Consider the following 134,853-nt stretch of genomic DNA (forward strand, 5'->3'; position numbering starts at 1 on the left):
GGGCTCCACTGAGGATGGTGGCTTTGGTACAGTGGGCTCTGGGGCAGGCCATGGTGACGTGGCAGCAGCTTTCTCCCGCTTGCAGGCTCCTCAGCGCCGTTTATTCAGATAGAGGACAACGAACACAGAATAAGGGAAAGGCTCTGGGTCTTATACACAAGAACAGTTTACAGGTGGACCTAGATGCTAATACACGTGGAAACTACATAAGGCATCACAGGAAGGAAGCACATATGTCACAGACTTCTTCGCTAACAGAGGTGTCATTTCACAGAATGAACACACTTCGTAGCCTTTCATATTCATATATATATTCATATATTTATCCATCATTAAAGAAACCTCTGGGCTAAGTCAAAGCCTCAACCAGACTGGACCTTTACACAGTTGAAGGCTAGGTAGCCCAACTTTAGCAAACTGATGCAAGATTATGAAAGAATGATTTGTGACTAAAAAAGACCAAACGCAAATTGGCTATTAGGTCTAAGCCTACACGTAAAACAAGTGAATCAGGAACCTTTGGCCCCTATAGTCTTAACCAAACAATTCATTCATTTTGTATTCAAGTTGGGTCTTAAAGGAGTAATTTCACTGTTTAACTATGCATACAACCATTCACAGCCTTAATATATTTATGGTGGTGGCTGTTTTTGATAGCTGCTGCTCCCTCCACTGAGAAACCCCCTTGTGCAGAGACAGCGGTGCCCACAATGTGTGCCAGAACAGGGCAAAGGAGAGTGAACTTCAGCAGTGGATATGGCACCTATGGAGTGGTTTGTGTCATTTTTGCAACTGTGGACAAAGAATTTGGTGCGGGGATCATTGTTAAGTGTTCTTTGCAGGAGTTGTTCTGTTTTTCCTTTGCAGTGCCAAGCAGTCCCATCCCTACATTGGATATTCATTGGCATTTTAATGGGTACCAGGGTAGCCTACTAGCAGAAATATATCAGCCTCCACTGAATGAATAAGAGTAGATTAATTGTTCATGTAGTAGTACATTCATTTTATTCATCTGACATATCGCCTGTGATCTCCCATGGCATAAAAGTACAATATATCAGCAGGTGGCGCTGGTGTAGCACCAGTGACCAAGGTCAAGATTAGGACTAGTTAGGAGCACTTTTCATGTCGGTGGAAAATCATGGGTAATTAAAACCTACACAGGAAACACAGCTCACAGTTCACCGCAGTTCACAGCTGATACAAGAGAATTCTCTAGGGTCCAGATCATCAATACTCAATTCAGTCATTGAGTTAGCTCTTTGTTTACTAAATGAACCACCACATTATTTTCACATTACATCATGTTAACAGCAAAACTTGAGAAACTAATATAGTCAAACCACTTATAGTGCTAAAATGTATGTATCACATCCAATAATCATTATAAAGTCATTTATTGTTCAATGTCCACTCCCTGCTTCAAGTGAGATGACGATTCCTCTCATTTTGGAGATACTCTAATGTACCCACTCCAGCATTTAACATTTTTTTAAATAACTGAAATGTCTGCATGTTATGTGATGCACAGGATTTAACTACTCTAAGTAAGTAACCTCAGTAGTGTTTTCATTAAGAATGCTTTTGAGAATGGCGGGATATCATTGCAATTCTGTGTACAGTATTGCCTTGTGTTAATGGTTATTTTCAAATAGTTTGGTATAAAAACTTTACTTTGCACCATGTTTTGGAGCTGTAAGTGACTGAAAATGTAATTTGGCCTGCCTAGAGCGATTGTTGCTCTTGCAATCATGTGGTCTTATACACTGGCTTCATCTAATGGAACAAGTACAGTATCTCTCATGAGCTCCAATCAAAGGATAGGGAACAAAAGGGCAATAGACAACTATACTTTTATTGTTCATTATGACATTCAATAGCTTTTTACATCGAATAGCTTAATTTCAAGTCCTCCCACATAACTGGGAAAACAGTGCTTTACACAATAAATACACAAAACAGCAATAGCATTTCTCTCCACATAAAACAAAAGAAAAACTTCACTTTGTCATTGTGGCCATACCGACATAAGTCACTGATTTTACACCTTGTCAAGACATCCACAGCTATTATGCCAAGCCAAAAACAAAACAAAAAAACAAATAGCCAAACAATTGCTGTCAAGTACTGAGTTATAACAATGTTGAGATGGGGTTAACAAAGCAACTTTTTTATATTTTTAATATCAAGACCGGAAGGCAAGACTTCCAGGAATACTCAAAGTAGTTTAAAGTAGTTGCATTTTAAAGCTTAAAAATATGTTACATCCTCAGACATTCCCAAACAACTATCTTTCTGCTCAGTTGTTACCATATTATCAGTTTTCTTTTGAAAGTCTTAGCGGCATCTGCTGTTCCTTATTCTTTGACTACCATACCGACACATCACACAATTCTCTTTTTTCACTGGCCAATTACAGCTGTCATAGCCATGGTTTTAAATACATTCACATTACAAACAGACTAACATGGTGGGTCTGTTAAGGGACAATGAGTCCTTTGAATAACACTTTTAACCTCCTCCTTGATACCTGAAAGGGAAAGAGAGGTTGATCCTTATCATATGGGCACTTTAGATCTTAATCTCAGTCCATCATGGTTTGTGATTCTGGACCCTCACTTCACCCTAGCCTAGCCCGGCACAATCCTCAGATTCGACTGACAGATTTTTTCTCTGAGCTCTGCAGAGAGCTTATCTCCCAGTGCCGGAAAGTGCTTCCTCGGAGGTTGACTCTCCCACAGGTGGTGAGACAGTAGATTTTGCGCAGGACTGCCCGGCGCAGCAGGATGTACACCCATGGGTCCAGGACCTGGTTACAGGACGCCAGTCGCACTCCTGTCAGAAGAAGCCCTTTGCAGTAGGTGAGCTGGTCCTCGTCCATTTCAACACCGTAAGACTGCATCACTGACATCAGGTCAAATGTCTAAATGGCACAGAGGCAGAATAGAGCATAAATACATTTAGCCCTTATATGAGTAAAGTCAAATAAAAGCATAGAACTCCACACTGTGGATATTTGCCTTCTGTGGCTTCTCCACAATGATAAAGGTTAAAAGGGAGAGGTGAAGTATTTAGCAGACACTTTTGTCCTTAGCAACTTACAAAGACATCCAGCTTTGGCCAGGAATAGAGCCTGTGTCAGCTGTTTGGAAGTCAGCAATGCTAATCAATGTACTGCTAAGGAGATACAATAGTTAGAGATTGCCAGGACCTTGTTATGGAAAATATCTGATTTTGCCAAAAAAAAGTTCTGTGGTGCATAATCATTCTCATGCCTCAAATATTCTCATGTTATAATTAGGCAAAATAACTTTTCATACACCACAGTATTTTTGCTGCATGGCTCTCTGGTACATAACCCTTGTAGCATCCACAGTTATTTTCCATTAGTCTCTCCTCTTATATTTATGTCACACTGGTTAAAGCTCTGTGGAGCAGCTCCAAACTGTTTTCAATTCATACTAAATATGTACAAGCAAATATAAAGCATGTGTCTCAAAATGCTATAGCATACTTGGTATATTATATATACTTACATACTTATATCCATCCTATAATCCAGGTGTATGATAATTGGCAACAGTGAATTACCAGCTTGTACGTCAGTAATGTTTTTGAGTTAGTGTCGTAAAACATGCTTCTTTCTTTCTATTTCTCTCTGTGTGTTTTTCAGTGGTTTCACTGTCTATGATTGGTGTGTCACAAATTTTTAACTGTACATAGATTACATAGATAAGGTACACATAATAAAAAAAAAAATGCAGTGAATGAACAGAAATGTTATTTGTCCTTCTCTCTTGTGCCTACTTCTACTCACCAGCAGGGGGATCCAACAGATGCAAGAGGTGACCATGATGCCCAGGAGCTGCACCACCATCTCGATGTCATGCGAATTGGTGGAGCGCCGCGAGCACGTCCTCCGGCGTAGCCTCGCGTGCACCAGCGTGATCCCGCTGATGGTGTTGCACACCAGCGCCACGACCAGAGAGGCCATGCCCAGTCCGGAGAAGATCAGGACGAAGGCTACGTCACTGGCCATTGTCCCCTCCAGTACACTGATGAAGCACCAGCTCTTGGGGTGCTGGTATGTGTAGCGGCCCAGATTAAAGGACGGCAGCAGGGCCACAAATAGTGCCATGAGCCAGATGAGCGCCAGCGCTAGCTTGGTACGAGCCGTGCTGACCCACGAGGCGTGGAGCAGGGGCTGCGTCACGCCCAGGCAGCGCTCGGCTGCCATGGCACAGCCCATGAAGAGCGGACATAGGCCAAAGAACACCATGCAGCCTCCAAGGAACTGGCAGGAAGGGTCTACGCTCCCAGAGTCTGGGCTAAATCCCACTGAGTAACGTCGAAGCACCAGGGCGCCTGTGATGATATGTCCAGCTAAGTCTGTGGCCACCAGGGAGCTGGCAAAGAGCAGGAAGGTGGCCTTGGAACGCCTGCGCATGCGATTGTAGGCTTTGGCGAGGATGAAGAGGGCTAAGATGTTGGAGAGAATCCCCAGGGTCATGGACATTACTGCCACGGTGGGGGTCGTTTGGGCAGTGACATTGTGCGCCACTGCCGCCACTTTGGCAATACCATGAGTCTGGTTGGAGAGGGGAGTTGGAGAGGCGTTGTAATGCTGCATGGCCAGCATCACTTGGCCGAGGAGCACATGGAGATCCTCACAGATACAAGGCACTAAAAGAGAAACACCAATTCAATAAATACATAGAACCCACAGCACATAAAATGATACTCAAATACCTTATGTTCAGCTGTATGAATTAAATTGTAGAATACTTTTTTCAGGTATATTAGTGAATCATGATCGATTTATGATGGAAGTTAAGTTGAAAAGAAAAAAATCCAAATATCTATACCCTTCTTCCACATCAGTGAAGTGCCAACATTATTGTTGAGCCTTTGACGTGATTTAAAGATGTTTGTTCCTTTACATTTTGATATAACAAGTATACTGAGATTGTTATGCAAAGAGAGCACACAGAAAGAGAGTAGAACTCAAACAATATAGAGGACGTTGTATGGCAGCAATGTCTTTGTTGAGGGAACCGATACAGAGTGGTTTGATGAAACCCAAAGCTCTGGGTGTATTGAAACCCCTCTGCCACACATGATTCAGAATGTGAGTCATGCTCGGCGTGCAAGGTTGCCATTATTTACAGGAACTAGATTATACCTTTAAGGTATAGTATTGTAGCGTGCATTGGTCGTGCTGGGCGTGAGTTGTTGTTGTTGTTCTGAAATAATGTGAGTATGCCTTCCCTGTTGTGTCTGGTATGAACATGTCTGACTGTTATTATTGTGTCTGTGTGATTAATGCTTTTTATTTGATGCTTGTGTAGTGCAATGTGTTAATACGTTTAAATGTCCACGGTAAGTGTCATAACCATGTCAGTGTATAAGACCTTCCTTCTGTCTCCTGTTCAGTGTGTGTTCCTTGGTACTCATGGGGTCTTGCGGTGTATGGGGTAAGGGAGTTGCACTAATTAAGTAGCATTTCCCGAGGTCACACGGAGTATAGGGCACAGGGCTTGCCTGTAACTCTGAGATATCTGTATCCGTCTCCATTCGTATGGGCAAGCTCGCCACAGTATGAAGTTTATTATTTGTATTGTGTATGCTGAACCTTCACCCAATATGATCTCAGAATGTTATTTAATTCTTCTGGGTTTTTCTTCTCAGAGGGGAATGTGAGGCGAGTCAGAACAAGTACAGCCTAACAGCTGAGTGTTGCTTAGCATTTTGAATCTAGGTAAATACCTTTTTTCAAAAGGCATTCATTCATATCAGCATGCTTTGATTGCTACCACAAGCCTCATTAAATGACAAAGAGGTATTTCTTAACTCCTGTGCATTCTTGGTCACCTGTTATCGCCTTGCTGTTTCTATGATATGGGGATGCACAGGGGTCACTTTTATTCCCCTTCTGTGCAGAACACAGTGTCTTCACACTGCAGCCCCTGATTGCTTCACCTTTTCAGTCCATCGACAGATGGAAAGATTGGTTTGCTGTATTCAGAGTTTCAGAGTTTCAACTGCAATTTCAACTGAAGTTTGCATTTGACACACTAGGCATGCTAAATCACTCCCAAATTCTTTAAATTCTTTAGCAATTCAAGATATTATTATCATTTACCTAAATTCTCTAACATTTTTATTCGTTCTCTCAGGGCTAACATGTGAATACAAAACCATTTCTTTCTCCAAAATTGTATCAATCTTGTTCTTGTTCTTGTTCTTCTTATTATTATTACAAGTAGCAGTAATAGTATAGTATGCTATGTAGCCTGTGTATATGTAGAACATGAGTATGCATAATATGGTTATGTCAAAACTATGGAGAGGTGCACATTACCTTAACGTTCTTCCAACTTCAAATATAAAAATTCACCCATGGTTCAACAAAAAATTAAGTTGAGTCTGTGTTTTCCAAATTTAGTCCAGAGCGCAGAATCGTATCCAATTTATGGTAGAGAAATCAAAGTATTTTCTTTGTGGACACGTCTCTCTGTTTTTCTCTGTATCGAATGTAATGGTCCTCATTATCCAAAATAGTCCTCATTATCCTCGATGCCAGTTGAAAGAGATCATGTTTAGATTTGTGACAAGACAGTCACTACTGTTACACGTGGAGACACGATCTTGCCGCCGGTCCTCAGTCTTGCCGTCTAGTGTCAAGTTCTCAGGCTATTTAGTAGGATGGAGTCCTTTCAAAGTGCAGCCCCTGGGCGTCTCCGAAAAGCGCCACAGCGTTCTGAAGGCGCGTTCACAACAGACATACCGAGATTCTTTGAGTGAAGAAAAACATTTCCTCAAGTATGCATGGCCATTAAATCGACGTGATTCAAAATCAATAACAACAAATAAATATGTCTAAAATCCACTCATTCGCTCAAGAAAAAAAAATTCTAAAGAACACACGTCCTGCACACATCGGCTGCTTCTTTAAACATTTTTTGCAGTATTTACAAAATATTTAATTCATGGCTGATTATAACTATTATGTTATGTGTATTTTTATTATGTACGATTTCCTTTTAATGGATTTTGTTTTTAGACACAGTATTCTATGGTTCATCTGGGTTCAAGGTGGGATCAGTGCATACCAGAGCTGCGCTCTCAAAACTGAGGTAAGTGCCTGTAGCTACAGCTGGTTCTCTGCACTAACTGGGGCCTCCTCTGTGACTGACCCAAACATCAAAGAAAGACAATTTGACGGGTTATGCTATGTTTCCCCAGACAATATTAAGCTCAGCATGACCCTTCTTTTAATATTATGGCACACATGAGGGAAAGGGCTAAATGTGTTTGGGGAGAAATCAAATAGTTAGGTAAGCAGTTCTTCTGGCGTGGTGAACTACACCATCTGTTTCTATAAACACCCCCTTCTCCAAGAACACAGGTGTTTGTAAGGACTGCACTTACACCCCCATGTCTTTTGAGCTTCTTGACGTGAAAACAAGCATATCTCTCCACGGCAAAGCATAACAAAGTCTTCTTTCAGCCACACAGTAGTTACCCGGTATTTCCTTCATCTGCTATCCTGTCATGCACACCAAGAAATATTTCAGAGGAAACTAGCCACAGCTTGACTGACAACTTAATAGGAAAATTCATGGAATTTACCTCCACATTGTGCATGGGGGAATGTATGTGTGCTCGATGGAAAGAGAGAGGGAGAGGGTCTACTCCACTAGTATTTCTCAGCGTCTTTAGTCTTGACAAAACCTGAACCTGACATTGCAGTCGTATATGGCCTAGACCCAAAGTAAGAACATCTAACATAAGAACATCTTTCAAAATATTTTAGTGGCCCTCTATAGCCTCATTTTAATCTAAGGTTTAGCTAGTTTCAAGCATCATGTGTGTACATCAGGCATGATGTAATATATTTCCACAGCTAAAGCAATAGCACTAGGCCTAACCTTCACAACTGGATATCCACAGAGGGATAGGAAAGGGAATTACCACATCCGGGATTCCAACAGCTTTTCAAATAAACCAACCTAGACAGTAGTGGCATGGCTGATGGGAAGGGACTGCAGTCACCGCAACAGGCTTTGTGGAGGCCTCCCACATAGACCACAGGGCTTTGCTCTATATCAACCTTTGTGTTTTATGAACACATAACACACTTAATGGAGCCAAAACAACTACAATTATTCAGAGAGTGAACAAAAGGCCAGTGTCCATTCATCTCCACCATTAACCCCTTAGAGTTCACGATCGCAATAGTGAGGAATTGACTTTAAACTGCACGTGTCTCCGAGGAGCCCCATGAGCTCTCAAAGGCACACACCAGGGCTCAGGGTGACTTATTTTTGAGTTGAATGATAGAACTGACAAAGAATGATCTGGTTTTTTTGTCTTGTATCTTCTGTGGTAATGGGCCACAAGCCCCACAGCCCTATGGAGCATTCCCTCCCACAACGACTGTGAGTGTTCGGTTTGGCTTAAAAACACATTTTCCACTCCTGCGTTTTGTGGTCTGGCCCCATAAATCCATATCTTGACACAAAGTTTTGCCGTTGAAAAGCTTGCCATTTGGCTCCCTCCACTCCTGGGTCCTCCAACACCACATCCCCACCTTCAAGTTGTGTTTTGGGAGACCAACATACGAAGGAACCGCCTCTCTTTTTCAGATGAGTCTCTGGCAGATGCACTCTTTCAACTTAAAATTTGCACACTGTCAACTTACAATGATTACTCTTTCAACTTAACATTAGCACACTTTCATCTTAAAAGTTGCACACTTTCATCAACTACAGTATAGTGCTTTGGTGTCTTTATCTCAACAGTGAGGAAGCACCTTCTGATCTGATGAATGCCTATACTGAAGTGTTGCTCACTGGCTTGAGATCATAGGCTAACCCAGACCAGTTTGAATTCTGGGTTAAAAATGTTGGACCATTATTTGGGTGGATTTTTATGTTATTAAAGATGGTGTTTATTATGACCCAGTCAACTTGTAGAGCAAAGTGCTACTGACACAGATGCTATGGGTTCAGTACCAATGCAGGGAACATACTGAAAAAACCTGTACAATTGTACAATACCTTGCCTTAGATAAAAGCATCTGTTAAATGTAAATGAAAAAAATGAAAAAATAGCTCTGATGACAGCCCTCTGTAGATCTGTCCAATTTGAACATGGAAAGACATTTGAACAGATACAAAACAGACAAGTCTCTGCATAAAATTAATGTAATTTCCATTTTAACTTGGGTCTTGCTTCTCGCTGTGTATACAATGCACTCTCTCAGGGATTGTAGGTCAGATAGTTTGCTGAAGTTCCTGTCTGTTGAAATCCCAAATGTCTTATGCAACAGAGGATTAGTTGGTGAAAGCATAGAGGGAGGCAATTCTGTAGCCTGACTAGCTTCTGATGCTTCCTCTGTGAAGTAAAACCCCTGGGGATAGATGAAAAGCTTGTCCAAATTAAGAAATACTGTGTTGTTGAATTGTTCCATCAGCACCTTTTCCTTTTATCCACCCATGGAAAAGAAAATAAGAATACCTAGATTTTCTAGACAAGGGGCAAATTGAAACAACTCACTGGCTTTAAGAAAGAAAGACTCTTTCCACCTCAAAACTGTACAAAGTTTAGGAGATGAAGAGATAGTCTGGACAAGGACTTGAAGCAAACTCACTTCAGACAAGGTCTTAGAATAAACTGTGATGTCCAGCCCCCTTCCATGACAGAAATGTAAAACAGGGTGTTGTATTCATCCCATGCTGCAGTAGCGAGGAGCCCAAGTTCCCCCTTTCCACAGAATTCCTGTGGCTTCCATGGATGCTGTCTAACTGAGACTTGGTTGACCACACGCAGGGAAAAATATCTGTGCTTCTCCATCCTGGGATCCCTGTGGTCCTGGGGTCTGCAAGGGGAGAAGGGGGAGGGGTTGAGGGCCAGAGCTAGGATGCTCCTGCATGTCATACCACTTTTTCTTATTTAGCAGACACTTGCATCCATAGAGACCTACATTATAGCACAGATATACCAAGCATTAATCAGTCCCTGGGTATCAAACTTGTGGTCTTGGTGTTGTTAGACCAAGACTGGACGAAGACTGAAAGTCACTTTTTAGGCTTTTAAAGGTGGAGTCAACGATTCTGGAGAAAGATTGTTTATATTTGAACCAAAGTCCTTGTAGGCAAGTCTTGCCACTTGGTAGCCTTCGGGCAGCTATTTCAGGCAAACAAAATCAGGCTCCTATCTGAATGAATGGGGAGAGATCCTTGACTCTACATAGGATGGTCAAACAGACATATAAATAAGGCTAAGAAGGACTTTTTTTCAGGTTTTGCGCCACGGCTATTGCTATGGTGATGGAAATAAGTAGAATGCTCAGGTGACAGTTATGCCGTTTCCAACTGTGTGATTGGGTCTTTATAATACAGGGCAGGACAGTTACAAATCCGGACATTTATTGCATTTCCTGATTCCCTATTCATTTTCCCGTCAGTGATTTGATACTCTTTTATAACGTCTCTGTTTGAACTCAGCAGCCAAACAAATACACCCCTCCCTTCAGTGCTCCCACACACACACACACACTTACATGGAACAGACACACAGTGCACACACATATAGCCCTGTGCTATATTTTCCTTTTATTTTCTTCATGTAAAAAATATTTACAAATGTTTAAAAATGTTTTCAATACACTATGCCAAAATGTATTTGATTTTTCAATGGCCTTTATTTTATTTTCATTTGAATACTTCGTTTCTGTAGCTTTATTCTGTTGCTTTGATATTGTGAACTTTGAACCAGAACCTGGGGTAACGGGAGCCGGAGGGTTGATGAGGGGAGAAGAAGAGAGAAGATGGACGAGAGCGGACGTCTAGTCTGAGCTCGATGTTCCTAACATTGTCATTACACGGTTATTATCTATGTCTGGGCTATAGGACAAGATTTAGACTGATTTAAGTTGTCGGACAGATAACTACGACATCAGTGACTGTGCTCTTGGACAGTTTATTGAGTTTTAAACAAACTGAGTAGCCTGCTTCGTGACGCCTCGCCTGGGCGCCATTTTTGCTTGTGGTGCTCGAGTCAGAACCATCGTTCTTGGTGCAGACGGACTTTGACGACTTTTCTGAGTTGCCGAGAAAGAGGAGGAATGGGTCGGGGAGGAACGGGGCTGCACGCTCGCTTTCACACAAGGGACTCTCCACTCTCTTCTCTTCCAATCTTCCTATGCCTCAAGGTAAACGTTTCACCTTTTTGTTCGCTTTCCAGCAAAGTGGCCGTTTAGTTTATGGTCACACCGCACCCAAGCAACGAACAGGCCTGCAAAATTGGGGGCAATTTTAGGTTTTGCCGGCATAGCATAGGACATTTATATTTGACTGTGTTATATTTCACTGTTTGACTGACATATTTGAACTGTGAACAGTGGGTGCAGTTAGGTTTAATCACTGTGTGTCTGACTGCATTTTAATGTTTTATTTTGCCTACATTTTCCACTTTGGTAATATTTTTGATTTGGCTCATGCACCAGGGTGCTAGGCTCACTTTAGAGGTGTAGTAGCCTGAGTTGCTAGCTCTAAAGGCTATCTAGCTTTTGTGCTAACTTTAAAGGTGACCTACCCTAGGTTTTTGACTCTAAAGGGGAGGTGTGCATTTGAGTTTCAAGGTGAAATAGGTGCCTAATTTCTTTGAAATTCATTGTTTTGAGTGAACAAAGGTAATTTAATTTACCCTTTAAATGGTAAGAGAGAAACATTTTATTTTAAAAACTTTGTTGCAATTTAATTTCATGTTTTACACAGTAAACATTTTCAACTTTTTTACAAAAAAGGTAGATTCTTGATTTCATTGCATTTACTATACTAGTATTTTAGTTTCATTAAGGGTTGCTAAGGCTAGTTTAAAAAGAGTATATTCACTTAACACTACAAAACCTAAAACCAAACCATATAAGTTAACACACAGTGTAGTCAATTGTTTAAGCGCCTCAAGTTAAAAGTTAGTTAATTTAAAGTGTCATACCCATCGTAGGAGCATGGGGGCGCTACACAAAGAACGGACAGCTAGCAGAATGTGAGAGATATTAACTGAATTTGACAAAGGCTGTATTGGATTCGTACCTTTAAGACCCATAACGAACCAGTGCATCACAGAAATACTGTGGTATATGTACTGTCTCATACATACATACACAAGGATGCATGTTCCATTTGATCTGACTGGGGATTTTGAGTGGTACTTCCATCTCTTCAAGCATTTTGTGTCAATCATTTGGAATGATGAAGAAGGACATGTCAAGCCTTTGCCTTTTCACATCCAGTTTGAGCTCTTTCACCAGTCACACAAGACTTTCTGCAGAAATTGCTCAACTCCGCTGAGATTCGGAGTTGAGCAATTAGTCTGAGTGTCTGAGGTTAGAAAACTATCTGTTTGCATCACAGAGAGAAGAAGGATCAGAGCAGAGAGAGAGTGAGAGCAGGATAACAACAACGGACAAGGACTGACAATGTTTAAAGAAAAGGAAAGCAGGACATCCAGATATCTGACCAACATAAGGGAGAAATCAATCCAAATAACACACACACACAAGTAACATAAATTAAATTGGCAATGGGTAAAAGTCACAAGACCTGTCATAATAAATCTAAACCCAGACAAGAGAGAACGCACCCAACATGTGTGTGAGTGTGCACCGAATTGAGAGTGCCACTCAAACAACAGTAAAACACTGTTCTCTCAGTGTGGTGTGGTATTTATACTTGTCAGTATTTTGTGAAGCCAATATTGCTCTGTATTTCAACCATGCCAACACTGAAGAATGTGGAGCACATATATTTAAATACAATTCACTATAATGAAATCAACTCATATCTTGGATAACGACCATACATGTTTAGTGGCATAAGTGTAGATCATTCTGCTGTCCACATGTACTAGCATGGATTCTTCAGGAAAGGACTACAATGTCTAAATAGAGATACAACAAAGCCCACTATATGGTTAGAGGTGGATTAAAGAGCTCTTTAGACTCTGGCTGTCACTTTAGGCCACATTTGGGACTTCAAGTCAACAAATAAGATGTGAGAGGGTTCTCTAAAAGTGACCACAGCTTCCTCTGTCATGCATAGACTCATGTGAAGATGAAGAAGCAGCTGCACAGATCCCAGAACTGCTGTATGCAATACAAATGACACATTTTCCACATACAAAATTAACCAAAGCATTAGTCTGTTAACTTCTTATGAGGGTCACATTTTCCCAAATTCCAAATTTCCGTTGTATGCAAATACAAGGACAATAAAGGCTTTTCTATTTCTATTTCATAGGCACAAGTCATCATGAAAATATTATACATGTTATGGGTCGTAAACATGTTTCTCAGATAACATTTCATTTCACCCATTTGTGTGTATATTTCAACTTGCCTTTTCAGCATTACACATAACTGACCTCCCTTTATATTTTTCTTCCTCGATCTTTTTTTATTGAGTATGATGGGAAGATAGGGAGGTCAGGAAAACAACTTTGTTCCATCACCCCAATCTCTGCTCGTTCAGTGTGTGATGGAGAACAGAGGCTGCTGTAGCCCACCAACCCCCTCAAATGGGGTAGCATTAAAACTTCATTCTGACAGAAGACCACATAGAAAACTGCTAGTCTCTGGAAAGCCAGCAACCTCTACCATACTGTGGGACCAGTGATGGATGGCTTTACACCACACTAAAGTTATGGAAATGGTTTTCTCAACTGGCTTTTGTTGGCAGTAATGAGAATCAATATTTGATTAATGGCAAAGGTGATTCATGGAATCAAGGCTGACATCAGAGGGACAGGAGCTATAATTCTGGGGCACCAGCCGAGTGATTAATGGGGCATTTAGGCCTCGTGTCTTTATCGAGTGTTCAGTTTGTTCAGTTCAGTTTGAAGCAATTTCCCTATTGCCATGTTGTAACTGTGGGTCAAAAGGGGATGATCATATGGATTTTATTATAAGTCTTGAAGTAAAGTGGCAAACCCATTTACTTACATGACTCCAGTTATTGGGGTTTAATTCCAGTTAGAAAAAACAAGGCATACTAGTATTGTTAATGTCTGTATGTTGTTCATGTTGACTGATCACAAGGGTACATCACTGATGATCTAAATCACCACTGCTTAGGGTCAATGAATTTTGGAAGGAGTTTTCAGTTTTAGTGCCTTAATTCACCTCTCCAAGAATATGACAACAATATGTAAGTTTCTTGGCACAGATAACCTCATGGTCCGTGACTGGACTGTTGTTTTTTTTATGTAAGCCTCAAGATGAGCGAAAGGTGAAGGAACTCTGGCCTGTTGCCTTAGCAAGACAAGAATGTTTACATCACGCCCTGCCAGGCTGTACTTCCTCTTGATCTGACCCTTGATATCACAGATGACAAGTAAGCTTAGTTACGAACCATATGTTGTCCTGCTTTATGAGGTTAATTCAGTTCAACAGTGGAAAATGTCATTGTGGCGAGTGCCTTCAAACGTATGTATATTAGGAAAAACACAGAGTATGTAGAATGTAGAACGTGGTCTTTACCCTCGACACCTGGCGGTACATTGTATTTGTGTGTGCGTGCATACACACTCACACACGACCAGATGGCACCCCACAAGGCCTGAGAACCACCAACACAATCATGAGACTTAGACAATCATCATGATGCAGAGCAATAACAGTGTGTCACTGAGCTGGCACAGTGCACAGCACATATGGTGTGCACCAGACTACAGCAGACCAGGAGAAAGTCAGATGAAGTTGAGGGTGAAATGGTGTCTACTGAGACGGCATATTAAAGTCTGTGGTTCCGTCAGGAGTTTTGTCTGAGTCTAGATGTACCTTGAGAGCTAACACCCCAGGGCACCAAGGATTTCTAAGCATTTCAGTGACTGTTAGTCAGTGCAGTCAAAGCTAGCGCTTTGTTATCGCTTATATGGTTTAGCATCTGCGTGGGGACGTTTTCCCAGAAGCATAGTTGCATACTTCGACTGAGTTTGCAACATTTGTTGTTACTGTAGTTGTGTAGGTCGAACTACAGCTCTCTTGGTTAGAAGCTTAGTACCAGATACTTTCTAAGACATCACTTTTTGATATTTAAATGAATCATCATAAATGTATTCCCGTTTCAGGTTGATATTTTATGTTGTTAACCACCACACAACCTTAATAATTGCCTTAAGCAAAAAAATGCATGATTAAAAGACCTACTTGCAGAAACGAGCATGTGAGTTGAATTCACCCATCTGCATGCGAGATGCTGCACCTCTGCTCAGTCGGTTGATAATATGGAACCTATTAATATTCTGGTGTTGTAGGGATGGAATATGGTTTAGAATTATATCAGGCAGGATGTGAACCCATTGCCTCCAAGGCACAGCCTTAGGGTGTGAGACAGTAGGCCTATGTGTTTCAGCTTACTGAGCCACAGAGCTGTCAACAGATGTTGGGTTTATTTTTATAAACAACTCTTCAAAGTAAATATGTAAAGGCCAATAAAATGTAATTGAATGCAGCCAGCAATTTTACGAGGTAAGCTTATTCGTCAGGTCGATGAATAACTGGAAGTAGCGTTGCGTAATTGCATTGCAAGGCAACTCAGTGAAAACAAACAGCTGTCCAAATCAATGTTTGAAATTACCCTGTCGTTCTAAGCTTAATAACTGAAAATGAATTAATACATCCATTTGAATAATGCATCTGACAGCTTTGCGATGGGTTGCCAGGTTGAGTAGCTGTTTGTTTTTACCGAATTTTGCCGGACATGACGTCGCACAAACCAGATGAATAAGATCAAATAATATGCTCTATGATATCCTAGGAATGTGGGAAAATGACTCATGGATAAAACTGAGGCATCCCAAGTCTCAGTGATTTGCCCCTTAGTGAAATAAGCAGGTGTGCCGGTCCACATGCTACACTAGGCCTACGTCGAAGTTTGAACTACTAACTAACATAGTTCATACGTACATAGTGTTATGTTGGTACGACAGTTTTGGGAAACAGTCATACTTCACGTTACTTAGTTTAACAATGGATCGTACCCTGTTAGTACAATGCTAACTTCCGTCGTTGTTTGGGAAACACACCCCTGGACAGGTGTCAGAGGCTTGAAAATAATGAAAGAAAAAAACCTCAAAGAGGCTCAAATAACACCTTATATGAGTCAGTTTATAAGAGCAGGACACTGTTTATGACCCTTAAAAGCCTTTCTTGCAAATACCGGAACTAAGCCAGAGTGTATTACACCAAGCCCAACATTACATTTTTTATTTCCATTTCTGACCCACTGGAAATAAGACAGACGGCAAGAAAACACAGAATACTGGAAAAAGTTTGCATGGGGGCGACTGCTGCTGCACTGTAACATCCCTGACAGAGTGTGTAATCACAAGTGAGGCTGGGGCATGATTTACAGCAGCCATGCCTCATGGAACTAAAAAGAAAAACAGAGAGACACGCTGTTCACAATCCTCCTGAACAGCAAAGCACACATAGCAACACAGCTACTGAGAGTTAATCGTTTAGAGGGAGGAGAGGAAAAATAACACGGCACTTGTTTAACCGGTGAGGTAATCAGCCCATTCCTGTGTCTATTTACTGAATAATTGCTGGCACCCATTTCCGGCACAAGCACTTTTCTCTTGTATCCTCCCAGCCCCTGTGCAGGTTTTCATAGAGGACCTGTTGACCTGTGGTTGGGCACGTACCAGATCTTGACAAAGCATGCCTATTCCCTACCATATTATCTCAAATGAACTATGTTGTTTCTGTAAACAAAAACAACACAAACAAACACACCAGTGATCAAGATAAGTGTTAGATGGGTGAAATGGTGTACTTCCCCCTCTGGCTCACCTCTTGCTCATGCTGTAATCACATTAACATGCTTCGGATATTTACGGCATCTTAAAATGATACGGCCACAGGCTATTTTTAACCGTCCTCCATTGACACATAGCATTCCGACACAGCCTCGGCTTACAGATGATTGATACAGATGAGCCTAAACTTGTTGAGGTACACAGGGGCCACAGGCCACCGTTCAGTACACCGTTGTCCTGCCATGGTGTTTTAAAAAAAAATTCAATGTTTAACTCATTGCATCCTGCTGAAACAATTTTTTTTAATTATTATGGCAGAAATATTTTCAAACTTTACATTACAATTTGCTTTGTCATTTGTAAAATGATCATATGGGCGATCTAAAAGATTCAAAATACAAGGTGACTTGCAACCCTAAAAATAACTCCTGAAAGATCATGTCAAATGATAATGGAATTTGCAGACACTAAAGAACAGCCACTAAATAGTATATGTAAAATACATTATTGGCCCAAATGCATATCACAGACATGAAGTATTCTCTATGGTGAAAGAAAAAAAAAAGGCTTCCTGAAACACAACAAGTGCATCGCCTGAAGCCATCCATTCAGAGTTACGAGGGCCTTCAGTCCCCACTAACGACTTGCCTGTGTTTCGTGACAGTGTGCTCTCTAAATCCTCCTGAGATTGTGGTGATCATAAAATCTGCTGACGGTGTTTCTCTGAGGCAGAGTACCTCTGCTGTGCAGCCGTGCCTCCCCTGAGTGCCTCCTGAATCCCCTCGCCACATCAAGCAGACCACTTTCCTGTCTATCTGCCTGCAGATAATTACAGTAAATGGCAATTATGCAAGTGAGAGTGTAAGGTCTTTAGTGGAATGGGTTTAAAAAAAAAAAAAAAATTGGCTTTCGAAAGCTATACCACAAGCAGTAATATTTCAAGCTGGCCATGAGAAATGAACTGACTGGAGAGGCTGAAGGACTCAGTTGAGTTTTAAAGGGGGAATGTGACCACAGTGACAAGTGGTCTACGGTCTAGTGCAGCAGTGACACGGTGACGGAGTGGACAGAGCATCTGGTTGGTGCCACATTCCTCATTTTTAAACTATAGTTCTCAGTCTTTGTTTGTCAACTCCTTTTAATCACTCATTTAAACAAAAATGTAAATCATTTCACTGAGACAGGATCCAGACAGCTCAATCAGTTAACCAACTATAGAATGGCAGTTACTCGCTATAGAAAGACATTTTCAACAGCATCAATGGACAGAGTAACTATCACGTTTCTGACTGATTGTCTGCAGCAGCTTGAGCCTCATCTTCCTCTCAGACTTCTGAGAGAAATCATCTTGGTTTCCTTGGTCAGTGGCCAGTTCAACCAAACTTTTACCAGAAATGCTGACATTCCTCCCCTTGAAGAAATTAACAGTCCATGGCTGACAGCATGCCCATCCAATTTCCACCCGCATGGAAGCCAGGGGTTATCTCCTCTCTCAGTATGTTGTGCTGCCCCTGTTAAATGGGTGAAATGTGGGGATATTTAGCTAAACACAATCTTCTGAAAAAGCTTTCCCGTGTAAGAGACTGATGAAAATCTACATTTTTGTTTTTGTGCTTAGCAATGCGTGACTGTCTCTCAGGGGACTGGAAGAAGCCGTTATGTTTGGAGAGGGCCCATAAACCCTGCATGGCACATCATCAATACATGGGAAAATTATGGTGGAATTTTCTGTGGGTCAGATGAAAGAAAATAATGTGTTTTGGGGCCATGGTGGGAAAGAGAGAACCTTACTGTAAAAGGCTCCATACTGGAGGCAAAATGGCATTTCTTTAGGAAAACAACAAATTGTTTCTTTTTTGCTTCATTTGAGATACCAGTGTTTGACACTCACAGTGCAGTCGAATGAAACAATTTCTAGTTATAGTTATAGTATTTAGTCCCTAATTTCTTTATTAGATTTCTTTCTTTATTAGATTAATTGTTTTATTTTTCACTCAGATGGCTTTCAAGAGTAGGTCATGGCTGATAGTTGACCTTTCTGGCCATGTGTTGCCCCTCGGTCAGTGCCATTTGATATGGGACGCTCTGGTACAGGATGATTTCTTGTGTCTATATAAATATCTTAGTGGTTCTCCTTGAGCCACCAGTAACCACAACTATTATTAACACCATCATAGTATCCTTAAATGCAGTTGGGCTGGTGGTTTCTCCTAATTCTCAACCACAACCTCTGCCATCCCACAAAATCCCTGCACAAACTATTTTTTGCCGACATTAACTGCAGCAGATCGAAAGACACAGAGGTAGTCCGCTGTGATGCATTAGCAATGAATAGTATGGCTTGGTAATCAAACCCTGGCATGCATTCACACCACGGGTGCATTTGGTAACACATGCACATAGAACATCTTCTTAATGATGTCTCCCATGAAATATGTTGGTTATTTGTGCATGGACTATTTTTGGATGAACTTCATTTTCCTTTTGATTTGGCCACTGATTACAGCTTGTCACAGTGATCTTATTGTGTCATATAGTAAAAGACCCCCCCCCCTTATACATGCATGGGGCACCTGACACTCAACTCAACTCAGTAATGATGTCTGAATCTGTGACACCAAGCCACTTACACATCTTCAAAATGCAATGTCCTAAGCATGTAGGAGGTCTTTGAGATAACTTAAGCTCCATTGATATTGTTGTCCTTACCAAATCTGAAATATGACTGTTTGTAGTTCTATGAGATCATGAGCTTGCCTCTTGAGCTTGCCTCTTGCCTACATGCCCCTGTCTATTTCTACATCACCGTACCTGCGTGTCAGCAAGTTGGGTGTTTTCTTTGTGCCATGTCCAGCTCTCCCATAATACCCCAATTCATGCAGTGCCAGCCTTGCTTCCAGGGCACAGGCTGAACTCGAAGCAGATGCCCTGGCTTCTGCCTCGCTCTGCCTCCTTAATGCATCCCTCGCCCTGGCCTTGTGGATTTCCTGTTGGAGAGTTTGTTGTCTGTTGTATTTTTCCACTATCACCACCTCTACTGATTTTATCAGCATCCTTTAAGTACTTTAGAGTGGGCAGAAATTGGGTTACATTTTTTTTTTGTTGAGGGGAGTTGGGCAGAACAAACATGAGTCTGAAAGAAATAGCTGTGCAAAGGGGTTCTCCTTGCGCAGGCTATACTGTCTGGGTGGTTGAGAAAATAGAAAGGCAAACAAGCCAGACATGATGGTTGGAAATGACGGAGAACGTATTTCTTAGAGTAATTAACAAAACGTTTTAATTGCCATTTCAAGGCACCAGTTAGGTTTATTCCCGATCACTAGACACTCCCATAGATTTTCACAAGATAATTCAGACACAAATAACTGTAACTGTAACTGTCACTCCTTATATTCCATGTCACTAAAAAGAAAACATAAATTAAGGAAAAAAACAGAAACAGCAAATAATCTCCCTTGAGACATGGCACTTCCTCCATCATATCATTTGTCCAATCACCTGGCAGCATTTCCTCTTGACCCATTCTGCAAAGGTCATCCCCATGGGGAGGGAATCTTTATCCGGCCAAACAAACGAGACGATTTGGGTGCACACCGGACATCCTTATTTAATGTAAGTGTATCAGCGGCTGATGGCCAAATCTCTGTTTGTTCCTTGTTAATGCCAAAGCATAACAAAAGCAAATAAAGAACAGGCCTGACCAGCTGGATGGCCTTAGGAGACAGACATCACCAAACAATGGACTTCGCCTCAGTCAAGAGGGCCAGGGAGTGTCCCATCCGCAAGGGACCGCTTGACCCTAGGGCAGAGGGTCCCAAACTTTTCATGGCAGGCCCCCCTTTGACAATGAGAAAAAAATTGCCTAGAGCTACAGAGCTCTTGTTCAAAACGGATCAAACCTGGCCAGATCAAATACGGGTCTATGCCTGGTTATGTAGCATTCTATTCTTTGGATCAGTTCATGTTAGGCGCTTGTTTATTGTATTTAGGGTGTGTCCCTTCTAACATGTAGGCTAAATGGCAAATAAGCCCTGGCCATATTTTATATGTACAAAGTAGGCTATAACTCAATAGGCTAACAAATAGGCTAGTTACAGGCTACTATGATGTAGAAGCCCTGCCATACTTAATTTGACCAGAAGTTGGTTGTTCAGGGCTTTTGTTCCACTTTTTAGCCCTCAAGCCATGTCCCCTTTACTGTCCATGTCCCCTTTACTGTGTCCATGTCCCCTTTACTGTCCATGTCCCCTTTACTGTCCATGTCCCCTTTACTGTGTCCATGTCCCCTTTACTGTCCATGTCCCCTTTACTGTGTCCATGTCCCCTTTACTGTCCATGTCCCCTTTACTGTGTCCATGTCCCCTTTACTGTGTCCATGTCCCCTTTACTGTGTCCATGTCCCCTTTACTGTCCATGTCCCCTTTACTGTGTCCATGTCCCCTTTACTGTCCATGTCCCCTTTACTGTCCATGTCCCCTTTACTGTGTCCATGTCCCCTTTACTGTCCATGTCCCCTTTACTGTCCATGTCCCCTTTACTGTGTCCATGTCCCCTTTACTGTCCATGTCCCCTTGTGTTTTCAAATGCATTCAAGATGCTAATAATTCCCACAAAACACAGTTGCACCCAATCCTCTCATTTCCCCCCAGAAATATATGGTCATTTTGGTTGTTTGACATTTTCACAGAGCCAGACATGACTTTGTTCATATCTCAAATACATTTTGGTTGCAGATTGTTAAAGAACTCTGAGTCTGAATTATGCCTTTCAGGTCCGAACAGGATGGAGAAACAGCTATTTATAAATCTTGGAACTCCTCCTTGGGGCAACAGGTGAACATCATTGGGATCATATTGATTTCTCACAGTATTATATTTTGCAACTTCTGTTGAAATATTTATTTCAACAGAAATAACATGCTGAAATAAATATACACACCAATGCATATCACATGTAACCTAGTGGCCACCAAATATATATTCCCCTTCCTGTTACTGAATTGCTGGGTTTCCATTTATCTTTTTAATGCAAATTTTGACTATTTAAATAGGAAATCCTGAGTGATGATGTTTGAAATTAACATAAAATCCTTAAGTCGAATAAGAAATTAATTCACTAGAGGGGGTGGATTAACTCCCAATTTGCATAGAGTATAGTGCGGCTAAGGTTGATGGAAATGGGTTCATTCACATCAAATCACATTTGTTGAGATTTTGATGTGTTTCCGTTGAAGTTGCCCAGACAACCTCAAGTTTTGAACCCACAGTTGTCGACAACTCCTCCCTTTAGGTTAGGAGAGTGTCCATTTTTTATTTGCATAACACAGCGGATGGAAACTCGTACAGACTATTTCTTTTAGCCGAATTTTCATAATTGTGCTTAAAACAAGCAAATGAGTTGGATGAAAACCCAGCTAATAAGGCCATTGTCTAAAAAAACTCCACCCTAAAAAAACAAATGCTTCTTTTCAGCATGCTTCATCCTTATTTCGTTCACCTGCAATTCATTGGGACACAGTTTGCTTACTGTGTGTCTTACACTGATAAGGACTTTTTATGTCAGTCACAAATGTTCAACTCAGGGTGCAAAGCAAGCATCGAACCCTTGATTTTCTGTAACTGTAGTCCTCCCTGCCCTCTATTGCCTGTAAAGTATATGGTCCTGTGCCTCCCATTAGATTTGAAACATCACACATTGACTGAGATGGTTTTCCACAACACAGAAGAGCTACCAGAGTGAGAATATTTTTCCAGTAGATGATGCACAGAAAGTCTTTATGTTGCTGCGGCAACAGGAGCTAGTGAATATGTCCAAGTAAGTGGATGAAAATGAGTATGATAAAAGACTAAATCTATCAAGACTGGCTGGAGACAGAAGAAGAAGATCTGGTGATGAAAGCATCTGATTAACAAGGGTGTAAATATTTGTTTAAAAAAACAATGTTGGAATAAATTGGTCATTGTGTTGGATGAGACAAAGAGTGCTTTTGGCATTTCTGTTCAGGCGTGGAGTGACATACAATGACTCATTACACAAATGCATCAAAACACATCGTGAAAAGGCACGAAAAAAGAGAACATTTTCCACAAATGCTCAAGTCAGACTCAAATTAGACTCAACGCAAAGGTTAAACCAGTCAAATCTGTTGAGTCACCTGTGCATGATCGCTTTTTATGGCCTGCACCTGTGCAGCCCGTTATCTAATGATTTAAAACATAGATTGGCTGTGCCTTTGTTACCTGGCACACGCAGGTCTAAATCCTCATGAATGAATGCAATTAATTGTTCGAATCAAACCAGTCATATCAAAGACAAGCTATCAGTTAGCTGGGAGGATCTGGTGATAAATCTTTATGACAGGCCTCTCTTTTGTTTTTCCTCAGCTGTAATCATGTGTAAAGAGTTACATAATCACAACGCTGGATGTTGGAGCCAGGCCTCCAGATCAACGCTACTGATAAACTGGGCAGGGTGGGAATGTGCACATCTCACTCAGCGCCAGCAGCACGGGCTCCAAGCATACGCCCGAGGTTCCAGCAGATCAGTAAAATCGTGGCTTTAAAGCGCGTTATTGTTCCTCTTCTCTTCAGGCTGTATTTAACAGGGAGTCCTTCATTGCTTCATTATGTCTTAATACCCCCACTTATTTCTTGCCAGCTAAAGGTTGTTACTGCCAACTTTCCTTAGCCAACTGTAAAGCATTCTGTGTATGACCTAGTTCAAGTTTTCCCTTTGAGCATTTTGAAAATTTGGGGATTTTGGTGTGTTATGCAATTTTCAACATTTATTGACTCCTATCACTTTCCTAGAGAGGTTGTGTTCTGTTGAAATTTTAGCAATAAAGCTGCCCGCCTCATGAATGGTGCACCTGTGCCTGTGGAGTCATACATGTAACAGCTTTTATGGAAAGAAAAATCTCTTTTGTAACTGTGCTCTAAAGTGATCATGCCTGGTCTCAATCTGAAAAACACAAAATATATCTGACATTTACAACTTTGTGCTCAAAAATCTGGAGGGCATTAAAGGATTTGTCTTGTTTCCCAATTCAATATAAGATCTGAAAGATATTTTGTATTGAAATCATTCAGTCTTTTTATGACTCTTTTCCACTTCCACTTTTTAATAAGCCTTGAAGAATCAATAAAGTCAATACAGTTTTATTCAGAATGCCTGAGACTGACGTCATGTCTTTTTGAAATTGTGTTTAATGGAGACATGCGCTTTTTATGATGTTAATAATTCAACATTTTGTCCCTGCGTGAACAGATAAGGCAAAGTCTCACAGCTGTGAGAAATGGCCTTGGATAACCCTTCTCTTCCACCTGCATTGTGTGCCTCTGTGGACAGAGATCATTCTTGGATCTGGATACAACTTTTGGAGTGCTTGACTTTGAAGCCTTTCTTTTTTTTTTCATTGTGAAGTGCTTCCAAGTAAGCTTGGAAAAAAAAGAAAGACGCAAAACCGAACCTTGAATTGTAATGCAAAGAGGACTTACTGGGAAGAAAAACAGAAATGTGAAAATACACAGACATACGTATCTGTGAGTAGCTGTATGATAATTTATGTCTGTGCATGGAGAGCAAACATTTTTTTGCTGTCAGAGATCCTTGTCACCACATAAATCGTAAATCACAAGCAAACAGCACAGGAAATGGGCTCAGGCAAAATAAGTGTTTGGACAAAATGCTGTGCGTTCCAGCTTCTTGAGTGCATCACTGCTGTGGAACGTATTGAACTGAGGCCCGTAAAGGGGCATTAGGGATCTGTAGCACTAGCACATCCATTGTTTTCAGCGTATAGCGAACAGGGTTTGTGCTAGATACTAATCTTTCTCTTTTATCAGGTCTGCTGCATTAGACCAGCTCTTGTCCTTTTGTGGTCCAACTGATTCTCAAAACCCCACATGATTGATTAACTGTCCTTGTCCTTGAAAAAAACATAGAACTAACTCGGGTCACCTAAAACAATTTACACAGGACTTTGGCATTTCCAACTCTGAAAGCTTAGTCCCCCTAACATGCATTTTATTATACCATTTACTTGTACCTGTATGCCAAGTGTTTGTCAAATCAACCTGAATCTAATGGAAACCTATGTATTAATGGAATCTATTTACAGCCAGCCACCAGCATTCAGAGCTCAAGACAAGAAGCCAATATTTCCAGAGGCGATAAATTCGGAGTGGGTGATGTAAGGCCCGGGGCCCCTTTAGACACCTAATCTCTATGGTCAACACACAGTGTTTCCCTATAAAATCAATGCAATCTCTATGGTCACCACACAGTGTTTCCCTATAAAATCAATGCATTACCCCCCCTTCTAAGCCAACGTCGTTAAGAGAGTTATATTTAGACTCTCAGCCATTGACACTGTGTCCAAAGAACACCGGGGACCTCGGGCATGGTACAGGGCAAGACAGAACAGCGTCTTCCATGTCCTGAGCCAGCTGTGCTCACCTGCCTTATTTGAAACATCTTCAAGTCCTGACTCGGCACTTCTCTCTTTTCTGGCAAACAGCTTGTTCTTTGTTTCGTTTTCCCCTCTTTCCTGGTTGTTTGCCTCTCTCACACGATCTCACTTAGGATCTAAAAGCTGCAAAATAGGTACAGCATTATAGAGTAGCTTTTGTTGTGAATGCACATAGTGCTCAGTACCCAAGCATGCAAAAAATAAATAAAGTACAAACATTTTGAGAGCTTAAGCTGTCAGTGCAAACAGCATGAGCTAGTGTGGATTTAGGGGATCAGACTGTGGCCTCCTACAGAGATGAAGCACACAGGGACCCGGCATCTATAAACAGCCAAGGGCAAAGAGGCTGAAGGGGGTGTTACAGACTGCCAGATCTTTATTTGGTTTTGTTTTCAGCTTGTTTGAAATCTTCTGCTCAAGCCTCAACTCTGACATCCACCCTGCGGACTAAAGGGTGACATCTGCGCACACTGACATATTAAGTCATCCTCTCAAATGATTATTAATGACTGTTGATTGTTGAATCATTCCCCATTTGACGGAGCATTTGCCGCATTTCTTTAAAGTGTGTTTATAAATAAGTGTCTGAAGCATCAACTCATCCCTGGACTCCACCAAGTTACGAGATGACATTTGACGTAACCTCAGCAAGTATGTATACAGGATGTGTTGGAAACTGTTTTAAACTTTCTTACATTTGAAGACCTGCTTGTGAGTGTGTGTGTGTGTGTGTGTGTGTGTGCGTGTCTGTTGGGTGTAAGGTCCTGCTATGTCATATGCTTACCCACAGATGGAGAAGAATGAGGAAGATGAACACTGCTGTAAATGAACAAACATAGCTGGCGAGGCCGTATGAACATGAGCCCTTGTAGCCATAGCAACTTGTTCGCATTGTATTGTATGCCCTTCATTTGAATCTTATGGCTTCACACTATAAGCTTGCCCTGTATATTCTAGTATTTTTCCCTAGAGATATTTTGATTACACACCACTAAAATCTGCCAAGGTTGAGCAAAGTGAGGGTAAACATTGTGAGTTGCTAAGCACATTGGGTAAAGTTTTGAATTGACTGCTGACAAGATGCCAAGTGTGTGACAAGAGTGTGTTACGTGTTTTAAGAGATTTGACAATCATTTTCTATTCATTCAATTTAAAAGTCAAGTAGGACAAATAACATGAACTGGAAGCATGGACGCATACTCAGTGATGGAGGAGACTCCCTGTGTTGAGAATTCCTTTGAGGCTGACGTCTGATGGAAGTAGTTTCTCTGTTGGCATCGTTAAACATGGAGAATAGTGCTGTTGAAACACATGTTTGGCACAATATCTCAGGCAACTGGCTCTATCTCTACCTAAAACCAGAGGAAAAACAGGATTAAGTCCTTTTATTGTGAATAAATAGTACTCCATATCCACAGGTAGCTAAAGCTGAACACAGGCTGAACAATGCTGTGGCACTGATCAGGGTTAGGAACAAGGAATTTGTCACTGAGCAATTTCAAATACAGTATATATGAAACAAAATCCTATTTTCATAATGAGTTTCCACAATAGCACGACAGGAAGCATACGCAGACAAGACCCATGGTTTGAGTGGTTTCTTTCATTGTGTTTCAAGAGGGCTAACTAATTCTCAGAACTTAATCAATAATTTATACCGGGTCTGATGACAACGGTGATGAGAGCGGTGGTCAGCTGGGAGCATTATTGATACATTATTAGTAAAGTCTACTGGGATTACATGAGTGAGGATCGGTGCTCCCGCATATTGACTCTCTGTCATGACCAGGAAGAAAGCCAGCCTATGAATAAAAAATGGCTTCCTGTGTGTGTGTGTGTGTGTGTACGTATGTGTGTGTGCATGTGTGTGTGTGCACGTATGTGTGTGTTTGTGTGTTTGTGTGTGTGTGTGTGTGTGTGTGTGTGTGTGTGTGTCTACGTCTGTCCCAGACAGCAATTAAAAAGCGAGATCCGGACTGGTGGAACACTGCACGGCGGGGAGGAGACATAGAGGGGACTAGCGGGCGAAAAACTCTGGGCCAGGGGTTTCCCAGAACAACCAGTGGGGTGGCTCTGCCAGGACTGCGGCTCCGGGAACATCTGGGCGTGACGGGGTCTGGCCTGTCAGACAGCTGCAGGGTCTGGCCTGTTCTGTGGAACCCTGCAGGCTACAAGAACACTGCTGGCTATATGTGTAGCTGCGCAGCCAAGATGTTGCTACTCACATTCACAGCGGATTCTCTGTTCAGACTTTAACCTACTTCATGCTGTTTCAGCTTAGTGTCGTCACTTGATGTTGATTCAACACAAACTCATTATATGCTAGGTTTGAAGCAGCTCCATCTGGGCCTGAGCTGGAGAGGGTGATTCTTTGGATGCGCTCCATCTGGTATCCACTATGCATTTACGGCACCACAGGGTACTGATGCAGCGATTAGAGTGTTTACGGCCAACAAAACCTGCAACCTTGATAGCCGCCGCCTCTCCCACATAAACCATGAAATGAAGCCAACTGCATAGTCAAAAAAACACCCAGCCCATCCACAAATCAGATGTGTTCCTCATTTTGTCAGGGTGCTGAGGTGCCCATGATGTACCACTGAAGGTCAGAAATGGGCAAATCCTGTCTAATCAATCAAGGTGATCGAAACTCTGGGCCATAATTTCAATGACGGGCCTCAGGCAAAGTAACGAACAGCGAGCAAAGTCTGTCGCGCACTCCTGAACTCAAGCTGTGGTGTGGCATGTAGGAGCAGTGCGCCGACCCACCCCTGTCATGTTATCAAATCAGCAAAATGATTTTGAGACGTTATTAAATACGCTTTTTTGTGCTCGTGGCCAGTAGTCTTTCAATGCAGTTAGGGCCCTCGGTCTTCTGCTTTTCTCACTTCCTCAATCTCGCCCAAACACTTTTGCTGGGTTTCAGGTTCCATGTTACTCCGAAGAGTTTGGAATGTTTCAGGTTCCATGTTACTCCGAAGAGTTTGGAATGTTTCAGGTTCCATGTTACTCCGAAGAGTTTGGAATGTTTCAGGTTCCATGTTACTCCGAAGAGTTTGGAATGTTTCAGGTTCCATGTTACTCTGAAGAGTTTGGAATGTTTCAGGTTCCATGTTACTCCGAAGACTTTGGAATGTTTCAGGTTCCATGTTACTCCGAAGACTTTGGAATGTTTCAGGTTCCATGTTACTCCGAAGACTTTGGAATGTTTGATTTTATTTAGTTTTGATTCTCATTAACTGTGCAACAAAATCTCGGGGATTTCAAATCAAATGTGGTGAGGTGTGAAGAAAAAATAATGCCTGTAGAGAGATTTATACGATACCAAAGCTGACATTCAATGCACATGTTCAGAGATAAAATGCCAAAGTGGAAAGCAAATGTAAGCTTATATACTTGACTATATGTCTTGAAACTGGTCAGCAGAAACTATTTCATTTGTATCAATTCAAGTCTACATGCACCACATGGCCCATAAAGGATTGTTTCCTCATTGTTTTCTCAGAGATAGGCGCAAAAGGTACACAACAATCAACCACAGTCTTATCTGTGTCCTGTGATGGATGTGAGAGCTAAAACACACATACCACGCGACAAGACTTTCCCTTCATGGCTTCGACATGAGTCTGCACTGCCTTGGCTCAGAGCATCTGTGAGGACATGAACGCCTTGCCTAACTTTTCCAGAAACCGGGCCCCATCTGCAGAAAACCATTATCAGAGGGAGAGGGAGAGGGAGAGGGAGAGTGGAGGAGAAAAAAGCCCTTTATTTGCCCACCAAGAAGCCAAACTATGAATCACGTTTACGAGAAAAAGCCATTTGAACTCTGCCGAACCTTTTGGAACAAGTGACAATTACAGTCCCATAAAGACATGTCTTTGACACAAATGCACCACGCTAATGTTCCACTAGATTTCATGCAGCAGCACACTTTTTTCAAAGTGACTGTTGCTACCACCAGCACCAGGTGGATGCAATTTCTCGTACAGAAAGTGTGCAAAATCAGGTGACATACATATTATCATTGGGCACCTTCTCACCATAAAAATCTATATTTTCACAAATTATCCAAATTTAACACAGATAGTTCTTCACGGTTGTTTAGTTTTGCCATTAGGATGTTAAAGTAAATAAACTAAAATAAAGAGAGAGAAAGCGAAAGAGAGAGAGAGAGACGCACTTGCGGGGTCGGATTTATTTGGATGTTGGCAACTCTTGTCTAAACAGAAGATTTCTTGAGAAAAAAAAACACAAAAAACATTTTTCCCCCTGCATCTTTATCTAAACAAATTGTGGTCTTTTCAGCGTAAGTCACAGCCACAGCATGTGGCCAACATAAACATGGATGTGCCAGACAAAGAGAGTGAGAACAGCAGAGTGGGACAGGCAAAGGGAGAGAAGGGGTGACTGAGAATATACTGAATAATTTGATCTGTTTCATCTCAGCTGAGTGCCCTTTGGGGGAGGGGGGGGGGGGGGGGGGGTTGATGCTGAGGGCTCATCTCTCAGCTGGCTCTCGAACAGATCTACCCCATACCTGGCTCAGACCTGGCCCAGTTCTGCCATATCAGGGCCAGACGTTCTCCAGTCCAGAATCAGGTATGGGGCAGAGAAGGTGCTGTCTGTGGGTCAGATTCACCAATAGGCCTGGGCTTTTCATTGCTCAGTTGGATTATATATTTTTAGGGCCTGTTATTATCAGACAGAATAGAATCAGTAGATTCTGACAGGGTCAGCATGTGGCAAACAATAAATAGCGAGCGCCACTGAAAAGATCAAATATTTAGGTGAAGACCAGAAGAGGTCATATATTTAAGAGCTCATACCATATTTATGATTTATTATTTAGGTGAAGACCAGACGAGGTAAATTAAAGATTAAATATTCAGGTGAAGACCAGACGAGGTGATTAAAAGATTTAATATTTAGGTGAAGACCAGAAGAGGTGATTGAAAGAAGAGGTGAATGGGAATAAAGTCACAGAAACCAAGTCTCTCTTTCACGTGAACAACGTGTCTGAAGCATCCGTTTATTTGATGTTGGTTCTACACTGTGGTTCTCTAGATTCAAGATTTATGAAGTTCTCATCAACAACATGGAAGAACTGAGGAATATTGGCTTATATGTAAGACACAGAACAAAGTGACCAGGGACCATTAGTGTGCTCAGCTGGGGGCCCAGTGTGGCTGAAGGACATTGATTGGATGACAGATAATCAACATTGTCCGTGTAAGGAGCTAATGATCTATATGTTCACTTTCACCAGTACAAGATCAGAATGAAACCCACGTCATGGCCCAGGAGCCCTGGATATCCAACTGTGATACTGGCCTCAGGCGTGACTCAGTAGGGTTTCTTATGTTCTTATGTTTCTTACATGTTTCTTAACATGTGAATGTGTATGGGATAGGATTGAGAAACTCAGTAGGGTTTCTTACATGTGAATGTGTATGGGATAGGATTGAGAAACTCAGTAAAGATTTCTTACATGTGAATGTGTATGGGATAGGACTGTGAAAGAGTGTCTCATTAGTACATTCCTATATTATGATGCTAAGGGGCTCTGTATTTATGAGTGGAAAGGGGGGATACATCTTAGGAGAGGGGATTACGAAAACGAGCGACTCCATGCGTTCAAGCAGTAAATCAAAACAGACCCTTCAACATTGTCCATATCTGGAAGAAACACCAGTCCTCAGACTGGACCATAAAAAAAAACAGTCAACTTCCTGGTGACTGAGAACACAAATAATTCATCCAGCAAAGGCAGAAATATGAATGAGAAATCATTGAACCATTGCTTGAAGTACAGCTCACTTCACTTCTTCAGAAGGATGGCGAGAATCCAGGTGCTGTTCTTTGGAGTTAGAAGGGAAATAGCTAATTGCATTCTAGGAAACTCAGGGCCTCATTTACTAACATTGCGACCGCAGCGCAATCAGCGCCTTTCCAAAACCGCATATCGCGCACGGTATTTTGCATCCTATTTATCAAACAAGAACGTTGTCGCGTCATCTGCGCCTAAAGCCTGATTTATGCTTAAGCGTTTTCAGAGAAACGCACAGACACGCAAGCGCAAAAGCCCCTTGCAAGCTTTTTCACCCCTTGCGTGCGTCGACCTATTTTTCTAGACTTACGTCAAAAGCTACACAAGACTCACGCAGCCTGCAAGACTGTGATTGGTCTGCTGGTCTGTTGACTACATCCTTTCTGGAGTCTCACATTTCCGGTTTTCATAGCATAATACCGCCATTTTTAAAAGCCAAGTTAAACCCCAGAAGATTTTGAATCATGAATAAGCAAGAATAGTGTGTGTCCGATCGAATGTGGATCAGGCCGAATTTTTCTGTCCGAGCCCGCCGGGTCTGACAGGATAGTGATCGAGCCGACAGCCATTCAAATATATTGTCCAAACCCACCGGAGCCCGACGGAGTCAATGTCTCAACTGTTCATACTAATGACACGTTTTTTATGAATATCCTGCAGACTGTCTCACAAGCTTATTCTTGTTGATTATGAACAAACATCTGAGAGATATGAGCACCTTCACAACCCCTCCTTAAACACGTATAAGGACGTTCAAATGACCACGAATTCATGGAGAGAATAGGCTACTATCCCATTTGCAGGAGACTTCACCTGCACAGCAATCGGGGCATATTTGTCAAACGTGATAAAAGATACTGTTCTGATCTATTCCCATTCCATACTGAATATTCTGTTTAGATCAAAGGTTTGTTTCGACATACCGTGATATTTCAGATGATAGAACAGTTGAAATGAATGCATGAATCGGAGGATTAAAGATGAGATGTGAAGGGTGTCACTTGTGCAAAGAAATCCACATATATTGCAACATATACTACCTTCTCAGAGGCTATTGTCCGACGATAGTTATGTGGTATGCCACTGTGTTGACTGTGATGTGTGTTTTTGTTTCATTTTGCAACTTATTTACTGTATAATCAATGATAGCAGGTGCCAGTTTGTAAACATTCCACATTTCATTTGCTTAAAACACACAGCAGTAGGCTACTGTCAAATCAGAAAGCAAATCAGCTGTCACTCGGCTATTACCTGACCAATACCTTTCAAACTCGGTGATAGTATTCACAACTAATTTGTCCTTCATTCTATCAAATATGATGAAATTTGGTATTGCACCCGTGAGGCAAGCGTGAGTAGAGTTTTGTTCGGTTATCTGGCGCTGCCCTCTAAAAACAGAGACGTGACAGGTGGGGCGCGAATGGAGGCGACGAACGGGAGATTTTCCCGTTGCAATGCCTTCCTTTATAGACAATAACGATCATACACTCCCATTGCACTAAAACAACCACACTCAAACGAGGAGATATTGTATCAATTAGCCTATTGTAGTAGAGTTCAACGTTACAGCAACATAACTTTGCGCAGTCGCTATCTGATATATCTGTGTGCAACACCGTTCTCACTCTCTCTCTCTCTCTCTCTCTCTCTCTCTCTCTCTCTCTGCCACACCCTGTAACCTACGTGTTGATCCATTATATATTATACATTATAGGAGCAAGACCATTATAGCCTACAACACTGTATTAACATTAGATGGGGGACCGGGATGAAAATGTGACCTGGAATCATAGTGCGAACATTTTGATTGACGTCGGCGAATTAATTGCAGCGGGGCAGGAAAGTGGGTGAAAGGCCAATATTGACGTTAGGATACATATGTCACATGAAATACAAAGGTTGGCGATTCAGTAGGCTACAAGTGGCAACAAAGACAGCTGATCCACCAAAAAATCAACCTAAAAGAAAATTGACATGCTTGGTTGGTCAGTAATCAGTGTAGAGAGGGCAGATAACCGAACAAAACTCTACTGACGCTTGCCTCACGGTGCAATAACATATGCCGTTTGATCACATTTGGTAGAATGAAGGACAAATTAGTTGTGAATACTATCACGAGTTTGAAAGGTAGCCTATTGGTCAGGTAATAGCCGAGTGACAGCTGATTTTCTTTCTGATTTGACAGTAGCCTATCTGTGTGTTTTAAGCAAATAAAATGTGGAATATTTACAAACGGGCACCTGCTGTCTTGGATTATACAGTAAATAAGTTACGAAATGAAACAAGTACACATCACAGTTAAAGTTGTATTAGTATTGATTGATTCACATCGATATGAATGGATGACACTAACAAGTGGCGAAAAATGAAATGAAAGTATTTGTTCGGTGAATTAGCGCGTTCTCTCCAAACAGACGCAGTAAACGTTTTTTTAATGTCATCCTCTGAGAATGTAGTATGTTGCAATTTATGTGATTTCTTTGCAGATACATAAGTGGTTCCCCAAGGGTTGTGCGTGTTGCAAAGCAATTCAACGCCAGAACTGTAGGTTTTATTTTGAGTAAAGTTAGCGTATTTATTGCAGTGGGACAAAGGAAAAAAACTTACCGGAGCATCAAAGTGTAGTGGGCGAAAGGCTTGATGTTATGAATACATGTGTTACACGAAATACAAAGGTTGGCAATTCAGTACCAGTGGCGAAAAAGACAGATGGATGGAGTGGAGTTAACTTGTGGCCCACACCATTGTATTACAAACACTGACAACACACATACACACCTGGCGATTCTCTCGCCTTTTATCTTTCACTTTTGTATGTAACTTATAAACACGTCGTTTTAAAGCGCTGTGGCTGTCCTTAAAATATGTGTCAATAAACGAACTTCTACATCATGTGAAGCAGACACGTTGACTTCACTTCTTATTAAGATATTTTAAATATGTAATGTTTAATGCCTTATCCTGCTGATGTGTCCGGCCGACCTGAGCCCTAGTATGATTTCTAAATATTTGTCGAAGACGGCCTGGCTGGTCGGGTCCCGTTGGAAGAGGTGAGGAGATATGAACATTTATACAACCCCAATGATCTCGGTTGCCATCATTCACTGTGTAAGTGGACAACAAGACCTGGTAAATAAACAAACCAACGACTTCCACACACAAAGACGTCATTCTCTAGGTCGTCTTCGACCAAAAACGTTACTCCACCTATTGTTCTGGCGGTGAATTGCTTTGCAACACGTGCAACCCTTTAGGAACCATCAATTGAAACAAGTTCATCTACACAACAGCGTGAAAAGCCGCAGCAGCTGTTGCAGAAGCATGCTGGGTGCCTGTGCAGCTTCATATTAACGAGTTTATGTTCACAAGTTCATATTCATCCTCATATTCATATTCATGAGTTAATCACACACAGGCAACTGCAAACTGTTAAGACGGTTCCTTAAGCTAGAGATAGCTAGGATAGTTAATAGCCAGGTTAACTGCTCCATATCATCCCGTTAAATAGTCTGGTAGGAATACATGACACTCCTTACTTTAAAATGGCGTATTCCTGAACACTGAAAACCGTGCTTTTCAAAAACGCTGCCCTAGGCAGATACTTTTGAAAACTGGAGTTGTAGCGTGGACAGGGGCAACTGAAGTTTTCAGACGTTCGGTTGGCATCTGTCGGCAGAGATAACGTATTTCCTAAAGGATCCATATTGAAACCGGAAGTCGTCACTTTACTCCGGTCTCTGGTTGGATAAAACTTGTCACATGTCCTGAACAGAAATGGACAAGGACCTTTGATTTATTCTTTAGGAACCATGTCGATGCCTGACTTTTAATGTTGTGTCACGTTGTTGAAGTTCAAGTCGGTGTAATCGCTAGCGGTAAATAATCGTAAATAACTTGAATGACTGATAAAGGATATGTGTTACACATCACAAACACACACAATCGATGGGTTTTGGGGGAAATTAGGTAATTGGTTAGCTTGAATTACAGTATCTTAGGCGAGCTAATTGACCTAGCTAGCTATACAGTGTTTGGGCAGCTCAAGGTGTGTTGGTTAGCTCAAGCTAGCACTCTCACAGACACACACACAATCGATGGTTTTTGGGGAAAATTAGGGTATTGGTTATCTTAAATTACAGTATTTTACATGAGCTAATAGACCTAGCTCTGTACTATACGGTGTTTGGTAAGCCCGCTGTCAAACGTAAGATGTCGACATTGTCTCTGACGTCCCGGAATTAACAGTGCTAGCTTGGTCATATAGCTTTGTAAAAGTTCGGTTAACAAGTCACTTGTGTGTTTAGTTGTATGACTTCGTAAAAGTTCGGTTAACAAGTCAATTGAGTATTGGGCCGTATAACTTCACAAAAATAATAATAATTGAAAGAAAACCGATCGTTTAAATGTCAGGCGATCAACATAATTTCTCAACGAAAAAGTAAAGGTCCTGTTATTAGCCAATCAAACGGAGTAAATCACCCACTTCCGGTTTCAATACGGATTCTCTGGTCAATACGTTATCTCTGCCGACAGCATCCCCTCGACGTCCTCTAATGGTCTTTCCGAACATTCCAAAAACGTAAATGTTTATGGTTCCCTTGACAAACCTAGGACGTTTTGCACAACGTTCCAAGAACGTCCCAAGGATGTTGCGGTGACAATTGGGAAACGTTTTCTATAGGTCCTGGGGACGTTCTGCAGGACGTCCCAAGAACGTCCCGAGGACATTGCGTGACAATTGAGAAACGTTTTCTATAGGTCCTGGGGACGTCCCCTGTTTGCGGGGATGGCACTAGGGGTAGCTTGCGCTCGAGAGGCTATAACGTCAAAATAAACATGGAGGGTGAAATGAATATGCTGCTCTGTCTCTACAATTTACTTAGTTTAGTTAGTGTACTTCGAGTACAAGTACTTTTCCTGAATAGATACGCGTTACTCCTGCGCAGAAGGCGAGCACTGTAGCCTACTCTGTGTGCTTGAACTATGGGTGAAAATACAGTTTAAAGTAAACCATACAATGAGTGGCGATTCTGGGTAAACCGCGGCCATACAGCTAGCTGGTGGGACAATTTTGTATATGCCTATATTAAATGATATATCAAATATAAACATTTAAAAAAAATAACATTTCTGATGTTTGTATCTTTCAAATTTATCGCAGGCACATAGTTTTCATTTAGCAGCTGATATGTCATGCTGAAACACCTCTTGTTTCGTGACGAATACATAATTAGGCGCATCTCCTCCCATCTCTTTGCGACGAACACCCACTTTCCCTTATGCCCTCCCAGCAGCGGTAATCTAAAGTGCGCCGCCTTTGTAAATACGGTTGTATGTTTTTACCCGCTATTTTACGCCTGAAATGGGCGCAATTAGTAAATGAGGCCCTCAGTATCACACAGCAGTAATCATCATTAACTTTAATCATGATGCATTTGAGAAACGGCATCAATATAAACAACTAATGAAGAAAAATGCAAGTGTCGGAAAGCACTGAAACTGACCTGTCAAGGTACCACTGTTAAATACAGGATCCCAGCCTGATAGGACAGGGTGGTATTTCTCTATCACATGCTTATAGGCCGCACCTAGATGTGCGGCACTATATCTTGTCAGTTAATGCAAATTGTAAATGGGTGTCTGAAATGCATTCAAGCCACCTAAGAAAACAGCCTAAAAGTTGGGAGACCACATTTGTTGTCTCCAAGGTAGCACATTTGTTTTTTTTCTGTTTACATCCAGAGCAGATCCCTGTAGGAGAGAATGGAACTTCTGATGTGGTAATGGGTTAGCCACACAAACAGTGAGTGTATATACACTTGATAGCACACAGTCCAACTAAATCTTTTGGCATTTTGCAGTGTACAAATCTATCCTCAACAACCTATCAAACTGTACAATATATGTCGCACACCACAATACATGTAGGTGTGTATTTCACCCAGCCTTGACCTACATGGACTATTATCCACAGTATCTTGGACTATTATTTACAGTATATTCAAAAGTAAATAAACAAGCATTTCCCACCATACATCAGCTGACGCTGGTCTGTGCTGGTCTGTTTATTCAGCCCGGTGGGAGGAGACATCCGAAATAGAGCATTGTCTAACTCTAACATACTGACACACAGGCTTTTGTTTGTTCTTTTTCCTTAGACTCCAGGTGAGAGCAGTGAGGGGAAAGAGGTCAGAGTCTCCTTTACCATGACATCGATGATGAAGCGCTGTGTGGAATCAGTCTCACAGCGTTAGTGAGTGTTCTCTCCAAAACTGCCTCCATCAAACCTTTGTGAGCATCCAGCTGAATTAAAATGTGAGAGGTGCCACAGATTCCTACATCAATGAGTGGCACAGGTTGAGGCTGTTATGTTTCAGGAATTTGAGAAATGTGGCTTTTTTTCACTTGCCATGGAACGTATGCTTCAGTCAAATCAACTTAAACCACTCCAGTTACGTTTAATCCTTGATTAGGAATTCTGCAACTTCATTAGACTTATATTTTCTTTAAAAACCAGACAGACAACTACATTATCAAATTGTATTTTTAGAATGTCAAAGTTTTTAGATGTGACAGGTGTAACAGGTTTAGCAACTTTTTACTTTTTAACCAGAGCTGGACGCCAGTTACCAAAACATATACTGTCATCTTGGTAGTTATTTGGTTGGCTTTCAATTACCTACAGATATCAGCGAAATACCAAATGTATTTTCTGCAACCTTGTTTATCAAAGTCAACAATTAAAACTAAAATAAAATTAACTAAAATGAAATTGTTATAACTTACAGGGGACTTGCTTCCGGACAAGATTAGGACTCTGAAGTGCTAATAAGAAAGAATTAAACATAATCAATTTTGGTAAATCAATCTATGAAAAATATAATCCATGATTCTATTTTCAAATGACTATTCATCAGGTGCTAAGACACCCTCAGACAACAGGTCTGTGGTTGGTTCGTCATCCAGCCTGTTCATAATGAGGCCAGTGTTATTGCAGATGCGTTGGGCCAGAAATACTCAGAGAGAGTCAATGTCACCCCTGGGGTATCCCAGCTCCAGCAGAGTCTGCAAACCTGTTCAATTTATCTTCCTCCTCTGGCCAGCACTAATGGCTATGGAAAATCCTCTCTAGATAAAAAACACATGTCCACACAGAGAAAGAGTGAAAAGGGTTGAAAGGTAATGAAGAGTCTGACCACAACACATTCTGCTAATGATTATCACATTTCAAAATTTGGACAACGATTAAACACGGCTATACAGAGACTTCGGTCAAGGCTTGCGTGCGAATGGCAGGATTAACAGGTCTGTGGTTTTGATCAGCAACGGTGCTTTTCTAAATGCTCAGATACTAATGTCCGTGTGAGTGGAAGTCAGATCACACAAACAGATTGTACAAAGCACAGACCCCACAAAATATTGTCATGTATAAAAATCATTGGATAAATACTCTATTTCAATACAAAACAGAGGACCACTGATGTAAATAACTTGTCTAAATGCCATTATGTGTACATGTCATCAGTCATGTGCACTTGTGGTCTATTGGGTGCCAAGTGTAGCAGACCTTATTTCATATACAGAACGCATTTTTGTGCTGTGACAGGCATTCATTTCTTAGGAAAAAATGTAACACAGTAATGCCTTTTGTCCACGATAAACCCAAAACCATTAGTATTGTGTCCACGACATATTGAAGAGAGCAAATTGTTTCTTGCACTGAATTGACTGTTGTGCTTTTCATTTTATAGTCTTTAAAGTCTTAATGCACTTCTCACTTTATGGACAAAATAAACTTTGTATTTATTAAGGTAATTCTGTCCACATAATAGATATCATAGGACAATGAATGTTCACTCTGTCAACATAACAGTTCTGCTATATAACCAATACTATGACATGCAGGAAAAGTGTTTGGTCTGATACATTCCATGAGTCTGCAAGTTACAGAAGGAATCCCGTCCACGAAAGAAAGGACAGAATTATGGACTTAATTATTTTTGTAGTTTAGCATAACACTGATGTCTAAGAAATTTCAAACAGCCTTTGCTTTCGTGGACGGAATACCCTCTGTAACTTTCGTGCACATCATAGGCCTACTTTCTGTGATATCAGAGCTGTAATGTGGACATAATGAACAATCAGTGGCCTAGGATATCAATTACATGGACAGAATTACATTTGTCTGTAAAAGAGGTTCTTTTGTCCACAAAGTGAGAGGTGCATTTTTCCTTTTGTCCACAAAATGAAAAGCACAACAGTCAATTCAGTGCACAACATGAATAATCTATTTTATTTTCTGTGCACAAAAGAATATGCTCTCTGCAATATTTCGTGGACACAATGCTAACATGCTCGTGTTTTTCATGGACAAAAGGCATTACGGGTTTCGTAATAAATGAATGCCTACCCACTCACTCTGTTCTTTTTCTTTTTCTCCTAATCCAGACTATCTTCGCTATGGGACGCTGCTGTAATCTCTCCACCCGGTCTACCCGTAGAAACACTCTGCCAATTGCACCCACCGCCACCGCACTGCCGTACACTTACTCTACCTCATACCCTATGCTAGCATTTATATACAATATATAATATTGCCACCATCAACATGTTTCTCTGTTCCTACTCCCCTTACCCCTGTAACAGTAAACCTTTGAGCACAGTGTATACCCACTAAACTGGTCTTGTTTGTATCATGTATTTACCACCGGATGTCTGTATATATATTATGTACACCTACCAAATGCAGGATATGTACAACACCTGTTGTTTCCCATCCCCTTCTGCCACACAACCCTCCCCCATCCCCCCTTCCTATCTCTACCCGGCCGACCTCAAGCAGATGGGTCCCCCCTTATGTGCTGTGGTTCTGCTTAAGGTTCCTTCCTGACTAACAGGAAGTTTTTTTGGAGCACAGAATGCATTCTGTAAACGAAATTAGGTGTGTTACACTTGGCGCTTTGTTGAAGAGCAGTGAGCTCAACATTGATGCCATGCCCCACTGCTTCCCAATCAAGCCAGCATCAACTGCGCCTCACATTTACAAATATGAATGACTCCATTTCAAGAACAGGGAGATCAATATGAGAAATGACTCTCATTTGTCAAAGTGAACTAGATCAATAAATGACTCTCCAGAGCAATGATGGCATAGACAGATATCAAAACAGGTTTCTTACTCAGGTTGTACTGTGATAAACAAACAGGACTAGTTTGCAATAAATTGCTAAATGTGTGGCCAGTGATTATTGCACTGCAGTGTTCCCCATAACCCACTACACCTGTGGGGACAGAGTGAGTCACCTCTGTCTGGCCATAGTTAAAACACTGATCACTTTACCCATGTTTACGCCCAAATGATTTCAGAATGTCCTTCCAGAACTGGGTTGAAGAGACTGTTGATCCACGGAAGCATTTTTTTTTTTATCTCGTTGCCATACAGGAAGATCCTTTCAGTGTGAGGGATGAATATGTGTCACATTTACAAATGAAGAAACTGACTTGCATTCAGTTTATCTGTTCGTGTGTACCTTGGCAACTGAGGGCAGGACCGTGGCTCTGCGAGTGGGAATCAGGAAGAGCAGAAAGAAACCTGAAAGGTGCTGCGTGAAACACTATAGCCTTGAATACATCTTTGATGGAACCATCAGTGGTTCTAAGACACGGATTTAGATGTAACATCAAAGAATGTGCTTCTAATTGAATTCATGGTTATGCATAAATGCACAACACTATACTCATTGCCTATATGCAAGCAATCAGCTAGAGGGCATCATAAGACATTGAAACACTCTTCTTTCACTGGCTGACTAAATCCAGTGTTTTGTAATGTATACCAGGGTTGAACAGCTGCCTTGTACATCTGTTTTTCATCATTTAGAAACATAAAAAACCCACTCTCGGTTCCCCTAGAAACTCAGTATTCCACAGTAGTCCGCGCAATGCATATTTTTCTATCTGAGTGTGCAAGTGTCTCAACAAATATCTGAGAGGAAGCCTATATGAGCCAGACGTTTACAATGGGACTGAGAGGGTTATACGGAGGGTAAGTGCGGGACAAAACAAACAAGTACCAGAGGGGAAGCAAGCTGAACACAGCGGTCACAATTTACCTTCCCAACAGCCTGCAGTCGGAGGTCGATTGAGGCCATCTCCTCCATTAAAGGGACATTTGAAGATACAAGATGTGCATTATTAGTTTTCATGGTCCTTGCGAGGGTTCTTGCCATTAGCAGTGTCAAAGTGAAATTTTTATATTTTTTCACATGAAGAATCATGTTACTTCTGAATTCATGATGATAATGTGCATGGTAGTCAAATATTTTTATAAATAAAACAGATTTTCTGATTTCATGATTTCATGATGTTCAGCATTTTCATAGCACATAGAGGATAGGTCTCAGAGGATAGTTTGAATTTATAACGTCACCTGTAATGATCTTACTGTACGTAAAAACAAAATAATTACAACAATATTGTCAAGTAATATGAACTAAAATATAAACAAATAACATTTTAGCTTGATTAATCGCCTACCATCTTCCACGTTAAGAGCCTTTTAAATATCTAAACTGTTATGTTTACAGGATTACAGCTGGTCATCGTTAAGCCAATCAAAACCAGCCCTCAAACATTGTTTTAAAGTCTAGACCGAAAATGTAGTTTTTCCTTGGCCTTGTCATCGGCAGAATACAGTCTGACAGTGAAAGCAGTACTGCACGAAGGACTCATCCATCAAAGTGGATATTGATTAAAAATTACAGGAACATGAGTCATTTTAAAACCTTTAGAGTCTGTGAGCGTCCAATTCACTAGTTACTAAAAAGAAACTTAACTCTGAGAGAACTGTAAAGAGATTTCTCAATATTCCTAGTCCATTCAAACATTTTCAGATGTTTTTAATGTACCCGTTTCCATTTCTCATTCATACATCAAAAGAACAGGAGATACTGCAGAAAAACAACTGAAATGGAAACTGGCAATGTTTCTACTGATCTACTCTAAATTCGCTTCCTGAAGGCCATACATCTGTTATGACTGTGCTCAATGATATCTTAACTTTTCTAACTAACACGCCTATTTTTAGGTTATTACAAAAGGGAGCCGTTCACGGTTTGTGTTACTGAGGAAAGCACCACACAGAGATCTTCCATTCTGTGCATTCGCCTTCTGTTTGATGTAGAAACCCCTGGCTGTCCTGGCTCCTGTTTTGTTTTAGTTCTCAGTGTTTGAGGACCATGACTGCGCTCACGCCCTTCTCTCCTCGGCCTGGGCCTTATTGTCACTTACCCTACGTGGGGGGGGGGGTCATCTTTTATTTGAACTATCTGTTATCATAATGGATGCTGGAAAATGTTTCCCCAGGAAACTCAGGGTTCAAGCTGACATAAGGGGAAACATATGGGACCAATCTTAAACAGGATTCAGTCTGAACAAGACACATGTGAAGAAACTTCATTCACAATTCTTTTGAACATAAAATAATTGAACCACCATCATAGCTGTGTTATAAGTAAAGTAAAGTATTTAACCACCAGCATAGCTGTGTTATAAGTAAAGTAAAGTATTTAGCCACCAGCATAGCTGTGTTATAAGTAGTGGTAGAATAACTCCAGTCCAAGCTACACATATGTCGATCCGGTTGTCACTATGATCTTATGACCTTGATCAGTAACTGTATCAACATAGAAGTGATTGGGTGCAATTCAACTTTATTCACCACTGGGGGAAAGGGTGGGGGTGTAAATCCAGTGAAATACTCAAATATTTCCTTAGAAACAAATAATTCCCAAATAGTGGAAAAATACATGGCGATACAATCAATAAATCAGAGGAGCCTTGACTTGTTAGTTTTAAATGGTGTAAAGCAATTGGAGGGAGGCTTAAAATGTGCCATTTTTTCATTAATAACAGATGGACCATTACAAGGTTCAATGGTTCTTAGATTGTATGAAACTTAAATAAAGCATCATGTCACTCATAAATTAGGTCGTCTCTAATGTTAGCTGCAGTACCTGCCAGGAAACTAAGGACATCTCCATATGAGGAAGTATGGTTGGGGTGATGAGACTGCTTGGAATTACTGGAGAACGGTGAAGCATTGCATTAGGGCAGAAGCACAGCTGCATGTAGGCTTTGACCTATTGACATTTGTCCCTATTTTTTTACTAGGTGTGTTTATTCTCTGTTCCAGTGCATTGAAGTTACTGAAGGTAATAAAGCTGTGAGCCCTGACAATTGATGAGGATTTGTAACTAATACTTTTTATTCATTATTGAAAATTAATATTTTCTTTGGTCAAAACATTATATTTTATGGGCTAAGTGGCTTGACTGACAAGATGTGCCATCGCAAAAGCATTTTAGAAGTATGTTAAATATCCACCAAAAAACAAGAGAGGTTTTCAGGCAATCAGGCTTTTAGTCAGACATCTGATATATTTGTGTGATAGCACAATTGTTGTGCCACCTTGTGGTTCATATTGGAGACATAGTTAATATTGTTGGTAGGTGATACATTAGCTATGCTGAATATGTCAATTCATTGATAAGGCCGTGATCAACTGAGCAATTGGAAGTCTCTGCCTCAGGTCAATGTTTACATTTACATTTACATTTAGTCATTTAGCAGACGCTTTTGTCCAAAGCGACATACAAGGGAGAGAACAGTCAAGCTAAGAGCAATAAAAACCTGGTGTAACAATAAATACTACTTTACATAAGAAAATAGAAAAATGACATAGAAAGAAAAATAAGTGCAGGAATGTAACTGCTGAAGTGCAAGTTAAGCACTAGTCAAGGTGCCAGTTTAGGAAGGGAGGTGCTCTCTGAATAGTTGGGTCTTCAAAAGCTTCTTGAAGGTAGAGAGGGACGCCCCTGCTCTGGTAGTACTAGGCAGTTCGTTCCACCAATGTGGAACTACAAATGAGAATAGTCTGGATTGCCGTGCTTGCACAGACGGCAGTGCCAAACGACGCTCACTAGACGAGCGCAGCGTCCTGGGTGTAACATTTGCCCTTACAAGAGCATTTAGATAGGTGGGAGCAGAACCAGTAAGCACTCTGTAGGCAAGCATAAGTGACTTGAACTTAATGCGAGCAGCTACCGGCAGCCAGTGGAGCTCAATGAGTAGTGGGGTGAAGTGTGCCCTCTTCGGTTGGTTTAACACCAGACACGCCACCGCGATGTAGGCCCTTCGTTGGAATCATCCGTAAAGTTATAGACATTTTAAAATACAAAGTTCCTTGGAATATGAAGTCACAAGACAGCTGTAAAATACCAGGTAAACAACTAAAAATAAACTTGCATTTACTTGCATTTTCATCTTGTATCATTCATCAGCCCAATCACAGGCACACAGCTGGAGTCATTACAGAGCCATTTCAACCCTGATAGGGTTTGTTTCATCAATAGCTCCTTTCTGAGTCTCAAATTAAGCGTCAGTCCAGTAAGTAATCACCAGAATCCACCAGAATTACATGCAAAAAATGCCAGAGAATTATGCCAAAGCTCTAAATAAAAAGATAATCAGCAGTGTGTCTATACCACTGAAATTTAGGCCAACAGGTTTTCCTCTTCAAAGTCATTCAATTATTGAAATGTTTTTCTTTTCATAATAGTATGCAGCCTCACACAGCACTGTGCATTGAGCCACCTTCAGAAGAACCGCCGCTGCGCCACGCAGGGCCGTCATATAGTGTTTGTCCAAGTATTTTTTTCCTCCTCCGGTTTCTTTTCCCACAAAATCTTGGTCGAACATTGTATCTTGGTCGTATGTCTGATACGGAATGTAATGTTTGTTTCCCTAGGTGTGCATTGCCCTTGGTGCTAGAGCCCCCCCTGCAGTGGGGTAGGGTCAAAGCACTGTCTGTGCAAAAGCTTGAAAACAGTTTTTCCAAAAATTCTCAAATTCAGAAGGCGCATTACCCTAGCTCATTTTGATTCATTTGTAGAGTGGCACCACCTAGTGAATTACGGTCAAAGCAAAAATCTACTAAAACTAAAAATTCACTTGCCAATATCTTGTGATGTAAAGGTTCACACGTCACAGAATTTGACCTTCTGCATCCCTACCACATTCTTTGGATGAACGCCAAATTTAGTCAGTGATGGGCGCTGCAACTGACACATTTCAATATCTCAAGAACCGCTTGGAAGGCAACTTTGGGATTTCTCAGCCTGGGCCCTATTCTTAAATATTTTTAGGTCCAAACCTTTAAGTACAATTAACAACCAAAATCGGTCTAGTATTGAGTTAGACTACTATAACCACCAACTGCCAAACGGCTATACAGTGTAATCCCATCTTCAAAATGTGTTGTCTTTAAATCCTGACGTAACATTTACATTTACATTTAGTTTTAGTCCTTGGTGCTATGAGGCCAGACAGGGAAGTGAGGAGTATAAGTGTCATGTGTACGTGATTAGTGATCAGGCGAGGTGATTGTGACCGAGGCAGGTGCAGGTGATTTATATGCATATTTGTCAAAACTGTAAATAAATGGCAAGTACAGGTATACAATGAAGCTCATATTGTTGCTTGTGATAACATATACATTTATATAAGAATATGTCTTTTATAAAGTCACACTCATCCTCATGTTCACTCGACAGGTCTCAAAACAGCAGAACGTAACAGGTTCTGCTTCACAGTGAACAGCCGCCACATCCACAAATTAAAGTTCCTTAGAATTTCACAGAATAAGATATACAACAAACATCTATTGTTGCCAGAAACTTAATCATTCAAGATAACACACTTCTATTGGAACAGAGAATTATTATCACTTATTTCTTGCTCAATCTCCATATTACAGCTTTTCTAGCGGTCAGTTAGATTTTGCAACATCAATAATTGCAGTTATAATGACTGGACCTGCACATCTAAGATGTTCTAAGATTTGGGTCTTTGAAAAGGTCCCTGCACAGTGCACCATCGCATTGGATTGAGACACCTCTGATAGTCTGCAACGTGCTTTCATCCAACCACAACAGCACATATTGTCCATTAAATGCTTTTTCCCAGGAGACAGACTGGCAGCTTTCATGAGGGGGTGAAAGCAAACAGGAACCATGAAATGACAGCTAGTGTTGTGTTCCTGTACTTTCAGCTCTGAACCACGATCTCCCAAGCTAGTTTTATACTCACAAACAGTCTTCTAAGCAACTGTTGACACTCTGAGGACAGTGAGGACAAATAGTAACATGTTATGGTAATGGTTAGATGACTGTTAACAGACAGGTAGCTCAGCGTTTGTCTTAGTTGCAAAGATGTGAATTATTCTAGTGAATAAATAACTACTGATAATGTGCTGACTATCCCATAAATGTAGTCATTACATTACATGCATTACAATGCAGTGTATAATACAATGCAATGAATAATACTATCTTCATGATGTCATGTATATTAGCAGGACAGATTCAGAACAACTGAAGTTGAGTTTTATCTGACATTTAATGTTTGTTCAGGAGCTGATTCTGATAGACCTCCCTGCTGTTCACATACAATACAGTATTTCCATCACTGCTTGGTTCTTTCACCCACTCTCTCTGTCTTACCCTCCAAACACACACACACACACACACACACACACACACACACACACACACACACACACACACACACACACACACACACACACACACACACACACACACACACACACACACACACACACACACACACACACACACATTAACCCCCTGTAACCAGTCATACTAGCTTACGGGGAATACGGTATCTTAAAGGGCAGTTCAAACATCCAGTCATGGCACACCAGTAACCTAGTGCAAAGGCTGGGTGTGTGCAGAACCTTCCCTTTAAGATACAATGTTTAGAGTCCCTCTTCAGTAGGACACAACAGTCAAAAGTTCCCCCCATCTTACACATGATTCTCTTCATTGCATTATCACGAGCACCAACTTGTCATAGTTTTCAGCTTAGAGATTTGAAATAATAATTCCTTGAAAAAGAGCACTAATCTATTTCGCTGTCTATGACGTCAAATACAGAAACACATGTAGCGACTGAAAACAAACAAACAGACGGCATATAAAGTCAAAAGTAACTTCACAATAAATGGAAATCAAAATCACATTGTCATGACTAGCTGTTAATAGAACTGTTAATGTCTAGTAATAGTCTTAACCATGTCATACATTTAGTTTACACTTACTGTATACTATATCTATTTTCCCCCATGGGAGTCTTAACAGTCAGAAATGTCAGACACATACGGTCAATAGTATGCATGATGTGGACCCTTTGCTTATTGCTTCAACTCGCAGACATGATCTGAAGCAATGAAAAAGATGGGAGCGCATGGGCGCTCAGGCTGTCATCCACCGCGGCAGCACTCAGCTGAGCGCTTCGGTCATGTCAGTGCCAAAAACAAAAAAACTAAACAAAACAACACTGTTGTTTTTTTATGTCTGTGTAACTGTGGTGGTACTTGGGTCAAAGTTCAAGTGAGGTCCAGGGCAGTTTTGTGCATCTCCGCCATGTGCCAGCAGGCCACACGCGAAAAGAAAAAAGTTCCCTTTTGCTTAAAGGCCATGACCCTTGTCCAGTCACACACACTGGTAGTGTGGTGTCTGCTCAGACTGAGCCGGTGAGAGTCTGGTGTAAACGGCTCACAGAGGTGGGGTGTGCGAGGAGAGGAGAGAGTCTTTGGCACACCCGTTGGGACTGGTGTATGCAGCACGGTGCCGCTCTTGGCATGGTTGGGTGAGAACTGGCAACAGACGATCCGAGTCACTTTCAAATCGTTTTCATTTATATTACTTTATCAGTGACTGTTTATACACAAATTCACTGTCACATACATACACGTACACATACACACACACACACACACACACACACACTCACACACACACACACACAAACATACATATACGCAGGCACACACACACACACACACACACACGTACACACACACACAACTGCAAATTAAAATACAAACATGAATAACTGCAAAATATGTGCAATGCACTCGTGTGCATTCCTCCATTCATACATCTATGACCATTTTTGCCATGGAAGTCTCAGATACACTGCATTCACACATGCAGCAAATGAGCTTGAGAAGTTGGTTTAAAAGGCTTGGGGTCAGGGGGATTGGAGGCATGGCAAAGCCCTTTAGGGGCTGACTACCACAATGTAGTCCCAGTACCGACGGTGCCAAACTTCTTTGAGAACCTGGACACAGAAAAAAAAACTGGAGTAACATGAATAGCTACCACAACAAAAGTGTGGTTGAGCACTGAAATGAGAACGGTAGAGATCCTTCACTTGTGACTACCTAAAACTGACAATCCTCTTACATATTTAGAGTTAAAATACAGTTGACACAACATCTTACATCGTCTTAGTTACTTTGTCTAACTAAATGACCAAAAAATCGGTCACAAAATGCAATATCAGATGGGACTGGGCCTGCCTTGATTTAGTGTACAATTCTTGCTTTTTTAAAAGTGCCAATGTTTTTTGTGTGCCATTTTAGTTCAGAAGGTGCATGAATGAACAATTTTGGTGGCACTGTGCCATGGTGAGTTCATTGTGGCACAGTTTTAAGGGGTGTGGCTTTGTATTTGCGTTTAAAAATAAGACACATTCAATTCAACAGGATTGTTATCCCTGCCACTTAGAGTAGGCATTTAGGCTTTGGCCTGGAGCAAAAGCTTTGCAATGATAAGGTTAACAAAGTGCTAAAAAAAAGACACTGGCCAAAATATAAATAATGGAAAATGGAACAGCACTTTGACAAGTGTTTTACCATCGTCTTGAATGAAGAGCAACTGAGTTCATGTGTTCTTCTGATTCATAAACAAGCTGCCACTAAGTGGCGCTACTCGTGTAGCCATTTAAAGCACCGGAGAGAGGCATGGCAACAGGAAGAGAGGGCTTCATCACTGGGTGAGCTTATCTGAGCATGTCAATCCACATGCACTCGTACATACACGATCATCACACATAAAAAAAAGAAGGAAGGCCTCTCTGCTGAAGAGCCGAGGTAGCATGAAACCCCAGCAGCTTATGGACGACTTGGACATCACTAGGTTTGCTTTAGCCTCCCTCTTCTCAATGGTTGAAGCAGCACAAATTCCCACATGTATGGGCTCATGTCATGACAGTTCACTCCTCCTCCGACAGAATGAGTGCTTGGTAACAGTAAGGAGACGGATGGCATGAACACAATCATGAAGGCAAGATGGAGGCAAATGGAAACGTCTATGTGGCGGGACTGGGAAGAGGCTTGGCCGCTGTGCATGGGGTCAGCGTGGATCCCATCGCTGTGGGGGTGGGCGTCCTTGGGGAGGATGGGGTGGGTGTTGCTGTGGGAGTCTGGACAGGGGTTGGAGGAGCAGTGGCCGTCGGCGTGGGGTTGGGGGTCAGGGTTAGGGTAGCAGTGGCGATGGATGCAGGCGCGGAGGTAGTCAAGGAGACTGGGGCCGAGGAGGTGGGCGTCTCGGGTGTGGATTTGGTGGCGGCGCTAGGGTCAGGGGTCGTGCTGGGGGTAGCTGGCTTGGCGTAGTTGAGGTTGAGGATGTGCTGCTGCAGGTGCCGGATCCAGTCCTCCTGCACTGAGAGAGGCCCATGGAACTCTACCTCACAAAACCTGACAGACAGACCGAGGGAGAGAACATGGAGGGGAGACAGAGGGTAGGGGAAAGGGATAAGAGAGGAAGGTAGGGAGACAGAGAATGTTTTGAAGATTATAAAATACTTTTTATGTTTTCCTGTATTGCATGACAACGGTTGCCTGCCTTTACCCTTTTTAACAAGCTTTAAAAAATACAGCCAAGATTAAACCTTTAAAGGGAAACTTCAGTATTTTTTAACCTGGGCCATCTCTGTAGTGATCCTTTCCGTCTAGTCAGACACTTATAATTACATTATGATCCTGTCAGTGGCGGGGGAAAAAACGGATTACTGCATGCCCCATGGGATTATTTTGTATAGCCGTTTTGCGGTTGCCAGTTGTAGCATTGTAACTCAGTACTGGACTGATCGTTAATTGTCCTCTGTAAAAATTTGGACCCAAAAAGATCTAAAAATCCTAAAGTTTCCCTTTAACTTCAGGAGCAAATAACGTTCAAAGACATAAAGTTCACAGACACATAAAGTCTTTAACTGGTACTGACCGGCACTTGAGGGAGTATATTTTGCCCACCACTTTGACCAGCGGGGTTGATGGGGGCTTGGGCACCAGAGCAGGAACAGTGCTGGTGCGGGGGGGTTTGGGAGGGCCGGTCTCTCGCTCTCCTGCGTCTGGGTGGGACGGGTGTTTGAGGGGCCGCCGCTCAAAGCCTACACATACACAATGACAACATCTAGGGAGGTAAACTAAAGCCTACACATACACAATGACAACATTTAGGGAAGACAGTTTTCAGCAGTTTTTCTGTTGGTTTCAGCACATACATAATACTTTTGCAATACATGCTAAATACATCCTCAATGTTACGCTACAAATGTTTACGAGGGAGGGAGATTATATTTAACCTCCCCATACAACTACTCCTCTGTAGTCAAGCTTACATATGTGTGTGTGTGTGTGTGTGTGTGTGTGTGTGTGTTTGTGTGTGTGTGTGTGTGCATGTGTGTGCATACCTCGTGGCAAACGGACGTTGAGTTCACTTCGGGCTACCTGCGCATGCGGTGGAGCGGAGCTGGAGACCTGATGGGTGTGGCCATGCTGGGAGGATCGGTTCTCTGCTCTGACCTCAGTTGACCTCGACGAACCCCACTGACCTCCAGCAACCTCATTGGCCCTATTTCGACTCTGAGACAGAGATGCCCACAGGGCTGAGGAGGGCTTCTGGGATATCGGAGAGGTGTGGCCCGAATCTGACGCAGGTGAGAGAGAGGAACTACCCCTCTGCAAACACACAGGTAACACACTTAAACTTCATAATGACAGAATTAGACCAACATGTATTGATGAAGTTGGATCAGATGGTATAGGACCATATAGCACAGTATTTAATCCCTATAACAGCATGGAGTTTATATTATATACTTAGTGTGTATATGAGTGTATAGTGTTCAAGTTTACCAAACATCCATTGCAATGATTCAATTCACCACAAACTAGAAATTCAAGAAATTCTTGCAGAACAGTCAGGCACGGAAAGCTAGTTAATGGTGGCTAACAAGATATTAGGTTAACATCAAGTGTTAAGTGTTGAGGCAGGTGGGTAAGGGTGGAGTACAATCAATGTGTAGAAACCAACAGCATCAGGCAGCTGTGTTTGTCTGCGTTTTGGTCCTCTCACCTTCTTTGTACCGGAACGTCCGCCCTGCATGTACCCACGATGCATCTCTGCCACCTTGTGTGGCCGACTGCGCATCCAGGCACTAAGTGTCTCGATGGGGGAGCCGTTCACTGACCACTCTGTCACGCCGAACTGCCGCAGGTGCGCTCGCGCGTGACTGGCTAGAGCCTTGCGGTTCTCAAAGTAAAAGCCACACAGTTCGCAGCTGGCATCTGCAGAGAAAAGTGAGTTAATGCTCTCTCATAATAATCTACTCTCTGACATGTTTGGAGAACAGGCGACCGCAGATCTCCGCAGTGTTTGAGTCAACCACCTGCATTCTCTGGGTTAACAGGATTACTGGGAACTAGGAAGAAGTTAATTGGTGTTCAGCTGGCTAAGACACACACACACACTGAGGTACCCTTTACTGAGGCTGAGGCCTGAGGCTAGTAGGAAAGGTGGAGGAGGAGGAGGAGAGAAAATGAGAGGATGAGCACAATATTAAAATCCATGCCTTACCCAAGTGGCCTACCCCATGCTTGTCTGGTGATGCCTTCCCCTTGAGGGAGAAGTCATGTGGCACTGGTGAGAAGGCTTTCGGCTGGGGCCCCTGGTTGCTCATCCTCTCTGCTGGCCGCCCTTCTTCCCCGGGGGGCCTCTTCCCCTGCGGGGAAACCACTGTGAAGAACTTCCCTGCTGGCGGGGTGGTGGACATGCCCGCCAGCCCCATGCCGTGCTTGTGCAGCCGGGACCCTGAGTGCAGCATGTTGAGCGGGTGTTTGCGGGAGAATTTGGAGGGCTGCTGGCTCAAGCCGTCCCACGTGGGGCTTCCGCCAGGGCGGGGCTCCTTCTTGACTCCGCCGGAGGGGGAGCTGGATGGGAGCGTGGCAAGGGACGAGTAGGAGCCCCCCTGCTGCTTGCGCATGATCTCCCGGAGCGTGTCGATGGGGGAGCCGTTCACCGACCACTCCGTGATGCCCATCTGCCGCAGGTGGGACCGGGCGTGGCTGGAGAGGCCCTTGCGGTTCTCAAAGTACTCGCCGCAGAACTCGCAGCGGATGTCCCGCGTGGGCTCGGAGTCATGAGTCAGGCCTGAGGAGGAGGGATAGATGAGGAGAAAGAAGAAAAGGAGAAGAGAAGAGGAAGATAAGTTAGGATGTAGAGTGAGGAGAAAAGAGACCAAGAAGATGGACAGGTGGAAGAATACAGTAACAGCCGATGTCAAACACATGAAGCATGACTGACTCCACATCCCTACATCACTCAAACAGCACTTAGAACTTTCACATATTTATGTTTTGATCCCGCTTCTTTGTTTTTTAAGTAAGGTGTTCCACATATGCTTCACATCCAGTGTCTGCTCAAACCTCCTAATGCAGGTCAGAGTAGGCAGGCTCTAGGCCAAGCATCCGAACTCACCCCTGCTGATAGGGTGCAAGCTGTCTGAGCTGGCCCAGCTGGGGCCCAGAAGCTCCATGGTGAAGCCCCCTGCTCCACCTTCTCCTCCATCCACCGTGGTGCCTGGCAGAGTGACCTCCAGCTGGATGGGCTCCGGCTTGGGCTTGAGCGGGGCAGCCGAGCTGTGGGTTGCAGGGCTGGCAGAGGCTCTGGAGGCCGAGGCTGACACCTCCATCCTGCGAGCGGTGGGCTGGTGCTGTCCTGGGGGGTGGGTGAAGGGGAATGGGAGACGCCTAAGGAGTGCCCCCGGAGGTGAGGCGGAGGAGGTAGAGGAGGGTGGGTGAGAGGAGAGGGCGACTCGCGGAGGCCCCGGGCCAGGGGTGGAGGGGGGGGACTTTAGGGGTCTGGGGGGCAGAGCGCAAGGCAGACCGCGGCGGGTGATGATCTCCCGGAGCGTGTCGATGGGGGAGCCGTTCACCGACCACTCCGTGATGCCCATCTGCCGCAGGTGGGAACGGGCATGGCTGGAGAGGCCCTTGCGGTTCTCAAAGTACTCGCCGCAGAACTCACAACCTACATCTTTCAGTGGTTCAGCTGGGGAAAGGGAGACAAATTGAAGCAAAACGTGCTCCATGAATTACATGTTAACTAAACCAGGTAAACCAGGTAAAAGTTTTAAGGATAATGTCTTTATACCAAGGCCATTAACTTGATACTGTAATGGGGCTATATGATCTCCTCTTAAACTTATCTTAAAACACTACATCTAATTACACCTCACTACTATAGCTCATGTCAACTCTTACTGACAATTTTTTTTTTTTTTTATGGTTGCCTACACCATGCAGATGAGGGCAGGCAATACTAAAACGCACTTCAGAAGGAAGAGGCTTACCTTGGGAGTAGGGTGTCAACTGCCCACCGCTCAGGCGGAAGACTTGCTGTGGGGAAGCTCGAGGCTTTTTGCGGGGCGGCCCAAACAGGGAGGAGGTAGTTTTGGAGCCTGCCGCACTGGCCTTGAACAGCAGCGGGGAAGCAGATGAGTTGGGCAGAAGAGGTCGCTTAGAAGAGGAGGGGGGAGAGGAGGAAGAGGATAAGGAGACCAGGCTGCGGAGGTCCTCGATGCCGGCTGAGGGGGAGAGGCCCGCCACCCGGCGCTTGAAGTCGTCGGTGAGGATGAGGCGGTTGAGCAGGTCGATGGGGGAGCCCTTGGACTCGGAGTACTCCACGCCAAAGTGGCGCAGGTGGGCACGCGCGTGACTGGACAGGCCTTTGCGAGTCTCAAACCACGCGCCGCATAACTGACACACTATGTCTTTGTTGGGGTCGGGCTCCATGGCTAGAGGGGGTAGGAGAGAGGAGAGACAGGACAAAGTGTGAAATCAGGACTGAGGGAAAATAAGTGATGGATATATCTACACACCATATCCTCTGCGTACTTGTATATATGTAAATAGCAACAACCTTATACAGTTCAGGACTATCATACTATTCATTATTATTAACAGTGGGAAGGCGGGGACAGTTTCTTTCAAGTGTCTGCAAGCCAAACAGTAAAGCTGTCTTTTTCTTACTGAGATTGAGGGGAGCGTCAGTCTCCTGTGGAGCCCAGTAGGGCTTTGAGGGAGGAAGGGGAGGAGCAGAGATGGTCTTGCCCAGGCCACCCCTGCCATCCAGGGAGCGCAGCGGGGAGGACACAGGCAGCAGTGAGGAGATGGGAGCCTTCCTCAACACCGGTGAGGGAGAGCGAGAGGGAGAGCGTGACCTGACGAACGGGGAAGGGGGCAGGGAGCCGGCCAGTGACGGGATCGAGGGCGAGGGGGGCGGTTGGACTGCTGACGTCAGGACAGGGGGTTTGACGTCCAGGTCCTCCTCCTCTTCGTCTTCCTCATCCTCACACCTCTCCTGCTCTCTCTGTCGAGGGGGGCTAGGGGAGGAGACGTTTCGAGAGGGCCTCTTGGGCTGGGGGGGTGGGGAGTGGGGCAGAGAGCGCTCCTTGGCAATCTGGTAGAGGAGGTCGATGGGGGCGCCACTGCTCTCGGACATGCCCACTCCGAGCTGGCGCAGGTGAGAACGTGCGTGGCTTGACAGGCCCCGCCTTGTCTCGAACGGGGCTCCGCAAACCTTGCACTTTAGCACACCTGTGCATGGAGGGAAGGGCGGGGAGTGAAGGAGAGGAAAGATAGATATTCCCTATCATAAAGCTTAAGACAGCAAACATCGGAAATATATATCATATTTCTCTTTTTTTTGCAAATGTTTGAATTTCTATTTTATTATAATGACAAGCCGAGACACACTTTGAAATACAACACACAATAAACGCTTGATGCACTGAAAAGCCAACAAATTAATTACCCTGAAGAAAAACAACATGGGTAAATACTTTCAATCATATCTAGCCTATATGATTATTTATAATGGAGGGCTGATATTTTTACACTGAAATGAAAACTAGGGCACTAGAGAGAGCTGTTACTGTTTGCAGAAAGGAATCTAGAACAGATTAAATTGAAACAGAGCTAGGATTAGTTTCAGTCTATATAGAACTCAATTATAACCCAGGCCACAGACAGAAGCAGTCTGTTTAGAGGGATTTATGCACTGAACACCGTACATCAATACCATCAGCTGAATAATGGAAGAAGACAGTAACAACTTCACACTGGCCATAGTGTCATGGGTCAGAGCCAGGTCATGGAAACTTCTAGTTCTCCATCCTCACATGCTGCTGAGGAAGAAACACCTGCAACCTGCTCTGCTGCTCACCCTTGCTGCCAGTGTCCTCTCTGGAGGAGTGGTTCTCTGACTCCAGGGGCGAGAGCCTCGTCTCAGCAGGACTCGGGGGCATGCCATCCAACACGGGCATCTCATCCTCATCATCTTCATCGTCATCCTCCTTCTGTTGCTGCTGTTCCTCCCCTGGCACACACACATACACCAACACACAATGAGTCACTTATGAATTAAAATCAGATTAATCTTAATCCTTGAATAAGAGGTCAGGACTAGTAAATTATAACATGTCATCAAAGATTACGAGGGAAGTCCAATTACAGTCACTGAATAATGAACAAGTCATTAACAGATAATGGAGATGTAATAACTGAACTGATGCGATGGCCTTTAAGCGAATGTTTCTTAAAAAGTTTATATGGTGGAAAATGTACACAGGCAACACACTCGTGTTCAAAAAACATATATGTCAAACAGTTTACAATAAATGTTCGACTTTTCAAAGCTTATTTAAACTTTACTTTTACTTAAATTCAAAGTAACAGCAACATATAACTGCAGAAATATAATCGTAACATGTCTATAATACATCGGCGCATTGTCAGGGATGAACAAAATGTGCGAGCGAGTGGGCGTTCCTGTTGCTGTCATTAGATCGCATTGCGCTCCCATAGATCTACTGTAAGTGGAGTCTCTTCGCTCTAAAGACAACAGATTTTCCTTTTGCAATCCAAATACCGAAATCTTTTGTTTTCCATTCGACACAACGTAGGCTACCTAACGTCTGACTTTGAGTAAAAATGAAATAACCACGTAGCCTACATGGCGTGAGTAAATTAATAAAAAATGGGAAGAAAAAATATCCTTCAAAACTTTTTATTCGGGCAGGCTACAGTCTGAGTGCTCCATTTTCCAACTATGTAAAATGATGTTCAAAGCGCTATTTCCAGACACTGAGGTAAAATGGCGTTACTACAGGTAATATGGAAATCACACCCTAGCCAACAGAAAACGCTGAAATCGACATTTTTGACATGAAACAACAAAATATATTTATGACACTAGCTTCGCAACAGTAGTTACAATTTCTATAACAATTTGCAGAACAACGTGCTTTCACTCCCCTCTAACATGACACGGGCTCCGTCGCATTGAGTTTAGCAGTCATGTCAATGATGCAAGCCAGACAGACAGTCATTTCAAATGGTCTCATATGGCTTGATTTCTGATGGCTGTTGTGTCTGGCACTCATCGCATTCATAACGGGACATGAAAGCTTACAGGAATGCCACGATGAAAGAACATTTCCCCTGTACGCACGCACAGCACATAAATTACGCGGCACTCACCACCCCGCAGATGCAGAGCATCAGACTCCCGGCTGCACGGATCCGACAATTTTTCCACTATTGTTTTTATCTGCGGAGAGGTGGAAGCAGCCATTTTGCCCCGTACAAATGCACCGCCGAACTAAGGCGTGACCAATCGAGCAAAGGCGGAGACCGAGTCAAAAACCACTTCATCACATTTGGGGCAATTCGGGCTACGCATTTCTTCAAATATGCATCAAACACAGACAAGTCAGCTACAGAACAAACGAGGTCATGTAGTTGTCTTTATGTCTACATGAGATGAATGATGCCATTTAGATTACATGACAGAGAATCAAGTTCTCCAACAAAGTAGGAGTTGGCAAATTTACCAAATAAAGTTTTGGGTGATATTCCTTTCTTTTCAAGTACACCAGCTTGTCATGGGCAGTAACGTAATAGGAATCTTCAGGTCTTAAACGACCAGCTCTCTAACAAAATGCCTCATTCACTCACCCTCTCGGTCGCAGGCGCTATGTATCTTCCAAGGTAGAGGTGATGACTGTTTTGGCACATCATTATCCTCTTCCCTCTTATGTCCAGCTGAGCCTGGTTGATCAGCCTCAGAATCCAGATCTGGGTCCATCTCCTCCCCAGATGTTGGGGTGCGTGGTGGAGCGGTAGGCAAAACCAGGTCTGGCCTGCTTGAGAAGAGCTCCCGGAGGATATGGATGGGTGAGACGGTCACCTCCCAGTTGGTGATGCCAAAGTCACGCAGGTGGGCACGCGCATGGCTGGACAGGCCAGCTCTGGTGTCGAAGCCGGCACTGCAGAATTCACATCGCATCACGCTGAAGGTATCTGGGTCGAAGTTGGCAACTAGTCATAGAGTAGCAGTAAAGAAAAGACAGAGGCTTCAAGGTCATCAAAGTTGAGATTTTGACAACACGCTATAACAGAAGTCCTCTTGGTAAAGTTACGAGAAGTGACATGGTTGGAAGGGATGGGTTAACTAAAAGTATATTATTTGATAAATTTGAGGACTGTCTGGCTGCAGCACCCCAACAGATATATTCTTTTTATTGTAATATTCTGTTAAATTCTACTGTGTTGAGTTGTATTTCGCTACACACAGCTGTTGTGGTTATCGCCCAGAATTCCTAACTCAAGCATTTCTATTCCCATAAAACCGACCACACACATGTCTAACTCACCAAACTTGCACCTCCTGCACAACTTATAAGTCCGCACATTAATAAGGCATACTAAAGGTGTGTGCTGTTTGCACATACATTTTCAATTCACTCTTTTTTATACAACAGCCACAACTTTTCACACCCATACTCTAGGACCTGCATTAATAAAGCATCTCTTTACTCCTGCTAACCAGAAATAGATTTTTCTTCAGCAAATATTCTTCACCTTTCTTCCTTTTTTTCTGGTAGGAAAACTTTGTCTCAATGGCATTGACTTCCTCAGGGGAAATGAAATGACGCACATTGTAGCTGACCCCCACTCTGTTGAGGTGTCCTCTAACATGATTTGCCAATCCAATGCCATTATGGAAGCACTCTGGGCAATATGGGCACTTCCTCTCCACGTTTTTCATCAGCCCTTCATCTTCATCATCATCTGACAGGGGCTCAGTCAGGAACCTCTCAACATCATCATCATCCTCAGCGTCATTGCCATCGTCCTCTTTCTCATTCTCTAGTTTAATGCCAGTGGTCTTCTCCATGCTGTGAGTAGTTTCCTTATCTGGTTCCTCCTTCAAAGTTCTCTGTTTGGGGGATGAGGGGGCAATAGGGTGCTGCTGTGTTGATGGGCCATCTGTCAGGTAAGAATAGGAGGCGATATATAAGTTGGCAGCCTCAAGCCTTGTGGGGTCTCAAGACACAGCAGCTCAACTTGGGTCTGGTCAGTGCCAGGTCAATGTGCTATGTTCGCCGAGCCAATAATCTTAGAAGGACATATCAGGAATTCTTAAGCTGAGTTCTGAAATAATAGTAATAGCCTAGCAGAAAATCACACAGCAGCCTCTAGGCTTCAGGACCCCAGTAATTCAGGCTCTTTACTACTTCAGAAACATTAGATGCACAGAACATGACATACAGTGGCATGAAGCAATGTGGATGAATCACACAAACAGAATCATAGAGCCCTCTAAGCACCGTCAGACAGACTATGCAGTTAGACTGTATTACAATCCAAAATGGTAGACATGCAGTACCTCACACGTGGGGAGATATGTCATTTTAACTACTCTATGACCTCACCAGCTCTACCTGTGGCTCACTCACCCAGTGTTTTGCTTCGCTCCCCAAAACCGGGGTACGAGAGGGGAGTTTGAGAGTCAGGGAAGAGGGACTCAATGAGGACCAGGGGCACCATGTGTCTGAGCTGAGCCTGTTGCCCATCTGTCGCCCCCTGTAGGCTGGCTGAGAAACTGCATTTCAGCTGCTTGGCTGCAGCGGGCACCTCCGCAGGGTCTGCAGGGGAAGGGGGCGACTGGGTTCAGTTACAACGGAGAGACGTGGGAATACTCCTTATCTACTGCCCAGTAGACAAAGACTAAGCCATATGGGTAGCCTGTGAATACTGTAAAAGAGGCCAATGCAGCTCAATAAGCCAGTGCTTACTACTGACCACCTACAACCAGATAGATATGATAAAAGAAGGCATCCATCTACCTTCATGCCACAGCGGGGGGTTTCAAATGCCATGCCTTAAATGCTTAGTTATGGCAAATGTGAACACAAATGTGACATGTTCAAATTTCAGGACATGTTTCCCATGAACACATGAGCTGAAATTTATGGTGGTCAATAATATCCTGGAATATTATTGCACATGACAATGTCTTGAAATGTGACAATGACTTCAGAGAAATGAGGTGATTTCCACTGTTATCAAACCAAAGCAGAGATACCAGCGACAGAGCAGTGCACTATTGCAGTCATGCCACATCAGAACCTATGATTCATCTGCTGAGACCATGAGTGGCTGGAGGGGATTTGCTGTATGAAATCATCTGTCTTACCTTTGCTATTGTCCCCGCTGGATACAGCTGATGCCTCTGGAACATTTTGAGTCTTCTTCAAAGGTTGGTCTTTTATTTCCACCTGGCTCTGTTCCTGATCTCCCTTCTCAGAAGCGTTATCCTCTCTGGCAAAGGAGCGTACTGGTCTGCTGCTCCCCTTACTCTCTCGAGCTGACCTCCGATTCCCAATGCTCTTGAAAGCTACCTCCCTCTTTGGTGGCGCAGGCTCTTTTGGATTTTCTGGCTGTGTCTCTACCGAATTCACCTGGTGGGAGCAATCTTCCACGGCCGCATCGCTCCCAACAGGAGCACTGGCCACTTCTTGGCTCAGTCCTGCTTGCGGAGGAGTCTGCCTGGGCACAGTGTGCTCCTCCAGAGAGTCAGAAAGAACTTGAGGAGTGACAGCGAGATCTAGGCCACCAGACTCTGCACATGGGCCTAGCTCCTTTTGTCTCTCCACCTCTGTGGTACTGGTCTGTGAGGAGTGAGCTGGACAAAGGTGCTCACATATCCCAGGACTGCTAGATTCCTGCATGGAGTGCTGATCACAGGACAGTGCGGTGGCAAGGCCTGAGGGCCTGGTGCCAGGGGACTGGATTTTTTCTGCTGAGGAAAGTTTTGGCTGGAGGCGAGGGGAACAGCGCAGCATGCCAGCTCTCTTTCTAGGAGCATGTGCCTTGGCATGGTCAGCGAGCTCTTGGGGAATATCTGTGCTGAAGTTGCACTTAAGACAAACAAACTGATGGCAGATGGGAGTGGGCTTTTTGCCTTTGGGCTCTGTCACCCTGCCACGTCCGCTTCGTTCCCCTGCCTTTTTCCCGCCTTCATTTAGCTTGCTTATCTCCTCCAGGATCTTGCACCTAGACTCTCTGTGCCGTCTCTGGTGGTTCGTGAGTGCCAATCTGTCTTCCAACACCTGTCCACATTCCTTGCACTCAAAGCGAGCGGCCTTGCCTCGCCTGCTACCAGTGCCCTTGCCCCCACGTCCTTCCTTCTGGCTATGCTCTCGCATGTGGTCCCGTAGGTGGCACTGCTTCTTGAAGTAAATGCTACATTCCACGCATGTGAAAATCTCTGGGCAAATATCTTGGTTTGGCTCCTGTGGTGTCTCACTTTCTGGCATCTTTTCTTTCCCATCCGGCGCATCCTCCTCTTCCTCATCCTCCTCTTCGTTACCTTCATCTTCTTCGTCCTCCTCTAGCTCCTCCTTAAAATCAAAGACCCCACTATTAGAGACTACAGTCCCACACTCCTTTGGTCTAAGGGTGGTGACCCTTGATTTCCGGCTAGACCCTGGCACTGTGCGCTGCCAGCTGCCTAGACCGGAGAAAGGCCTCAGCAGGGCCCTCTTCTTCCTCCGGCGTTCCACAAAGGTGCAGTGTGCCCATTGGGCCGGAGGAGGGCTTTCAGGATCTGAATCTCCGGGGAAGCTGTACACATCCATCTCTGGACCCACGTCTCGAGCTTTTTGCTTGTCATCTTTAGCCTCCTCCTTGTGGCATCCCCCCTTTGGTTTTGCTTTGGGCAAAAATGTCTCTTTTTCTCTGGATACATTCCCAGCTTCAGCATCTGACACTGTAGACCAAACAATAGAAGGCCAGTTGTAATGTAGCCACTTGCAGCCTAATTGATTTTCAAATAAATCAGTTGTCTATGGTCGCACAGATTTTAAGATGGCATGTAGTTAACTATCTCTCCAAATTATGAGTTACACTGGAAAAATCTCTTACATTTTGGTTCTGTGGAGAGAATTCTCATTGACCCCTCCTTCTGTGTGTTGACTGCTTGGTCCTGGAGAGGGATGAGTAAGTCTTTCTCAGGGAGTGCATGCTTAGGTTTCTCTGGTGTTTGGCAACCCTCTTGGACACTTCTGTAGATATAAATGTAATAGTATGTTTTCAACACTGGGAAATGTACACTGGGAGTGTAAAATGAAATATATCAACATACACCATAAATGAACAAGGACAGTAATTAATATTATCCCTCCTGGTTTGCATTTGATTTATGACCTGCTTGTGGTGTTTATTAAGTCATGCTCTAATCCCTGTTCCCACCTGCCCTTTGAGTTTAAGCCATAATCTGATACCCAGCACAGACCACATATCACCTCACATATCTTTTGGATCAGCCTCAACAGGCCACCACTTCCAATCCCTCTCTACAACTCTCCAGATCTAACCAGTGTCTCTCTCTCTGCCTGTCTACTACTCTCTTTACCCAGTGACCCTCTCTGACCTGTTTGACTCCTCACCTGTCTGGCTCACATCCAGAGGTGGGCGATCCAGGACTGTGAGCGACGAGGCCATAAGGGTTACAAAAGTGCTGTAGCTCCTCCTCTGGCACACACCACCACGACACAAACACAAGAGACAGGACAGAGAGCACGAATGTCACTTCATACAGGGTACATCAACAGCACTAAGGCACACTCACTGGAGAAACATCAGGGGGACAGAGGGACAGACGCAAGAAGATCGAAACAATTAAAGTGTTAAGTATTTAAGTATACCACTGCCAATGTGGGAAAACTCACTCTTCTGTAATAACATAGTAACAAAAGACTCATGATTGCGTCATGATTGTGTTAAAGAATTGACTGAACAGTATAATAATTAGTTTTCTTTTAAGGCTGCCCATTCTGTCTAGAGACAAATATTCCGTCCCATCCCCTTCTTTTGAATTAAAAACCGTCCATAGACCAATAAACATTTATAGTCTATGACTTCAGCAGCGCATCTCTTCTTTACTCTTTGTCGCTGAACTTCAGAATTGACAAAATTACAAAACGAAAATTCAGTTTAGTGAGAGGTCAAGTATGTTGTCATAAAACTTTATTACAGAAATTCCAAATGATTTAGGTTATGCAATACAGTGTATTCATAACAGTCTATCCTGTACTGGGCTGCCACATGCCGTATGCCATCCCAGCCTTGCCAGCAAGGAAAGTCATATAATTCCACATGTCTATATTACATTTACAACCTCAAAACACACTATATATTTCTATCCTGGATGTATTAGTGATACTTACTACACATACTAATGACACTATATATTCTGATAGAGATTTGTTTAGATATTTCCAAAAACAATACAGCATAGCCCATTGACATAATTCTGCTTACAATGCAGTACTTGCGCATTTGACAACAAATATTATAAGTTAGAGTGGACTGCTAGCCAGCTACAAACTAATCTACCTGTATTAGTCTCAGGAAGGCAGATTTAGATGGTCAGGTAAGAATATTCCAAAAACACACACTTGGCATTGTCACATTAACAACATTTTGCCACCTTACTGCAGTATTTGGGTCAGATCCTTTGGAGTTCCCAAATTATGCTTTCTATAATCTTTCACCATATTTGTGCACAGGGAAGCCATGAAAGTTAATCTATGTATTATGTGACCACTGCCTCTGCTGCTTAGATTAACATTAAGCCTGTCAAACAGAGCAATTCTGTTGGGTGCTGATATGAGGATTTTATTTTGCCACGAATGCACTTTTAAACTGTGTGTAAAATACGATGAATGTATTTTCTACTGGTGATACACCAGAAAAGCCACCCACTTTCAGGATTGAAAAATGTTCTTCAAACTGTCATTTGTATACAGTGCATGAATGAGCTTGAGTGTATTGGGAGCAGATATCTACACTACTGTATGAAGCAGCAGCCTACCGTCTTGTGTCTCTTTCTCGGAATCAGAGTCCCAGGTCAAGGAGGAGGGAAAGGCTGAGGACTTGGAGCTCCTCTGTGCATTCCTCCCAGATCCGACCGTAGAGAGCAGCAGGCCCTGTGTGCCCTGTGTGCCCTCCAAGTCCCTGTCTCCATTCTTGTTCAGCAGGTGCACACCACATGGGAACTCTTCCTTCTCATCTGAAGAGCTGGAACCCTGGGTTGTGCCGTGCACACAGAAATAAAGGTCTCACAAGATGCTACTTTATACATATGATGTTTATGGTATTAATGTAAACAACAGGGTTGTAACTATTTAAAGAGTTTAGCATAGTGTACAATGAGTATGTGCCGACTTGCTTACCTGTAAGGTGCGGTTAAGAGGTGGGGGTGATGTTGAGTCCTGTGCACTGACTGAGGGCAGAGACCCCTGATTGGTCCCTAAGGTGCACTGATCACCAGAGGGGTGTGCACCCCCTCCAGATTCCATGGTCCCCTTGTGCACTGAACGCTGTTACCAGACCGTCCTCTATGATTACATTGTGCAGAATGTATCCACTGCCGCAAGAACCTCAACTTCCCTGCCAATTAAATACAAATGTGACAGCTTGTATACAATAAAAGTGGGATTCAAATTGTCCAAAACCTTAACTCCATCATATGACCCTATTATTATAAGCCAAAAGACTAGAAATCCGAGTTCAGAAACTTATTTTGAATAACAGCGTTTGCAGTGTGCGTAAATTCATCTGCATCACGTTTGTCTCACTGCATCTGCGGTTTGCAATTTGGGACGGTCTGACCCAATTTGAGCTGTCTGCAGTTGAAAAAGCAGACTCTTCCCTCTTTAATGACAAAGATGTAAGAAAGATGTTTTTCCATATTTCAACATATGACACCGTTAGCACATTACATTGCTGCCAAGGCGGGGTGTTTACAGTGAAGATTAATCATTTCAGATTGTGACACATCCTTGGCAAAAATGACTGATTCCAAACGATGCAGTCGTAGCCGGTTTGAATGTCAAAGCTAAACCTTAGGCACTTCAGACTTAATTTCCCTGGTGACGGTATTCTGCAAATAACGTTACTCACGGTTTTCGGCCTGGTTGATAGGATTGGTGTAACCTTAACCAGCGGTCTTCATGCTTTATTTCTATCGAAGGTGTGTACTCTTACGGCTGGCACATGCGTCTCTGTGTGTCGCCGTGTAATCCTGATCACGTCGGGGATCACATTGGTATGCAGTTTTGACTGTAAGTCTTTCGTAGTGGCCAAATTCACGACTCCATGTTGTTTGCCTGGTAGGGACGCCACGGCTGCGCAAGTGACGTCGGTGAGGAGGGGTAGAGAGTTTTGTAGCAGAAGGACGGATTGTTTCAGCAGTAGGCTACGGTAACGAAACTTGAAAGTCTCTTGGGATCAGTTATCACTGTATGGACCCACCAGCCCACTCCTCAACCCTCCCATACGCTATTCCCCTCGTTTTCTTAGTTTAAAGAATCTATCACGTACTACCACGAGTCAGTAATGAGCCGCAACTGGAAACTGCCCTTGAAAGTACAGTTATGAATAGCTCCAGCAAGTGTGGTGGAGGTAGGTATTTATTACACGATGTGATAATTAATATAACAAACACTTTAAAATAACTTAAAGTGGACGTGTCCTGTGTGTGTGTACTACAACCCCTGAACATCCTGATTTGAACAAGAGGACATTAATGTTGGTTAAGGATGCACACTGAAATCACATGCTATTGTCCATCATGAAATCATACTGTTGGTTGTGAAATAAAAATAGATCCTTGGACTTAGAAACCTTAGAAATCAGTAACTGCTGAGTTATTGTATATACAGTATTGCATCCAACATATGGCAACAGTGCACAAATAGGCCCCCAACAAATGTGCTACTCACTATCAGGAGGGAGATGGCCCGTCACCCTTTGTCTTTTTCTCCTTGAAGAAAACTACCAACAAGGCTATGGAGTCCCTTACTTTACCATGTACTGTACCCCTGAGAAAGCCTAAATGAGGTGCATAGGTGGAACACAGGTGCCTCAGGTGACACTTCAACATTAGCTTGAAGCCCCCATAAAATCTGTATTTTTACTTTTTAAGGAGGCCTGATTGTCTTTGTTAAGAGACAAAATACTAAAGTCTTAGATGCACAATGTGCATTTTTTGATGTCAGAAAAGAGCATAATTATAGAACTACAACAAAGATATACAACAGTGTGTCACTTTACTCCTGTGGATTGAGTACATCTTCCTTCGCCTTCCCTCCTCTGTCTCAGGACTCAGGAATGTTATTTATTACATAGGAAACATTTCATTCACAGAGTGAAGAAGCATTGAATGCTCAAGAATTTTGTCAAATCATTATTTACAGTATTCCTTTAGAATTACACCATTATGTCTGGAAACATTTAAATTTCAAACTAAAACTAAACATCGGACCATTAAAGACATGGGTCATGTTTTGTTGTTCACAGACACACTGCCTCCTTGTCTAGCTGAACTTACACTGATATAAAAGATGTCTGAAGAACACATTCCAAAACAAGGACGCAGCTCTGGCCATCATCTCTGTATGCAACAGAGAGTCTGTTCTGGGGAATTGTGGCTGTGGCTTTTGATTAGAATGACATGATTGTACTCCATGTCATTCTTATTTTTACCTGAGGAGGGCAGCAGTGTCTTGAGATCACAAGCATCACTGCCCTGTGTTAATACATCTAAGGTTGATAGATTGCTCATATAGTCTGTGTCACAAGTTTGCATTGTAAGGCTTGGCCTGACTCTGATTTGTCATATTATCCAATGACCGGATAGTAGAGAACATAGTGCAAGCTCTGGTAGGTAGATAAAGCTTTTGTCCAGCCCTCTGTCAACACAAGCTTACAGTAGAAAAACAATAAAGAAACAATCTGAGTATAAGGTCATTATTTTAATGTCATCGTCTTGCTTGCTTCAAGATAAGTTCCCTCTGCCTTGTAATCTTCAGGTCTGGATTTCCTGTAGAAAACCCAACAGAGGTTTGCAAGTCAAATGAGAGCATGAGTCACATCAGATATGGAATGTGTAGATGATGTAATATTTGAATTTGTTGTAACTATTTAAAATCAATTTGGCAGACACACAGCCAACTCATAGTGAAACCATCATTTTGTGATGCCTGGTTCATTCAGTCTTTATAGGAATGGAGGAGGAAGTTGAGTAATTGCCATTAAAAACTACTCTACTATTAATACTACTACTACTGCTGAGAACCTCTTTCACGAAAAGCTATTTTTTCTTACCTTGTAGTGCTCCCAGGTTTGCACATTAGTATAGAGGGCTTCACCAGGACAGGCGGTGTTCACCAATTGTCTGTGTCCGTGCACAATGTAGTCTGCTACCAGCCGTTCACCACTCACTGCACACATTGCCAGCTGGTGCCTCACCAGGTCCCGGGCACTAGTGGATGGCAGGAGCTCCATGTAGTCCCCGATGAATGACACCCCATAGCCCTTGGAGTTCTGTCCCTTAGTGTGGGCCCCTTGCCAGTGCCAACCACGACCTTCGTATAGGTAGCCATCAGACCCCGCCACGAAACTGGAAGACAAAATCCGAATCAACACAAAGGGCTGTTCACACTAGACCGATGGTAGGAAGTAGACTTAATTAATGCTTCATTAAGCCTGTTGGATACAGTATAGTTATTTAGTTTGTACCTGTATCCAATATCATCCCAACCACGGTCTTCCTGGTGGAAACGCTGCATAGCTCTCATGTCCCGGGAGCACTGTTCAAAAGTCAGACAAGGCTTGCCAGGCGTGTGTGTGTGGTGAATGTACATGAAGGACAGAGGCAGAGAGAGAAGGGTCGGAGTGCCGCGATATGGTTCTGCTTCCCACTGGCAGCGTGGAATGATGGCTGGACATACTGCCAGTGCCAGCCAATCATTGGAGACAAATATGACAAAGAAAAGTGGAGATGTTGAGATGTAATTTAGAAGATGGTATTAATATGAAGTAGCTAAATAAATAGAAGCAAGTTGTGCTTTAAATTTTTTTTTTTAAACTGCTGTTTAGAAAATGTCTAGCGATGCATGCAGATACCATTAGTCTGCGTTTATATGACAAAATATACTGGAAAATAACTGTTCTGTGCTGTATTGTACCCAGTAATACTTTATATCTGTTTGCTAACAAGTTGTCATAACAGCTGATATTTTCACTTACCAGTGTACCTGTGTTCAAATGCATTGATTCCTTCCCGTACAATTCTTTCCAGTGTTTCTTTATTTGTCTTTCTCTGTTTCCCTTGACCTTTATTTAACTTCTGGTACACAGCCAAGGTGCCCATCACCTGCTTTTTCAGGAAACCTGGTCTGGACAACCGCTTAAAGTTCTGCCTGCGTCTGGGACTAATGAGCCTGGGAGCACTATCCAGCCCATTGACCCTTTGACGGTAGTATTGCATCAGCAGGGTGCTCAGCTTGGCGCGATGACGGGAAGGGTCGGCTACTTTCATCCCCAAAATCACCCCGTCCATGCCACCGTTTACCTGAGCGTCAGTGACCAGAGAGGCGACATCTGCAAGGGTGAACACCTTAGGGGAGCTCACATTATCCCAGCATCCATCTGAGCCCAAACGATGAGCGGTTGAAGAGCTTCTTGAGCGATGGAGAAAGGACGCAGCCAAGGTTTTGGCCAGTGCCAGTGGGTAGAGCCCACGGACACGGCCTTTGGAAACTGACTGCAGGCCAGCTTCAATGCCCAATAGGAGGGGAGCCAAAGCAACTGTTGTGCCATCACTGGTAAGAACGACACCCTTCTCCACACCTGACTCCGTCACCATATGATGTATTGCCGTTGACAGGTACTCAGTGACAGTGGAGTTTGTCACCAGCCTACTGCTCCTCTGGTCCAAACCTCCCAAATAGTGCTGAATGAAGGAGCTGTCTAACCCAGCTGTTTTACGCAGTTCCTTCAGCAAGGCAACTGGCTCCAGTCCAGTGTCTTGAGCTTCTATCCACTTCACAACATGGATGAAGTGATTCATATGACTAGGTGGGTCCACTGAAACCAAATGCGTTTGTTACTTATAGTCCACTGGCGCATTTAATTCAGAATTTAAGATGTTCAATCCTCAGTTTATTTCTACACATTGAAAAGGGCAAACATTGCCAGTACTGAAAGTGTAAAAGCCGATCTTTCTGAACTGCATATTTTCTGTTGTAGACTCATTTTTTAATTAATATAAGATTCAACTATTTCTTGATAGAACTTATAATTGTGTGAGCCAAGTCACAACACCACATTTTTTTCTCTCTATAAGAAAATATATTTGAACTACTTACCAGCTGCATGACTGATGGCATCCACCATAAAAATAGTCAGGAACAATTTCCAGGGAAAATCCATGATTGGAGTGAGCTTCTCTTCTGTGTTTTCTCCGCTGTTGTCCCAGAACGGCTCCTCTGACCTCTACTGCCAACCAGCATTTATATGTACTAATGGCCTATTGGATGTGTTATGCAAGAGGTGTGCTGAACTGGTATCAAAAACAAAGAGTCATCAGATAGAGGCTAATGGTGGGAGTGAACAGGTGGCATGTGTGTGAGTGCAGAGAACGTCTAGTTACTGTGTACACCTGCATGTCAGTTACCCTCATTAAACAATGTTTTGTGTGACCTGAATATTTTGATTGCAAACAGAGATTTAATGCTAGTTTGCGCTGTTTTGTGAGCGGTGCGGCCGCAGCTGCATGAATTCCCATGTCCTGGCACCCCTGTCCTTTCACCCATTCATCCACATTTAGCAGCGGAATCACACCTCTGGGTCAAACCCCCTGTGAAATGCACCCGCTGAGTCCCATATACAGATTAACCATTGACAGGGTTGTTTGTGTGTAAAAGGGGTAAAAGATACACCTGTTCTCCAGGGGCGGACTGGCCATCGGGGATACCGGGGGAATCCCCGGTGGGCCGACGAGGTTGGGATGGTCCAAAATACCAGCCCACTACCATCACCAACCGGCCCTCGGTATGACTCCACCGGCACGCTCAACTATTTTCCATACTACTCAGAACACGTATAATTTCCTCTCGTCACTATACGATTGAAGTTTACTGACTGATTTTTATACTCCTCCTCGCGATCTGTATTCACACTCATGGTGCTCATTTTTCGAAAATGTTCTGAAGTGTCTTCTGAAATGTGTTCTTACGGACTTCAGAAATTCAACATAAGAAACGATCTCCACCTTATTAATGAACACCTGAAAATGGGTTCTTACACAGCCGAAGTGTTCTCAGCTGTGCGGATTGAGGATGAGGATTCTTAAATTAAACGCACCTGGATTTGCATACACGCCCCGCCACGGCACGCAACCGTAGTGACGTGTGCCGTCAGCCCTTCTAAAACGGAGCGGCCCGTAGGGCATCTGGTAGTTTTGAGGAATTGCATTTAAGAAAACTCTTGGCCATTTACGACTGTTATTTCGCGTGACAGTGACAGTGATACAAGGTAAGTTGTGGCGTTGAATTGGCCAATGTTAGCTTGCTTTTCACAGATGAGGTGACGTTCACTACCAACTAGCCTAGCTAACGTTAGGTAGATAAATGTCCAAAATTGAGACCGTTATGATCTGGTAAAATAGGCAAGCTGGCGCTGTTGTCATCATCGAGATGATTTATTTTAACATGTTAGCCGTAGTCACTTGTTTACAATCGATGAGCAAGCTATCCATGGTGGTAGTTGTAAAGAGGGCAATCTTATAATTTCTAATAACTTATGTAAAATAAGTTAACCAGCTAGCTTGTTATGCTAAAATCACCGTGTTACACACAACACTAACATTATAAACAATGTTAATATGTTATCTAGATTAGATAGTGAGGTCATAATAACACATGAGTGTACTGATATTGGTTTTTATTATCATGTGACTATAATGCACCCGGGCCAGCAGAGTTAGTTTAGGTTCTGTTACTTAACTTATTGTTTTATGCACCTTCAACACCCCTACACACACACACACACAATCACACACCCAGCATGCAACACTACTGATACCACTGATGTTCACACCCCATCGTATGTTCTATTCTGTTAATTTCTACAATATAGTTCATACTAATTCTACCCTCTGATTCCAGTTTCTTTATTGTGTGGATATTCATTCCTTAAGGTTCTGTAGTTATACGTATAACCATCTGATACTAGCCCAGAGTTAAGCCCATTCATCTAGCAAACTATACCTACCTTGGAGTGTTACAATAGCCAGTATCATTTTATTCCATGTGTCCATCCAGGCAAATTGGTGGATCCAAATGTTATTTTAAAAAAACAACATATATGATGTAATTTCTTTGTAATCATCCAAAATAATGTTAAGTGTATGGGTATTTTTCCAAGTAGGCCACTGACTGGTCGATACGTACGATGCATTGAATGGGCAACGCGCCGTGTAGGCTATTGAGTGGGCAGCGCGCCGTGTACTGAGTGGGCCGCGCGCCGTGTATTGAGTGCGCCGGTCTGACACTAACTCCCGGGCCACTTTTTTCCCCCAGTCCGCCCCTGCTGTTCTCTATTCAAGCTGTGCAAATGCTATGACGTTACATGAAACTTCCCAAAGTGGAAATGGAAAAGCAGTTTTACAGACAAAAATGAGAAAAACTAGGCCTATTGAATCCCTTTAGGATCTATGTCCTTTTAGTTGCCCTGTAGATTTGAATTAATTGTGTAGGTAAATATAGAACCGCTATCCAAATGTTGAACATTATCTTTGCTTCATTGTGAAAATTTATGCTAGCGACTTTTACGTTACAGCACACTACTGCGACTTTTATTCCGACGGAACAGGAAGGGAAGTGGTAGCAAAGACTAGGAAACTGGTAAGTCAGAGCTGTCAATGTAGCTACTTAGCTAGTTACCAAATGTATAGAAATGTTTGGAGATAACGTTACCTTAACTTTAGAATTCACCGGCTATCTCATTTTATTGGAGAGAGTGTGGTTTTGAATGTCCGGTGAATATTTGCGTGCTCATTATTTGCTCATTTGATCCAGTTTGTTGGCTAGCACAATTAATCCAGCTAAAGTTAGCTAGCAAGGCTAACCGATATTTTGTTTACAGTGTTAGCATGGGCACATCCAGGCTTCGTGCATTTCGAGCAGGCAATCTGACAGTCATAGAAATTTATATTTCTTAAATTATGCTATATGTCATTTACTGAAGAGACACATAGACTTGATGTCTAAATTGAGAGCTAACTGAATGTACATCGACTGCCAGCCAAGTGTTTCAGCATGTGTATTTTGACAAGCGGACAATTAACGATGGTTTTCTACGTTTAAGATGATGGATACCCGTTTCACCAAGGGAAAATCGGCTATCCTTGAGCGCTCGCTGACCCGGCCAAAGACCGAGGTCAGTGTGAGTGCTTTCGCCCTGCTGTTCTCCGAAATGGTCCAGTACTGCCAGAGTCGCGTGTACTCGGTGTCCGAGTTGCAGGCGCGTCTGGCGGACATGGGTCAGAGTGTGGGTGCCAGCATGCTCGATGTCTTAGTACTGCGCGAGAAAAACGGCAAGAGAGAGACCAAAGTTCTCAACATCTTGCTCTTTATCAAGGTAAAACTATTAAATAAATAACCCTGCAATACTTTGGCAATGCATGCCCCCAAAGTGACCCCATATATGAAACTCATCCTGTCTTGTTTTATATTATTATACAGGTATCTGTGTGGAAAGCTCTATTTGGAAAGGAGGCTGACAAGCTGGAGCAGGCCAATGATGATGACAAGACCTACTATATCATTGAGAAAGAGCCACTCATCAACGCCTACATTTCTGTTCCGAAAGAGAACAGTACGCTGAACTGTGCCGCCTTCACAGCTGGCATTGTGGAGGCCATCTTGACCCACAGTGGCTTTCCGGCCAAGGTTACTGCTCACTGGCACAAGGGTACCACGCTGATGATCAAGTTTGACGAATCTGTTATTGCCCGTGACAAAGCTCTGGACAGTAGATAGAGTGTATGATGCAGGAGTTTGGTGGATTGATTCATTGGTACATCCTCACTGGTGAATAAATACCTGAGAGACTGACCTGTGACTGAAAGACGAGTAATGAATGTTACAAGAATTTAGTATATTTTGGGATGGATGTTCTTTCTGTTAAATGTCATGAAACCACTCATTCCTGCAAGACGCATTCATGAATATTTGGGTCACACCCTATTTGTATCAGTGAGCGCTTTTAACAAAGCGTCTTTGGGGGTTTTACCTGTTCATGTCTGGGGGATTGGGAGTGCATCTATATCTGAGCCTGAAGGTCCAAAGATGCAGTAGTTTCATTTATGCTGGTTTAATTCTCAAACCAGTTCAGAACATGAAGATGGTGTCTTACAATTATGTACTTATGTTTTTACCTCCTAGTAAATGTGTGAACATTCCAGTGAAGCAAATGTTGTGTTTGTCATCATATATCAGTCACACTGCGGCAAAACAGTTTTTGTTATATTCTAAAAGAGAATGGTATCAGGATACCATGAATGGCTCTGAAACTGGACTCATGAAGTCGTCAAAAGAATTTTGCTGTTTTAAATCTTTGACCCACGGGGAGCTGCATTAACTCACCTGTAACTATTAAAGTGTGTCCCTGGTGGTGTGAAGTAGGCTAAAAACGCCGGAAATTATAAACACTTTGCTTTGTTGTTTACTCATAATAAAAAGGGGTTTGTTTCATTGTTTGTGTCTTCTCTTTCTGTTCACTGGCGTGAACATTTACCGCTCTGCTTAGGAAAAACATGCATAGAAACCTAGATAACACCCCATGAATGTGTCATCCAATTGCAGACATCCTTTTTAGAACAGCTAGCCAACGTAAATGTTAATAACAATAGCAATACGCTAATGTAAGCATTTTCCCCAGGTTTTAGTTTTTAAAGACTTACTCATGGGGGCAACTTACAATATACCAGAACCTAAAATTACCAGTTTCCCCGCAGTGCAATTTGTAATCACATGGTATTTACCACGTGACCAACACGGAAGTTGAACACTGTTTACGTGGGAAGCAATGTTGCTGTCGTTCTGTTGTGCAATCAATGGGAGTTAAACTGCTAAGCATAATATGCCTTTTCAATGAAGTTCACATTAAATGCAGCCCTTTAAGTTGTTCGCGCTTTCTATAAGATGGCCATGGCATCTTCGGACTACAATCGTTGCATCCCCGATGGTAACGTTACAGGTTGGTGACAGGAAAATCATCAGAAGGAAATTTTGTCAATAGCTGAGGCTGTGATGGTGTAAACACGTATATTGATTCATACGATTAGTCTTACTTGTCTAATTGTTTGTTATGAATGTGCTGGGCATATTTAGTTTAGGCTAGTCATTGAGTCAATAGTTCTTAAACTAATGTCTGTCTTTAGCCGAGATGTGAGGGACACTGTCAGTGCAGAATGACGCCACGTCGCTGCCTTTGTGCAAATTGTATTTAGGCTATATTTTTACAGGTCTAGTAGTGTGCTGGATCCGGCAGTAAGACCAGCAGAATACAAATTCTTCAAATTCTTATAGGCTGACCGTTACATTTATAGACAAATAGTAATACATGAGCCACAGTTATATGTTGTTTCTTACATCCGAGGTCTCACTCTTTTGTTTGATTTTGTCTCAGAGAATGACAGACTGCTAACCTCTGTAACGTGCTATGGCTCAAATGACTGCAAGGGACGTCCTCAGACTGGCCAGCGACCTGCTGATCTTGAGGGATCACTGCTGCAGCAACAGCTCGAACATGAGGAAGAGGAGCTCCGAAGAAAGATGAAGTACTTTTTCATGAGTCCATGTGACAAATACCATGCCAAAGGTCGTAAACCATACAAACTACTCCTGCAGATTCTCAAGATTGTCATTGTCACTGTGCAGGTACACCATTTATTCCAGTCCATAATGCCATATTCATAAGTGACAAGAGCCTGGCAAATATTAGGTAAAAACCTTCACTGTTGTTATGTGTGTGCTCCCACCCCCCACCCCACCCCCTCTCTCTCCTTTGCCCTGTCAAAGCTGGTGCTGTTTGGTCTGAGTAATCAGATGGTGGTCACTTTTAAGGATGAGAACACAGAAGCTTTCAGACACCTCTTCCTGAAAGACTTTCAGGATGACCCCGACACCCCACTGGCTGTGCACACCCAGAGTGATGTCTACAGCCACATCATTCATGCCATAGACCAGGTAAGCTCCAGTGCCAGTGGGGAGATACCAAATAGACACAGCAACCCCTCAATGGGGGTCGGGCCAATAATATCTCCTGTAGTAATCATTTATTACATATTATTATAATAATAATGTTACCAGTTCTCATGCATTGCAGCATTTTTTAGTGACGCCAAGAACCAGTAAAATCCTGACACACTTTGCAGAGAAACTATAAATAGTCAAGGAGGTCAATGAGAACGGAGCACAAGAGACAGTCATCAGAAGGGGGAACAGCTGACATAAACTGTGGGGTGGGCAAATGGTGTTGAAGTGGAACGATTGAGAGATCATCATAGGGAAAGCTTCTGGTTGGTGATGTCAGCCTTAACATTCAGATACATTCAAAGCTCTTAGACAGGCCCTGATTTGCTGATGGTTACTGCATGTTCCACCCAGTGTTGAATCAAACCTTCCTCTTCTCTGACCCTCTAGTACCTGGCTTTGACAGACACCTCAGTTGGCCGCTATGCCTATGTGCTGGGCGTGGGTGTGAATGGCAGTGCCCTGACCCTTTGTCAGCACTATTACAAGAAGGGTCACATCGATCCTGTCAATGACACCTATGATATTGACCCACGTATCATGACTGGTAAAACTGCTTATTTTGGAAATTTTATGTAATCAAGAAAGTTTCATTATTTCTCTTTTAAGATGATAATAAAAGTTAATTATATTATAAATGGTACATTTGAGAAAGATTTGAGCTAGTCGACTACTTTAAAAATAAATCTGTGAGTCTGCTCAGCTGTTATGTGTCGGAATGGTGCCCCTACTCTACCAAGGTCAATTCCTTGGAAAAATGCTCAAATTAAATAAGTACCTTTTATTTGGGGAAACACAGTGTTTGCTGCACCTGTTGGATGTGGTACCTATGATGATAAAATGGTAGTGTCAAACATCAGTAAGTCATGTGAATGAACATAAATACATCATCATAATCATTCTTATACTGTAGGTGTTAGTAATGTTTATTAAACGTGTTAAACTAAAGTACATTTAAATATAACAGTACAACTATTTAAATTGAAAATATTGAATGTAATGATTTGTATTCTTGTGTATATTTGCATTGTGACTTGTATGAATATATTGGCTACACCAGTGTGCACAGACTCAATTGTTGGTTTGAATTTCTGAGTCTATGACCTTTTTTTGCCTTTACCCAGACTGCATAGGAGTGAACCCCCCTCCAGATCCCACTGCAACTCTCACTGAAGACTATAGGAACTTCACCCTTAAATTTCACAAGTAAATATCTCTCTTTTACACAAACACACTCTTTCATAGTATTTCCTTTCTCTGTCTTTCTCGGTCCCTCTCTATGATACATGCTCAATCAAATGACAGAATATTCTATTTATAACATTTGTGGAACCACAGACAATATTCACTGATGACATTGGTGAACAGTAGTGAGTTATGGAATAGAATCTTGTGAACACATGGAGATTTGTCATACTGTTCTCCCAATTACTTAAGACTTCTTGTTTTGTGCTTCTGCTTATGTGTTGAAATATTTCCCAAACAAACTGTTGTGTTCTCAAATGTGGAACCTACTTTTATCCTCTTCATTCTACAGGCTGATTAATGTAACCATCGACTTCCAGCTGAAGGCCATCAACCTTCAGACTATTATAAATAACGAGATCCCCGACTGCTACACCTTCTGCATCACGGTAAAGTCTACTTCATGGCGTTCCTATACGTCTCCTTCAGATGTTATGATGTCGGGGGACAATTGTAGGGGGATTCATCTTAAATGTAAGTGGGAATCATTAGAGGATTAAAACTGACGATTGATGAACACTTGAAATTCTTAAACCATTTCAAAGACCTGAAAGTAGCGGTGTTGATTCAGCACAAAAAGCCAATGATGAATGATGCTCTCTTTATGATGGAGGAAGGGTGTATGTGTATGTGTATGTGTCTGGCTGCGCTGAAATCAACTTGTAAAACTTCAGTTGTTCCCAGAGGAATACTACCATTTAAAGTACCCGTCACGCCTGGCCCCACTACGTGTTCATTCATATTATCCATCTTATGGACATGTTATCATCAACACATTACCTTGACCCATACCGTGAAATAACCCCCCTTACCCCCACTGTTTTTTCTTGAAATTTTATGGTAAATTCCATTTCAATTCCAGTCCATTTAATTTGTAATGATTGCCAAAAACCTTCATGATATGTAAAAGTGTAATTATTTTCGGGATTGCTTATACACATTTGTCATACTTTGTTGGTGTAGATACAGTGAGTGATGTCTGCTGTGTGATGTTGTTTGACAGATCCTGCTGGACAACCAGGCTCATAGCGGGAGGATCAAGATCAGCCTCCAGAACCGGGCCACCATAAAGGAATGTCGAGACCCGAACGTCTCTGGACACGGTGGACACGGTGAGGCCTTTTCTTTGGCAAGTGTTTGCTTTGACAGCAGCAATTAAATGCACGAACGGGCTCTTTGTGCCACCAACATGGTGACGGGATATGTGACTTTCCCAGCTCCTTGTCAAGGTTTCCCTACCATTAAGTATGCTTCCCTACCCCCTATGCTTCAGGTCCATTCTTCTCCTCCTGGTTCTTCTGAAACTCTCTCATCCCCAAATACCCTCTTTTGTCTCTCCTCTGTTTCACTCTGTGTTCTGCGCAGGGGACAACTATGCACGAGTGGCATTTGACATTATTGTGGCCGTGGTGTGTGTGCTCTCGCTCGTGCTCTGTGGACGGTCCATCCTCAGAGGAGTGCTTCTGCAACATGTGAGACTGAGGGCAACACAGATTGTGGGGCAGTTCAATAGGAGTGGGATGCATACACAGTTTGTCACCTTACAAACTTTTCACTGGTCACAGTCTGCAAGTCTTGGTAGTATGATGATGCAGTCGCAGATGCATGGTATCTGTATGGTATTTGGTCCAAATTGAATCATTAATGAATGTGAAGTGGGGCTCATTTTAGTCGGGCTGTCATTTTATCATACATTTTTTAAGTAAGATGAGTTGAAATTTATCTGAATTCTTTTGAAATTGCTTTTTCTTTTTGCAACAACAGTGACTCAACAGACAATTTGCCATTCTGTCCATCTCTACCCCTCCATCTCTACCCCTCCATCTCCACCCCTCCATCTCTACCCCTCTACCCCTCCATCTCTACCCCTCCATCTCTACCCCTCTACCCCTCCATCTCTACCCCTCTACCCTCCATCTCCACCCCTCCATCTCTACCCCTCTACCCCTCCATCTCTACCCCTCCATCTCCACCCCTCCATCTCTACCCCTCTACCCCTCCATCTCTACCCCTCCATCTCCACCCCTCCATCTCTACCCCTCTACCCCTCCATCTCTACCCCTCCATCTCTACCCCTCTACCCCTCCATCTCCACCCCTCCATCTCTACCCCTCTACCCCTCCATCTCTACCCCTCTACCCTCCATCTCCACCCCTCCATCTCTACCCCTCTACCCCTCCATCTCTACCCCTCCATCTCCACCCCTCCATCTCTACCCCTCTACCCCTCCATCTCTACCCCTCCATCTCCACCCCTCCATCTCTACCCCTCTACCCCTCCATCTCTACCCCTCCATCTCTACCCCTCTACCCCTCCATCTCTACCCCTCCATCTCTACCCTCCATCTCTACCCCTCCATCTCCACCCCTCCATCTCCACCCCTCCATCTCTACCCTCCGTCTCCACCCCTCCATCTCTACCCCTCCATCTCTACCCCTCTACCCTCCATCTCTACCCCTCCATCTCCACCCCTCCATCTCTACCCCTCTACCCCTCCATCTCTACCCTCCGTCTCCACCCCTCCATCTCTACCCCTCCATCTCTACCCCTCTACCCTCCATCTCTACCCCTCCATCTCCACCCCTCCATCTCTACCCTCCATCTCTACCCCTCCATCTCTACCCCTCTACCCCTCCATCTCTACCCCTCCATCTCTACCCCTCTACCCCTCCATCTCTACCCCTCCATCTCTACCCCTCCATCTCTACCCCTCTACCCCTCCATCTCTACCCCTCTACCCCTCCATCTCTACCCCTCCATCTCTACCCCTCCATCTCTACCCCTCTACCCCTCCATCTCTACCCCTCTACCCCTCTGTCTGCAGGAGTGTGTGCAGTTCTTCAGACAAAGGCTGGGGCGCAGTGTGTGCTGGGGAGACAGGATGGAGTTCATCAACGGCTGGTACCTCCTGCTCATCGTTAGCGATGTGTTCACCATTATTGGCAGCTTCATCAAGATTGGCATTGAGTCCAAGGTTTGGCAAATAATTTGCTCATGCACTTAACATAACTTTATTACAGAGCACAGTATTGCTGACAAGATAATGCTGAGGTAGGCTTTCGCTTAAGGAAGCTTTTCATGCTGCTAATCAGCTTTTCAAATCACCTGCTAATGAATGACTAAAGGACAACTGATGTCAAGTTCAAATTATTATGTTAATTTATCTTAGTTGATGTTGGTATCCGTGTCCGTATGTATAAACTGGTAATGGGTATTAAATCAAATGTAAAATTAAATTAAGATAAATCCAAAGTTTTTTTTATCATTTATGTATTAATAAAAGCCGTAATTTGTGTGAATAATTGTGCCAATGACAGGTTATTGCCTCCTACGACCTGTGTGGAATTTTACTTGGCACATCTACTCTGCTGGTGTGGGTCGGAGTTATCCGATACCTCAGCTTCTTCCAGAAATACAATGCAAGTATTGTTGGTTATGTGTTTTGTGTTGTTTTGTAGTGTTTGTTTTTGCACCGCATATATGCATCAGTCCCTCATTTTCAAATTCAGCTCTCAAATGACCCTCTTACATTTTTTTTAAACGGACCTCCAGTTTTTTCCTGTCTTGTGATCCTGAGCCAACTTTTCATCACAGAACTGAGTTTGAAGGAATAGAGATGTGGTTTTTGGTAGCACAAAAAAGAGTGAACAAAAGGAAAATATACAAAGACATGAATGCTGAATGCATGAATGCAATAAACATGAATGCTAATGAATTCTATCATGACATGTTATATAGTCTGTCATTGACTCAGACAATGACAGACTATATAACATGTCATATCATGATATGTTATATAGTCTGTTATTGACTATCATGATATGTTATATAGTCTGTCATTGACTCATGACATGTTATATAGTCTGTCATTAACTCATTCTTATCTGACTGCAGCCTAGTCTTTAGATGTTATGATAGAGAATGTCACCTCTGTACCTCAGATCCTTATTGTGACACTGCGGGCTGCATTCCCCAATGTGATTCGCTTCTCCTGCTGTGCTGCTGCCATCTACATGGGCTACTGCTTCTGTGGATGGATTGTGCTTGGACCGTACCATGTCAAGGTACAGTACCGGCTCACACATTATATTTTTTATACATGTATTAAGGGATTGATAGATCTTTGTGTGGTAATGGAATATTGGGGTTCTCCTATCACTACAAATAACAGATCATTGCGTCTCTATTGAAGAGGCAAATACACTGCTAAAGGTTTCTGTCCACTGTTGCTACTGGGTAAAAGTGATTGATATGAAACTGAATTATGTATAACAGAACCACAAAGGGGAAACTACTTATACAGTTTTGAGGATGTGAAAGCACTCTCACTTGAGCCCTGCTCATTTCTGCCCCTGTAGTTTCGGTCACTGTCCACGGTGTCAGAGTGCCTGTTCTCGCTGATCAACGGGGACGACATGTTCGCAACGTTCGCAGAGTTGGAGCACAGCAGCGCCCTGGTGTGGGTCTTCAGCCAAGTCTACCTGTACACCTTCATCTCCCTCTTCATCTACATGGTGCTGTCGCTCTTCATCGCTCTCATCACAGGAGCCTACGACACCATCATGGTGAGCGCAAGCGAACGAGACAGTTGGGCTTGCTCACAGATATGAATACACATTCCACATGGGCCGTGGCATTGAAGCCATCAGCCTCTTTCATTACGCTCCTATACTTTTAAAACACAAGCGGCACATGGCAAGAGGCGCTAGCAGCTCGATGCACATACATACCATAGCATGGTTTTACACTGCCAGTCCATGGCACAGGTTGATGTGGATGTGGATGTGGATTGTGGGTTGCCAAATTACACCTGCCTGCCCTCTGGGTTGCCTGTTTTGGGTTGTGTGATAAGAAAAGCATTGTGGTTTCTCTGGCTGTTCCCACTTCTTGTTTAGAGCAAAACAGAAAGGTTAAGTTGGAAGTGAAAGGTTTAACAAATTAAGCTTAGAAGAAAACAGTGTAATGTAGAATTGTTTTTATTAGTTTTATAAGTGATTTGTATAGAAAGTGAGTAAAAATGACTTAGATTTAGATTCACTTAGATGTGCGATGTGGACTACGATTTCTCAGAGATAGATTTGCTTGGCTTGATTGGCAGAAAGACAGAAATACAATACTTAAAATTAAACAGAAACACATCAAATTATAGCCATGATTTGACCCTTTCTGACCCTCATTTCTGTGCTTTCGTCTACAGCAGCAAGCCCAGGACCCAACACACGTTACAGAACTGCACGCCTTCATAGCACAGTGCACTGACACACCCTCCTCTGGGAAGTTCCGTGGACCTGAGGCCACATCCTGCTCTCTTTTCTGCTGTATTGACCAGTGAGGGACTGCTGCTGTGTGTGTGTGTGTGTGTGTGTGTGTGTGTGTGTGTGTCTGCCAGTCTGTCTGTAGGCCTGTCGGTTTGTCTGTATGAATGTGTTTGTTTGTTTGTTCATATTTATGTGGAGACTAAGTGGAATTTGAAGGTAACACAAAGGGAGGGAAAGGATGAGGTTTGTCATTAGACAAGAGCAGGTTTTGCATGCCCTTCCTCATGAGGAACTCGCATCATGGTGTATCTGCTCACCATTAGCACACGTATAGCTAGCATGTACATATACATTGTAGTATTTCTGTGAGTTTTTCTAACCAACAAGCAGTGTGATGTGCTTGTAGACATGAAGGCACACTGCCCCCTACTGGTCAAGTGTTGCTCCCTACCACCAATGACAAGTACTGACTATTTATTTCACGCTCAGTTGTGAAGGTTGTGGTTTGGATTTACCCACAATTCACAACAGTTTACGCCAATGTAGTAGAACAGTTCATTGTTTTGTACCAAAATGGACCATTGTGAGTTACTTGTTATCTTGCATTAAGACACAATAGCATTGTCTCAAATGAATAGTGTGCTCAGTTGGACTGCACCAATCTAGTCCAGTGTGAATGTACTATTTGTTATATTATTTTACTTGAATTTACTTTTTTACTTTGGAATGGATATTTTAAGGGGAATATGTGACGAGTAGGAGAGGAATAGTCCTATTCGGTCTTGCTGTCTCCTCTGCATTCTCTGAGCCAGTGGCAAACAGCTGTGTATACCTGACCTGAACCCCTGATCAATTTGCATCAACAGCAGATGATTAATGCTATATTTTTTTTAGACTCTTCACAGCCAGCAGACCATGGCTTTGGCGAGTACACACACTCATGGACCGTGTCAGGCAAAAAAGAAAGGCGGCGCTCACCAAATGCTGTTTAAAATTCAGCGCTGCATTCCTTTCCCCTTCATACCCCCCCCATACCCCCCCAGGTCGCTCAGAGCTTTCCACTCCGCTGCTCTGCTGTCTTGTCTTTTATCTTCCCCTCCTCTTGATGAGATGACAGCGGAGCGGAGGTAGACCCTGCAGCCACTCGTGCTCATCAATATTGATGGGCCTCTGAGCGAGGTGACCCCGCAGCAGCACTCACTCCCTCACTCACCAGCAGCTGGAAGCCTTGGTGCTCAATCCATAGCCAATAGAGACTTCCCTTTGGAGGAGTCTTAGGGGAGAGCTGATGGGGGACCTGGAAGCACACACACTCTTCATGCAGCTTTTTTTCACATCTCGTGTTTTTGGGTCTGTTTCTTTGTGTGCTTTTTCACCAACACCTTGCACCCGACACAAGACTTGCCGGTGGTTTTGTGTGTTCTGTTCATAGTGGAGCCATGATTGCACTTTGTGAACAAAGGAAAACACACACACACACACACACACACACACACATATCTTTGTCAGAAGGGAAGGGAAAAAGACAGGAATGCTAACGGAATAGTGTAGAATAGGAATAATAAATGACTTAAGTATAATTTAGTTTCTTTTACTTATTCTTTTTTTAAATGGAAAGGACTTTTGATATGCGTTTTGACAAGACAGGAAAACATTTTTTTTTCTGTTGTCTTCAGGGAAATTCATGTGGAAGCTGAAAAGAATGTGTGAAAATGCTTTGTGTGTGTGTGTGTGTGTGTGTCTCTCTGTCTGTTCTCTCAGAACCGTTTGTTGGAAACAACATTACTGAGAAGGTACTTTACTAGGTAAATTAATTAATTCATGTTGTATTTATATAGAATTAGTTCACAATTTGCACTTAAGCTCTTGCAAAATCAGGTTCACAGGCGGTCTAGTAACTGTAAAATATTTGCAATGTTTTACAGAGGGGCATGTTCAAAGGGACACTGAATAAAAAGGGTATGCCACAGTCTGCAGCTGTATAGGGAATGTACACCTCAGATTGTCTTATATGGAAAGCATGTATCCTGCCATAAATTGGAAATAATACACTTATTAATTAAATCTTGTTTTTATTACTTTTTTAATTTGAATTTCTCATATCCCATAGTGCCATTTTCATTAATGCCTTTCATCAATGTTAATGTACGTATGTATGTCATAAATATTCTGCAGCACATTCAAGTACACAATATGTACATTTTTGTTTAAAAATAATTTCTTTATAAGCATACCTTCAAGGATTTTTTACATTTACATAAAGCACGAAACCCACAACTTGGTCGGCAGCGTCACAGATTCTGAAGTTGGTCTGCAAGCCATGGCCTTTGACAAGTCAGAATATTAAAGAATCTCCCTGTCAGGAAAAAGGCCTCCAGGATGTTTTACACAAAAAAAAAATCCAAGTTCAGGACTGGCCAAAACAGGTAGAGGGAAGGCAAAATTAATTTTTTTTTTTTTTTGTTCTTTCTCTAAATTCCTGCTTATATAGTTAGGCTTATACACGTCTAACTTTTCGTAGCTGTAAGGTTCTTCACTGTGAGACTTGAAATATAGTGTGATGACCATTTGTACATATGGGTTTAATGAACTAATATTTAAACTTGTTATCTTTCCACTGCTGAATGATCAGTAAAAATGTTAAACAAGTTTCAATGTGTCGGCCTTATTGTATCTTGTGGTTAATAGATAAGAGTAATGCATCAGGTATCTAGAGCAGTTGTAATCTAGTCTAATTCACGATAAGTCTGATCAGTTGACTTTTTGTGGTCATTTGAGTCACTGTACCTTCTGTCTAAAACTCTAACCTTATCTTCTAGGTATGTTAGAATGTAGACTGTTATTACTTGTGCTGCTCATATTTACCGTGCTTCAGATGCTTACTTAGCTGAGTGGACCTTGAATTGCTGCCCAGTAGGCAGTCTCACAGCACATTGTAATTGCTCTGCGAATCCACCAGAGAGAGCTTGGAGCCAAGGATGCGAGTACAAGCACTTTCAGCCCAGCTCAATCAATACCCGTCTGGTCAAGACAGAGAGGGAGGAGGGGAAACGACAGAAAAGGAGGAGGTGTTGAAAAGAAAAAGAAAGGACTAAGAGACGCTATCAAAGAAAAGAAAACAGACGTCTGGACTCGGCGTGGTGGACTTAGTCTGACACTCACCAGCAGCTGTGGGAACTGTCTCTGGCAGCTGAGAAAAAAAGGTGGGACTTTTTCTTGTTAAATATTTCTGTAAAATCCAAAGAAAGACAGTGGCTTTTATACAAGGACTAGATAGGATAGACACACACACACACACACACACACACAAACGCCAATCTGAGTCTGGGGTAAATGGACCCACACAAATGGATGAGGAAGAAGAGGCAGATGGAAAGATCAGTCCAGCTGATCTGTCCACTCAGGGCTGTTAATGCAGGTCTCTGTATCAGCGCTGGGAGAGTGCTCGTCCATCGCCCTTTAGCAGAATCATGTATTATTTATTCAGGATGTGGCCAGACCAGGCCACTTACGAGAAACCATCAGTGAGAATTGCTGAGCCCAGACCGTTAACTGGCTTCAAGGCAATGCCTATTTGCCAGAAGCTTCAATGACTAAGTAAGCTGGGTACAAAGCATTTCTCTTGAGATTTACTACTTAGGATGGTTTTCCAACCATACATTTTGGATTCCTCAGTAACGTTAATATATCATGAATCATATTGTTTATTATATTTGATTTGAGATCATCTGATCATTTTAATTATCTATCTTGAATTATAATATCTTCTATAATGTCATGTTTAAAGCTCATATTCAACATTGTATACTATATAGTGTATTATATACTACGTTATGTAGCTACAACAGCCATTATATATATATCATAACGGTTGCTCATACACAAGCTCCACTGCAGTCTTCTATATGCTAATTCTATGCAGCATGAGCATGTCCTGTTCCCTCATGGGGACTGGTGTTAATTAAGAGCAGTATCGGCATGTGCTAACCTGTGTGATCACAGGCTTATTTCACGCGGTTCCTCTGGCTGCCACTGTGGTGTCATATGCACTAACCGGCTGGGCACAGTAGGGGTGAAGCTATAGGTGCGCATCAGAATCTCTGCTCCCTGTGTTTCAAATTTCCAGCACGTCCGTCGCCTTTGTGTGAGTGTGTGTGTAGCCAGGGTGTGTTCATACTCATAACCCATGTGAGTGTGTGTGTGTATGTGTGTCTATTGGCTGTTCCTAGTGCCACAGCCCTGCCGGTGTATGCTTGTCAATTTGCCAGAATGCTTCTTTGTGATGCAGTGTTGGCCCAGCTGTGTGGCAGGCAGGCGGACGAGGGAAAACAATGCGATAAATAACATGGGGAACTGAATGGCGGTTACGCTGCCCAGCCTCTTCCTCCCTCTTCCAGGTTCCTTCCTGCCTCCCTGAGAGCCTCAAGCCACCGCTCTCTTGCTCTGGGGGGAAAAAATGTCCTCCCTTTGTTTTCGTCCCCACGCATCCCATGCCAACCCACCCATCGCTGGCAAGTGCACAGTCTTGCTTTGTCCGCTCAGTATCCCATCACCTCTCACAGGTAGTCTCCTGTTAGCTGGTCAGACCGTAGACAACTGAGGATAAAACACTCAATTCTATGATCTAAGCATCACATGCCCATTAAAAAAGGGAGGGAGTATGAAGTAATTTTGAAATCATGACTCATATCCAAACCAGACATATCAAGGCAAGGCAGTAAAAACAACAATAAACCAACAAATGGACTCTGAATTAACACCTAAGCCTGAGCCAATGACAGGATACTTTCATACAGACCTTTGCAAAAAAAAGACATGGAAAGAGGAGGGGGATTTTCTTCATTTTGGCAAAACAAATACTCACATTCGAGACAGATGAAGAGGACCAGGCAAATTGCCCATTAGCTGGTACAGAGCTCACACAAACTCCCTGCTGGATCAGACAGGCAGACAGACAGACAGACAGACTGGGATAGGACTCTTGGAACACACAGACAGACAGAGCCCACCCTGCTGAGGGAGCTGAGCAACAGGGAAACAAAGGCTTGTATAACAGCGGAGAGGCTGGACAGAAAGTGGTATGTATCTTTGTGTGTGTCTGTGTTTGTGTGTCTCATTTGACATCTATACGGATCTATTTCTGATCAAGCCATAATTATTTCAGCCTCTGTCGTAAACGATCAAGTTTCAATAAGCTATCTCCCTTCACTGCCCCAACTAGTTGTGAGGGAGTATTATTGTTGCACGAGGTGCTTGAATGATCGTCTACAGAGGACATAGAAGAAAACATTCTCATGTTTTAAAAGCCTACTCGCATATATTAATGGTAGTCTTTGTTTGGAAAGACTGGGTGGGGGTGGGGTTGGAGTGAACATAGGGGAATTAGGAATTATATTCAATGACTAGGCTGCTTATTAAAGTTTTTGGACATCACTTGCTGTGAAGAATTTGAAGGTAATATTGAAAGTAGGCTACACTCCGTCCTTAATGAAATAAATGCTTTCTATTTTACATATGTATAAAAGGGTTAGTCTATAATAGCATACAATATGTTTATAGTATAAAACTTATATTCAAAAATAAGTGTAAAAGGTAGGCTAAATCTTATGTTGGTAAGTGTGTGTGTACCCCTGATCTGGCCCACTGATGCAATCGTGAGAAGGAAGATTTAAGGTCAAGAGAAGCGACAGGGTAAAAACGTGAGTGAAGGAAGGAGGAGGAGGAGGAAGGAGGAGGAGGGAGGAGGAAGGAGGAACAGGGGTACGGCAAAGGAGAAGGGTGCTAGGGTTTAGAGAAAAAGGGTGAACGACCGTGGGGTGGTCTGAAGCATGACATCATCCTTCATTTGAATAAATCAGAGTCGCTGCTCTGATTGGGCGCGGCGGAGAGAAACCGAAGCTCCTTGGCTATTCATCCCTTTCAATTTCACCCCCGCGCTTCGCCTTGGTAAAACCCTCTGTACCGCCCGTCCATCCGTTCGGCCCAAGGAGTGTGCGTGGACTGCTAAAGCGTTGTCCCATTCTTTGGTAGCGACGTGCACATCACTCCTGAAAACGGCGGTACAGAAAGGGTCTCTTGGCGGGTCAGATTCACCGTTTAGCTCATAGAGCCTGTGTTCGACAGGGTTGTTCAATTTTGTCGAGCTCAGATTATCTGTGGATTCCATCTAGACAGCCAAGGATAGACAACTTTTGGGCGTAGCTTGCTGAAAGGAAGAACTGCTTTAAGAGGTAAGGGTAGGTGAATGGCTGACAAACTCTATAGTAAACCGGTCGTCTTTCTTCTTTTACTTGACATTTGCGCTGACAATAGAACCGTGTGCTATGCCGAAATGTGTTACAATGCAACATTAGACTTAAATAATGGATTGTGTTCAACTACAACGACGTAGTCTAAAAGCTCATTGCCACAGCCAAGGTAATGTTACAAGAATTTGCAGAACCCTATGTACGAATTGAAACACACGGGTTACAATGGTTGATAGTTTAGTTAACTAATAGCCTACTGGCTTTCAGTAGCCTTATTTACAAAGCTGAATTTAGAGCTGGAAAATGTTTCCGGTGAATTTGTGTCGTTGTCACATTGCACGATGTTATGTTTTGTTAAAGCCCTTTGTTTCAAATCCGACTGGCTATTACTCACTGAACAATCCACACGCACCTCAATCTAAATATTCGCTGGGGAGGAACCCATCACTTTCGAGCTTCGATGGAAATGGAGGGGGACAGACAGGGCGGTGGTAGTAGATTGCGTTTATATGGTGTGGCTGTATTGTAGCCTACTGATCTGACTCGTTCAGAGAGCTGCTTTTACAAGGTCGGATGAATTGGAACGTCTGTAACGTGTCGTGTAGACAGATCAATTCGTAATTTCCAGGTTTGCGTGAACGATTTTCGAAAAGTGGCTCACCACTCCTCAAATAAACTTTACTCTCCCTCTCCATTCCATGTTGCTGAGATCTATTGTTCTTTAGTGGGTGCCTCGCTTGCTCTGAGCGTAGCGGATCCATTGACCCGCCTCAGGCGAAGGGATGGGTAATTTAGCGCTATTAATTTAGTTGTCCACTCGGTTAGTATTATTTGGCTATACTCGCTCGCCTTAGTTTATACCAGGTCGTATTTACGTTTCCTTTATTGGTGTCAAGATTCTTTAGCATGCCATTAGTGAGGTGATAAAGTGAAAATGAACTGAAATACCAGTAGGATTTAGCATTCTGAAGCGTTCAGTGGGTCAGAGAAGAGTTACAGAAATGAATCCGGCTTCAGCAACACCCATCAGCATAAAAGCGATGAAAAGTCTGTCGAGCCTTACTGCCAAATACGATCACGAATTAACAATGATGTTTTGAACTGCCCGCAAGCCTATCTTTGCCTCGTTATGCTGGTTCCGTCAGTCGGATAAAACGGTTCAAGGGGGTAGCCTAGTTATTACCGACAAGGGTTGGTCGATATTCTGAAATGATCTGCAGGGCGGCGTGGATGCTTTCCAAAATTAATAGCATCCTCGGGCGACTAATAAGGCCAACATTAGCCTGTGTGTAGGCCTACTCGTCCGTCGGTCAGAGTGATTTGGCATGTCTAGTAGTTCAGGTCTACTAGAGACGGGCTGTGGCTAAAATACATCAGAGTATAACAGCTCATATGTATTAACAAAAGTTTCAAACGCATTTTGTGTTCCCCAATATATCGGGACTAGGCCCACTGTCATATTTCGCAGAAGACAGCACCAGTTGTGTCTGTTGAGCGCATGCACCATGTCATTCGATTTCACCGGTCATCCTATAAAGTTGAAAAGTGGTTGTCACAGACGTTGATGTTGACGGATTTATCATGGTCAGATAAATGAAATTCACAGTTTGGATCAACCAATTAATTTGAGTAGGTTCAGTATTTCTTCAACCATAAATCAACAAGAACTATTTCGATTTTTTTTTTATTATTTTGATTGTGACACATTATCTTTTCCAGTTTAATATTTTTGCTGATGTGCTGTTACTAAGTCCATAACCCCTGCCGATAGTTTTACAGTGACTCTGAGAACATTCATCACCTCCACCGTCTTGTTAAAAGCTCTAAACACCATGGTAAAATAAACACCCCTTGTTGTGGTTCCAAAATATGGAATCCCATGATCTGTAGTTCAATTTAAGACCTATTATTTTTTCTGCAACACAGCATAAGCCCTGCAGGCTACAGGGTAAAAGGAGAGATTGTTAGTGTGGTTTTTGTGTGTGTCACTGTATGAAGATGAATTAGGCCCATGCCTGCGGTGTATGGGCATGACTCAGGCTTCCCAAGGCATTCTGGGATTAGAGCGACCTTCTTTCTGTAGCTTTTGCCACGTGTGGTCAGCACACACTAAGCTAGGTCAGATACAGTTGTCATGGCCATCCGTCCCTGAAGGATCAACTGAACTGGCACCAGGGTGTGCAAAGGGAGATAATGTTGACCACAGCGATCCACGATACCCCAACTTTGCCGCCATATGCCCCTCTCTGTTGATGTCAAACATGACATGTCTGTGGCCTCTATTGTCGTGTGTTTTTAAAAGATAACAAAAACATTCTCATGTATCTTTGTACCAGTTTGTGATGGGCGTCATGCTGCTGCCAGTTGTTGAAGGGCATATTGTATTTCAGAGGCAGGGACCGAGTAATTCCGTTTTTTAGTTATTGTACATTAGGGAGGCAGTTCCCTACAGTCATACAAGACATCTATTCTGTACAGCATACCTACTGGTTAAGATGTTTCTGTCTTTTATGCGGGCATTATAGTTGGCTGTCTGGCACATAATAAAAAAAATGGCCCCTGCATGTCTTCGCTGTGTGGCAGAGGGCTACACTTAGTCCTGGAAAACGTTAGCCATTGGGGAGATATTACAGTTGTAGTGCCTACTGCGACTACTTTCATTCCCAAAGCCAAGCCCTGGCCATGTCCTGTAGGGCTTTTTGATCATGGCAAAAATCATAATCACGATTGTTTTGGTCAATATTGAGATCTTAATTATGTTTCCCCTACGATTGTTGTCATCAGCGGTGCACTTGTGCATGCAGACATGAGACCCTCAGTGTTTTTATTTTATAGAATATTTTACTTTACTTTATTAGTAGTAGTATTATCATGAATGAATATTATGTTTATATTATTACATTATAATAATGCTATATTAACCCACATTTTGTCTTCTTTATTTAGTAGTAATAGTAAATAGACTAATACGTATACAGACAGTTCATTTGTACACTACTATGCAGGGAGTTTTTCTTTTCTTTCATATTCAGTTGAAAAGATACTGTACTGAAGTACTGAATGCCTATGATGATGTAGGCCTATACTTATTATTGGTGCACTGTCACTTTAAAAAAAGGTTTAGGTTATAGGTTCTGTGCCCTGTGCTGCCTTATGTTGATTTAAAGAGTTTTCCAAGGCTAGAAGACATGCAGGGGATCTGATTCTTTTTGAATGTGTCTGCTCTTGAGTTATCAGAAGAACTTAATCTGATTATGGGGGGCAGGCACTGTGCAGTTCTAATCGTCTGTGTTTTTGTTTGTATATTTATGCCAACCTTTGTTCTTGAGGATTGGTTTCACCATTCAGTCCAGATGTCACCCTGTGTTCCCCAGAACTGGATCTGATGGCCGTAATCAAACCCCTACCAGCTGCCTCTGATCAGGCACTGTCTAATTGATTAATTGATCCCCCAACCAGCAGGGACCTACTGCTGACACAAACTGGGCAATGGCACTGTGCTTTTTCTCTTCAGGTTTCAGATTAGGGCTTCAGTCCCTATTATCTCCCGCCATGTTGCTCCTCTGGATCCCTGCAGGAACCCTCTTGGGAGGGCTGATGTGAATGGAGATCTCCCCTTCTTTGGTTCAGTAGTGCCACAGTGCACCATATGGAGAGTCACTCAAGCACTTTCTCAGTGGGAATCAATATTTACCCGGTCAAGATCACTCGGGCACTCCTAGCCAACCCCAGCAGGAAAGTTTGTTGTGGGATTGTGTCTCCATAATGATGATGGACACTTTTTTGTAATTGAATGGAACACTGCATCTCTGCCCCCCCCCCCCCCTCCCCCTGCCTCTCTCGTGCACGCGCTCTCTCTCTCAGCTGTCTCTTTCTCTCCCTCATCTATCATTTCACATCTCTCATCCATTCCCCCCTCTGTTTACCCTCTCTTGCTCTCTCGCCCTCTCTCTGCACTGGACTGGGCTGGAGGACAGTGGAGCAGGATTAGCATCATTCTTTGTCCAGGGTTAACCAACTCTGTCATGTGTTAATCTTCCTCTCTCCAGGGGGCCGACACACAGCAATGAAGTGGGTTGGGGTGGAGTTAGGGGGTGGGTCAGGACCAGCATTGCTGGATTCCCGGGGTGGCACGCACGTATGACTGAATGGGCAGTGCCAGCCTTGCATTCCCAAAATACAGTTCTCTTTTATAGAGGAATGAGTTTGACTACGGTCCGTAAAGTCAGTCAGTTAGTGTGCCAGGAGGGTGTGCATCTAAAACCCCTGCTTAAAGCTGTCTGCAACGCAAGGGATTACCTCCCTGTCACATGGGCGGCATCCAGGTATCTGTCACACACAAGCTGCTGGGCTGTCAGCTGAGGGGAAAAGCTGAGCTATGCTGATGCCCCCTTATAGAAAGCCACATGCCTATTTTGAAATTCTGTATTGCTTTTTCATTTCCCATGTCAGACTTGGGCTCTGGCCTTAGAGGAATCGCCCACTCCAGTAGGCCTCTGTCGTCATCGTCCGGGAAGGCACTATCTCCCCTCCTCCCTGCCTCCCTCCCTCCCTCTTTGTGACCAGGGAGGAATTCAGTTGAGTGGAGCAGGGCCTTTGTTCACAGTGGTTTGTTTTTGTGCAGGAATCGGGCGGTGGCTTGACCCCCTGACTGGGGTGGGTGGTGGTGGGGGGGGATCCGCTGTGGATGTAGGGGGAGTGGTGCTGTAGCCAGGCATTCTCTATTGGGGGGGGGGGGGGGGGGCACTGAGCACGTCATGTGTCTCTGTATGCCCCCCATACTCATCCCACCCCTCTTACCTCTCCTCACCCCAGGCTTTAGCTGCATCTCAACTCTGCTTCTTCAGCTGGTTGGTGGCCCAAAATGGCATCCTTTTTCCCCCCCATACATCCTATTATTCCCCCTGCTTTGTCTCCAAGTGCTGGAGGGCTGTTTAAGTTATTGGAGGCCTTGTGCCTTGTGTAGACCTGTTGAGAAGCCAATCGCCATGAGGCAATAGCTTCTCCTGCGAACACATGCTTTCATTTCAGCGGTGTTACATAACCCTTTCATAATCTAAGCCATTTTAAATCACAACTACTGTTCTCTGCTCTCCCCCAGCTCTGTGAGAACACAGACACCCAACACAGGCAGGAACCCTGTGGATAGTGTAAATGAAATGTGGATAGTGTAAATGAAATGGGACATTCCTCCCTTTGATAATTTCATCTGGTATTGAGTAAATGCTGTTTTAAACAAATACACCTCAGGGCTAATCGATTTGTCTTTCTGTATATGTTATACTGAAAACTGGTAGAAATCTGTGGAGCTAGCTCATAAACTGTATACCATCAAGATGCGTTAGCTACCTCACTCCTGAGAAGGAGCTGGGTTTTCATGCGTTTGCCCAAGATGGTGCCTGTTTGTTGGTGGTGTTTGTTTACCACACTCTGTGCCAGCGTCTTGCCAGCTGCCTTTTTCAACCCTCGGTCTTACAGAGTGGAGCATCGTAGACACCCAACACATAGCAGACATTCCCACCTCACCCCACAAAGAACCAACCCCCTTGCAGCTCTATATCCCAAGCAACCCCCCACCCCCACCCCACCCCCCATTCACTCTTTCCATCAATGGGGGTCTGTTTTTGTCCTGGAGGAGGGTCTGAGAAAGCTAGGGGTTGACAGAGGCCCGGGTTGCAGAGCTGGAGGAAAGAGTGAGAGTTTGCTTTATCACGGTCCATTGGTCAACTTCACAGCTAAGGTCCTACAGGGCATAAACATAGCAAATTAGCAGACGATCGCTTTTAGCCACAGACCACTTCATAAGGACATCCAGGAGTCCAAATGAAGCCCAGCTCCTTCCACTCAAGGAGTCACTGATGGGGTGACAGACTCTCTGCTAGTGTTTCTGCTGCAGAATGTTGTGTTTCCTGCCCCCTCACTTCCTTCACGGCCCACTATTTAAAGCAAGCCCTGGGGACATGCAGTTGTGGAGAGCGCACTCACATGGATGCACTGAGAACAGATGCCACTCGTGGAGCTCAGCTATTTGCATGCAGACGTTTTGTCTATTATGTCCGTGTGTTTGTGCTCTGGCTCACTCAGGTCTGATGTCCAAGGGTGGTTTTTAGACGTAAGGCAATTACCACCAACTCTATTTCTGCCAGACTAGCATTAGTATTAGCCTCTCTGGCCTCTGATGGGGTTTATTTGCTGGATAAATATTCCTCAAGAGTCTCCTCCTGTGGCTTTTTGTGTTTCTTCAGCACAATATTCTTCACATGGAATTATTTATGCATCAGTATGCACTTCTGATCAAGAATACGCATCAAGCAGTCAAACAATGAGGAAAGAAAAGAGGTCATAACGCTGATTACTATTAAAATATGCTGTTGACCTGATTAAGAGTAGAGCTAGTCTACATGGAATCGACTTCTTAGACAATCAAATTAAAACGGAATGGATCTCCAGGCATGTTGGTAGGCCGCCAAATTGTTTGAGCAATGTCTGTGTGTGGTGTTGAGTGGCACATTGGTGTGGTGCGCGGTGGTGTATCTAGTGACTATAATACCCAGTTGGTGGCTTTGTTTACATGGTAAGTGGGTCTTTGCAAGATGAGCACACCTTGCCCAGCTGGTGTTATCCACCCTTCCTCCTGCAGGGGACTTTAAGCATCTGTTCAGGGATTGGTTTACTATAATGAGATGAGGCCATAGCTTAGCCTGGGTGAGTGTTTGTGCATGTGACTCTCAAGAACAGGTAAGCAGAGCATGTTGGCACTGTCTGCTAAGTGACCCCTTTGTCACTGGTCTTCTAAGTCCAGGTCTTAGCCCATGTTTGTTTGCCCTGCTTCTCACTGAAACCAAGAATGTTTGTTTGGGATTATACCTCATACTTCATTTAACTGGCCTTTTTAAGCTTGAACAAGTCAATAGACATGCCTTTTAAAGATCATGATATCGCATTTTGGTACTTGTTTGGTAGTGGGGTGGGGTGTGAAGGGGTCTTGCAAAGTGGCAAAGAGGCGTGCAGTTAGAGGACGTGGTAGCCAAACAGAAGGTCAGGTTATGATGTCATACTTGCCCCTGACAAAACCGTTGACCCTCAGAGCTCATATCCTTTCAGTTGTGTCCCCTGGTTCACCCCATAGAGCAGCTGAAAGCCAACATCTCACTCCATCAGCTCACAGATGCGGCTGGTCAGCAGGGGTCCCTTGCCACGGATTTAAAAATCCCAGCTGCAGATTTGTCTAGGATTGAGAGCCACTGAGTCCAAACGTTTACCATAGATCTTTGCATCACCCTTTCCACGGTCCAGAGGGGTTTTGAATATGTCGAATGGTTCAACTTGCTTCACGTGAAACGGAGCTGGAGCCCCACAGTGAGAGCCAAAATTGAACTCTTATTTCTTGTCTTGTGCGAGAGAGAGAGCTTTAAAAAATAATAAAGTTGATTAGTGGAGCAGCCAGGGCAGCGCTCCAGCTAGCCGGTGGAAATGACACGGCGCACTCTGTGGCTCCTCTGGCTTCGCCGGTGCGTCTGAATGCTGGAGATTTATCACCACAGAGGAAAGAGGGGAAAAGAACAGGCTGTTCAGCCGCTCACAGTCCCGGCTGCAGCAGAGACGCTCGGAGATGGGGGGGGGGGGGGGGGGTGGATGGAGACAGTGATGGGATTTGAACTTGTTTACTCTTTTGGTAGGAGACAGGGACCGGGGATGAGCAGCACTCAAGGGGAACAGTCTGGGTTTTGGGGGATTTGGAGAAGCAGCAGCAGCAGCAGCAGCAGCCTGGCTGGTAGGAGCAGAGGAGACGTGGGAGAGGGCGGGGGATGAAGGGAAGGGGGCTGAGCATTTTTTGCTGTTTAGAAAAAAAGGGGGGATTGCTTTTGCTTGTCTGTGCAGCCACGTCTTGCACTTGGACAGAGTGTTTTAGTGTAAGTATGCTGAGGGAAAAAAGAGGGCTTGTGAGTGAGACAGAGTGTGAGAGAATGATTCAGCAAGAGAGGGAGTGTGTGTGTGTGTGTGTGTGTGTGTGGTAAAGGAAGAGGGGACAGAGATGAAGAAAATCAGGGGGAGGATGTATGAAAGAAAATGGCTGCAGTCAGCGCATGTTTACACTAGGCTCTTTTTTTTCTTTGCTCCCACCTCTCAGTAACTGGTGGGTGAGTTGTCTGCTCGGCTTACTGTAGTAATCTCAGCTGTGTTTGAGAGGCTCTCAGCTGGGTTAGGAAAGTAAGGCCCCCCCACCTTCCCCACTTATTTGTATCTCTCTTCAACGCTTTCCCTCAGTCTTTATTCCGTTCCAATCTATGTCGAAGTCTGCCGCTGTGTTCCCGAGACTCTTTCCATGACCTCCACTCTGTCGCAACCCCCAGGTTTCCCTCAATCTCTTTCCATCTCTTTTCCATCTCCTTCCATCTCTCAGTCTTTTTTCCTTGTTCTCTCTCTCTTCACTCCCTCTCTCTTCCTCTGTCCTTTTTCGGCCCCTCTCTCTCCCTCGCTCGCTCTGGCTCTCCCGGGGCTGGCTCAGCTGCTCTGGCCATCTGTGCGAACGCTAACAGAGAACAGATCTCATCATGAGGGAGCGGAGGAAGAGAGAAGGGGGGCAGGGGGGAGGAGGAGGAGCGGGATAGGAGTCAGTAATGAGTGGATGGTAATGAAAAAGGAGATTTGAAGAACATGGGGAACAGTAGCTCATTCTGTGAAGGACGAGGCAGTGATGGACCAAGGGGCACAGGCCAGCTGACTGCTCAGTTATTGAGGGTGGGGCAGAGTCTCTCTCGCTCTCTTTCTCTCTCTCTCTCTGTTTGTGTGTGTGTGTGTGTGTGTGTGTGTGTGTGTGTGTGTGTGTGTGTGTGTGTGTGTGTGTGTGTGTGTGTGTGTGTGTGTGTGTGTGTGTGTGTGTGTGTGTGTGTGTGTGTGTGAGGGGGATAGCTGTGTGAAAGTCAGTTTAGTTTAGCAGTGAAAGTGGTGTTCTCTTAGCCAGATGAGATCACTGCCATCGTTGTCACTTTTTGTTCCCATATTCCCTCTGGGCCCGACCACTTCCTTTTGTTGCTCGGTCCAGTGACACAAACGATTCTGAATAGCTGCTTGATAACATCCTCTGTACATCCTTGATTTCTCATCTGATTAGTCAGTGTTTCTATATGAGCAGTAAAGGCCCTCTGGAGTCACAAGGCTAGATTGTATATGGCAGGAGACATTTTTTTCTCCTGATTTAGACTAATATCCAAATGGACAATTATTGACCTATAAGGGAGTACTACTAGGTACGCAGAATGATTCAGAAGAGTGGAACTTAATCCACAGGATCACAAGGTGGTGGTTTTGGTAGATTGCCTTCATTCTGATTATGTTCAACATGTTTTATTACTACAAAGTGTGTTTGTTCTGGTTTTGCTTTTGTGTTTTTCTTTATGTTGGGTGCAAAGTAGGATCATGAATCCATTTTTTGTGTGTGTGTGTGTCACACTCTGTTCTTTCCTTCTCTGATCACTCTGTTTAGATTCTTGGCCCGGTTTACTCCACCTTTTGTTTGCAGCTCCAAGCGGTTTCCTCGGCGCCCGTGTGTGTGTGCGCTGCGTAATCCTTTATCTGATTCCCCTCTCGGGGTTTATCTGCTTACGAGACGGCACACAGGCTTTCACTTGTTCTGCCCCGTCTGCCTTATTGTCTCGCTTGGAATGCCTCACCTTGTCTTGTCCTTTTTGCAGGTCGCCCAGACTGTAGGTAGCTGCCCGGCTTTGCTGTCTATTTACTCCTGACGGCGTTCCGAGCGTCTTCCTTCCTAAACCCAATTCCCGAGACAGGCCTCCAGGACTGAGACGTCATGAAACCTGATGGGGTTGTCACGGCAGCAGCAGAGCCGATGGAAATGCTAGCTGCTGACCCTGTGATGGATGTGGTCCAACCGGCAGGAGAGGGTGCTGACCAGGTCCCCGATCCCTTGATGCCGTCACAGGAGATAGGCCAGGGTGAGCCACAGCCCACTGAGACGCCGGCCCCTCCTGCCAAGACGGACAAGAGTGACAAACCAACGGATCCCAAAGCCAAGACGAAGGGCACAGCCAAGCCGAAGACAGCAGGAACCACAGGAACCACAGGAACCAAGCCTGCCTCTCGGCCCGGCACAGCCCAGAGCCGCCTGCTTAACGGGACTCAGAAACCTCAGACCAACGGAGTGACCAAGAAACCCACCACGGGGGCCGCAGACAAGAAGACCACGTCAACCACCAATTCGGCCAAAAAGCCTGCAGGCCCCACCGGGGCACCAACCTCTCGCTCACCCACTAAGCCGGCTGAGCGGAAATCCACCGGAACCACCCGTCCCACCTCTGCTCCTAATGCCGTCAATGGAGCAAAGACAGGGGCAGCTCAGCCGCTTAAAAAGACCCCGTCTGCAATGAGCAGTGAAGTGAAAACCAAACCAAAAACCACAGGTATGACAATTCAACAGAAATGGAACAAACAAAGGTGTATAATTTGTGTAAAATTCTATGTGATGTTAAATGTCTATGTTAAAATGGTATGTTTTAATGTTTTAAAATATTTCAGACATTTCCTGTTACTAGGCTCATTTACTCGAGCTACTGTGCATTGATAGTGTTCCCCCTTTTGTCTTTTAGTCCCAGCCCCCAGACCCGCCTCTGCAGCTCCCAGCAAGCCTGGCACTGCTGCTTCCACCAAATCTGATAGGCCGCCACTCTCCAAGACAACAAGGTAGGCCAGCCATTGGTGCAGAACATCATCCCCAGAAGAGATGGAGATGATATTGAGGGCTGTTAAGATACGCAGATGATCATCTCCCCTGTAGTTATCCCAGAATTCCATCAGCCTTCTGTCCTAAAGGATAAGAAAATCACATGATACAGCAACACTGGGAGGTCGATTTTGTTGTGTGTGTGAGTTGACCTTGTGTTAAAATCAGGCATGAAAATGCCCTTGAATAGAGAAAGTGGACAGGATCACTGTTGGAGTTGTCTCGCTTCCAAACACACACACACACACACACACACACACACACACACACACACACACACACACACACACACACACACACACACACACACAGACACAGACACACACACACACACTCTTGCACACTGCACACATACTGAACAAGCCAACAGTCCTGCCAGACCTCTAGGTGGATTCTCTCCAGAGATCTAGAGATGCCAGACAGTTCCAGGCAAACAACAAACAGAGCAGACATAGAAGTGATGTTTTCAGTGGCTTTGTGTGTTTTGAGATGGTCTGGGCCAATCAGAGCAAGATTAGGCCCAGCACCTGAATCACGCTGTAGCCGGCCTTCAGGCAGATGAAAGCACAGAGGACTGTGGCTGCTGAGGGCTGAAGGGGCTCTTTGTTACCCTTCGAAGGAGGCGGGGAGGGGGGTAGGGTTCTGGTGCCCGACCAAACGTGTCCTGAGGTGTTGAGAAACACTGTGCCTCTAATGACCTGTTTGTGTGTGTGTGTGTGTGTGTGTGTGTGTTTGTAAGCTCATGTGTTTATCTTTGAACAAGTCCGTGTTGATCGTGGAGGGAGTGTGCTTACAAGATTGCGAAGGATCAACTGCAAGGAGATGGCTGCCATCCTTGTGTTCCTGTCTACCTAGCTTAGAGGAGAACCTTAGGCCTTGGCCCCGACAGATCCATAAATCACTGTTAATTCAATTCGACCCCTTGTCCCTTTTCCTTCCTCCTTAATGGGAGTCTATATTAGATGAGCTCAGCATAAGATGAGATGACCAGGTCAGCAGGAATCTCGTCCATCCATCTGTCATCCTTTACAACGTTACTTTTCCCCTCTTCGTCTGAACATTAGCTTCTCGAGAGGTGGGCGTGCGGCTGCCTTTTCATGCTAATTTTTCTCGGGTCACTGAGCTTAGTTCTCTCTGTTCGTTTTAATTGCACTGATTAGAAATGTATATGTTTCCTATGTGTGCACATCTCTTTCACAGCCAAGGTGGAACAGCTGTCAAGTTGTTCAGAGCTCAGTGAGTTTGGTTTCATAGTAGTCTCCATGAACAGAGCTTCAGTCAGCCAGCTGCAGCTGGACAGATGGGTTTTTTCTGCACTAGATAGCACAACTAGATGGGATTAAGATACATAAGCACGGGTGGCCATTCCCCACAAATCCCTTTCGTTGACTTTCCATTTCCACCGTGTTGTGGAGATGGGATTGTATGATTAGTCCTTCAAAGGTGTGTGTGTGTGTGTGTGTGATGCTTGGCCTTGCTGCTGAGCATTCCTGATGTGCCTAATTCTGCACTTCAAAACAGCGTAATCAGTCGATGAAGGAATTTCAGATGGCAATGACATTACTGCCATCCGGCACCATTTCTGGTTCGGCCTTCCCATGATTCATACTGCTACATTAAAGTAACACTTTGCAACAATTTGACACTTTTTGAGATATGGCTTTATAGGCAACTAGTTTTGGTACCATCCTCAAATTCATTTTGATAGCATATGGTCATGTGAAGGACAGATAAACAGCCGTGTCTTCCCCACTAGCCATCCAGGATATGCCCTATGTAGTTCTGTGTAACGGGCTGGTACACCCTGCAAAAATGGAAGAAAAGCTTTCACACGCATGACATTGCCAGCTAAACTGCCAAAAGACACTAGTTAAAGGCCCTTAGTGTGTTGGCAAGCTTCTATCAGTGTCAGCTGGGCTGTTGGTGGTGTTTGGAAGGTTTTTGCATGCCTTTTAGGTAGTTTTAGGTAGCTTATTAGTTTTGGAACAGAACTCCGTATTGCTGCTTTAACATAGAGGTGTAGCTCAGTGTATGGCACACGGAGGCCGTGTATGAGGCTCACTCTCCAGTGTAGTGCTAGCTTTGCCAAGGTCAGAGGTCAAATTCCTCCTGAGAGGGCCTGTGTACGCTGAAACAATGTAAGCATTTACTCTACAGTGTCATACACTGAAGGATGGCTTCATCGCTCCAGACTAAATTGTGTGGGACATTTAGTTCCTGGTGTTGTAGCATATGGGCTGTCAACAGGGCTCGCCCTCTTTACTCCCCTCTCCGGAGTTGAGGTAATCATTAGCAAATTGGGTGGGCTCTTCCTGTATTGCAGCAATGACCATGAGCCTGTCTGCGGCCAGTGAGAGCCAAAGCGCCGTCCTGATTGGCCCCCGGAGGTCGTTGAGATAATGGAAAAGGAAGTCTGAGATCAGGCTGGCAGACGGGGGCTGCATCATCGGCCGTGATCTTGAGTCATGGTGTGGCATTCTGCAGTGTTCTGCAGCAGGCCGTAAATCATTCCGAGGGTTTGGGCGTGGCACCACCGGCCCACTGTGGTGCAGTCGGCCATCGACATTTTGCATCGTCAGTGCAGCAGCGGATTTAATCACCAAATGGATATAGCGGGAAATTTCTGTGCATTTAAGTCTTGAGTGGGAGGGGGATGTTTTGAAGGGAGGGGTGTGTGTGTGTGTGTGTGTGTGTGTGTGTGTGTGTGTGTGTGTTTTGTGAACAGCGGAGTGAGTGTGTGTGCCCACACATGCGTAAGAGCAGATTTGATGGATGTCTTAAAAAGCTCTTGTGGTTCATGGTTCTCTGCACCAAACACCACGCGACCCTGTTCTGTCAAACGGAAAGCTGCATTCTCACATTGTTTTTTTTTAAATGGCCATCGATGTCTGCTCACTAGCACTAGCATCAGAAGAAGTGGCACATTTGCCTGACCTTTCTCTTCCTGCATTTGGCTTGCAAAAGGGAACAACACTTGAGCTGAAACCTGATTATTTTCACATTTCTCTTCATCATATATCCTCACATGCATCAGAGTTTCTTATGACCTGGATTAACAGATTTGAACTGAAGAAGTTAGTCACCGTCGCGAAAATATTAGTCAGTGTGTAACTGGACATTGCCTGTTCTATTTTAGATATGAAGTGGTCATTGATCGATGTAACCATGGCAATTTGGATCATCTTGGCTCTTGTATGCAGACAGTCATTTCATACTCATGTAGTATATATAAAACCAGTAGGTCAAACATGACCATGATGTTATTTCAGTGTCCAAAACTGAAATGCTCAAGGCAACAGTTCTATTTATGCACACCATATCAGTGTTGCTAGACTCAGACAAGACTCCACAACCCAGCATTTCCCTCATATTTGCCCTTCATATCACTTCTAATCGCGCCAAAAATCTCAACTCTCTCTTGATCCCGAATTTCAGCACTCATCCTATCTGAAATGTTGTCATGCACATTCCTGGTGCCTACACGGGGAGGCACATTCCGGCAGGAGGCCGCGGAGGCCAATCTGAACTGCTCTTTGCTTCAAAGTGGCATGTATTGTTCATCGAAGAAGATACACTCTCTTTGTTCTGTGGTGGAGACACCCTATGTAGTGGCCTTTTACCCAGAGAGAGGTGAGGGCTGTGAGTCCGTTTAAAAACACCTCATCCAGCAGAGCTGTTTCTTTGTTGCTCAAGGCTGGAGATTCTTGTGCCACTGAGCCCGGTGACTTTCATTAACACACGCGCAGAGGAGCCTGACTAAATTTGGTGGAAAAAAGGCTGAATTCCTGTGGTGCTCCTGGCAGTGTTTGTATGTGCCCTGATGGAGGATCGTCTTTTAACCAGGATAAAGAGTCCCTCCTGGTCTTTCCGCTTAATTAAAACTTCATCAGCCCTAATCTTTCTGTTGTCTCTGACTGAGTAGGAGGTCCTGTCCCCCCTGTTGCCTGGTTTTGCTGCAGGGGATGAAGCATGCTGCCTGGCGTTGACTCCAATTGGGCCACCACTTTGATATGCCATGATAAAGCTCACCATGTTCATTAGCATTGCAGCTCCTCTGGATACCTCATGAATGCATAATGAGGAGAGCTGATATTAAAGAAAGAGGAAATAATTATTCAAATAAAATGGCCCCAGGCAACTTCTGTGAACTTTACGCACTTGTGTTTTGCACCCGATTGCATTTCCCGTGACCTACAGAACCACTGAACACTTAAGCGTCAGTGCATTTCAGGCTTTGCTGCACATTTGCTTTAACCCTGATTGTGATTTAGATGGGCTTTAGATTGCTAGTCGAGTGGCTGCATTAAATCTGTATCATAATAAGCACTGAAGGACTAAATATAACAACAATGGCCCAGTTTCAGATCTGTTCATGTTTTATCTTTGATCTCGGATAGACAAAGGATGATTTAAGTTGTACTGTATATATGAATGACAGAAAGTGACAAATCTTTAGGTGCAGATTATAGAGGACCGCTAATTGTAATGGATCTGAAAGTAAACACTGTCATTGTACAGATATATCACCCATTAAATGCCCCTCCTAACACTTTGGACTGTTCAAAGTAGTTTAGTCCAATAGCTGTAGAAGTATAAAAAGAGTCTTTTGGAGGTTAAAAATGGCACTGATATGAAGCTAATGGCTTTTAATCACATTGGTTAGTTTTTTTTGTCGTCCCTCTCTCCTGGTTCCATCAGAATGATAGCCTCACTAATCTCCCTCGCTTCCCTACCTAAATTGAGTCATCCTGTCATTTCGGATTATCCATATTCGTTCCGTCCTGGAGATTAAGATGAACGCTCATGCGGGATCTCCCTGGTAGTCTCTCCAGTGCACATATTACTTCCTATTCATGTACAAATTCACCGATTGTCAGAAACCCAGAAACCCAGAAATCCTAACTTGGACCTCCCTCGTCCCCCAGTCAGTAACAATTCCCTGTGTTTCGCCTCAACACGGTTCCCTCTCTCTGGCATTCTTTACATGCCATTCTTCTTGGCAACTTTCTTCATTCCATTGTGGTGTTGTCATGATTCATGTTGACCTTCAGCCCATGGTTCGACCGTTTTGGAAGCTATCTATTGTTGCCAGCTTTCTACTTGGTAGTAAATATGTAAGTGATTATATACATGGATGTCATAGGAATAAGACATAGGAGGGCGGCAAGACTACTACATGCATTTAATATTCTTCAAGGTCCCAGAACTGTAACATACTAGCACACTTTGTCCTTAATATAGAACATAACCCCTTTTTCTGTAGAGCTTGTCCTCTTCCATGAGCAGAAAGAAACTAAGTGCTAACGTTACCATTCTGCCGCTACAAATGTATCTTAAAAGGGGGGAGGTGGGCCGAGACTGAGCATAACATGTGCTCTTAACTCCCATCCATAGCGCCATCGGGGGATTGAAGCAGTTATTTTTGTGCCTCTCTCTCTCAGAATTAAAGATTAACGGAGCTCTCGTCGTCTTTCCTCGCCTGTCGCGCTGTTCTTTATTTAGAGCACAGAGAGAAGCGAGCAGCGGAGCGGAAGCTAAGGAGATCACAGACTCCTGCCAGGGCCACTGCTGGATGTAGGTTAGTTTGCTGCAGACCTGACACGGAAACCGGGCCGGGCCAGGCCGGGCTGGACACGGCTGAACACGCTGGCAGGCAGATGCATCTGAGCGCTGACATTCATATGGGGTCAGATGGGCTGTGGATGCAGGGCGGTGGAGGTGGTATAAGAAGGGAAAAAATGGGTTGGGGGGGGGGGTTCAGGGCTGCACGTGTGTTTCACGCGTGATGCGGTCTCAGAACCCCGGGGGGGAAATGATGCAGAGCGGGGATGAGATGGAGAGCAGCTGAGTGTTTTTGTGCCTTGTCAGCTTCGCTTCAGGCTCCCTACTGGGGATGAAGGGTGAACAAAATGGTTTCTCAAGCACAACCCCTCCTTTCTTTTGTGTCTCTGCTCTCTTTCTCAGTGCAATATAAATATATACACACATTCAGTCACCTTTTTACCTAGTTTCATCCCTTTTCCCTCTATATTTCCAGCTGTTTAACCCAACCCAGACAGGCCCCAAGGCTTTCTGTGTAGAAGTGACTAATCAATGCACAGCTTGACAAGTGCCTGTTGTTGACAGGGCCCCTCACTCCCTGTCGTCTTTTAGCCTGGCTCTCGAATAACGCATGGAATGTCGAGCAGAGGAGAGACCTCACGTTCACCTAAAGATGCCAGTATTCAAGTGCCTGTGTCAAGTCTTAACCCCAGGTTTGGTCAAAATGACCATAGCATGATGCCTCCCAGCGGTTAGGACGCACTGTAAATGTCTTTTTCTCTTTTGTCTTCCCGTAGGCCCCCTGTTAGCGGTCCCCCGAGCTCAAGGCCCTCCTCTGCAGCACCCAAGACGGCCACGTCCAAGACTACAACACCAACCAAGCCAGCCACACCGAAGACAGCCTCCACAACTGTTAACAAACCGGCCACACCTAAAACAGGCTCCGCAACCCCCTCTGCTGGTCGCACTCCAACACAAACATCCAGGACCACCACTCCTGTTAAGAAAGGTATGAAATTGTAGACAGTCTTGCAACATTGATTTTCAGCTTATAAACGCTTAGTGCATCAGTGACAATTCAACTTTTTCATTTTATGGATATGGTAAATGTCATGGTATGTTCTTGAGGAGCATGTCTTTATCTTGCCTGAAAGCATAATAAATAATTTGGTATGGCTCTCCTTTAGATGTCAGCAAGCCAACTACTCCAGCAGCCAAGAAACCGGCAGCTTCCTCTCTCACTCGGCCTTCCACAGCCAAGACCACCAAGCCAGACACCCCTAAGACAACCCCCGCGGCAAAACCAGACCCCATCAAGAAGCCTGCTGCCAGCAGTAAAACAGCAGACGCCAAGACCAGCAAGCCCAAGGAGGCCAAATCGACCTCCTCAAAAGAAGCCGCTACCCCCTCTAAAGCGACTGGCTCAAAGCCCGGCTCAGCCAAGGCAGCCAGTCCCAAAAAGGCAGTGGGCAGCAGCACACCAACGCCAGTAAAGCGTGGCCCAAAGCCAGGAGCGTCTGCCCAGCCAGAGCCCAAGGATGAGGAGAAGCAGGATGCCACCCTTGCAGTGGCTGCTGTTGCTGCTGGTGCTGCTGGTGCTGCGGGTACCATAGCTGCTCTGGCCAGTGCTGCAGCATCAGAGCCTGAAGCTCCTGCAGCCCAGCCTCTAGTCAAGGAGGATGTATGGTCTGCACCCACACCGGCCGCCTTGGAAGAGCCTGTAGTGAAAACACCTGAGGCTGAAGTGCCCCAGTTGGCAGCCCAGTTAGACCTGGTCCACTTGGAGGATCCTGTGACCTCCACATCTCCCCTGGGCACCACAGTGATGTCCCCACCCACTTCCCCCATTGGTCCCCCAGCCATGCCGATGGAGTGCCAGGGCTCTGCTCCTCAGTTGGACATGCGTGATCAGGATGAACCGTGGGCACACAGTCAGCCCATGCTCTCCAATGATGCCATGCCAGAGAATCTGTTTGAAGAGGAGGTGAAAGGTCAGGATGATCTCCTTGTTTCCACAGCTGCCGTGCCAGCAGCTCAGACAGAAACGACACTCACCCTGGGAACTGAACCTGACTTGCTTGTTAAGTCCCCGGCAGATCACTTCTCTGGAGCTTCCCCTACTTCACCCTTCCAGGAAGGAGAGGAGGCAGTTGAGAAGGCAGATGAGGAAATCAATGAAGATGTGGACGATGACGATGAGGACGAGAATGATCAAGAGACAAAGGAATTCAGCAAATTGCAGTCCATGCCTGAGACGAGTGAAACTCTGCAAATGGATGAGCTCCTGTCTGAAGCTTCAGATTTTGCCAGCTCTGATTGGCAAGGACATGGCTTGGGCGGTATGAGCAGCAAACAGCAAAGCACTATGGGGGAGGAAATGACCAGGATGTCCACCAGTGATATGGATGACTTTGGCTTGAAGGTAGAGAAGGAAGAGGAACCATTTATGGGTTCTCCAAGCGTGAAAACGTTCTACAGTGAGGAAGCAGAGGCTGAGGAAGAGGAGAAGGTCATTGACATGGATGTTGGTTCAGAGAAACAGCATAAGGTTGGTGGAGAAGAAGAGGAGGAGGAGGATGAAGATGTAGAGATGGTCAGTGATGGTATGACTGAGAGTGGATTGGAGAGCTGTGGAAACGTTGATGTGGATGACTTCACTGATGACGTCCGCGGTGATAACTTGAACCGCATGACCGCCCAGCCCCCCATCCCTCCAGCGTCTGCGTGGGGGCAGACCAATCCATTTGCTGACCCCTGGGCTCAACCCAACAACCTCTTCACCACGTCCAGCCTCTCTCCTGACCATGTAGCGGTTCAGCCTGAGTCGCCCACCAAGTCCCCTGCCCAGGCGTGGCTGGAGTTCAGTAGCTCAGCTCTGGATCCCCACAGCGAGAAGCCCCTGCTGCGGACGCCCGAGGAGCCCTCTGCCCCAGCTCTGGAGGAGATGGAGAGCTTCATGCCCCGGCACCTTGCCCCTCCAGTCGCCCCAGCAGTGGGCATGTCTCAGTCCAGCACACTGAGTGGCACAGCGCTGGCTGCTCACAGCAGCAGCGAGACCAGCACACCCGAGGAGCTCCGCGATTACGACAGCAGCTCTGGTGTGGAGTCGCGCTCTGAAAAGCAGCAGACCCCTGTGCCAATGGTCCAGCCTGACTTGGAGCAGGACCTGGGCATCCACCTGGAACGAGGAGACGGGGAGGAGGAGGAGGCCGAGACGCTCCCGGCTGATGAGGTGCTGGGAGGACCACCCACTGCGCCGGCATCTGCCCCCTCCTCAGCCTCCACCTCTGGCGACGAGGCCAGTGACACGGAAGGCGAGATGCAGATCAACGACCCTGATGCCCCGGTGGAAGAGGACCACATTGCAGCCTTCGACAGCCCACCCCCGACCCGCAACCTCCCTGCACTGGCTGAGGACGAGGAGGCTGCCGAGGTTCAGGCGGGAGATGGCGGCGAGGAAGATGGAGGCACACCCCAATCTGCCAACTCTGTGGCGTCTTACGGCTTCGACTGCACCAATTCCAACTCCAACGCCCACTCCACCGCTGAGAGCTGCGGCAAGAGCCCTGGCATCTTCTCCCTAGAGAACGAGGACCAGATGACGGAGGAAGCCAAGGACCCCTCGCTCATCAAGGAGCTGACCATGCCGTCATCAGCTGCGGCCCAGGCAGAGGACCTGCTGGGCGGACCCGTGGACCTGCTTCCCTTTGGCGGAGAGTCGCAAGTCGACCTGAATGAGCATCAGTACATGCTCTGTGGAAAGGGTGCAGATCTCCTCCAGGAAGCCGACCCCTTGGAGCCGGACGCACGTCACTCGTCCTCGCCACTCCCAGGGGAAGGCTCCGACACCCAGCCCCCCTACTATTCCACCATTTGCGATAAGACTGATAACTTTCTGGCAGGTAATGTATAAGCCCCTCCTCACTTGGAATGCACCTTCTTCCCATCCCCACGTCCCTCTCCCTTGTTTGTGTGTTCTCATGTTGGGGTAGATTTCTTAGAGGAAGAAAAAAAACGGAGGGAAAATGATAGGAGAAAAAAGGAGAAAGAGAAAGAATGGATGGGTGGAAAAAAAAAATTGTAGATAACTCAGTGCTGCCTCCTTCTTTCATGCTACTATTGTGGTCCTGGTTCTGCGTGTATGGCTTACATGTCTGTATGTACTATAGCTCCGATCATTTTCTAGTAGAATGTGCTTTTGAAAGTAACACTGCAAACCACCCTGAATTTGCATTGATTGACTGATTGATTGTGTTGACACTCTTTTTAAAGACAAAGAGGAACAAAAAAAAAATACTACAAACGGGATGGACTCTACCAACCAACCTTTGTATTTATCCTACTGTTTTTACCGAACAAATGTTTTGTTTTGTTTTTTTGTACCTGTTTGTTTCGATTTTTGTTGTTGCAAAAACGATCCCGTCTTACCTTCCCTCTGTGCACATGCCACATCTCTTGCACTATAGAATGTAGCCTTACCCTCCCTCTTAAGTTAGCTCCTTTTCCAAACTAACTCTTCTAGCAGTGATTTAAACTTAGATATTTATCACTTGGCTTCTTACCCTGACAGTTTTTTAATTGTTATGATGATTATAGAGGGAGGTGTTGTGGAGTGTTAGGAAAGACATTGTTTTCTTATCTTGGCCATTATACAGGAGTACTGCTTTGTGAAGGATAGTATATGATGACGATGTTTCATATTGCATCTGTTTTAAGGTATTCGGTTCAGAGTGGCTTCTCTTTGTACCTCAGCAAAAAAAAAGAACAAAAAAATTGATTTGGATTTGTGAAAATGTCTCCCCACTTGATTTATATTTTTTAAAAATGAAATAAGACTCCCAGGTAAGAGATGTTCAATGGTGTAAGATTTTTGCAGGAGTCATTTGCATGTACGACTAACGACAACAATTGTAATTACTTGGTTCAGACCAGTGCGCTCATCAAGGGGATGTTCATTAAATTAATGGTTCACACTAACGGAAGGGTTTTCAAAATTTCATTAAACATCATTGCAAGGCTCTATGTTCCTGTTTCGTTTTTCCTTTTGTTTCCCTGCATGCTTGAAGTGAAGTGTCTGTGAAATTCTGCAAGGACAATTTCCTTGCCACCAGTAGCAAGTTTGTGATTAGGATGTGGTCAAGCGGAATGGTGTTGGATCATAATGGGATTTTGATATAGTAGTGTCCTGGTGTTCCATCCTTGTTTTTTGCAGCATGCATAAGTATTTCCCTAACTAACACAGACCTGTGCAGGGACCAACACCATCCGCTGCCATAGCAGAATGTGCACGTCAGTCTCTCCCTGGAAGCCTCACCCCTGATTCCCAGATCTGTTAAGCGTGCATTCTATCCAAAGCCCAGCATCTTTGGGAATGACGGGGGGAAAAAAAACACCTGCACAACCTGCCTGCATATAATGGTGGAATGCCCCATGTGCCATATCCTTCAGCGTGATCTTCCTCTGTTGTATGAGTCCACTGCACACAAGCAGACGCATTCCCACACCTCACACGGAATGCTTCCTCTTCGGCCCCTGAGGACAGACTTCATACAGGACCGGAGTTTCTCCTCAGCCATCCTGCCCTTGTCATCCCACTGTTACTTGTCTGTTCGTATGTATACAAATCCCGACATGCAAAAGCTCATCCTGCATTCTTATGATTTGTCATACAGCTCAAGCTTGTTTGCTCCTGCTCTGCTCTAGATATCTATGTGTGGTCATTTCAGAGGTGCCTTTCAATGAAAGAATAGTGTCTGCTGAAAGGGTGATTTACAGAAGATTATCCAAACATGCAGTCAATTTTATTTCATAATGACTTCATTGTGGAGGTTTTCTGAACTACTGGGGTATTTGGCAAATCCAACATGAGTATAAAATGTATTCCATGAGGATATAGTGTTAATCACCAAAGGCATGAAAGTCTATATGCCTTCTTGAAAAATGCCCAGAAGTGGCAGAATTGTTGAGCCTGGGCGCAGTTAATGGAATTTCACAAGGAAATCTTTTTTCCGCTGACCATGCCCCTTTCATGATATTACGTTTCATTTAAATATTTCCTCTTTAAAGACTATAATATAAAAGTGTGTTAAATGCACAAAGTTTTTTTTTTTCTTGAACCAAGTACTCATGATAATCTTTGATTGAATGTCCTCTAATGAGGTTTGAGTTCCACTAACATTTGGGGATTTAATAAAGATTAATCCTAAACCCTTCTGGGTTTTTGTAGAGATGGAGGCAGATTATTGAGTCTAGCACTGGACTGAACAGTCACGTCCATCACAATACTGAAACTGTGTTCTCTATCAGCTACCATGACTACATCATTGTCTTGAATGATGAGTCACTGTTTGAAAGGGGAAAACAACCCCAAAATAACTTGAATAGCTGTACACAAAGATGAATTAGTTCCATCCATTTACGCAATGTGTGTGCTCGAAGGAAACAGAACAGATCTACAGTTGACCAGCATCTAGCCCTACCAGATGAACTATAGGAACACCTTTGCCATCAGTTTGTTTCATTTGTGCTCCAGCCATCTATTGCTTTGTGTCCTCTTCATACCCCCTGCCTTGTGTTCCCAGTGAGTCATCCTTTGTTCAGTCCCTGTGGAATGACGCCTTGACTCCCTCACTCTTGCTGGCCCCCTCTTTGTTGCGTACGTCTCTCCCAATAACACGCATCCCAAGTTATCTTGACTGTCTCGCAGGGGAGCCCAAGAGTACAACACAAGCAGATGAGGAACCCCAACTGGGCATGCAACCCACGAGCCTGGAGGAGATCAATCACAATCACTACCTGGCTCCACTGCAGAGCACCCAGTGGGAGCAGCAGCAGCAGCAGCCACCCAGCCCTCAAACATCTGAACGCCACTCGCTCCCCTCCAACCCCCCGCTCAGGGGTATCTTCCTCACAGCCATCGGGGACCAGCAGCCGCAGCAGTTGCGCCGGCTGGAACAGCACCAGCAGCACCTCCGCCAGCTCCAGCAGCGGCAGGAGCAGGAGCAGGAGCAGCAGAAGCGCCAGTGGCTGGAGGAGGAGCGCCAGCGTCTGGAGCAGCAGCGGCAACTGGAGAGGCAGAGGAGGGAGCTTCTCCAGCTCCAGCTCCAGCAGCAGCAGCACGAGCACAGGCAGCGCCGTCAGATGTTACAGTGGCAGCTGCAGCTGGAACTCGAGCAGCAGCAGCAGCAGAGGCAGCAGCAGCAGCAGCAGGCACATAAGGCTCAGTCTGCAGTGCTGCTCTCACCCTCGTCCGGGCTGTGCACCATCTATGAGGCCATGGAAACCAGCGAAGAGGAGGATGAGTGTGATGAGGATGAGGGGAGCTTTGAGGCTGAGAGTGGAAATCTCGAGCCCGTCTCTCCAAAGCTGCGCACCATCCCGACAGATCTTCCGCTGCGTGTGGCCAATGGAAACCTGCGCTACCCTCCACAAGACCTGGACTGGAACCGGAAGGTTGACATGGTCCAGAAGCTCATCAACCAGACCCTGCTGCTGTCAGGGGAAAGTTGTCCCCCCTTACTTCTCCTTCCAGGGCAGGGTGGGGGCACCTTGAGTCCCTTGGAGAGCAGCCTGTGGCCCAACCTAGTGCCCCCTCTCAGCTCCCCTTCAGCCATGGTCACCTCTGTTAGCAGCTACTCGCCAGATAGCCAGGGCAGCTCCCCGCAGGGTGACTGGACCGTAGTGGAGGTGGAGACTCACCATTAAGGATGCATCGATCTGTCACTTATTGGATCTTGAACGATGTGCATCTCAGTTGAAACCTCTGTAAACCAGTGCAAACCGCAAGTGAAAATCAATAATTCTCATAATAATAAGTGCATGCCAAGGATCAATCCAGAGGGCAGACCTCCCATAATTCACCAATACACCCACATTGTCCCTCTCTCTGTCTATACATGTGCATACCTACTACAAGCACTTCTGAGACCATACATTAAAAGCAATATTTTGACCTTAGATCAGTTGAAGATAGAGTTTCCAGGGCTGTCAGCAGGACATAGTGTGAAAATGAGACCAGTGAGATATCAGTATAAAATGTCCTTTCAGCAATCCAATTTTTTATAAATACTTTTGGATCAGTCAGGTATGATATGAATGGTTTAGTCCTAGCAATTTCAGGGTTTACTGATGCTTCTCTGTATCCTATTTAAGGGTCAATGACTAATTTATTTATATTTACAAAAAGGACTTCCTGCAACGACTTAAAAATGTTTGAGCTACCAGAATGCAAAACAGGCACTGTAACCAAGCATCACATCCTGTGTAAATATTAATGCCACTGCTCAGGATAGATTACAGGTTCCGGGGATACACTGACTACTGAATTATGTTAGGCGAGATGGGGATGAAAAGACTCTTGTTTCCTTCCTTTCCTCTTCCCAAGGCAGTCGGGGTAAAGGGGGTTTCTGTCTAAGGGGAGTAGCAAGGGGTGAGGGTTGTCTCTCTGCATTCCACTGCCATTACCTCATTTCCTGGGTCCGTCTGTTTCAATGGGTTGCCGAGACTACGGATGATGTCATGATGGCAGAGAAAGGGAGCCGTATGAAAGACGAGAGTTAATAATACCAGAACTGTGCGGAACAAATCGAGAAAACCATCATGAAGGCATCTGTATAAGCAATGGTAATGCTACAAATACCGTAATACAATTGTATTGCACTAAGCCCCCCTTTCAACGTGGAAAACCCACAAGATGATACCTGGATAGGGCACTACTGCTGTGTTTCTGTTGACATTGTTTTACATGGACATCTGAAGTCTAACGCGTATAAGCAATATAACTTTCCAATTAATTTTCCTTCATTGTGTGTAGCCAAATGTGTTCGGAATTCATTGTGAGTAATGTTGCTTTTATAGACTGAGTTGTGCTGCCACCTACCGTCCGTAGTATGTTTTGTTTTTCATATATCCAGTAACTGTTCTACTCAGGTTAAAGTATTTTCGAATCTACTCTATAAATGAAATGTTTATTTATGCCTAAATGATTCATATTTATAAACTATGATCCTATGGTGATCATTGTATCTAGGTAGTTTCTTATAAATGATATATTGCAGTTCATGAATTCCTTATGGTTTAGCTGTTAGGTAGCAGAATATTTATGTGAAGTGTCACCTAGACAGCATTGTCCCCCCCTCTCCTGTAAATGATGACTCCTACTGAGTACTGTAAATGATGACTCTTTCAAGTCTGAGGACAGTATTTGTCATCAGTAACATCAATAGCTCTGCCATGGAGTGTTCCTAGTCTTCATATTATTCACACCATTAGCATTTGCATGGTGGCTGTTTTCTGAAGGGGCACCTCTGGCAGAACACGAGGAACATGGGTGGGATAATACAACTGTGTTTAGAAGACTACACTCTAATAATTGTGGCATTTTAGCCCAGCAGTTCCACTGAGAGTCTATTGAGTATATTCTCAAAGTAAAAATGATAAGGTAAGAATATAATTAATTTATCAGATCTCTATGGCATGAGGTCATCAATTTCCCGTCATGAAGGTAAATGGAGGTACGTATGCATGCAATTTACTTTTATCATAAGCAATGTAAAGCCTATTTTCTGATTTGCAATAGGTAACCTATACCCATATATAGACTTGACATCATAAAACCAACATTTTCCGTAATTTAGATTAGCCAATTTCATTGCATTTTTTCAGAGTGGTTGTTGGTAGGTATTTCTTTTCTGAAGCACATTTTGAAGTTCTTGATACGACCTGGCAAAGAACAATGACAACAGTTCTAGAAAACAATACACAGAATGTTTCATGGAGGATAATCTAGAATTTGAGTTCCTTGCCTTGTTTATATTGAGTAGGCCCAGTATGTCTGGTGTGAGTTTAAAAAGATTTGATCGTTGAAGATTCTTATTTTTGGAATCTGCATTGTTGAGACAGTCGTGATAGTTTTGATACTTTTGGAGATTTGATATTTGTAAGTCTGTGCTTATGCTTCATGACTGGAAATATACTGTTTAGAAGTCTTTTGTAACGTAAATGTGGAAATTATTTCGCTCATCTGAAAATAAATGGTTGTTCAAACAGAAACTCACTGGTCCTCTTGCTGAATTTTTGCTTAGGGGAGAGCCGGGACGAAAGTGAAACATTTGTATTGAATGTGATTTACAAAGAGATCATACGAGACTGAAAGCAACCTGCAACTGCCCTCTGTTAGATACCACTGCATTACAGACCTGGACTAAATTGTTTAACTATAATTTCGGATACAGAGGAACAACTGCAATGTTACTTTTTTCCCTCCTCGTTGGGTCGAAAGTTAGAGGCATACTATGGCATTGTGGTATACCTCCCACAATGCCAATATTTTACAACATATAATAATAATGTGTTCTTTTAGTTAGAATACTGCTTGGCTGTATCATTCTTTAGTGTATGTCTGTTATACTCCATGTCATCATTAAACATATCTTGTATGGAAATATGATGGGCAATGAAATATTTTGCTTTTTTACATAGATATAACAGTAAGTCTTTGCATTTATATGTTTTTATCTTACAAAATGTGTTTATTCGTGAGTCAAATCGTTTCACATCCAAATAGGGGCCCATCTTCACTTTAGCCCATCTGTCTATGGGGTTTGGCCACTACCTAAATCCTAATACGCCCAAGGATATTGACATCACACAAAAACGGCTCTTCCATTTCTCACTTCCATGAAAAACAGTATAAACATACATATTTATGCATTTGTTTTGAATATTTGGGAGTACTGCATTGTTGGGGGAAATAGTAACAAGTGTTACTTTCATCCCTCTATACACATTTGCCATTAAAACCTAGTTTGCATTCCCGGTGAGTAAGCATGCTACATGAAGGTCTGGGATTTACAACAGCACTAAATGGTCTACCGAATAAACAAAATCAAATCAAAAAAAGTTGAACCTTTACATGAAAATATCAACCACTAATGGAATTTACACAGAAGCATAAAAAATAGAGTATCGGCTATAACTGTGATAAAAGGATGTAACAAGAATAAGTTTGGCATCTAAATTAAGTTTAAATGCTATATGTGTTGACCTAAGGACATCTGCCTATCATCATTCTACTCTGAGAAAACAGGAGTGTTACTTTCGGCCAGGCTCTCCTCTGCATGTGTCTGGACACAATTATCGACTGAATCATCAGTAGGTCTACAACTTCTTGGTATTCTTGCTATGACGCATGGAACGCAGCTGGCCACTAGGGAGCGCGCCGTATTTATTAAATAGGCAAGGGTACTCTCGTTAAAACCAGACCAATGCAAACTACCCAGTGCGGCAATTAACACTAGTCCATGGCCAACCGGATACACATACCATTTAAAAGGGTTATATACTTGATATATGGCCTAGACTTGTTACCCAAAAGGTGGAAGTAACTTATATTATCATCATAGACACCTATTGCACCCACAGTGAAAAGCATTTGGTTGTAGCCTATGCTTTTTCGCCTTCATTAGCATATTGTTATTGTCTATAGGTCAGGGCAAATACTAGGCTGCTACCATTAGTACTACTACCACCACTAATAGTGTAATAAAATACATACAAATACAATATTAATGAATGAATGAATAAATAACCAGTTATAAATGATATAGCCTATAATGAAACGAGGATAGATGCTGTGGGAATACTACTACTATTATTGCTATTATTATTAATATTAATAATAATAATAAAGTGAAAAATCTCTTAACTATCAACAGTTGGTCTTAGCCGATTCCTAAGATTGAAAAAGCACCATGGTTTGTAATAAACACGTCACATGACCGATGCAGACCGCTCGCTCTTCCTTTCGCTCCCGCCGCTCATCCGAATGCGCGAGCATCAGCAGGACTTTTATTAGAGGGGGCCTTCCTAGTCATGTCAATTGTCTCCGCGCTGACAAAAGCAAACCGGGTGCGCTGCTGTTTTGAGATATCACTGCTGGTCCTGAAAAATGTCTACAGTTTGTTTTCAGTGAGGACTTTGCCAAGCTAGGATTGGAGCTACCGGAATGGAAATAACGAACGGCTTATAAGGAGGCGACAGTGTCAACGTCGAATGTCGAAGTAGACTATCCTGTGTGTGTATCCTACTGCAGAATGGACGAAATGGTGTTCCGGAATGATTTCAATCATTTTGAATCGAATGGGAGACCGTGGTAGGCCAGTCATCTAACGTCCCCGAGAGCAACCGGCGTTTGGTTCTACGTTGGCATCTGGCATATGATCTATGTTTTGTGTCTCCAACTTTTTCTGTGCTCAATTTTGCGCTTAAAACTATCAGTGCAACAGTGCAAGACAATGTTGTCCGCAATAGGGGTTTGCCTGTCAGCGATGTGGAGGTTCGACAGTGTGCTTCAGGCGTATCGTCTGGCCGCGCATTGTGGTCTGCTGTGAGGCAAAGACATTTTGCCTACCTGATGACCCTCCGGAAGGTTTTCGCACATATTGGAAGACGCATTTAGAAATGGAATTTCGTCCACCATTAATTGAAGCTATGAACTGACGATCCTGGGCAGAGACTTTAAACTTCCCATCACAAGCACCGGTCATTGGACTGAAACAAGTGTGGCATTGAAATTGTTATAACGGTTGCGAATAACGCACAATAAAACATGGCCAACAATGACTCGATACAGGTGAGTGTCCTGGTCATAAACATGTAATTCTGCAGGTAAAGGAAAGGGTTGCCCTCACCTCACGTCGTGTTGAGATTCAATTTGATGATGTCATAACATCTGAATATGTCTTATTCGAAGTGGATAATGTTATTTAGTTGTCAACAGTCACTGCATGGGTTATGAAACTGTAATAGTGTACACAAAGAGGCCTTTTGTGCAGTTTAAACAATACTTTAGAATTCAGAAAATACCTTTTATTGAATCATTTTTACTAAATAGAAATAGTTTTTTAGTGGACAAAGTGTCATCAGCACCCCTATGATTTAATGTTAATTGTTTTTGGGAAAGCGGTAGTTTGCTCATCTCTAGTAGTTTAAAGTTGTGAGCTCTGTCTCTCAGGCAGGCATATGATGACAGTGGGATTGAGTTACTGCACAGCCTTGCAGATGGCAACTCCAGCTCAGGAAACTGCACACTTGGATCGTCAGGTCACTCCTGTGAGAACTGCTGAAAAATTGAACAGCACCTCACTTAAACCCATGCCAGAACCTAACACCTCACTCCAGGATGGTCAGACATATCGTGTTCAGCTTGATTTTGGGGTCATTGTTGTTAGTGATCAGTTCCATGCTAGCGCTTCAGTCATATAGTGAAATTGTTTGAGGCCGAGGTCAGTGGATATAGGCAAGGAAGTGATGGTGCACCTGTGCTCAGGATAGTCCGTGCTGGTGTCATGTGACAGGAACATGAGAGCCTCTCAGGTAAGTTTGCCCAAAGGGATATCTGGCTCAGTCTGTATTCACAGAGAGTAGCTCAAACCATTGTGGACCTCAGAGTTCTTTATGTATGTGTGTGGTGAGAATCGCTAAGGTGAGGAAACCTTTTTTCCCCTCAAATACCAAATTGGTGTATCATGTTTTGCACTTCTACACAAGTTCCTCCTTCTCTGTTGTAGCCCTTCTCTTTTCTTTGCTGGAAAACTAAACCGTTTTATAGTACAAGAGAAACTACCGCATAGCTCTTGCATTGCTAGAAAAAAAGACTTCCCATTGCAAACAATCAGACTATTTTATTTGCAATGATTCATGCAGAGGCATTGAGGGGTGTGTGTGTGTGTTTGTGTCTCAGAGGTTGTGGGGGACAGGATTGGAAGGACTGCTGTGGTCTGCTCTTCATTTGATTGAGTTCAAGTGAGCAAGGCTGTGGAGTGGATGCTGATGAGCTGACCCCATGGCTGCACATGGCAGTCTCAGACAGGGCAATGATTGGGCATGATTGCTCTATTTTCACTCACCCTCAGGCTACAGTGCACAGGAGCTGCTCACTTTGTGCAGAGGAGACAGTGGATTCAAAGGAAGGAAGTGTGTCTGAAATGATTGTCAGATTTTCCCAGTTGGCCTCATGCGCCCATAGCAACTCCAACTCTCTCTCTCTCTCTCTCTCTCTCTCTCTCTCTCTCTCTCTCTCTCTCTCTCTCTTCCCCCTTCTGTTACTTCTCTTCTCTTTGTCCCACTCTGCCGTTCTGTTCTCCATTATCGTAAGTCCTCTCTGCCGCCTCAATTCAGCTTTCCATTAAAGGACACCCTCTATCAGCAATCCTGTATCTCTCATTCTTCCTCTGGCTCCTTTGTGCTGATCTTTGAGTCATGTTTGCATGCACGTCCCTCCTCCAGAGCCCCTCTCAGCTGTTTCCCTGCTAGAATCAGTGCAGTCAGGGCTGAGAGCTTTGCTGGTTCCGTAGCTCTGTGAGTGCATATCCCAAAAATATATACACAGTCCCTTCTCGTATAATTTTTTTTATAAATTCAGTTCTTCAAAGCCCAGAGGCCGGTCCACTAAGGCTGAGGTCAATCATTATACATAATGATTCCTCCCTCCCAGAGATGTCTGTCTCTCTGCTTTTTGCCAATTACTTTTATTGATTGTGTTGGAGACCCGAGACGTTTGTCTGGTCCCTCGGTCAGGGTAATGGTCTTTGGAAAACCCTCAGTTCCCAAACATCCCGGGAGCCATGAGGGGTTCCAGACACCTGATGCTGGCACGTGTGTCTGTGTGCAGCGCCACAGGACGGCTCGCACCTCATTCACAACAACATTTGTGGGTCCCAGCTGTCTTAGCCCATCTTGGAGGGGTATAATAGGATTAGAGGGGCCCAAAATGCTGCAGTCAGTCAGTCTCGACTGCCACGATGACAGTGACTTGGACAGCCCCCTTCAGCCCCCAGGCACCTCCCATGTTGGCTGGGGATTAAGACGGGCGAGCAATCCACCCACCGCCTGTCCAGCTACTGAGGGACGAGGGCACGAGAGCCACCACCCCCACCCCACATCCAACCACAGTTGATCTGGTTTTGTTTTTCTTGTAGCTGTTAATATGGTCTATGGGTCTACAAACTACTTGAAGACATTTTTATACATTGGTTTAAATATACACATGTGGCTTTGGTCAAATGTGACATTTCTAAACGGCAACTTAATTGACCCCCTGTCAAACCCATTTTTACAGATTATTGACTCATCCTCATTTAGGCAATATTGATTGAATACTAAATTGATTGAATACTAATGTAACAGTGGTTGCCCAGTTTAAATGCAGACATTCAGGAAAGAGAGTACAACAAACACATATTGATTAGCCATGCACACTCTCTTAGTTGCTCTGTCATGGTTTTGACCCTGCCTACTTACAATTTGGGTCACTTTTTTGCTTATTTGTACAGGTGTTGTTTATGGAAGTAGGGCTGACAGCCTTGAGATCCCAATGTTCCCTCATAGATGAACAGGAGCACAAACAGGAGCTCAAACTAGAGCACAGCGCCAGACAGAAGATAGAGGGTCATGGAACTGTTATTGGTTACCCAGGGAGAGGATGATGTCATGTAGTTAGCCTATTAGCTGTGTTGGGTGAGCCTTAGATATTGCTCATACTCGGTTTGTTTTCACAGTGAGGAAAAAAAAATACATGGAAAGACAAATAGAATGACTTCAATGGTTTGGAAAGCAGAAATAAAAGGTTTCACCCTGGGGACGACTAGTCCGTGGATGATATTGAAAAAGACACAGAGTTTCCCATACTTGGCCTGAGCCGATGTTTCCATGCCCTGTATCTTGGCAGAAACATATCTTCAACCAAACTGAATGGGTTGCTGGTTCTTCCTCTTCCTTTGGTGTAAATGATGGGCTTCGAAAGTAAAGGCCCTTATACATGGCCTGACTCCCGTTGTCTATTTTAGATCTGGCTGCTTTGGTTTACGGCCTGTTTTGGATGCCCTGGCACTGCGCTGCCCTCCCCCAGCAGGCTACTGACATTGGCCCAGCAGCTCTCGGCACCTTTGATCCAAATCTCGCTCCTTTTTTCCCAGCTTCCGCTTAAAAGGCCTCTCTATCCCCTCCCGTTATCCCCCAGTGGCATTCGAATCCTCTTTGTGTCTAAGAACTTCATTCCAGTCTCCAGACTGCAGCAGCCGGGGAAGCAGTGCCACGGGTTGCGTGTTTTTGTTGGTTATGCAATCCGCCACATGTATGCTTGTATGTCCTTTTTGTGCATAAAGACACTTTGTGTGTGAAATGTTTGGGGCTGTTTTTTTCTCTCCTTGCCAGGCCTGTTCATTGATGGCTGTTAAATCATCAGCAGAAGTAAAGACAGGGATTATCATCTGCTTTATCAGAGAGGCTCTTAACCCGACGCCATAATCATTTTTAATCTGCTTTTCACCCCCACTGCGCCCACACCACACCTCCCTTTCCAATTGCCATTAGAAATCAGGTTGGCATTTATTTATTTTTTATAGCGCCCTTCACATCGTGTTCCGGAATTGTGGGCCTGTATCATTGAATGGTTCAGGTGTCGTGGAAGGCCTTTGTGGCATTCATGTGTCCTAGATGTGTGTCTGAGCTCCATATTTCACTTGAGCAGAAAAGTGGAACAAGGGAAAGACAGAGAGAGAGGGAGAGGGAGAGAGAGAGAGAGAGACTGTGGTGATAGTTCTCTATGCATCTGCTGTGGCTTTTGTCCAGGACTGGTTGAAAATGCTTGTGTGCAAAAATAAAAAACGATGTGTGCGCTCACCCACAGGCGAATGATGTTGAATGCTGCACAGTTTCATATTTTCTATGCTGTTTTAGGGACTTTTTCTGTGCCTCAAGAAGAACACTGGGTTCACCTCGGTGAGGTCACCTCCTGCCTTATATCACTTGAGCCTTCACACACATTGCACATTTGACCCACCCAGGAAATATGCATGAAGGCTCACAGGGCCTTTTGCAGAGCAGAAACACCATGACCTCCCAGTGCCCACCCCAGCACTCACTCTACACTTGTAGACTTGTGTTTGTGCTGTAACCTCGTTCCACTGCACTGCCGGTTGTCCCTGCCCAGGGTGGTGTGAGTGAGCTGCCACACATTTGAATAGGGAAAGCATCACATAGTACACTCTGTGTTCTGTGCTGTGGTGTGGTGTGCAGATTCTCAGACAGTCACTCCCAACCCCCACTCAATTTAGCCAGGGGGTGGTGTTCAAATGTATTGAACTTCACCCCACTCCCTCCGGATTTACTACTGATTGCAAAACAGTCCTCAGAGAGATAAAAAAAACGCACTCCATGATTACCAAAGTGCCCATCATGTAATACAAATAGGTTGATGAAGAAACATTCTCATCAACTACTGCCTCACCCATCGTGTGAACCACTTACCTCAATGCAGATCATAGAGGGGTGCACAGAGACCTTGCACCACCTCATAAACTGATTACCTGTAATGGAGCACATCAGGGAAAGACAGTCTTTCAAGAACACAACTGGTAATAGTTGTACAATACAAATGAAATTTGGAGCAGGAGGATATCTTGTGGGACACAGTCCCAGAACTTGTGGGGCACAGTAGGGAGTTCCAGCTGACCTTCTTTTAAGATCACATGACCCTTTTGTCTGCACCGCATCCAACACAGTGTGTAGGGTTATGTGGGGACACCTCTCCATAGTCTAACCACTATTCAGAGGACACTGCCAGTAGTCAAACATCTGTTTTTTAGACATCGGAAGAGCACTGCAAAAAGTTTTTGCAAAGACCTTGCAACACAATGGCCACCAGTTCAAATTATTCAGAGGGATCACATTGGCATTTGGCTTTGACAACAGTACTGAAAAATGTCAGGCCCAGCTGCGTCCGAACACAGGCCTGTCCTTCTTCATTGGGTGCCCTGCTCCTCTGCTGCAGGTCCCCTCTCTGGATGAGCTTGCTCACATTTCTGACCTCGTTTTGTGTTAGCCTGCCCCCAGCCCTTGGCAGTGCATTCACACAAACAGTCTCTTAAGAGGATGAACTGCCTCACAATGACACCATTCATGGTGATCTTGCTGCACCAGCTGTGCAGGCCCTTTTATGCAGCTGACATCTACGCACACACACATACACGCACGGTTCACACAGCGGGGTTCACAAATATGCATACACCCTCATGGTCGCACACAGGCAGACACAAACGCTGGTGTCCTCGGATACAGCAGTGTCTCAGTTTCCCCACACCCGTAAGCTTTCGCACGGCGCCCTTGGAAAAACCAGAGCCCAGACATAACCAACACTGACTTGTGGCTTATTCCCCTTCACACAGAGGGCTTCTAAGGATCACTGGGCCATCTGTTTCATCACAGGATATCTGTTCGTAGAGGTGTGACGACAGCGGTGATGAACAGTGTCACCATTCGACATTTTAGAGACATTGTAAGGCAGCACTGCCGCTGTCTGGGTGTCTCCTACTCTTCCTCAAGTGTCTACCCACCTGCCACTGCAGAGACTCCGCACGAGCTGTTCTGCTGCTCCAGAAGTCCCTGCACTTCTGGCTGGAGCATCAGTAACTGCTATTTTATTCATGGCCACTGCCTGACGTGTGCTCACTCTATCTCCTGCTGTGTGCAGCTGATTTGTTAGCCTCTCCTGAGCGGTGCTTAAGCGTAGACACTGGGTTTTTGAGGTAGCCTGTGTGTGTGTTTTGTGTGTGTGTGTATGTGTGTGCGTGTGTGTTTGAGTGGTGGGCTAAGTAATTGGAATTCTCTGCAAGGCCCCCGGCCTCACATAACCCAAATCCAGGGGCTGCTGCTGAATTGGGTTGTGTAGAGACGGGTATGTGAGGGGAATTCAGATGAGACAAAACCCCTCCACTCTATTTGTTTATCTCTTTATGTGACTGTTTGCCTTTGTATGTGCGTGTGTGAATGTGTTGTGTCTAACCCACATAATGGCATGCTCGCAAATTATGTCCTAAAAGACATATAAGTTCATCATTTTGTGCATTATTTAGGATAATCCATGTTATTATATTTTATGTTGTGTTACATCACCTCAAACAAGGGCCTCATAGACAGGTGCAGGTTCTCCTCCCGAATGTCATGTCACCCTCTGAAGGTCAGTTGGCTTAATGAAACATCATTTTAATTCCCCCTTCATTATTTTTTCCCCTGTCATTTCTCATAATTACCGATTTACCACATAATATCGTTAAAGTGCTGATATTAAATGCCTGTCCTTATGTAATGATGGCTCAGTACATTCATTGAGCAAACAGCAGAAAGCCATCACACAGTTGCTGTGCAGCATGCCTGAGAGGTGCTGTGCTGAAGGTGATTGAGCAAGAAGCTGACTAAAATACACACCCACGCATGAACACATATATGATCACTGACACAGACAATGACATGCACTTATCCAGACATATACATGCATTCCTGCACAAACATATGTAGCGTGCCCAGCCCCCCCCCCCCCCTCCCCAAAAAAACACACACACACACACACTCTTTGAATAACTTATCCCAGAAGAGTGGTGAGTGAACTGTGTGTGGAAGAGGCAGTGAGCTGGGCTGTGGACGAGAGGCTTTCTTGTCTATATATAGCAGTGCTCGTACCGGCAGGCCATTAAAACTTCATTGGAGGGACGGTCCTGGGTCCTCACATGGCTCATACTGTCTGTGTGTGGCTCGGCCGTCGCACATCACCACACAGCCCTCAGCCCAGGACATACTGCTACTGTGACTGGAGCAAATCTAGCTTTACCCGGTGATTGCTGCCCCACTCCTGTAGCGGAGTTGTGGCCAACTGTTTCACACACATATACACACTCACATTGTCACACTTGCCACACACATTCAGTTATTTGTCCACGTCACATGTAAATAAGCACAGGTAGACATTAGTATTAGTTGTGCTTTTACTTCAGGAAGTTTAGTTTGATGGTTTGATGAGTTCCTCTTATTGTGGGCTGTTGTTACATAGAAAGAGAGAGAGAGAGAAATATAGAGGGTTGAATATATATAGACTGGTCTCAGTGGCAGAGAAAAGCCAAAGAGCGAAGAACCGTGCTGATGCACACTCCTGCTCAGCGATGTTCTGTGACACACGCGTGCACAAACAGGAGACGATCGAGCGCTCCTTGCCTGTCATGGATGCGGATCGTTGCCAGTGTAGGTACTCTTCCTCTGGCATAGAAGCCTCTTTGTTGGTGAGCAGTGAGTCAAAGCAGTTCTTCTCTCGTTAAAAAACTCTGTTTTCAACTTTTCTGGTAGCACACTACTGTGTTCTGTCATGGGTTTACTGTGTGTGTGTGTGTGTGTGTGTGTGTGTGTGTGTGTCTGTGTCTGTCTGTGTCAGTTTATGATACACATGGCAAGTGTATGTGTGTTTGTACATATGTTTGTGAACGGTCTGCACTCAGGAAGTACTTTGCTGTGAATGTGCGGCGGTTTCACTTCCTCCTTTGTGAGGCTGGGGCGGAGCCGTGAGTCCTGGGCCCTCTCTGCCCTCCCTGTGGCGTGGCTGGCAGTCGGGCACGTGATGTGTGAATCACTGATACACAATGATGGCAGAGAGAGAGAGAGAGAGAGAGAGAGAGGGGGACGGCAAGAGAAACGGGTCTGCGCAAATGTCATCTTAAGTTGGCCATTTGAGATACTGCCTCATACTGCCATTCTAGATTTCTCCTTCCTGCTACCTCCCTTACTCTCTCTCTCTCTCTCTCTCTTTAACCTCTATCAGACCACCAGTATCTGTGGTTCCTCATCTCCACGTGCTGCCATCTATTTGTGTCTGCTGTTCTCTTTCCCTCTGTTAGATTTCAGGAAGTGTGATGGTGACAATACCAAACGTGTGCCGATTGTCACTTTGTTAAACCTATAAACTATTTCAGAACCTGTGCATTTCAAAGTGCGTTTGAGACCTTTGATAAAGTGAGGAATACAAACTTCCAATTTTGATGATTCAGCTTCTTCTGTAACAGACCCACTGATGCGTATCTAACTGTCTCGGTTTGAGTGTGAGGATGTGAAGTTAGTGCTCGCTATGCAGAAGAAATGTAGGAAGGCGGGAAGCTGTGAGGCTTCGTGCTGTCTCATTGTATGTGACAGCCCTCTCTCTCTCTCTCTCTCGCTCTCTCTCCCCCTCTCTTGCTCACTTTGTAGAAATGAACAGGAAACACGGGTGGGGCTGAGCCTCTGTCTCTTCACTCCTTTCTCACTTTCTTTCTCGGTATCTCTGTTAGGCATACTTTACTCTGGATTCCTGGTTGAAAGCACCAGATTTGGGCATTTGAGCAAACAGAACTGAGAGTCGGGGGACGGGGACAGTGGTTTTGACCTGTCTAGCAGGTGCAGTAGGGACAGTGGTTATGGCTAGCGAGGGAGCAATAAGCGTGGGCCCTGCTGAGCAAGACACCTGCAACAGTCCAAATGAAAGCGCGGAGTTTGACCCACTGGTAGGGAGCTATGCTCAGAAATGATATGGCTTGTGTGAGTGTGGGTGTATATGTGTGTTTCTTCATTTGTGTTTTTGGTTGCCCTCTTCCAGAAACTGTTTCTTTCTGTTACTGTATAGTCAGCATATTATGTTATATTTACAAACCTTTTTCAAAGTTAAACTATTGTTCTACTAGTTTTATTTCTAGGTCAGAGATCTGTGATTCAAGATAATGTATCATGGCCGCCAATGTGCTTCCTCATTTAGATGTTTTTTTTTTTCGCCATGTTGTAATTTCATACAGCAGTACCTTCAATGTCACCTAATAATAATAGTAACTCACTAGTAGTTTTACCTGTCCAAGTTATCAGCAATGATGTGTGCGTATGTGTGTGATTACGTGTGTGTGTGTGTGTTTATACGTGTGTGTTTGTGTCTCAGATCCTGATTCTGCTGCACCTTTCTGCCGCAGCCACAGAGTCGTTTTCATTATTGTTATCACTATGTTAACTTTAATCAGAAGGCTTGATTTAATCAGTGTATTTTCATTCTGTTTTATGAAGCTGCTATATCTAAAGAGAGAGGAAATGGTGTGACACCTCTAGTGTCGTGGAAGATGGGTGTCCATCGGTAGCCATTTTGCGCCAAGGCTTACCACAGAGACTCATTGCCTGTGCACATAACACATAACTGGCTTCTCCCTCAGCCACTGCCAAGAAAGTGTGGACACCTCGCAACTTAAGATACGATGTGTGATAACTGAAGTGGCAGTGGAATGAGCTTTAGACTGCCAACTCAGCCTTGAGAGAGCCAGAGTGGTCATAATCACCAATAGTGATGGACTGCCGGCCTGCAGCACTTATGAGAGTGACAGCTCTAAGCGGTCTGCTGGAAGCTTATATTAAGCTTTCTTACTGGTTTGTGTGAGTGCATACATGTTATTGTGTGTGTGTGTGTGGTGTGTGTGTGTGTGTGTGTGTGTGTGTGTGTGTGTGTGTGTGTGTGTGTGTGTGTGTGTGTGTGTGTGTGTGTGTGTGTGCATGCATGAGTGGATGACTGTGTGGCTGAGTGTACGTGATCACATGATCATGTATATTGATGCATTACTTTGAAAACAAAGCATGCGTTTCTCTGTATGTGTTTGTATATGTATGCGTACTGTATGCGTATGTGTATCTGTATGTGTTTATATGAATGTGTGTTTTTGTGTTAGTGTGTGTTGGTGAATGGGTTTGTGAGTTTGATACATTCAGTGTGAGGGGAATGTAGGTAAATATAGCTATGCTGACAGAGTGTCTGTCTTAGTTAACTGTGTTGATCAGAAACGCTCTTAGATCAATCTTTGTCTCAATTAGCGCTGCAGGGATCTGTGCTAATCTTGTTAGCATGGACTGCTGAGAGATGGGAACTCTCTCCGGATCTGGCTCAATCTAGCGGCCCACTGTTTAACCTCCACCCTGGAGAGCTGGCCCTCCGAACAGAAAATTATTTCCCCAAAGCTGATCCCTGCTCTCTCGGGTGCCCCCAAAACTAGCCTAGCCCTCTTACCTATGCAAGAGTGTTTAGCGGATTGGCTCAGAGGGCTTTATTGGTGTTACAACACCACGGCCTGGCTGGATGTGAGGCTCTTTGTGAGATAATGGGTCCTAAGTTGGGGCACGTGCGTGCACTCGCACGTAGTCTGGCTGGGCTTTCTCCAAGCGCTCACTCATGCTGCTTGTGAGGGCCTCTGACATGGTCATGTGTCGCGTGTATTCTTTGTGTTGAATGTTTCAAAAGATTTGAGATGGGGCCAGTGTCTCGCTCAGCTAATCCCCAGTGATCCGTCAGTATTGGTTCCAATTTTGAGAATCATGCAGTCAGGCAGGCAGGGAGGCAGTGCTGGATGCCAGTTCAGTCAGCCCGCCCATTAGGCTGATATCCTGCAACACAATATGACAATTCAGTTCTATCCAGCGAGTTTGCTAATGCAATTAGCATCTCTGTGGCCACTGAATCTCCCAGCAGAATTCACTACCCCCCCCCCCCTCACTCCACTCTTTCTCTCTCTCTGTCCATTCCTTCCCTCGCAGAGCGACCCGGATGGGCTGTCGGTGCTGGAGCAGCTGGGCCTGGACCAGAGCTCGGACCTGTCCGACTCGAACGTGCAGCAGCGGCTGGAGGAGCAGAGGGAGCGCATCCGCAGGGAGATCCGCAAGGAGCTGAAGATCAAGGAGGGCGCAGAGAACCTGCGACGGGCCGCCACCGACAAGCGTCAGGCCCAGCAGGTGGACAGCCAGCTGCGCTCGTCAGGGCGTAAGCTGGACAGCCTGCACACACAGCTCCAGGAGCTGGACGCACACATCGTGGTGAAAGGCCACGATGACAGCAGAGGTGAGATTTATAGGCACTCAGAGATGTGGCATGGGTGGAGTTTGGAAGTGGTGAAGGGTGGATTATATGTTATCAGAAAAAAATTGAATAGAAAAAAGCCTGAAATGTTTACTGACAACCTTCTTTTGACAGATTATTTTGCAATATAGCAATTTTCACCCTCAGCTAATGAGAACCACTTTTCCCCAAATAGATTTTCTATGCATTGAAAAGAATGTATGTGGAGACTGTAGCTTTGTAATTAACCCAGGGTTTCACCCACTGGTTCATTCAAAAATGTGGAAGAGATTTCTCTGGGGTTAGGGAAAAGAGCCACAGACTCCCCGGGGTTGCTGGAATTGACTGTGGATTTATTTTTAATCAGGACATTTTCATATATTTTTAATCAGACATTTTCAGCTCAGTGGTGTGGTATTATTTGATAAGACTCACGTGACTCATTTAATGTGAGTTTGAGGACTGCAGATACTGATTTCGAGGGAGAGGAGTGTGGTGGAGCACTTGAATTAGCAAAATGCTAATGAGTTCCAGCCTTACTGTCTAAGTAGGTCAGTAGACACAGGCTGCACCTTAGTGAATTTGTAACGATTTGAACTTATGGCTAAAGTACTGCTCGGCAATGTGTGACCTTTTAACCTTGACCTCCACAGATGACCCCCATTCTCCGGGGACAGTCAGTCGCCCCTCTGCTAACGAGCACCGGATCGCGGCCCTGCAGCGGCAGCTGAACATCGAGCTGAAAGTGAAGCAGGGGGCAGAGAACATGATCCCCATCTACGCCAATGGAGCCGCCAAGGTGCCGTGTCCCTGCCCTTAAATGACCAGAGTCTTCCTCATTCACCCTCTTCGTCATTTACTCACTCACACTTTGTCTTCTTAGTCACTGGCTGCTAACCATCTCAGTCACTCAAGAAGTCTTTGATTCATCCACGTCTTCATTCATTCACAAACACACCCACTCAGTGACCCTCTGTGAAGCCTGTGCAGGCAAACAGGGAGGCAGCCGTGCATGCACCTTTTGAATCACTGACATCACTGTTGTCAGTTTGTGATATCAAAGTCCTTTTAATCTTTTACATATCCAGGCTTTCAGGGTTTTTTCCTCACTCATCATCTCCCACCTCACCTTTTCTTAACTGACTACATCAATCATCTGGTATTTGTGTTTCTATAGATTAGTCCCCTTTCTTCCTGTCAATCTCTGATGCCCTTCGTCTTGCTGGCACGCTCTGTGTTTTTTCTCCTTTTCTTTTTCTCATTGGAGTGTATAGGTTTCTTTTTGGTAATAGTTAGTGCTTCTATTATTGTAACAATATGTATAGCGCATTGTAACATTTATCTTTTTGATAGCAGTGTCAGACTTTAGTACAGCAATGTTTTGTCTGCCTACTGTTTCCTGTCACATGGCCTTTCTCTCTCACTGCCGCTTTTCTGTGTCTCTGTGTGGTGAGGCTGAGATGTCTTGTGGTGTGCTGCGAGTGTGATGAGCTACGCGTGTGCGCAGGCCTGCAGTGGTTCATGGCTGTGCTTTTGGTCTTTGCTCAGGACAAGAAAATGCTGCAGGCAGCCCAGCAGATGCTGCAGGACAGCAAGACCAAGATCGACATCATCCGCATGCAGATCCGCAAGGCCATGCAGGCCACCGAGCAGACAGAGGATTCACAGGGTCAGTCTGTCTGTCTGCCTGTCTGTCTCTGTGTGTCTGTCTGCCTGCCTGTCTGTCTGTCTGTCTGTCTGCCTGCCTGCCTATCTGTGTGTCTGTCTCTGTGTGTCTGTCTGCCTGCCTGTCTGTCTGTCTGTCTGTCTGCCTATCTGTGTGTCTCTGTCTGTCTGTCTGCTTGTCTGTCTGTCTATCTGTGTGTCTGTCTGCCTGCCTGTCTGTCTGACTGTCTGTGTGTCTGACTGTCTATACATCTGTCTGCATATGTGTCTGACTGTCTGTCTGTCTCCATGTTTGGCTGTCCTGTCTCAGTACAGTCTGTGTTTTTCTGTCAGTTTCCTGTGTGTCTGTTAAAAGTTTGCCAGGTTGTTCATGAATCAGTTCCTTACCTCAATGTTCCAACGTTCCTATTGTTGTTCCCGTGTCTGTCTGATCGTCTGTCCGTGTATTTATCTTTCTGTATTTTGTATGTTTTTTTCGTTTTCATGTCTTTCAGTGTTGTTGTCGATCTACCAGTTTTTTTCCACCTCTCTGTCAGGTTCTCTGTCTGTGTTGTGTGTTGTATGTGATAAGAGCTACAGCTCCTCTGGTTAATGCATGAGTCACGATGCTTTCGTTGCTTGTGTATTTCCTACTGGCTTTCAGTCCCTGTCTTTTTTGTCCTGCCTGTTGATATGTGAGTGTGTTGATCAATGTGATTGTCTGTGGAGCAACAGATCAATAGCCTTTTTAGAGCCGCTCTGTGAATTCTGGCTCACCCACACTCTCTCTCTCACTCACTCACTCACTCAGGCTTAATGTTACTCCCTCAGAGAGCCCAGCTTAAGGGCTCAATATTCCACCAGCTCTTTACTCAGCCAAAAGGACAGAGAGAGGGAAATAGGGAGAAAGAGAGAGAGATGGGGGAGAGAGAGAGAGATGGAGAGATAGAGAGGAGGAATGAGAGGACAATCTAAATCTGTAGGAAGACAGGGGGGAAGTGGGTAAGAAAATAGATAAGTAAAGGAAGATGGAGATTGGAGAGAGAGAGAGAGCAAGAGAGAGAGAGAGAGAGCAAGAGAGAGAGAGGGGCAGAGGGGGTAATGTGGAGAGGTAGGGGGAGGTAGAATGCATGGCAGAGCACGTTGCGAGTGCAGGAAGCAGTGCATAAAGCTTTAATGCACTCTAATGGTCCATTTTTAAAAGTGCCCCGGCCTCAGAGTCTCCTGTGGCTCTCCACTTCGTAAAGATGTGGAGAGCAAAGGTCTATTGGGAGATCATAACCAAGGAGATAGAAACACAAGTACGGGCGAGCACACACATACACACACACAAACACACACACACACACACACACACACACACACACACACACACACACACACACACACATACACAGATGGCCTTGTGATGTCGTTAAAAGATGTCAATTGTGTGCGGCTCTCACAGTCATTAGGGGGGTATTTAGGGGTCATCAAAGCTAGTTTAGAACACTGCAAATACCATTTCAGCAGTGCATGTGTAATGTAGGGTGATGCATAATGGTCTGTTGATGTTTATTGTTAGAAGGGCATATTTAGACACATTTATTATATACATTATATATATAGTTCTAATTCCCTTTGTAAGCCAGCATAGTTTATGTGTGGGTTTGTGTTGCAGTGTATGTTTATTTATTTATATGTGATTGAGTGATTATGTGTGTGTGTATACGTATGTATAATCTGTGTGTGTGTATGTATGTGTGTGTGTGTGTGTGTGTGTGTATGTATGTGTGTGTGTGTGTGTGTGTGTGTGTGTGTGTGTGTGCGTATGTGTGTATGTATATATTCATGGAGCTCTCTCCCTGGGTTGTCCTCTAGGGAACACAGACTTGTGTGGGGTGGAGCTGCGGATCGAGGAGTTGTGGCATCACTACCGCGTGGAGCACGCCATGGCTGAGGGAGCCAAGAACATCCTCCGAATCCTGGGAGCAGGCAAGGCCCAGGACAAGAAGGCCATGTCTGAGGTGAGGACAAACAATCACACACACATACTCATACTAAACACATAAACACACACACTCACTCAGTCATACTCATATGTAAACATATATAAACATCTATAAACATCCTCACACTCACACATGGTGTCACACATCGTAGGAAAGAGAGGTGTTGAAAGAGACTCAAAACAGAGTCAGGATGTGTATATTCAATATAAACATATTGTTCATGACAGTAAGGGGATGGGAGGGTGGCTGTTAGGGAGGAAGCAAAGTGAAACAAGCACTTGTGATTCCCTCATCTTCAAGCACTGGTCTGTCAACCATCTCTGTAGAATAGAGGGGGGAAAGTGAAGAGAAGGTTAGCAGGCTGCGCTGACAGTGTCCTTTGAGCTCAAGCATGATGATGAGGAACAATTCCTGTCTCCGCCATCACCATTCCCCTCATCATTATCACCCTTATGTCCTTATTCTCCACTGGGGGCCAGTTCACACACACTCAAAGGGTTCCAGTTCACACACACTCAAAGGGGGCCAGATCACACACACTCAAAGGGGGCCAGATCACACACACTCAAAGGGGCCAAAGGATTGAGCATGTACTTTTGGACCCAACATAATCCCTTCAGCAGTCACCCGGGCTCATGCTCACACATGGTTTACACGGAGAGATATCCCAGCATGCTCGCTCATAGAGCATCAGGGGAGACAACAATTAGTCCACTTTCTTCACTTGTCACATTCCACAGAAATCTGATGTCTTTCTCCGTACAGCTTACGGTTTATTACACTATAAACATTAATCCATCACAAAGATATCATAGCAGCTCTCTCCACTGTTGTTGTCTCCTCCTGTGTGCTGGAAGGTTGAGGTGCTACAAAACACCATTATAATAAGTCCTGTTGTGTAGGCGTGTAACGACAGACGCTAGCACCCCTGGGTTTTAGCCTCCTTGTTAGCACGCTCGCCTCCCTTGCCTAAGGTTGCGACTTCACATCCAATGTCTGATGGGACTATGCTTGTCTACACAATGCAGGTTGCATGTGGTCATGTACAGGAGAGAGCACACAGGCTTACACTATGACACAGTCATTTCTAGTGTGTGCATGCTAACCGTGGCAGCAAGACCCACATGAGATCACTATGCTGTCTGGTTAAACGCGTGCACACCTATGTGTGCACACCTCGGTGCAATCTCTTAAAGTAGTGCACACAACACACAAATGCCGTTGGACTGAAGGGAGCTGTTTTGAATATAGTCTCATGCAAATGTCTGCACACACACACACACACACACACACACACACACACACACACACACACACACACACCACACACACACACACACACACACACACACACACACACACACAAACACACACATACACACACACACCACACACACACACACACACACAAGTTCAAATCCATATTGTTTCCTTCCTTTCTGCCTCTTCTCTATCTCTATCTCTGTTTTCATCTCAACCAAGTGTCTCTGCCTGTCTGGCTTTCTGTTTCTTTCTCCCCACCTCTGTAAAGACTGATAAACATCATAGAGCATAATGCATGGGTGAACTGGAGACATTAACTCCTTGACCGGGATTCCAAACAGCAATAATACCTGAATACAAATAATAAACAGAACTACCTCTCTCTCTCTCTCTCTCTCTCTCTCTCTCTCTCTCTCTCTCTCTCTCTCTCTCTCTCTCTCTCTCTCTCTCTCTTGTGGCTCTCTCCCCCGTGACCGCTAGGCCCAGTCTCGTCTGAGCGAGTCTTCCCAGCGGCTGGATCTCCTGAGGGAGGCCCTTGAGCAGCGTATGGGGGAGCTGCCGGAGGACCATCCCAAGGCCTGTCTGATCAAGGAGGAGCTGGCCCTGTCCTCCTCGCCCGCCTTCAGCTCCCGCCAGGCCGCCCCCTACGTCCACAACCAGTACAGCACCCTCAGCAAGCCCTCCCCGCTCACAGGTAGCCTCTATTGTTTCTCCACTGTTCTTTCTCTCTTTGCCTCTCTACTCTCTCTTGCTCTCTTCTCTTTTCTCTCTATCACGCTGTTTCTCCATGGTCTCTGTCTCTTTAGTTGGTAAGAACCTTACAGCACAAGGCCCTGAAGCTGACCTCCTGTCTGTATAAACGTTAGATTCTGAGTCCTTGTGTCACATACATTAGTGCACTCTGGAGTGTGGTCTCCTTGTGACATTCATGGAGCTCACTTGATAAAGCACAATGCTAGTTGTATTACTGTAATGTCGAGTGATCCTTTCCAGTGCAGTACACTTCCTGTCAAACACATGCACATTTACTGTACTGCCCGTGGTAATGGGTAAAGACGTCAGCTGAAAGTAAATGTCAAATTACAGTTTTTTCCAATCATTTTCACTTTTGTCTCAATACCATGTACACTTTTTGCAAACACTTCACACAGTGGACTTTACAGACACACACCTCAGCATATTAGTTAACCTTTGGTGCAAAATGCACTACAACTACCGAAACACTTCATACTTCACCCAAAAGTGACTGATGGTGCCGTAGCTTTAGCAAATGTTCTCTCTCAGGTCACTCAAAGTACAATGACCTAAAAAACACAGACAACTGGAAGCATTGCAAAATGCATATATTATGTGTTGCTGTATCCTCTATTTTTGCACAGTTTAGTGTTGCATTGCAAAAGAAAAGAAAAACGTATGACACCTCGTACACATAAAATATGTTATATAAAATGAAATTCAGCTATATGCCTCAAGACAGCTCCATGCTAAATGTTCTGTTGTACACTATAGCACAAAAAAGTGTGCAGACACTTTTCTTTCCCAGTACAGTAAGTGCAACAACAACACATGAGACTACCACTAGAAGTGTCCTGCAGCCCTAATGCTGATCCCGTGGTAACATTTTTATACTGTAAACTTAGAATTTACAGTACTACCACATTCTCCCTCGCCTTGAAAAATCTTTAGCACATCTTATCCACCCCTAAAATCCCCCATATTCCACAAATATTTCAAGGCAAGCTGTTGTCATGACACCAAGAACAAACTTTTCTGTTGGTTTGCCTGTCACAATACTGTAGATACCAGTTTTGTGTGGCAAGGTTACCAGGTGTGATCAGTGGTTTTGAACTGAAAGTAAACTGTTTTGAACAGAGTATCTAAATATCTGCAAATAATGCTGTAGTTGCACAGCGTTTTGCTGTTGGTGAACATTGACTGTTTGAGACAGGTATCCATGAATTTTGGAAAATGTGGTCATTGACTGCATTTTGTATATAAGCATAGGGGCAAGTATCCACAGTTTAGTTCACATAGTCTACTGGTATGCTGGATGTGTTGAGTGTTTTGGGAAAGTGTACATGGTATTAAACCAAGTGTGAAAATTATTGGAAAAAACTGTAAAGTCTCATTGTAAATGTCAAAGGAAATGTGTCCTTTCATTCTTCTCTCTCTACTTAATTTTCTTATTATCACTGCCCATTTTTTACTCATTGCCCTCCATGTCTACCTGACTCTCTACAACCTATTTATCTCTTTTGCTCTGCCCTTCCCCCCCAAAACGCTCTCTCCCTCCCACTGTTTCTCAGGTACGCTGCAGGTGCGTCTGCTGGGTTGCGTGGGGCTGCTGGAGATGATTCCAGGCCGCACTA

The 134,853-nt window shown here is 44.1% G+C and overlaps 7 protein-coding genes across 16 annotated transcripts in view; 4 read left to right on the forward strand and 3 right to left on the reverse strand.

The window, feature by feature from the left end:
- Window positions 1-1,836: 1,836 nt before the first annotated feature.
- On the reverse strand, window positions 1,837-6,697 carry LOC105898754 (prostaglandin E2 receptor EP1 subtype-like). The gene is made up of 3 exons (XM_012825810.3): window positions 6,362-6,697; window positions 3,818-4,683; window positions 1,837-2,923 (listed from the first exon to the last, which is right to left on the reverse strand). The coding sequence occupies exons 2-3, from the start codon at window positions 4,637-4,639 to the stop codon at window positions 2,648-2,650; spliced, it is 1,098 nt and encodes a 365-aa protein (XP_012681264.1). The 5' UTR covers window positions 4,640-4,683; window positions 6,362-6,697; the 3' UTR covers window positions 1,837-2,647.
- Window positions 6,698-48,013: 41,316 nt separating this feature from the next.
- wizb (WIZ zinc finger b) lies at window positions 48,014-65,083 on the reverse strand. 4 transcript variants are annotated; one of them, XM_031572738.2, is made up of 18 exons: window positions 64,645-65,083; window positions 63,915-64,131; window positions 63,554-63,767; window positions 62,127-62,211; window positions 61,603-61,742; window positions 59,873-61,447; window positions 59,133-59,321; window positions 58,255-58,662; window positions 57,349-57,711; window positions 55,556-55,708; window positions 54,361-54,927; window positions 53,682-54,125; window positions 52,808-53,380; window positions 51,908-52,480; window positions 51,407-51,618; window positions 50,742-51,009; window positions 50,273-50,438; window positions 48,014-49,746 (listed from the first exon to the last, which is right to left on the reverse strand). In XM_031572738.2, the coding sequence occupies exons 2-18, from the start codon at window positions 64,038-64,040 to the stop codon at window positions 49,359-49,361; spliced, it is 6,444 nt and encodes a 2,147-aa protein (XP_031428598.1). In that variant the 5' UTR covers window positions 64,041-64,131; window positions 64,645-65,083; the 3' UTR covers window positions 48,014-49,358. The 4 variants fall into 4 exon arrangements, with proteins under 4 accessions (XP_031428598.1, XP_031428604.1, XP_031428611.1 ...); XM_031572744.2 differs by lacking the exon at window positions 59,133-59,321; XM_031572751.2 differs by lacking the exons at window positions 58,255-58,662; window positions 59,133-59,321.
- Window positions 65,084-65,914: 831 nt separating this feature from the next.
- pglyrp6 (peptidoglycan recognition protein 6) lies at window positions 65,915-69,454 on the reverse strand. Its single transcript, XM_012825624.3, has 5 exons — window positions 68,895-69,454; window positions 67,774-68,613; window positions 67,264-67,474; window positions 66,850-67,144; window positions 65,915-66,565 (listed from the first exon to the last, which is right to left on the reverse strand). The coding sequence occupies exons 1-5, from the start codon at window positions 68,956-68,958 to the stop codon at window positions 66,551-66,553; spliced, it is 1,425 nt and encodes a 474-aa protein (XP_012681078.2). The 5' UTR covers window positions 68,959-69,454; the 3' UTR covers window positions 65,915-66,550.
- A 1,836-nt stretch (window positions 69,455-71,290) lies between these two features.
- On the forward strand, window positions 71,291-73,283 carry trappc5 (trafficking protein particle complex subunit 5). Of its 2 annotated transcripts, none has more exons than XM_012825981.3 (3): window positions 71,291-71,432; window positions 71,896-72,168; window positions 72,273-73,283. In XM_012825981.3, exons 2-3 carry the CDS (start codon window positions 71,896-71,898, stop codon window positions 72,567-72,569), a joined length of 570 nt encoding a protein of 189 aa, XP_012681435.2. In that variant the 5' UTR covers window positions 71,291-71,432; the 3' UTR covers window positions 72,570-73,283. The 2 variants fall into 2 exon arrangements, with proteins under 2 accessions (XP_012681435.2, XP_031428661.1); XM_031572801.2 differs by lacking the exon at window positions 71,291-71,432 and adding an exon at window positions 71,439-71,566.
- Window positions 73,284-73,575: 292 nt separating this feature from the next.
- On the forward strand, window positions 73,576-83,998 carry mcoln1b (mucolipin TRP cation channel 1b). The gene is made up of 13 exons (XM_031572786.2): window positions 73,576-73,788; window positions 74,221-74,471; window positions 74,613-74,780; window positions 75,237-75,393; window positions 75,971-76,052; window positions 76,384-76,480; window positions 77,095-77,203; window positions 77,457-77,563; window positions 78,916-79,065; window positions 79,409-79,510; window positions 80,033-80,155; window positions 80,450-80,656; window positions 81,289-83,998. The coding sequence occupies exons 1-13, from the start codon at window positions 73,734-73,736 to the stop codon at window positions 81,421-81,423; spliced, it is 1,743 nt and encodes a 580-aa protein (XP_031428646.1). The 5' UTR covers window positions 73,576-73,733; the 3' UTR covers window positions 81,424-83,998.
- A 435-nt stretch (window positions 83,999-84,433) lies between these two features.
- wu:fb95e10 (mucin-17) lies at window positions 84,434-108,897 on the forward strand. Of its 4 annotated transcripts, none has more exons than XM_012825863.3 (5): window positions 84,434-84,552; window positions 97,293-98,018; window positions 98,205-98,298; window positions 104,677-104,888; window positions 105,067-108,897. In XM_012825863.3, exons 2-5 carry the CDS (start codon window positions 97,409-97,411, stop codon window positions 107,790-107,792), a joined length of 3,642 nt encoding a protein of 1,213 aa, XP_012681317.2. In that variant the 5' UTR covers window positions 84,434-84,552; window positions 97,293-97,408; the 3' UTR covers window positions 107,793-108,897. The 4 variants fall into 4 exon arrangements, with proteins under 4 accessions (XP_012681317.2, XP_031428641.1, XP_012681318.2 ...); XM_031572781.2 differs by lacking the exon at window positions 84,434-84,552 and adding an exon at window positions 86,405-86,427; XM_012825864.3 differs by lacking the exon at window positions 84,434-84,552 and adding an exon at window positions 87,300-87,579.
- Window positions 108,898-115,668: 6,771 nt separating this feature from the next.
- The window catches only part of pkn1b (protein kinase N1b), a 28,621-nt gene continuing 9,436 nt past the window's right edge, over window positions 115,669-134,853 (forward strand). The window contains exons 1-7 of one of the 3 annotated variants that reach the window (XM_012825625.3): window positions 115,669-116,510; window positions 127,289-127,589; window positions 128,240-128,385; window positions 129,135-129,255; window positions 131,091-131,236; window positions 132,965-133,178; window positions 134,791-134,853. The exon at window positions 134,791-134,853 is cut by the window's right edge and continues 126 nt beyond it. In XM_012825625.3, coding sequence (XP_012681079.1) covers window positions 116,487-116,510; window positions 127,289-127,589; window positions 128,240-128,385; window positions 129,135-129,255; window positions 131,091-131,236; window positions 132,965-133,178; window positions 134,791-134,853 — 1,015 coding nt within the window. In that variant the 5' untranslated portion in view covers window positions 115,669-116,486. Of the gene's footprint in view, window positions 116,511-123,515; window positions 123,950-124,889; window positions 125,236-127,288; window positions 127,590-128,239; window positions 128,386-129,134; window positions 129,256-131,090; window positions 131,237-132,964; window positions 133,179-134,790 lie in introns of those variants that run through there. The other 2 variants (XM_031572815.2, XM_031572819.2) reach the window with 2 other exon arrangements.

The sequence above is a fragment of the Clupea harengus genome, chromosome 1, assembly GCF_900700415.2.
Source record: "Clupea harengus chromosome 1, Ch_v2.0.2, whole genome shotgun sequence".
NCBI lineage: Eukaryota > Metazoa > Chordata > Actinopteri > Clupeiformes > Clupeidae > Clupea > Clupea harengus.

What these genes read in the sequence shown, in the direction of transcription:
- LOC105898754 (XM_012825810.3), bottom strand. Translation starts at nt 4,639, where the DNA reads ATGCTGGCCATGCAGCATTACAACGCCTCTCCAACTCCCCTCTCCAAC. An exon ending in TCTGTTGGATCCCCCTGCTG is followed by an intron (nt 2,924 to 3,817) that starts GTGAGTAGAAGT and finishes TGTGCCATTTAG; the next exon opens with ACATTTGACCTGATGTCAGT.
- wizb (XM_031572738.2), bottom strand. Translation starts at nt 64,040, where the DNA reads ATGGAATCTGGAGGGGGTGCACACCCCTCTGGTGATCAGTGCACCTTA. An exon ending in TCTCTCCACAGAACCAAAAT is followed by an intron (nt 61,448 to 61,602) that starts GTAAGAGATTTT and finishes TTTGGTCTACAG; the next exon opens with TGTCAGATGCTGAAGCTGGG. An exon ending in GCATGGGGTAGGCCACTTGG is followed by an intron (nt 51,619 to 51,907) that starts GTAAGGCATGGA and finishes TTTTCTCTGCAG; the next exon opens with ATGCCAGCTGCGAACTGTGT.
- pglyrp6 (XM_012825624.3), bottom strand. Translation starts at nt 68,958, where the DNA reads ATGGATTTTCCCTGGAAATTGTTCCTGACTATTTTTATGGTGGATGCC. An exon ending in TGCCATCAGTCATGCAGCTG is followed by an intron (nt 68,614 to 68,894) that starts GTAAGTAGTTCA and finishes ATTTGGTTTCAG; the next exon opens with TGGACCCACCTAGTCATATG. An exon ending in ATTTGAACACAGGTACACTG is followed by an intron (nt 67,475 to 67,773) that starts GTAAGTGAAAAT and finishes TGGCACTGGCAG; the next exon opens with TATGTCCAGCCATCATTCCA.
- trappc5 (XM_012825981.3), top strand. Translation starts at nt 71,896, where the DNA reads ATGATGGATACCCGTTTCACCAAGGGAAAATCGGCTATCCTTGAGCGC. An exon ending in ACATCTTGCTCTTTATCAAG is followed by an intron (nt 72,169 to 72,272) that starts GTAAAACTATTA and finishes ATTATTATACAG; the next exon opens with GTATCTGTGTGGAAAGCTCT.
- mcoln1b (XM_031572786.2), top strand. Translation starts at nt 73,734, where the DNA reads ATGGCCATGGCATCTTCGGACTACAATCGTTGCATCCCCGATGGTAAC. An exon ending in TTGTCATTGTCACTGTGCAG is followed by an intron (nt 74,472 to 74,612) that starts GTACACCATTTA and finishes GCCCTGTCAAAG; the next exon opens with CTGGTGCTGTTTGGTCTGAG. An exon ending in CTCTGGACACGGTGGACACG is followed by an intron (nt 77,204 to 77,456) that starts GTGAGGCCTTTT and finishes TGTTCTGCGCAG; the next exon opens with GGGACAACTATGCACGAGTG.
- wu:fb95e10 (XM_012825863.3), top strand. Translation starts at nt 97,409, where the DNA reads ATGAAACCTGATGGGGTTGTCACGGCAGCAGCAGAGCCGATGGAAATG. An exon ending in AACCAAACCAAAAACCACAG is followed by an intron (nt 98,019 to 98,204) that starts GTATGACAATTC and finishes TTTGTCTTTTAG; the next exon opens with TCCCAGCCCCCAGACCCGCC. An exon ending in CACCACTCCTGTTAAGAAAG is followed by an intron (nt 104,889 to 105,066) that starts GTATGAAATTGT and finishes GCTCTCCTTTAG; the next exon opens with ATGTCAGCAAGCCAACTACT.